This window comes from Phascolarctos cinereus, unplaced genomic scaffold (assembly GCF_003287225.1).
Source record: "Phascolarctos cinereus isolate Bilbo 61053 unplaced genomic scaffold, phaCin_HiC Scaffold_8;HRSCAF=390, whole genome shotgun sequence".
Lineage (NCBI taxonomy): Eukaryota > Metazoa > Chordata > Mammalia > Diprotodontia > Phascolarctidae > Phascolarctos > Phascolarctos cinereus.
This window is the reverse complement of record NW_027556291.1, coordinates 23,238,932-23,377,789: the sequence shown is the minus strand read 5'-3', so window position 1 is coordinate 23,377,789 and position 138,858 is coordinate 23,238,932. Positions and strand designations below refer to the sequence as shown.

Here is a 138,858-nt window from a genome sequence, read left to right as displayed (position 1 = left end):
AGCTCCCCTCTTCCCTACCTCCCAAGAATATTGCACTCTACTGCTCTGAATTTCAAGTTGAGAGCATCTATTTCATTAAAACACAAACACACACACAAAGTGGGACTAATTCCAGGAGATAAATCTGTCCAAAGGTATTGAAACCAGTATTCAGTAGCCCTTTTTCATCTTTTCTCCCTCATGGTAAAGACCATGTTGCTTGGGCCAAGATATGTGTAATTCGGCATGTGGATTTCATTTTTTTTTCAAGTGGGAGGAGTAGAGGAGATCTGGGCAAAACATCAGGCTCAGAGTTGGGATTAGCTAAAATGGGTGAAGAGCAGGAGGAGCCTTGAAACATCTTGTTTGTTCATCCGTCCATCCATCTATCCGTCCATCCATCTATCCATCCATCCATCCATCCATCCATCCATCCATCCATCCATTCACTAATACTTGAGAGTTGATGTGTGGTACAGTGGCAGGAGTGCAGAACTGCAAGGCATAAAGCCTGAGTTCGAATCCAAGTCTGCTGTTTACTAGCTTTGTCTCTTAGCCTTTCTTGGCTTGAGAGTCCTCATTTGTAAAATGACAGTAACAATACGTGGGCCTTATAAGTATTCTGCAAATCTCAAAGTGCTATAGGGATGCGATTTGTTGCTATTAATAGCAGACTTTTGTCAAGATTTCCCCCTTCTTTCCCCCATTCTTCATGGCAACTAGGTATTCATTTTATTACACGTTGAGTCTCATAAAAGCAGTTTCCAGTAGACTGTGATACAGAAGGGATACAATTCCTTCTCAATGACATCTTGTTTTGAAACAACACAACTAGTACATTCCCTGAAAACATTGACACAGAACCACCTTCTAGAGTGATTGCTATGCCTACCCACAAGCCCCCACCTTGTGGTTTTCCATTGCTATAGAATGAGTGTTTCAACCTGAACAAATTGGGGTCAACGTTCTCCGTTGTGTATGACAAGTTCTGTGGCCCTTCTGAGTTGTCTTCATTTACGTCATTGTACTTCCTGTGGATATCATTCTCTTGGTTCTACGTTCTTCATTTCATATGTTACTTCATAGAAGTCCTTCCATGAAAAATACGTGGTGGTCAGGTACCTACTGTGGGCAAGGCATTCTGATCCATGCTGTGTGGGATATGGGGTTGTACATGATACTTTTTACTTTCAAATAACCCACAATCCCCTAAGAAATACATACATATATACACATATATGTGTATGATATGTATGTATATATGTATGTGTGTATATGTATATAAATATGTGTATGTATATTGATAGATGGATAGATGGATGGATGAATAGATGGATAGATAGATAGATAGATAGTTGGATGAATGGATAGATTTCCAACCCAAGGCAATATGTGATACCATGGGAAGTGGTGGTGCTGTGGAAAGAGCATCTCCTCAGGGGGCAGAAGACCCAGGCACAAATTCCAGCTCTGCTGCTTCACATCCCTTAGTTTTCTCAGCTGTTAAAGAAGGAAATTGGACTAGATAATGTCAAAGGGCCCTTTAAGCTGTAATAGTCGATGATCATATACTAGTAACAGTAGCGACTATTTAGTTAGTGCTTTAAGCTTCAAAGCATTTTCCCAATGTTTTCTCATTTAATCTTCACGACACGCCTGTGAGTCATCTTCAGGTACTATAGGAGCGCAAAAGAGGGAGAGTTTGGGGGAATGTCCACCTTCACTACCAGATTCAAGAGATTCAACATGTGCATTTATTTAGCAAGGAGCAAGAGAGTTCAGGTTGGTTTATGAGCTTTCTGGCATAGTAGCCACATGTGGAGGATTGCCTCTTTTTGTTGTTCAGTTGTTTGGTCACATCTGCCTCTCTGTGACCCCATTTGGGGTTTTCTTGGCAGAGATTCTAGAGCAGTTTTGCCATTTCCCTCGTTGCTCATTTTACAGATGAGGAAACTGAGACAACAAGGGTGAAGTGACTTGTCCAGGGTGTCTGAGGCCAGATTTGAACCCAGGAGATGAGTCTTCCTGACTCCACTGCTGGCGCTCTATCCACTGTACCACCTAGCTGTATACTGTCCCCCCAACTGTATCAACTGCACTAGATTCCCTCTAGGGAATCTGATTTTCCCAGTCAGTAAGGATTTTTTCCTCACTGAGATTGCACTCCCCCCATCCCCTAAAGTCCTTTGCTGTCCATGCTCTAATGGCCTTTTCCTGTATTCTAGTTCTCTGTCTTTCAGTAATGTCCTTCTTTGAGACCTCAAAGACTACACCAAAGAAGCTCGAGCTCTTGAAAGACTTTCCAAGCTGGACAGGCTTTCAGTTGGGCATACCATTCAATCAGTCAGCCAATCAACAAGTATTTATTAAGTGCTTACTATGTATCAGACACTGTGCTTAGATGCTGGGAATATAAGTCCAAAGAATGACTCAATCTCCACTCTCATTCTTATGGGAGAGACAAAAAGGACCTAGAAAATACATGCAGCATAAAGTTAACAAACACATCTCTGTGTATATATATGTATATCTACATATACAAAGCCATTAAATACAAGTTAGTTTGGGAAGAAGGGCACTAATACTTGAACAGAATCAGGAAAGGCTTCAAGCAGAAGATGGTACCTGAGATGCATCTCCAAGATGTAATTTGTAAATTGCATGTAAAAACATCAAGGACAATAGGAATTCTGTGATCCCGAGGTAAGGAAGGAGTGTATGCTAGGCATGAAGGATGGCCGATGAAAAGGCCTACAAGGAGGAGATGGAATGGTGTGGATGGGAGCAGCAAGTATGTCAGTTTCTCTGCAGTATAGAGTGTTTGCGGCACAGTCAGTCTTAAAAGGTAGACAAGAGATGGATTGTGAAGAGTTTTAAAAGCTACATGGAGAAGTTTATATTTGATTGTAGAGGCTAGAGGAAACCACTAGAGTTGGTGGAGTAGGAGTCACCTGATCAGATCTGAGCTTAAGGAAAATGACTTTGGCAGCAGTGTGTGGGATGGGCTGGAGGGAAGAGAGACTAGAGTCAGGGAGATCAAGTATGATGCTGTTTAAATAAACTAGGGGAGAGTGGATGAAGGCTTAAACTAAGGTGGTAGCTGTGGGAGTGGAGGGAAGGGGTCACATGGGAGACATTTTGGGAAGGAATGAATAGTAACATTTGGCAAGTGATTGGCTATGTGAGGTGAGGGCAAGGAAAGAGTCCAAGATAATACCGTGTTGTGGTTATGGATCGGAGACACTGGAAGGATACAGATGCCTTCAGTAGAAATAAGGCAACTTGGAAGAAGGGAGGGTTCACGGGAAATATATGAGATTGGTTTTAGGTGTGTTGAATTTGTGATGTTTCTAGTAATGCACTTTGAAACGTTTAATACGTAATTAGAGATGGAGGATTGAAGCCCAGGAGAGAGAATGAGGTTGAATGTGTAGAGAGGAGAGTCATCTGCATAGAGATTTTAGTTAATCTCATGGGAATTAATGAAGTTATCAAGAGATAACTTTTTTTGTGTCATGGACCCCTTTTTCAGTCTGATAAAGCCTCTGTTCCCCTTCTCACAATAATTAAAAAATTTTTAAAAAAATATTCTTTCTTTAATTTTAATATTCTTGGTTTTTTAAAATTGAATTCCAAATTCTCTCCCACCCTCCCCTCCCCCACCCAGTGAGAAGGCAAGCAAAATTATATCAATTAATTAAACATGTGAAATCATGCAAAACATGTTTTCATATTAGCCATATCACAAAAAAGCAACAAAAAATGAAGAAAGTGAGAAAATTGTAATTCATTTTGCACTCAGAACTCATCAGTTCTCTCTCTGGAGGTGGATAGCATTTTTTCATCATGAGCCTTTTAGAATTGTCTTGGATCATTGTCTTGATCAGGGCAGCCAAGTGTTTCACAGTTGATCATCATTACAGCATTGCTATTACTGTGCACAATGATCTCCCAGTCGGGGCAGTTAGGTGGCGCAGTGGATACACCACTGGCCCTGGATTCAGGAGGACCTGAGTTCAAATCTGGCCTCAGACACATAACACTTACTAGCTGTGTGACCCTGGGCAAGTCACTTAACCCCATTGCCTAGCCAAAACAAAAAACCAAAACAAAACAAAAAACAATGATCTCCCAGTTCTCCTCACTTCACTTTGCATCAGTTCAAACAGGTCTTGCTGTGGTTTTTTTCCTCTAAAACAACCCCCCTTTTCATTTCTTATAGCACAATGGTATTCCATCATAATCATATGCCACAACTTCTTCAGCCATTCCCCAACTGATAAGAACCCCTCAATTTCCAATTCTTTGCCAGCAGAAAAAGAACTGCTATAAATAATTTTATACATAGAGGTCCTTTCCCTTTGATCTCTTTGGGGTACAGACCTAGTAGTGGTATTGCTGAGTCACAGTTTTATAGCACTTTGGGCATGGTTCCAAACTGGTCTCCAGAATGGTTGGATCAATTCACAACTCCACCAACGGTTTATTAGTGTGCCTATTTTCTTACAACTCCTCCAGCATTTGTCATTTCTAATAAGCATGAGGTGGTACCCCAGAGTTGTTTTAATTTGTATTTCTCTAATCAATAGTGGGGCAGCTAGGTGGCTCAGTGGATAGAGTGTTGGGCCTAGAATCAAGAAGACTTGTCTTTCTGAATTCAAGTCTGGCCTCAGACACTTCCTAGCTGTGTAACTCTGGGTGAGTCACTTAACCTTGTTTGGCTCAGTTCCTCATCTGTAAAATGGGCTGGAGAAGGAAATGGCAAACCACTCCAGTATCTTTGCCAAGAAAACCCCAAATGGGATCACGAAGAGTCAGACATGACTGAAAAATGGCTGACCAAGAACAATAATCAGTAGTGACTTAGAGCATTTTTCATATGACCAGAGATACCGAGCAGTTAGAACCAAACATGGAACAGGTGATTATTTCAAGATTGGAAAATGAGTATAACAAGGCTTGTGTATTGTCACCTTATTTATTTAGCTCCCATGCAGAGTACATCCTGCAAATGCCAGGCTGGATGATTCAAAAGCTGGAATTAGGGTTGCTGGGAGCAATATCAATGATCTCGGACGTGCAGACGATATCACTCTGATGGCAGAAAGTGAAGAAGAATGAGGGTGAAAGAGGAGAATGCAAAAGCTGGCTTGAGGGGCAGCTAGGTGGTTCAGTGGATAGAGCTCCGGCCTTGAAGTCAAGAGGACCTGCGTTCAAATCCTACCTCAGACACTTGACACTTACTAGTTATGTGACCCTGGGCAGGTCATTTAACCCCAATTGCCTCACCAAAAAAACCAAAAAAGCTGGCTGAAGTTTAATATCAAAAAACCCAAGATTTTGGCAATCACTTCCTGGCAAATAGAGGGAGAAGAAGTGGAAGCAGCATCACATTTTATATTCTTGAGCTCAAGGATCGTTGCATACAGTGACTGCAGCCATGAAATTGAGACACTTGCTCTTTGAAAGGAAAGCTACGGCGAATCTGGACAGCAGACTACAAAGTGGAGACATTACCTTACAGACAAAGGTTCATATAGTCAAAGCTATGGTTTTTCCAGTAGCAACGTATGGCTGTGAGAATTGGACTAGAAGGAAAGCTGAGCACCACACAATCCATGCTTTTGAATTGTGGCGCTGGAGGAGACTTTCAAGAGTCCCATCAGTCAATACTTAAAGAAATTAATTCAGGCTATTCCCTGGAAGGTCAAATACTGAAGCTGAAGCCTATATACTTTGGCCACTTAATAAGAAGGTGGGACTCATTGGAAAAGACCATGATGTTGGGAAAGACTGAAGATGAAAGGAGAAGGGGATGGCAGAGGATGAGATGGACAGATAGTGTCAGGGGAGCAATGAACATGAGCTTGGAAAGACGTCAGGAGATAGTGGAGGATAGAAAGGCCTGGTGTTCTGTGGTCCATGAGGTCGTGAAGAGTTGGACACGGCCAAATGACTGAATGCCAACAGCGACAAAAAGCTAAGAGCCCCTGGTATTGAGTGAGAAGGGAAAGAGGCTCAGGATAGAACCTTAGGGAATACCCTTTGGTTAGGAGCATATTGAGTCCTTGAAGGAAACGAGGAAGGAGAGTTCAGACAGGTGGGATGTAAAGCAGGAAAGAGTAATGTTATGACAATCCAAAGAGGAGAGGGTTCCTAGGAGGACAAGGTGGTCAACCATAGTAAATGCAGTGGATTTACATGGAAGGATGAAGGCTGAGAACACACCATCAGATTTGGAAATTAAGGGGTCATTGTTAGCTTTGAAAAGAATAGTTTCAGCTGACTGATGAGGTTGAAATACAGATTACCGAGGGTTTAGAAGAGACTGAGAGGAGGTAGCAAGTGTAAAGCACTTTTTCAAGGAGTTTGGCTGAGAAAGGGAGGAGAGATATAGGACAAAATTTGAGAATATGGTACAGTCTAGTGAAGGTTTCTTTTAAGAATGGGGAAGGCTTGGGCATATTTGAAGGCAGTAGGGATGGAACCAGTTGAAAAGGAGAAGTTAAAGATTTGAGACAGCCATGTATGACTGAGTATACAATGTGTAGGGATGAATGAAGAGATGAGATCAAGGGCTTGTAAGATGGGGTTGACTTTGGGAAGAAGAGACTGAGAGGAAGCAAAACAGGATAGCAGATGATGGTAAAGAGGTTTGAGATGAAGACAATGAGAGGAGAGGGAGCACGTGTTAAATGGCCTCAATTTTTTTAGTAAGGTGAGAGGAAAAGGTCTTCATCAGAAAGAGGAAAGGAGGAGGGGGTGCTGGGAGATTTAGGAGGTAGGAGAAGGTTTGGAATAGCTTCTGAGGGAAGTGAGTTAGAAAATTAATTAGGGAAGAATGAAAGGACAGCTCTGCTAAAGTGAGGGCCCAGTTGAGTTAAGCACATAAATTGGTAATATATCTAGTTAGCTGCTCAGTGGCACAGCGAATAGAACACGAGGCCTGGTCAGAAAGACTTGAGTTCAAATCCAGCCTCAGGCACTTACTAGCTATGTGATACTGGGCAAGTGACTTCACCCTATTTGCCTCAGTTTCTCATCTGTAAAATGAGTGGAGAAGGAAATGGCAAATCACTCCAGTATCTTTGCTGAGAAAACCCCAAATGGGGTCACGAAGAGTTGGACACGACTGAAAACATCTAGTCAGCACAGTTATGAGACTTGCTCCAACTTTGTTTGATTATGAGTAAGAGTGGAGAAAGTGAATGGTGGGAATAATCTGGGGCTGAAATTTGCAAGAAATGAGTGTTGACAGGACAAGGGGGCAAGGGATTTGAGAGAAGAAGATAGTGTTGAATTGAAATGGCTTAGTAGCTAATGGGTTGAGGTTAGAGAAGGAAATGTGAAATCAAATGGGGGTAATGGCCTGAGAAACTACTGAGCAGAGGGATTTGAGATCTCATTGAAGGTGAGGTCCAGGGAAAAGAGGAATGATAGGAGGTTATGGTCAGACAGAGGCATGCAAGAGTTTCTAAATAGGGAAATGGAGCACTTCCTGGTAATGGCAAAATCAAGTATGTGGCCATTGGTCCCTGTGTGTGGTTAAGGTGGAATGAGGGAGGCTGAGGAAATGGGACGTCAGGGAATTTGAGTGTGTGTAAGGGGCTATTGAAAGTCTCCCAGTATAAGGACATGAGTTTGAGAGGAGAGGAACATGGTGCTGAACTCCTGGAGGAAAGAATGAAAATGCCCCGGGGACTGGCATATTACAGCTAACAAGCATAGAGCTCCATACAAGAAGAAATGGTTCTAAGTGAAGATGTAGACATGATAATGGGGAGCAAGGAATACTGTGACTTTCTTTTTCAGACCAGTGTGATGGGGGCATGAGAGAAGGTACAGTCAGTGCTGAAGATACAGTGTATCTGAGGGGAATCAGGTCATGGCTTAATAGATGGAAAAAGAGCAAGAGAAAGAAGTCCAGGATGAAGGAGGCGTTTGTTTGCTTTGAAGCAGGAACTCCAGAGGGCACAGTGGAAGAGGTGAGTATTAGGACATGAGAGGGGTCAGGCTGATGTGGCTATAGGGATGAGAGCACACAGTGAGGGGGCAGGGAACTGTTTTCTCTTCAATGGAAGCTGATGAATTATTATGAGGATAGAGAGAAAAACAAAAGAAGCTACAGGGGTAATATAGTGGTTAGAATATGGGGAGAGAAGCTCACCATACCAAGGGGTAGTGCTAAAAGAACGAGGCCAGATCTGGATCTGTTCTGTCATCTGGGTGATTGGTGGAGCGAGGCAAAGCTTGGGGGTGGAGCATGATGAACTATAGCTGGCAGGGGGTGTTGCTTGGTGGCCAGGCCTGGGTCTGAGTTCAGCACAGGTCCTGCTGGGGTACAGGTGGTCTTGTTCTTCTCCTTCCAATAGTGAGTTAGGTGTCTGTTGTCCAAAGAGCAGAGACTTTCACCAGGTTGACTGCAGACTGTTGAATTTTTTCAGATACAGGAAGCCAATGCCGATGCCAATGCCAGAGGAGGAATGATTTGCATCTGTGGAAGGAATGCTTGTACCTGTAAAGCCACAAACCCTGAAATATTACAGGAGACTTATCTATGTATAGGTCATATTCCCCTATTAGAATATAAGCCCCAAGAGGGCCAGGATAATTCTTGTCTACATATAGATTATATCCCCCTATTAGAATGTAAGCCCCATGAGGGCCAGGATAGTTCTTATCTAGGCGGCTCAATGGATAAACCACTGGACCTGGAGTCAGGAAGACCTGAGTTCAAATTTGGCCTCAGACACTGAGTAGCTGTGTAAACTCTGAGCAAGTCCTTGAACCTTTCTCAGACTTAGTTTCCTCATCTATAAAAAGGGGTTGGTAATAGCAACTACCTCCTGGGGTTGTTGTGAGGATAAAATGAGAAAATATTTGTAAAGAGCTTTGCAAACTTTAAAAATGTTACACAAATTTTAACTATTATTACATAATTCGTGCCTCCTCTGGTCCCTAGCATGACGCTCTGCATGTACAGTCAGTGCTTAATAAATACTTACTGAATTTCATAATAATGCTTTGCATTCATATCACATTGTTGTTGGCTCTTATCCAATGTCTCATGGGATATTAGAACCTTCGATTTAGATAGAAGAAGGAGCTTTAGAGACCATTTAGTCCAATGCACTCATTTTATAGATGAGGAAGACTAAAGCCTGGAGAGATTCTCATACAAAACCTATAAGGTCATCTGGAGAAGTGGCATTATTTCTTTTTTTTTTTTCTTTCTTTTTGGCTAGGCAATAGAGTTAAGTGACTTGCCCAAGGTCACACAGCTAGTAAGTGTTGTGTGTCTGAGGCCAGATTTGAACTCAGGTGCTCCTGAATCCAGGGCCAGTGTTCTATCCACTGTGCCACCCAGCTGCCCTAGTGGCATTATTTCTAGTGAACAGGTGGGATCCTAAGAGCCTAGGTTCAGAAAGGATCTCAAAGGTCATCTCGTGTGATGCTTTACCCTGAGCAGGTCTCACCTCTGTAACATCTCTGACCTCGGGTCATCCAGTATTCACTTGAGCATTTTCAGTGACAGGCACACTGTAAATCCATTTAAAATTTGTTTTTCAATCAATAAACATGTTTTCTCTCTCCCTCACCCCTCCTTTCCCCCACTGGGGAAAAAAGAAAATCAAAACCCTTGCAATAAATGCATGGTCAAGCAAAACAAATTCCCATGTTGGCCATGTCCAGAAATATGTGTCTCATCTGTCATATCTCTGTCAGGAGTTGAGGAGCATGATCAGTCCCCTGGAATTGTGGGTGGTCATTGTATTGATCATAGCTCTTAAGTCTTTCAAAATTATTTGTCTTTACAATATTGTTGTTATTATATAAGTGAGTCTCCTGGTTCTGCTCACTTACCACTGTATCAGTTCATACAAGTTTTCCCAGGTTTCTTGGAAACTGTCCCTTTCATAATTTCTTGTGACACAATAGTATTCCATTACATTCACATACATAAGTTGTTGAGCCATACGCCAACTGAAGGGCAGCCCTTTGGTTTCCACTTCTTTGCCACTACAAAAAGAGCTGCTACAAACATTTCTGTCCCTGTGGGTCTTTCTTTGATTTTGGGGGGCACAGGCCTATGATTCGGTCATAGTTTAGTGACTTTGAGGGCGTAGTTCCAAATTACTTTCTGAAGTGGCTGGATCAACACATAGCTCTACCAACAGTGTATTGGATATCCTTTTTTATACCTAGAAATTTTGGAAAGTTTTATCTTATACAGTACTAGACAGCAACCTGCCTCCCTCCATCTTCAACCCATTGGTCCTTGTTCTATCTCCTGGCTTCCCTGGCTTCCTTCAAATCCCAGCTAAAATCCTCCCTTCTCTAGGAAGCCTTTTCCATTCTCTCTTAATTCACATGCCTTCCCTCTGTTGATTATTTCTCATTTATCCTGTAGATAGCTTTGTACATAGTTGTTGCATCTGGTCTCCCCCCCCCCATTAGATTGTGAACTCTTCGAGGGCAGGGACTATATTTTAGTTTTCTTTGTATCCCTAGTGCTTAGCATAGTGCTTAATAAATGTTTGTTGAGTGACTGGCTGCCCTCACACCAATAGATCTAATCCCTTTTCCAGATGAGTCTTTCAAATATTTGGAGACAACCATCATCTCCCCCCTTTACCTTCTCCCTGTTTTCTCTTCTTTTTTCTTCAAAGTAAATATCCCTGGTTCCTTCAACCATTCTTTAGGTGCCTTTTAAGAATTATGCTTTATTGGGGCAGCTAGGTGGCGCAGTGGATAGAGCACCGGCCCTGGATTCAGGAGGACCTGAGTTTAAATCCAGTCTCAGACATATAACACTTACTAGCTATGTGATCCTGGGCAAGTCACCTAACTCCATTGCCTCACTAAAAAAAAAAAAATAGAATTATGCTTTATTGGAGCCTTTTATCTTTCTAGCAGATTCATTTCCCAACCCCACTCCCTGGACTTAAGCTTCCCTTGTCACAAAGAAAAGCAATTAAGCCAAAGTATCTGATACAAAGACTGTTTCAGACAATGTATGAGTATTCTGTCTAATAGATCACCACTCATCTTCCATGAGGAAAGTATACCTTGTCATCTCTTCTCTAGGGACTTCATGTGTTTTTTCATTACCCAGAGTTCAATTTCCTTTTAGAGATCTTTTCATTTACATTGTTGTAGTCTCTGTGTGCTTTATTTCTTGGGTCTTCACTTTGAATCAGTTGATATAATAAATCTTCCCACTTTTCTCAAAATTCCTCCCATTTATCACATATAGCAACATTCCATTATATTGATATAATTTTTTTTTCAGCCATTCTCTAATCAGTGGGCCCCTGCTTTGTTTCCAATTCTTTGCTACCACAAAGAGTGCTGTTATGAATAGCACGGTGCATGTTAGACCTTTGTTGCTATCTTTGACTTCCTTGGGGAAAGAACTGCCCAGTAGTGGGATTTCAAGGTCAAAGCGAATGGACTAGACTAACCACCCTTCTTGCATCATCCCAAGTCGAACTCTCAGATGGTTAGATCTTTTCATAGCTCTACCAACAATGGATCAGTCCCATGGTTTTGAGTCTCCTCCTCTCCTCTAAATCCATTCAGTTTTGTTAATCTCTAAAAGAAATTCATTCTATTTTTGTTCTCTTTTATTCAACATGGAGCCATCTCTCTTGCCAGTCTGGTCAAACTGCACACTTTTACCCACAATCCCAATAAATGCAAGTATGTTTCTACTACTTGAAAACTGCGGGAGATGGGAACTTTCATGTGAATAACCCATTTTTTTGTCCCAAAGGGAAAGTGATGGTTAGGCCTGGAAGATCCCCAATAATTGTCTCCATTCTCTTCTTCCATTTGCTAGAGCGTAACCTTCAGATGGAACTACTGGTTAATGACCTCATCTGGAGATTTCTAACTGTGCCAGTAGGTGTCACCATTTACTAGGAAAGAGTTTCAAAGGTTCCAAACTCGGTAGGTAGAACTCTATTTAACATAAATGATTAGATTTTAGCTATTAAATGTATATTTCATTATAAAATTTTCTCTGCCTGACTTTTCCCCTAATCTTTGACTTTGAGCCTTATCTCATCCAAACACAGACTTCCTCCCCTAGTTTGTTAACCATATGTCAACACCAGCAGAGACACAGTCAGTTTGATCAGTAAAATTTTGGATTGTATGAAGCACTGAGACTACATCTTTAGTTGAAAAGAACTCCCTTTTGTGTTTATCCTTTTTAATTTGACCTTTACACAAGGTATTTGTTGTAACAACATTTGCATTATATAGATAAATGATACTACTATGCTTGACTATTTCAACCTAAAGATTCCTTCAAGCTGAATGCATACTACTAGACTGGGAGCTTCTGGAGGGCAAGTACTCTGTCTCGTTTCATCTTTATATCCCTAGCACTCAGTACAATGCTTTTCACATAGTTTGCACCTCAATGATTTTTTTCCTATTAGATATTTGCTTTCTAATGCAGTAGAAAAGAATTGAGTATATTTTCTTGTTTTAGGAAAATGGCATCTACACTAAGTTTAGAAGCACTGGCCTTGGAGTCAGGAAGGCCAGGGTTCAAATCTCCCCTAAGACACATACCTAGAGTGGCAGCAGTGTCTGAGGAGGGAAGGGCACTTATTGGAGAGATGTTACAAAAATGAAATCGACAGGCCTTGACAACATCATATATTTGGTGGGGGGGGAAGTGGTGAAAGATAGTGAGGATGTATAGGTAACTTCTAGGTTTCAAGCCCAAGGGACTGAGAGGATGGTGACAGGGAAGGTAGGAGTCAGAGAGAGTTTAGGGAGAAAGCTTATGAGTTCTGTTTTGGACATAGTGAATTTAAGCCAGGCCTGCACAAAATACGGTCCGTGGGTGCTTGGTCTGCCAAAGGATTTCACAGGTTGCCACAGGTCACATGATAGCCACCCAAAATCCTTTGGCAGACCAAGCACCCACAGAATGTATGTTGTGTAGGCCTGGTTTAAGATGCACACTGGCCATTGCGTTTGAGATGTCTGAGGCAGTTGGGGGTCAGCACAGAGATAGGGGTGGCATAGAGCGATTCAAGTATAGGCTAGAAAGGTGTGAAGGGATCATGTTATGAAGGGTTTTCAATGCCAAAGAGAATATTTATGTTTGATCCTGTTGATTAGAGGGAGCCCCTGGAGTTTATTGAATAGGGCAGTGACATGGTCACACTTGTACTTTAAGAGAGCCCCTTTAGCACCTGAGTTGGGAATGGATTTGTCTGAGGAGAGGCTTGAGGTAAGACTATTGTAAGAATCCAAGTAAGAGGTGATAAAGGCCTGAACTAGGATGGTAGCTGTGAGTAGGGAACATGGGATATCGATGACAGAGAAATGACAAGATTTGGCACCAGGTTAACTCTGTAGGGTGACTGTGAGTGAGGAGGTGAGGATGGCTCTGAGGTTATGAGCCTAGGCAACTGGGAGGAGGCCAGGATGGTATTGGGGGTAGTGCCCTCAATAATAACAGGGAAGTTTGGGTTAGATTTGGGTTAGAAGGGAACATGATGAGTTTTGTTTTGGTCATGTTAAGTTCGAGATGCATTTTGAGACATACAGTTTGTGAGCAATAGGCCATTGATGATTTATGACTGTAGCTCAGGAGAGAAACTTGAGCTGGATATAAGACCATCAGCATAGAGATGATCATTGAATCCATGGGAGCTGATGAGATCACCAAGTGAGAAATCAAAATTGAAAAAGAGCAGAGGGCCTTAGGGGACACCCATCCTTAATGGACATGGAGAGTATAGATGAAGAAGCAGCAAAGGAGACTTAGAAGGAGCAGTCTGGTCTGATGGAAAGAAGGGGAACCAGGAGAGGGTGGTATAATGAAAACCCAGGGAGGAGAGAGTATCCAAGGAAGAGAAGGTGATCAGCAGTATCAAAGGCTGTGGAGAGATCAAGAAGAATGAGGAGTGATAAAAGGGCATTAGATTGGGAAGCAAGGGGTCTTGGATAACTCCGGGGGGTGGGGGGAAGGTGGAGATGGTTTCAGTTGAGTGACAAGATTCAAAGCCAGACTTCAGAGGGTTTAGAAGAGAGTGAGAGGGGAAGAAAGGAAGGTCCCTAGTGTAGATGGCCTTCAGCCATGAAAGGTGGAGGGAGATCTATGATAATAACCTTGGAGATCTTGTCTAGCCCTAAATTTATGTTCCTGAGATCCTTAATCCTACAGGAAGCCAGTATGTTGCTTAAATGATCAAGCAAAGTCATTTCATTAGCTGGGTGCAATATCAGAATTGACCACCAGGGAGCACTCTGCTTGTGTGGCCTTGTTATTTCTCTGGCTCATGGGCTAGATTTTATTAGATAACCTTCTCCTGGGAGCCTACTCAGCAGAGGGCACTAAACTAATGTCTAAGCTGCTTTTCATCTGGGTGCCCCTTTTCCCACTCCTCCAAAAGAAAGGCACCCAGTTCAGGCCCTTCCAAAAGAAAAGACCCTAAATTTAGAGATGGAAGAGACTTTATAGCCCTCTCATTTTAGTCCTCCCTTCATTCAGTTGAAGAAACTGAACCCTAGAGAGATTAAGTGACTTTCCCAAGGTCACAAGGCATTACTGAGCAGAGGCAGGATTTGAACCCAGGTCCCCCGATTCAAAATCCATCACTCTCTCCCCTGTACCATACTAGTTTCAAACAACTTTGATTAACCTCTTTCTGGCCCCAAAATTAGTCTAGGAGATGCAATGAAGTATTGTTAAACATTTTAAAATATGAAATCATGGGATTGGCTGTCTGCATCTAGTTCTCACCCTATTTGGTATCCACTCAGTCACCCACTGGCAAGTATTCAGAGCCTTAGCAAGCTACGATCACATAGTTTATTGTGCATAGAATTAAATGAAATGAAAACTATGCCAAACACTCCTACATGGAAACATACACCTTCAACCCTTTCCTAGCTGCCGTCTCATTTTCTTCCCTCCTTCTGGGTGCAGCCAGGAGGAATCCTAACCACACCCACCCACTGCTGGCAGCAAAGGAATAAGGGTAATGACGCTGGACCCATTCTCAGGATCGTGGACTGGTGAGGCCCTACGTGGACCATTTCTGTCACTTCGGGCTTTGAAGCTCTCCTCACGATGCCAAATCTTCTGACCAACACTGATCATGGGGCCTGTGTCTCTTCATGTGGTCCTCAGTCATCTGTAGTACCTCTGGTCTCCCTGTTGGCAGTCTGAATTGGAATGGTAGAGAGGAAGCTAAAAAGAGGCACTGAAACATATGGCTTACTGCCATCCCTTGATATATGGCCATCCCATAGCAAATGACAGTTGCCCCCAAACCCCAGATGAGGATGCATTAGAAATGGTTCTACCAACCTTTTTTCTCCAGTAATCTTCTCTCCAGGCTCAGGGGAGAATATAATTTAGAGGGATGAAGGGGCAAGGAGAGGCAGAGTAGCATGTTGGATAGAAATCTGGCCTCTGAGTCAGGGGGATTTGGGTTCAAGTTCTGTCTCTGCCCTAGCCTGGCCGACTGCTATGGGCACCTCCCAACTTCTCATTGCCCCAGACAACTCTCTAAGATTGTATACTGGTTACACATCAAGCTGCTGAGCTGCACTGATGAAGAGAATTTTCACAGACCCCCCAAAAAATAGTCTACACCAGAGGCATCAAATTCACAGCCTCTGCAAAAGTCCTGAGTGGAGCCAGAACCAGATTAAAGTATAATTGGGTAATGTTTAATAAAATGCATAAAAATGCAACACAACACAGATAATGCTAATTTGTAGTTTTTAAAGTCAACCTGCCACCCTCAGGAATCTGTTTCTATTTGAGTTTGATGCCCTTGGTCTACTCCATTGGATACTACAGTGGTTCATCTACTGTGGATGAGGTCTTGTTGACTGGAAGCCTTAAGGCTAATAAGAATCATAGAGTTTAGAGCTGGAAACTATCTTGGAGGTTATTTTTCCAACACCCCCCCCCATTTTATAGATGGGAAAACTGCAACCCAAAGAGGTTTAAGTGACTTATCTAAGATCACTCTGACCATAAAGAATGCAGCAAGGATTTGAAGCAAAGTCTTTCACTTTAGTAGATTTAAATTGAAAGGAAAAGAGAGTTGTTATTCTTTCCTCCTTTCTTCCTTTATTTTCTATTTCAACTATTACTGTGAGCTTGGATATCACTGACCTGTTTCACCTGGAGAAGGTCAATGCTGATCCTACAAAGATGTAAATGATGTTGTTCAGTCATTTCGCACTCTTTGTGATCCCTTTTGGGGTTTTCTTAGCAAAGACACTAGCGTGGTCTGCCAATTCCTTCTCTAGCTCATTTTACAGATGAGGAAACTGAGAAAGAGTGAAGTGACTTGCCTAGGGTCACACAGCTACTCAGTGTCTGAATCCAGATTTGAACTTGGGTCTCCTTGAGTCCAGGCCCAGCACTGTGCCACCTAACTGTCCCAAAGACATAAGTAGACATAGTAGGCATAGTATACAGAAGAGGTTAAGGGGTGCCTTCCTTTAAAAAGGTATTAGGTATTAATATAGTCCTTAAAAACACACAGTCTAAGTCATTTGTATAGCTGGAAATCACCAACCAAAACCAAGGTCATGACTACCACAGAGTGAAAGTAATTAATGTCTAGATTACACGTTGCTGCCCTGTCCTTACTTAGTATCTTGCTACATTTCTAAAGAGAATTAATTTTTCTGACTGTGGCCATCATACGATTAATGTCCCAAGTTCCATTGAACAATAAAGATAAATTTCGCTAGGTCCTTAAATGATAGTTTCATATTTGAGTAGCTCTGAGATCTCATTGGCATGGGCACTCTCTCCACCTGTGCAGATTGCAGCCCATCTGATAGGAATGATTTTTAAATATGTCTAAAAATCCCCTCTACAGGATAATGGTAGTACCTAACATTATGTAGCCCTCTAAGGTTGAGAAGCCCTTTATGTATAGTATCTCATGTAATCCTCACAAAAACCCTGTGAGGTAGAGGCTGTTATTAATATCCCCCATTTTACAGATGAGGAAACTGAGGCATAGAGAAATTAAGTAAGTTTTTCAAAGTCACATGATTTGGAAGCGTCTGAGGTAGGATTTGAATGTAGGTCTTCTTGATTCCAACTCCAACATTCTGTCCACACCACCACCTAACTGCCTCCCTCCCCATTTTATGAACGATGATGTAGCCCTCATACTGTTCACTCTTGCTACGTTATCACCCCCCCCTTCTAGTCATTCATTCTCATCCTTGATGGTAACATGCCTCATGCCCCTTTTCCTGTGTGTGTCATCATTAGGAATACCCAATAGCATACTTCCACTCATCATATAGACTTCTGTTCCCCTTTGGGTCACCTTTGGACCCTATAATGCTTTTAAACTAAAGACTGTGTCTAAATATGTTGATACAACTTTAGCAGTCAAAGCAGCAAATTCAGTTGTTGGGGTTTTTTTTTTTAAGTCAGTCAAATCAAATGGTCTGATCCCTGAAAACAATTTGGAATTACATGAGAAGAATCAGTAAATTGTTCATAGCCTTTCCTGCTGTGATCGTACTCTTGGGCATATATCTCAAGAAGATCAAAAATATAAGGAAAGGTCTCAAAAACCCCAAATTATTCATAGTGACAAAAACTGGGAAATAGTATAGGTGCCTACTGATTTAGGAGTGGCCAGATTGTGGTACGTGCATGCCCAGTGCCTGGAACATAGTAGGTACTTAATAAATGTTTATCAACTGGCATCAACTGAATGTAATGACATACTGCACTCAGAAAAGACAAATGTGAGGAACCCAGAGAAGCCAGGAAACACTTGAAAGGGGAAGCAAAGGGAGTCAGGTAAAAACCACCCAATGATTACAGTGATGCAAAGGCAAACAACGTGAAGAGGCAGCCATAGTTGGGACAAACATCTGTTGAACACCTACTAACCACAAGGAACTGGCAATGCCAGCTGATTAATTAGAACCTTGGTGCAGGAGAGCAGATGAGAAAGCCTTCCTTCTTCTCGGTGAGAGGTGAAGGACTGTGGGTGGGTGGGAGGTGTGATGGGCAGAGCCAGGAGCTCTGCCAGGTTTGCCAGACCTGCATGGGAGGATTCATTGGTTGGGTGGATGTTGGGAAATGGGCTGCAGAAACAAAAGCCATCAAGCCAACTTTATGGCCTTCCTATGACTGTAATTAAATCATTGATGCCTCTGCAAAGGGCGAGTCAATGGACTGCCCATCATTCCACTCCCCATCTCTGGGACGCCCCAGGCCCGAAATCTTTCCTTGCCACCACTGACCACCTGTAAGCATGGTCTCCCCCCGTTCGAATGTTAGTCTTCTGAGGGCAGGGACTGTTTTGTTTCTGTCTTTGTGTCCCCAGAACTTAGTGCGGTGCTTGGCCACATTGTAAAAGCTTAGTTAAATGCTTTTCTTTTATTGTTCAAAGTAAAAAAAAATCACTCAAACACATTTTTTTTAGCATTATGATAGATAAAACAGCTAGGTGGTACAGGGGGCCTGCAGTGTCTGGCCTGGAGTCAGGAAGATTCATCTTCCTGCATTCAAATCTGGCCTCAGACACTTACCGGATGGGTGACCTTGGGTGAGTCACTTAACCCTGTTTCCCTCAGTTTTCTCATCTATAAAATGAGGTGGAGAAGGAAATGACAAACCACTATAGTATCTCTGCCAAGAAAACCCCAAGTGGGGTCATGAAGAGTTGGACATGACTGAACAACAAAACAAGTTGATTGTATTTCTCTGGGTTCTAAATATAGCCTCAATTTTTGAAATGACACCTCATATTTATGTAGTTCTTTAAAGGGTCAAAGTGCTTTCCATGTGTCTTCTCATTGGATCCTTAAAATGGTGTGGTAGATATGGCATTGGGTTGGAGTCAGGAAGACCTTGGTTCAAATTCCACCTCAGACACTTATTAACTATGTAACCTAAGACAAGTCACTTAACTACTCTGTGCCTCAGTTTTCTCATCTGTTAAATAAAGGAATTGCACTCCTTTAAAGGTCCCTTCTAACTCTAAATCTGGACAGCCCTATGAGGTAATGGAGGCTCAGATGTGCTAAATGACTTGCCCAGGGTCAGACAGCTAGTGTTAGAGGTAGAATTGGAACCCATTGTATCTCCTGGAATCCAGACCCAGCCCATTATCCACCAACTCCCTCCCGGCTTCTCAATGCAAATAAACCAGGAGGCCTTCTGTTCCTGCCTGCCTCTTGGGGCTATTGTGAACCTCGGCTGAGATAATATATGTGATGGGGCTTCCAAAGCTGGAAGTGACTAGTATTAGAATTAGGATCCCTGAGGTCTTGGGCCAGGGAAGGAAGAAGAAGCCCGTCAACTCAGTATTCTTAATTTCCCCAGGAAAATCTGAAGCTCAAGGAGGAAACCAACTTGCCAACTTTGGGGTTGTTGGCCAGGTGCCATACAAGCAGATACTGTAGTTATTTCCATTAAAACATTGGAAGACTCTTGGGAACTACGGGTAATTGCCTTTTTTGACTAAAAATTTTCCCAGCATTTAATTAATCAGTTGCCGTGCTTGTTGTATACATCATTTAAACAAGGACTGCAAAAGCAATCAGAGATCTATGCTCACAGTCCTTCTGAACGGGATTTATTTAGCTTGTCTTCAGGCCACCTTTCGAGTTGAGGGCATTCCAGGAAAACTTTAGGTCATTTCAAACTGTTGTGCATAATGAGGTTTTTTGTTTTGGTTTTATTTTGTCTGGCTTTATTTGGTCTGATTTTGCGTCATTTTGAAATGCATACACACACACACATACACACACGTACATACATACATGTATTTATGTATGTGTTTAGATGTGTGTATATATATATATATATATATAATATATGTGTACCCGTACATATGCATGTATATATAAATATACATATTATATATTTATATGTAAATATGGAAGCCTACAGCACTAGGTTCTTGTGTTGCAAAAACTAAATTAAATTTTAATTAAATTAAATTAAATTCTTTCTCAATTCTCCTTCCTATAGGCAAGTTGGGTCCCAAAGGACATTCTCAGGTTAAGCTAGAGGGGGTAGGGGTAGTCTTCTAATAATGTTGCTCCTGAGCCCCACACTGGTACACGTCTCATTGATTATCAATCAGCCTGTCAGAGTTAATTTGCTTTTAGAAAGGGGTATTTACAAGATGGTATAGTAAACATAACTGATATAAAATATTCCCTTCAAGAGTCTGGGCTCCCACAAATACATAGAGTCCAGGGGAAAGTGAGCTCAAACTCTGAGAGCACATGTGGTTGGAAGTCCTTTCTCCCCCTATGGAGCCCTCAGGAAGTTCCCCTTAGGTGTACGTCTCTCTCTTAGGCACCAAAAGTTAGTGTCCTTGTAGAGTGCGAAGGCTTCCTAGACTGGGTTTGTCCTTAATTTATCTTTGTCTCCCAGTACAGATGTTACCATCAACGACTGCTCTTCTGAGGACACTGTTACCATTCCATCACCCCCCTTGGCTGAAGCTTAACTCTTTTTTTCTTCTTTTTTTTTTCTTTTTAGGCAATTGGGGTTAAGTGACTTGCCCAGGGTCACAAAGCTAGTAAGTGTCAAGTGTGTGGTCTGAGGCCAAATTTGAACTCAGGTCTGCCTGACTTCAGGGCTGGTGCTGAAGCTTAACTCTTAAAGAAATTGCCAAAACGTTCCTGCTGGAATGTCCTTTTCTAATACATATAGTCTCAGAGGCATGTATAATTATTTCAACAAATTTCAATACATTTTGTCATCTGATTTCATCCAATGACTTTGAAGCACTTTTCATCTCAAGTGTTTCTGCCTTTAGTTGATGGATTCAGTAGTAGCTAGGAATTGTTCACACCTATTTTCCATGTCTGATGACTGGTTGGGTCTGTAATTCACCTGATAAAGGTGTGATAAAGGTGATGAGGGTGTAGAGCACCTTGTTAGTTATCGTATTAATTGGGTCTGGATGAGTGTGGTACTCACTCCCCTTACACTAGGATTAATGTGATACTAATGTCCTTGGATTCTCTTAAAACAATCAATCAGTCAATCAACAAGCATTTATTAAATGCTCACTATGTTCCAGAAACTGTGATGATGATGATGATGATAACAATAAAAGTAATAATAATCTCAACTAGAATTTATATGGCCCTTTAAGGTTTACAAAACACTTTACAAATATTATCTCATTTTATCCTCACAACACTGAGAAGTTGGTGCTATTATTATCATCCCCATTTTACAGCTGAGGAAACTAAGGCAAACGCTGGTTAAACACTAGGAATATAAAGAAAGGCGAAAAGCACTGTCCCTGTCCTCAAGGAGGTGACATTCTAATGGGGGAAATGAGACATAAATAACTAGGAATATAAAAGATACATACAGAATAGATGAAAGGCAGTCTCAGAGAGAAGGCATTAACAGTAGAGAGGAGCAGGAGAGGCCTCCTACAGAAAGTGGGATTTGAGCTGGCTCTTGAGGGAAGCCAAGATGCTTAGAGGCAGCTTAGAGGTGAAGAGGGAAAGCATAGCAGGCACAGGGATGGGAGGAGGATGTGTGAGGAATGGCAGAAAGACCGATGTTGCTGGTTCATTGACTATGGGGCAGTGGTGGAGTAAAGTGTTAAGAAAACTGGAAGGATGGGAAGGGGGCTAGGTTGTGAGGGGCTTTAAATGCCAAATGGGGAATTTTATATTTCATTCTGGTGGTAATGGGGAGCCAGTAGAGTTTGTTGAGTAGATGAGTGACATGGTCACTTTAGGAAAATCACCTTAGCAGCTGAGTAGAGAAAGACTGAAGTGGGATAAGACTTGAGGCAGGTAGATTAATTAAAAAACTTTTGCAAGAGTACAAGGGATGAGGGCCAGAACCAGGGTAGCAGAAAGTATGAGTTGAGAGAAGACAAACACAAGAGATATTGTGAAGCTCGAAATAACAAGATTTGGTACCAGATTGGATATGTGGGGTGATGTCAGGTGAGGAGTTGAGGATGACAAGCCTGGGCAACTGGGAGAATGGAGGTACCTTGGACAGTAACAGGAAGAAGGACAATGAATATATTGACTCTTGAAGCCCATAGTTGAAGAATGTATTGAACAAGCTCTGCTGACCAATTTTTTAATTAAATACCATTAAAAATTTCAGTTAAAAAGTGACCAACAGTTCAAAAGTCTAACAGTATCTTAAAAAGAAATAACCTGAGATTTCTGGCCAAGATAATGACTACAAACTACTAATTAACTGCAGACTGTCTGGACAGAGGCAGTCTGCCCAGCTCCCATATACCTCCTCCAACAAAAATCTGCCGTTTTACCAAACCTAATAATGATCAAGAAATCCAAAGAGGAACGACAGGAACTCCTTCCATCCCAGAACTGCACAGTCAACAGGAAGGGGAACCAACAGCGATGCCAGGGTCAGTGCAGATAAGTGAACCTCCAAGAGTGACCTAGGTTCTGTATCTGGAGGTAGCCGGAGAAAGAAGGCCAGAAAGGCCCAGGGTGGAGATCTTGGAGAGTGGGAGTAGAAGGACAAACCAAATTAAGAGACGGAGTGGTTCAGGTGTTCCAAGGGTGCGCCCAAATTATTGGTGCCTTTGGTAAAGTCTAAAACCTATGCTGAAAAGATGTCCCTTTGTTCTCTTTATCTTTGTTCCACAATTACTATAAAGTGTGAATTGACTATTGCTTGAGTCAGGGCTGTCTCGGTATTTAGGAGGACTCGCACCTCTGGTGAGAGGGCTTGCTGAGCCCTTTTCAGGGCTGCTCATCCACCTTTGGTATCCACCTGCCACCCAGCTCTCACCTGTGGCCCCAAGAAGCTGCAGTACGCACATTGGCCATAGGCTGGTAAGAGCATCTCAGCGTTCAGGCTAAACCAGGTGGAGGGTCTCAAACCTGTCGGTGAGTTGGAGTTGGTGGGTTGTGTACCTCAAGCATGTGAAGACTTTCCCTAGAAGAATGGGTGGATGAGAACCATTTGTACCTATGACCATGAAGGTGGCTGAAGCAGGTTGAGGGGCTGAGGAGCCCTTAGAGCCTGGTCAGGCATCAAAAATGCCAAGGTCACCCACTGCGTCCTGGGCCATCACCAGTCATCCTGACTTTTGTTCTGCCACTGGACTTGGAAGACTCTGGAAGAGAGAGTGAGGTTGACACTATGCAACTCTGCCTCACTTAAATCCAATTCACAAGCAAGTCAAGACATCGCTCCGTGATGTCATTGGTCCTCTTTGAAAATGGAAGACAAACAACATTCCTTGAGTCAGAGGGTTCTAGAATTAGTGAAGGGCACTGAGTTGGCCATAATCTCAGTCAACAAGTCAGTCAACCAATATTTATGAAGCATTTACTGGGTGTCAGGCATAACAGTGAGGCACTAGGGATACAGGTGCAAAGAATGAAGCAATCTACTTGCAAACAGCTTATATCTTAAAAGGGAAGACTACAAGGACATGTAGAAGTATGTACAGAACAAGTATACAGGAAATAAGTACAGTGTAGATAATTGCAAGGGAGTCTGGAAAGAAAGGCTCCAGCAGTTGAAGGGACCCAGAAAGGGATCATGGGTAAGTGGTACTTGAGGTATGTATTAAAGACAGAGAAGGAGTCTGTGGGGCAAAAGTGATGAAAGCATGCATTCCAGGCATAGGGGCAGCCAGTGAAAAGGCAAGGAGATGGGGATGGGGATGGAGATGGAGATGGAGCACTATTTGTGAGAAGCAGAGAGCAGAGTATGAGAGGAGGATTAATATGTAATGAGGCTGGAAAGATAGGTTGAGGTCAAGGTTGTGAAAAGCTTTAAAAGCTAAACAGAGGAAATGGTATTTGATTCTGGAGACAATGGGAAGCCATTGGAGTTTACTGAGGAGAGGAGTGATATGGTCTGTGCTTAAAGAAAATCAGTTTGGCAGCAGTGTGGAGGATAGACTGAAGTGGGGAGAAAAGAGGCCGGGAAATCAATTTGAAGGTTATCCCAATAATCAAGACAAAAACTGATGAAAGCCTGAACCAAGGTGGCATCTGGGGTGAGAAGAGAGAAGAGGATAGATGTGAGAGATGTTATGGAGGTAGAAACAATAAGATTGATCAACAGATTGCACGTGTGGGGTGAGGGAGCATGAGGAATTGATGTCGAAGTTATGAACCTGAGAGAATAGAGGGATGGTGATGCCATCAATAGAAGTAGTGAAATTTGTACAAGGGGAGAATTGGAGGGAGGGGATGATGACTTCCATTTTGTACATGTTGAATGTGTTATGCATCCATGACATCCGGTTTGGGATGTCCAATAGGTAATTGGTGATATGGGACTAAAAACTCAGGGGAGAGATTGGGGTTGGATAGATAGATCTGGGAGTCATCTGCATAGACATGATAGTTAACCCATGGGAGCTGATTAGGTCAGGGAGATGGTCTAGAGAGAGGAATAGGATGCCTAAAAAGAGCTTTGAGGAATACCTGCAGTTAGGGGGAATGAGCAGGATGATGAACCAGTGAAGGAGACTGAGAAAGAGCAGTCACACATGTAGGAGAACGTACTGTACATTAATGAACGTGTCTCTGACAGATTTTATCTAAAATATAGACTAAAGATTGGTTTTTTCCCATACATATCAATTTTTAAAAACCCCAAACCTATCAACTGAAACCTAGGAGTGGATGATATAATAGTGGAGCCTCCCATGACACCTCTGTCTCCACCCTCTCATGTCGAAAAAAAAAATTGAGGTAATACCCTGAGAGCTCCTCCTTCCCCTCATCTCATATCACTCAGATGTCTTCCTTCACCCCTGTCTCACATGAAGAGGTATCCCTTCTTGCCAAGACAAAAACATGCGCAACTGATCGCATTCCATCCCACCTTCTCCAGTAAGGAAGTCATCTGCCATTTCCATTCTTTCACTGATCTTCAATATTTTCTTATTTATTGGCGGCTTCCCTGCTGCCAACATGTGTACCTATGTCTTCCCCATCCTTAAAAAACCCTCACTTGATCTGTCCGTCCCTGCTAACTATCATATCTCTCTTCTCTTTTGTGGTTAAACTTCTTGAGAAGGCAGCCTGCAGTCGGTGCCTCCACTTTCCCTCCTCTCATTCTCTTCTACATCCTCTGCAGTCTGGCTTCTGACCTCATCGGTTGCCTGAAAGTGTCCTTTCTAAAATTATGAAAGATCTCTTGCATGCCAAAGCTAATGGCCTCTTCCTCAGTCCTCAGCCTTTGATACTGTCTTCTTTGATATCCTCTCCTCCCAGATACTCTCTCCTCTCTATGGTTTTGTGACACTGTTCTTTCCTGGTTCTGCTCCAACCTGTCTCCACCTTCCCAGACTCCTTTGCTGGAGCCTTCTCCATGTTGTGCCCACTAACCCTAGGTATCCCCCAGGGCTCTGACCTGAGCCCTTTTCTAGTTTTCCTTTATAGTATTTTGTTTGGTGATCTCATCAGCTCCCACAGATTCAGTTATCATTTCTATGTGGAAGATTCTTAGATCTGTGTGTGTGTGTGTGTGTGTGTGTGTGTGTGTGTGTGTGTGTGTGCATCTCTCTAACCTCTGACCTTCAGTCTTGTATCACCAACTGCCTCTTGGCAGTCTCATGCTGGATGTCCTGTTCAAAACTGAATTCATTCTATTTCCACCCCCACCCCCAGCCCTCTTCTCTTTCTAATTTCCTATTATTAATTGAGGGTGCCACCATCCCACCATCTCCCTACTCACCTAGGCTCATAACCTTATCCTAGACTCCTCACTCCTACTCATCCCACATATCCAACCTAGAGCCTATTCTAGGTGTTTCTACCTTCACTAAATCTTCCCTTTGTGTCCTCTTCTCTCTTCTCACCCAGCTGCTGCTTGGTGCAGGCCCTCATCACCTTGCTCTTGTCAAGTCATTCCCTTTCTCCCTTTACAACATCGCTTGTGTGTGTTTCCTTCTCTCCTCTGACACTGCCATCACCTTGCTTCAGGCCCTCATCACCTCATACCTGGACTATGGCACTAGCCTACTGCTTCTCCCCCTGCCTCACATTTTCCCCCATTCCAGTCCATCCTCCACTTATCTGGCAAAGTGATCTTCCTAAAGCTCAGATCTGACCATGCCCCCTTCCTACTCAATAAACTGGTGGGAAGTGCTAGGTGGTACAGTGGATAGAGAGCTGGGCTTGGAGTCAAGAAAAGCTGAGATCAAAGCCAGACTCATGTACTTGTTAGCTGTGTGACCCTGGGCAAATCACTTAGCCTCAGTTTCCTCATTTGTTAAGCGGGGGTAATAATAATTGCATGTACCACCCAAGGTTGTGAGGATCAAATGAAATAATAGTAGTAAAGTGCTTAGCACAGTGCCTGGCACGTAGTAAGTGCTATATAACCACTGGCTGTTATTATTAAGCTCCAGTGGTTCCCACTTACCTCCAGGATCGAATATAAAGTCCTCTGTTTGCCTTTTAAAGCCCTTTATAACCTGGCCTCCTACTTTTCCAGTCTTCTTACACTTCACTCCCCTCCAGATACTCTTCAGTCCACTGACCCTAGCCTTACTTCTGTTCCTTGCATCTCTGTCTCCCAACTCCATGCCTTTTCTCTGGCTGTCCTTCATACCCATGATGCTCTTCTTTTTACTTCTGTCTTCAAGCTTCTTTGTTTCCCGCTTACTTCTAGTGTTTTCTCTGAGTGGCTGTGTGAAATTAGTGATTTGATGTTTACTAGCTGAGTGACCAAATCACTGAACATCCCTGGACCTCAGTTTCTTCATCTGTAAAATGTGTAGATTTGTTGAGATAACTACTGAAGCCCCTTCTAGTGATTCTATGACTTATAAAATAAAGAGGTAAGACTAGATGGACCAAACAATGAAAAAGCATTTATTAAGTAAGGGCTTACTATGTGCCAGGCACTCTGGAGATACACAGAAAAAACAAACAGTCCCTGTCCTCACGGAGCTTACATCCTAACTGGGGATATTGTGTGTGTGTGATACATATAGAGTACATGGAAAATAACCTTAGAAAGGAAGGTTGTTGTTCAGCTCTTTCTGACTCTTCATGACCCCATTTGGGGTTTTCTTGGCAAAGATACTGGAGCAGTTTGCCATTTTCTTCTCCAGCTCATTTTACAGATGAGGAAACTGAGGCAAACAGGATAAAGTGACTTGCCCAGGGTCACCCAGCTAGGAAGTATCGGAGGCCAGATTTGAACTCAGCCCAGTGTTCTATCCACTGTGCCACCTAAGTGCCCTATGGAAAGGAAGATACTAGCAGCTTAAATCCCCTCTAGCTAAATAGAGTTTTCTTTCTAAGAACGAGTTACACCATTTCGTATATGGGAGTATCTATCTCCCTCTTCACCTGAGGACATGATATACTAAATAGTACCCATGTATCCTTACTTAATGAAAGAGTTAATGTGGCTTCTAAAGTTATCCAACCAGGTTAGGTTACCCTTTCAAAGCAGGCTGGAAACTCTTGATACTGGGAGCTTGGAGCATCAGCAGGCTAAATATGTCCTGTTTCCTCTCTCTAGGAGAGTAGGCCCATCCAAATGGACAGTTACCCTCGGGGGCAGCAGCCAGTGTGGATCCATTCGGCTTCCTTCTTTTCTGTTTTATTTTGCTTTTGTGGGCTCTTTTTGTTTGTTTGTTTTTCCCGTGGGGTGTTTATTTACTGTATCTGGTCCTCTTGTTCATTTCTTCAGATTTGCTGTTAATCTTCCCTGGAGACCCTTCCTGGTGGTTTCTTCATTCTACTGTCATTTCTGTTGTGGTTGTTTTGTTAGTTAAGTGGGCACACACAGAGGGAAGCCGGCCCCCTGGTTGTGCCATCCTGGCAGAAGTCTGCTCCCACAAGGGCCGCTCACACAGGTAGTGGCTTCCATGGCTGTGACATCTGGCTCATTAAAGACCCTGTTCTCATTGTCACTCAGAGCAGGTGCAAGATGTTGAGGTGGCATCCCTGCCCCCCACCTTGAGTACTCATCACTAGATTCTGAGGAGAGTGTTGGGGGTGATGAAAGGGTTGGAAACTGAGACCAATGGTTAAAAGAATCAGGATGGCTTAGGCAGGCCTGTAGGATGACTTAATAACAGGCTTCAACGTCTGAAAGACACTTATAGAAAGGGTGATGTTGAACTCTTTTCACTAAGAAGTAGAAGCCAAAATAGGTTTAAAGTACAGCTCAAGAACAGGTCCATGTTAGAATGAAAAGAACTACCGATGATGACAGTCATTAGACCCTATACTGGGTTAGATATTGATTGTCCCAATCAAAGGGACACTCCCCTCTTACCCCTGGAGACTTTAACCAATAGCATAGGTGCTTAGCTCTCGGAAATAAAAGCTGGTGCTTACGTAGGCCTTTCAAATGTGCAAAACATCTTAACCTGTATTATCTTATTTGATAGAGTTTTTATATCATCCCCCCCTTTTGTAGAAGTAAAGTGACTCGCCTAAGGTCACTGGGTCATAGATTTAGAGCTGGAAGGGATCTTAGAAGGCCTTTGAGTCTGACCCCTTCACTCTACAGATGAAGAATGTCAGGCACACATAGATTAAGTGTCAAAGGTGGGATCTGCACCCAGGTCTTCCTGGTTCCAGGGCCAGCACACTAAAAACTCTGCCACATTGTCTCCAGATCGCCACAAGAAGATGAGTGAGGCCAACTGGCCTGGGACAACAGAGAGCTTGGGATTTTTTAGTATGTTCCATCAACCATTAGAATGGTGTATAGGGCTAGTCCTCTGTGGCCATGGGCTAGAGGATTTCTCCGGGGGGGGGGGTTCATCCTCTGTCCTGTGATTTGAAGTTTGCTTCTTGCTGTTAGTGAATGTATGTGGAAGCCTACTACTTTGAGTTCCTCCTCTTTTCATTTGTGAAATGGTTTCTTGATGATGGTAATGATGATGATGATATGTGTGTGTGTGTGTGTGTGTATCACTGTCAGTCCCCAATGACCTCCCTCTCACCAACGGATACACACAATGGAACCCTCCCTTGGATAAAGGAGTAGAGTTGGGCAGTTCAAATGAGTGCATTGGCTATGTTTGGACAGTGCATGCTTCATTTTGCCCTCTCTGTGCTGAGAGGCAGGAGGCGCGCTTCACCCGCCACCATTCTTCTGAACTTGAGATTGGTCCCAGCATTGCTTGGAGCCCTAGGGCTGTTCTACGTTGTTTTCTTCTACATTTTCAGGGCTGTTGTGTCACATGTTCTGGTGTTTCTGTTTACTTCATTCTGTATCATCACATAATGAATTTTGAGCTGGAAGGGACCATGGAGTCCATCCCTCTCATTTTACAGATAAGGAAACTGAGGCTTAGGAGGAGCTAAGTGACTTGCCATAGTCACGCAGCCAATAAGCATAAGGGACATGACTTGAACCCACACCTGGCTGAGTTCAAGCCCAACAGTCTGATCACTATCCTACTTCTTCTACAAATATTCTCAATTTCTTTGAATACTTCATAGTCATCATGTGTGATAATATTCTGTTATATTCATATCACAAAATTTATTCAGCAATTCCCCCATTGATGTGGACCCACTTTGGCAATTCTTTGCTGCTGCAAAAAATGCTGCTATAAATATTTTTCTTGGTTATCATTTGCATCAATCTTATTTCCCTCGTTAAAAAAAAAAGATAGGTCTAAAAGGTATAGATTTTCATATGCGAACAAGTCAAATGAAAATCTCTACTTTGCCTTAAAGCTCAATCCTGACACATTATTTACCTCTGAGATTTGAAATCTAAATAAAAGTTATTGGTATATTTGAATGCTGAATATTTGTTAGCCAAATGCGACATATTTAAATTAGAGGCTGAGGAAAGATCTGAAGTTTGCTAAAAACAAGTTATGTCAGGAAGGTGTCACAGAATTAGAGACGGTTTCTGCCTTTGTCTAATGAAATTCACTCCTGATAGAAAAACCCACAGGTGGGAAGACTAGTCAAAGCAATGCTCCCCCAAGTAGTGAGAGCTACCAGCACAGCTCCTATCTCTTAATCACTTTTAGGTTTACAAAATTCTCTCCTTCACCACAACCATGGGAAGTAGATAGAGCAAATACGGTCACCCTCATTTTACATATGAGGAAACTATGACTCAGAGACATCAAATGACTTGCCCAGGGTCACACAGCTGGAAAGTAGAGCAGCCAGTGTTCAAACCTAGGTTTCCTGGACTTCCAATCCACCATGCCATACATAGCTGTCAACTAATTAGCAATAGATCAACTAGGCAAAGCTCAAATATTTGAATTCTGGTGAAATCTACTATTAATAATACAATGTACAACTCACTACAGAATTAGCTTCAGTTGGCCGAGTACTCAGTTTACTAAGTTGGTGCTTTAAGAAAATAAAGATCTTTTTACTGAGCTCCATTCACCCTATTACTCAAATGACATTTTTTTTTTTTGGCTAGGCGGAAGGGTTAAGTGACTTGTCCAAGGTCACGCAGCTAGTAAGTGTTGTGTCTGAGGCCAGATTTGAACTCAGGTCCTCCTGAATCCAGGGCCAGTGCTCTATCCACTGAGCCATTGAGCTGCCCCTCATTAAGTGTAATAGTTGTTATTGCTGAGTTGTTTTATTTGTGTCTGATTCTTTGTGATCTCATTTGGAGTTTTCTTGGCAAAGATACGGAAGTGGTTTGCCATTTCCTTCTCCAGCTCATTTTTCAGATGAGGAAACTGAGGCAAACAGAGGTTAAGTGACTTGCTCTGGGGTCACCCAGCTCATAAATGCACAAGGCTAAATTTGAACGCAGGTCTTCCTGAGTCCAAGTCCAGGGCTCCATCCAGTGCAGCACCGCCAAGCTGCCCTTAGCGTAACAATAGCAGCCCACATTTCTGTAGCCCTTTCCTCACAACAAGCCTGGAAGATAGGTAGTAAAAGTATTATTATTCTCGTTTCACAGATGAGGAAACTGAGGCTCAGAGAAGATGACTTGCCCCATGGTGACAGTTAGACAGTATGAAAGCTGGGACTTGAACCCAGGTTTCTTGACTTTAGGACCGTTACTCTTGGTACTATACCACAGTGTCTCTAAATGTGGAGAATAGGAATGGAAGACAATCCCTGCTCTTATTGGCATGGCACATTGGTTGTTGCAAATTTGGCATCGGGTTGTATTTGAGAACCAGTTCCACAAAACCGTTCTTAAGTGCTACCATGCTAGGCTCTAGAGAAAGAGGATAGAAAATGACCGAGCCTCTGTCCTCAAAGAGCTCACAGTCTAATGGAGGGACACTGCACATACACATAGATAGGACACATAGATGGGGCCAAGGGATAGATGAGTCGGAAATCAGCTTCATAAATCATAAACTGGGGAGGTATGACCAGATAGCAGTGTGTCTATGAGAGATTTGGGTCATTGACACGTCCAGAATAATTTCATCCAAGTAAATTACACCAAGTAAATTAATTGCACTGACTAGAAGACTATAGGAGCCCAGAAAGCACTTTAGCAAACATTTCACTTGCTTATCAAACAGAGAGTGATGGTTGCTACCATAGAAAGTCCTGCTGCCAAGTATTTTGGCATGTGTGGGGGCCTCGATTTCTGTCTTTGCTTAGGAGATGCCATCTTTAATTGGGCCTTGAAGGGAAGGAAAGACTTGAACAGATGGAGATTGGCAGGGTTGGGGGGAGAGGAGTGGTCTAGTCCAAGTAAGGGGTAGAGGCAGCATGGACAAAGGCTAGGCCCTAGGAATAGGAGATGGCAGAATGAAAATGGGGTGGCTGAAATAAAAACTGTGTGAAGCAGTGTGCTATAATAAGGGATTCCCATCCCCCTACCTCAATAATTACTGAGAACCTAGATTTCTTGGATTGAATCAGTCAGAGGCACATCCCTTTGAAGCTTGTTGAAAGGCATGGAGCTAATTAGGAGTCAAGAATTTGAGTGTCTGGCAGCAGAGAGGATAGAACTGTCCCAGCCAAGCCCTAAGAGGCAGCTGGGGGGGGGCAGTGGATAGAGGCCTGAGTTCAAATCTGGCCTCACACATTTACAAGCAGTGTGACCCTGAGCGAGTCATTAACCTCTTAACCTCCTTTCTTTCTCCTAGTCTTTGTATTCCCCTCTCAGGGTCTGGCACAGATTTAGGGTTTAATAAATGCTTGTTGAGGGGTGATGAGGAAGTGGAAGCAGTGAATATAGACTGCTTTCTCTAAGTTGGGCGGTGAAGGGGAAGAGACATCTAGGATTATAGTTTAGGGTGTGCCAGGGTCAAGGGGCAGAGTCCAGAGATAAGAGTGATGTGTGGGAGGACTCCAGGAAGGCCAATGTAATTGGAGCAGAGGAGTAAAGTGTAAGAACCTGGAAAGGTAGGAAAGGGCCAGGTTATGAAGGGCTTTAAAAGTTAAACAGAGCCTTTTCTGGTTGATCCTTAAGGTAATATACAGACACTGAAGTTTGTTTAGCAGGGGCTTGACATGGTTAAACAGGCATTTTTGGAGGATCACTTTAATTGTTGAGTAGATAGAGTGGAGCAGGGAGAGACTTGAGGCAGGGAGGCCAATCAGCAGGCTATTTTAATAGTCTAGGTATGAGGAGATGAGGGCCTGCACCAGGGTGGTGACAGTGTCAGAGGATAGAAAGAAACATATATGAGAAGTGTTGTGAATGGATAGGGATTGGCAACAGATTGAATATGGGGGGTAAGAGGGAGTGAATCTTTGAGGACAATATTGAGGCTTTGAGCCTGGGTGACTAGAATGATGTTAATGCTCTTGACAGTAATAGAGAAGTTTGGAATAGGGGCAGGTTTTGGCTACTATACCACACTTCCTCTAAGGAATGGAATAGAGGATAAAGTTAGAGAGGATTTGCTTTAGCAGGAACAACCACTTCCGTCCTAAGAGATTAGAATGAAAGAGGAGAGAATGGATGAGAATATTGAGTAAGGTAACAGGAGGCTGATAGCCTTAAATTATCCCAGTAAAGTAGGAGGTGGGGTCATCCTCTGAGAGAGAGGGGAAACGATGAAGTTTGAGAACAGAAGAGTTTGGGAAAACACTTTACACGTAACAGTAAATCTCATTTAATAACTATTAAGTGGTTGATAAAATGTACTTTGGAGATTACTCAGCGGGTAATGGAATTGTACAAATGGACAGCAACTGGCTGAGAATTAAGCTCTCACTAGGCAGAGACAGCAGACTTTTTAGGTAAGGCTATTTGTAGGATAATAATAAAAAAAGAAATGCATTTGAAGTAACATTTTAAAAGGTGAAAAATACATCTATCTTTTTGGATTCACTTCTGGACATTACAGTTTAAGAAAGATATTAGGAAGCTGGAGATTGTTCAAAGGACAGTGACCGGGATAGTACAGGACCTGGAGGCCATTTCACAGGAAGTTTCTTTGAAGAAATTAGGTGTATTTAGCTTGAAGAAGAGAAACTCAAGGAGACGTGTTAGATGTCTTCAAATATTTGAAAGAGTAATGGATTAGACTTGGTCTGTCCGACCTCAGAGGCCTGAACCAGGAAGAAAGGGGGTGGGGGGTGGTGGAGAGGTGGAGAGTTGCAAAAAGGCCAATTCAGGCTCAATCTCAGGAAGATGGTAGCAAGGCTAGATGGCCACTTGTCAGATATGTTATAATGGGGACTCCTTTCATGTATGAGTTGGATCAATTGGACCCTTGAGGCCTCTTCTAACTCATATTCTGTGAGATCTTGGGACCATAAAAGGAAAAGTTCACAGATTAATGGATATTTCAGCAAGCCCAAGTTTATTTTCTGGAAACCTGCTACTGGGTCTGAGGTGAGCCGACATAGATCTATTCCTTGTAGAGTTGACATTCATACATATTCAAATACATGTACATATCACATCATTTCAGAGGCAGTCACTTTTATTAAAAAACAATCTTGTTTATTTTTTATTTAAAAAATTCTGAGCTTAGAAATATTAAATAAAACATGCGCTTCCATATATCAAGTGGAACTAATAATTAGGATTGCATATGAAACCATGAATATTACATGTAGCTTATTTTCTTTTTAAGCATATAATAAATTCAATGTTACTTTCAAAAGTGTCCTGATCATGTTTCCTTCTGAACTTTCTTTTATTTGTTTCTGTGCATTTAAAAAATGCTTTAATGAATCTTTTTGCTTTCCTTTCTTCTTCTTTTTGACAGTATCATTGGTAGCTCCCTTCCCCCACCCCCATTCTTTTGACAAAATTGAAAAAATAAAAAGAAGACAAGCAAAGCTCTTGTAACAAATATGGCAAATCTATGCATTGGCCAGGCCTGGCCATAGACAATATATGTCTCATTCTACATCTCCACCTTATTAAAGAAAACAACCTAAAACCTCTTATCTTGGGAGTAGCTCTCTAGGGGTTTGAAGAGTAAGTGTGTGTGTGTGTGTGTGTGTGTGTGTGTGTGTGTGTGTGTGTGTGCCTTTTTTAGAACTATTTCCTCTATCTCCCAAACATTCTAAGGTCAGCAGAAAAGCTGAATGGGTATATCGGTTACTAATGAAGACAGAGGTTGAAATTGGAGATGGGGTTAACAATGAATCCACCATCAATAAAGACCATGAATCCTTACTCTCACCTGGACTATTGCAGCAGGTTCATCCTGCTTTGAGTCTCTCTCCTCTCCAACCGATCTTCTATTTGGCTACCAAAATGATATTCCTAAAGCATAGATCCGACTATATTGCACCTTTGCTCAGAAAGCTGCAGCTGTGTCCCAGTGCCTGTAGGATCAAGTGCAAGTTTCTCTACTAGGCATTTCAGGACTTCTACGAGCCAGCTTCGGCCTAGCTGGATTCCACCCTACTCCTCTTCATGCACTGTACAGTCTCTCCTGCCAAACTGACCAGCTTGCTGTTCCACACAGACAACATTCCATCTCCTATCTCCATGTGGTTGGGTTCCATGGGCTTCCACCAAGCCTAGAGCATTTTGTCTACTGCTTTATGTGTGGAGAGAGATGACTGTGGATTGTTGAGAGAGTTGCCATGTAGTTTCTTGTATGTATACGTGTTGTTCTCCCAACACCCATCATTCAAATGGAAGCTTCTTTGGAGCAGGGACTTTTATTTTTGTCTTTGTATTCCCAACACCTTGTATGCTTCTTGGCACATGGTAGGTGCTTAATAAATACTCACTGATTGATTTTTTTCCCCTTTTCAAACTGGCCATGCTGGTAGCTCCTTCATTGCCCTGGGTGAGCTCTAGTACTCTACACACTTTCAGAGGTGAAGGTTTGGTATGAAGAGACAGTTAATTGAATATTTCCACCAGACCAGATAGCATAATCTGCCAACCAGTGATGGGACGGATGTTGTTAGTGGACAGGAGCCAAGAGCTGAGATTTCCTCTGGTGCATCCTCATGTTAGCTAGATAAACCCATGCTGAAGGGTTTTTAAATGCCCTGAGTTGTAACTATAAAACATGAAGTCAAATTTCATAATGAGCTGTGTTACAGTAGGTGACAGAAATCATGTTTGCCAATGTCATTCCCCTTCTTGGTGGCCCATAGGAGAAAAATATAACTCCTTAACTTGGTATTTAAGGCCCCTTATAATCTGGCACCAGATTTTCTAGCCTGATTTTACCTTATTCCCTTTCAGGCAGATTGGACTACTACCTGGCCCTGATCTTGCTGAGCAATCTCCAACCACCCTAAATTTGCACAGGTTGTCCCACGTGCCTGGAATGTACACCTTCCTCATCAGTACCTACTGAGATCCTTTTCCTTCAGGCCTAAGCTTAGCTTTTCCATTCATCCCCTTAGCTTCACAGATGAAAGTATTCCCCTGGCTCATCCAGTTTTCCATTTGTTTGGTACCTGCCTTTACCTTTATCTGATCACCCTGTGTATTGTGCCATCCGTGAAGATTCACCGTCTCTTCTAGGAGAAAGCAAGCTCCTTGAGACTAGGGAATTTTGTGTCTCAAGAACTTGGGAAAGCTTAAATAATAATAGTAACCATAATAGCTAGAACTCATGTGGTGCTTTGAGGTTTACAAAACACTTTACAAATATTATCTCATTTGATCCTCACAACAGCCCTGGGAGATAAGGTGTTATTATCCCCAGTTTACAGAAAGGGAAACAGAGGGAACGAAGATTTAGTGCAAGACATTGTTCTGGAAATGATAGTTAAAGAAAGACTGGTAAGATTTCTCCCTCAGATCAGTTCAAAAGCTTCTGAATAGGATACTGAGAAAAGCACTTTCTTGGTATTTCTAAAAAAAGGATGGGAGCTGGGGGCAGCTAGGTGGATAGAGCACCATCCCTGAAATCAGGAGGACCTGAGTTCAAATCTGACCTCAGACCAAATACTTGACACTAGCTGTGTGACCCCTGGGCAAGTTATTTAACTCCAATTGCCTAAAAATTAAAAAGAAAAATTTAAAAAAAGGATGGGGGCTTATTGTGCTTCCGAACTGGGGCCCTTCTGTGCCTAGCACAAACTTATCTGAAGCAGAATCTATGTTCATTAATACTATGATCTCAATTTGTACCTGCTAACAAATAGTGTGATACATTACTCTCAATGGTCCCAACCAGGAAGTTCCTCTGTGTTCTACTTTTAATCTAGCAGATGTAGCCAAAGAATGATAGGGCATGAACTCTTCTCCCCAACCTACCTGGTGCTGAATCCCTTAGCATCCTGGCAGAAGGACAGTGGCTTTTCTAACTGTGTCACCTGCCACTTTCTTTTCTAAGCCTCATATTCTTTCCGTACAGAAACAGCATTGGCTCACCCCAAAAGGAGACAATCTAATCTTGCTTGTGCCTCCTAGACACTAAGGATGCTCAGCTGTGAGTGAGAATTCTTTGTTGTACCGTGACACCCTTTGGTGCTCTGCTGAAACCTATGGAGAGTAACGTTTGTTAAAGCATAAAATAAAATATAGAGGATTGCCAAGGAAACCAACTAGATTGTAATGCAGTTGTCAAAATATATATTAAAAAAGTTCATTGACTCCAGGTTAAGAACCCCTGTTAATGAGAGTATTGAGAAGTAACAGGTTATTGTGTCTTTTTTTTAGTATTTGAAATGTAGCTTTATTGGGAATGACAAGGTTTACCACTGAAGCTTGTAATGCATCATGGAATCTCAATCTCAGACCCATGATGAAAGACTGCTAAGTCCTACAGTCTTGGGACTGTAGGAGTCTTATAATTGAAGCTCAAAGGGGACATATTTGGGGTCCAAAACAGCTTAATATATAGGTCCAGAATAGGAATTCTATAGATTGCAAATAAATGTATATATGTATATATGTTTAAAACTGCCTCATTCATTCTGAGGCCCATTTGTTTTCTTCTGCATCCTAAAGATGAAGCTCTGTTCAGCTGAAGAGTAAAGTAATCAACCTGCCACACCACTGAAATCACAGGACAGTGGCCTTGTAACACTTAACCCATGATGCTGTACTCCAGCTTCACCCCCTTACAAGTTGTTGTCTTCACCAAGGATCCCAGTTGTCTGAGCTATTTGGAAGTTCTCCTTGTACTATGCTGACAATCTCTGGAGGTGCAAGAGCAGACATGAGCACAAAGTCCAAATTAGGGGCTCAAGGAAGTTTTCCAGCAGGCCAAAGGAAGGGCTTTGCAAAGTTGAGGTTATTTTTGGCTGAAACATCATAGATTCTCATCCTTATGCATCTATCACCAACTACCCCAAGTTGGGGTTCTCCTTGGCAGCCGTCATGACAGTTCTTCTGGATGCATCTCTATCTCTGCTGACTGAACCAAATGAAACAGGTTTTCAAGGAAAGGTCATTTTTTTTATCCTCCTAGCATAATAGCATTTATGTGATCTACCTCTTTTTCCTCCGAATCTAGATTCTGTAATCAGATACAAATATGGTCCCATTTCCCCAGATCACCAGTATCAGGAACCACTGCTATATCTATTAGCTTACAAAATGTAGCCAGTGATATAAGTGTAAACAAGAATATGGTCGTCAGTGGTACAATGTATATGTCAAACATTGCAGACATTGTCTTCTAGCATGCATGCTTATAAAATACCTTCTTAAATAATATATCTGTGGCCCCTGAAGTAGGAAGTGCCTGGCAAAAGTACATACCAGTAAGTAGAACTGGCTGTTCCAAAGTTTAGGTAATAATGGATCTCATGTTCTCAGCTAAGCCTCTCATAGTTCCTTCCATAAAGGCATTCATCTAGAATTTGTCCTGGAACTGGTAGGCACTACCACAAGGCCCAGTCTCTTTGTTCTGGAGTGGCAAATCCTCTTCTTTTGGACAGGGAAAAGAACACTAGCATAATCACGCTGTCTTTTTGCCTCAGACTCAATAAGACATGTTCATTTACAATGGGATACAAGTGTAGCACATAGGCTCTGAGATCACCCTCCCAGCACCCAGTCACACTGGCAAATCGAGGTCCCAGAGCAAGGCTACTAGATCTCTCCTTTGTGGTCTAGGGGTAATCCTGAGGGGTTGGGATTTTTCTAATGCTGTTTGTTCATAAACCCATATCCAGTGTATTGTCCCTAGAATCAACAGCAAGTTAACCATTTGCTCTTTATTCAATATCAGTTAACCAGTTAACATCAATTAACTTTTGTAAAGGGATACTTCTTGAGAAAATATGGCAAAGAGAGAACTAAAAAAATGTTCCACTCCCAAACCAGGGCACACTCTCTCTTCTACAAACTCAATCCCCGAGAGAATGGGTTTAACTTTGAAATGGTTGTTACAAAGCATTTCCCGTCCCAAGTTCATTTCTGGTTGAGGCAAAGCCAATGCACAGAGAGAGAACAACAATGGTTTTTGCTTGTAGTACATGGTATTTGATTGTCAAGTTGATTTATTGCTGGTCTGAGTCAAGCAACTTTCTCCTCAAGGCAGGCACCTCATTGTGCTCAGCTACAGTAGTTATTGGGAGACCCTTGTTACAAATTCCATTTCCTGAACCTCTAGTGGTTCTTCCATCCTTTAAAAGCTCAAAAGGTCATAGCCACGTCTGTCTGGTCTTCCAAAATCATTCATCTAGGATTGGTAAAGAATACATACAACAGACACCTAAAAAGAGCTCATGTGCTTATGGCTGCATAGTAGCCCAGCTGGGGAAATACAGTCTCTACAACTACAAAAGGTGACCCACTGGAGAAGGAAATGGCAAACCATTTTCTTTGCCAAGAGAACCCTATGGACCAGAAGGGCAGGTGTGCTGGGGTCTACAGGGGCGTGAAGCGTCAGACACACCTAAACAACAACAGAAATACCTGCTGCTGCTGCCATTCCCTTAGCTGGAGGCTCACAGGATTTCCTTCTCCTCACTTGAATGCTGCCAGGGAGAGAGACCTTATCAGTTTGTTCCAGCCTTTTGGATGCCAACCCTGTTCCAACTCAGCAGTCAATTAAAAAACTTCCCGTGACCACGTAGTAAACCAACAGGAAACAGTCAAAAGATACTTGTACATGCTCTGAATTAGGTAGGAAAAAAGCTCTTCTCCCTTCATCATGACTTTCTGGAAGTAGGCTTCTGCTATGGACTGATAGTTGGTAGAGCAATTTTCACGTAATCTAAGGACTGGGCCGTCTGTGGCCAGGCCCCTCTCCCCTAAAACATGAATTCAATATTGAAGACCCTGGCTTTTTATCTGTGCTTTTGGTGGTTAGCAGTAATCTGGTTACAAAAGTCTTTCATGGGTTTCCTTTGTGATTGCTTTGGAGGCTGCTTTAGAAGTCGGGTAAATCTCAATCCATCCTATCACGCACATACAAACTATAACGAGAACATATTCACAATTATAGCATTTAGTCATTTGAATAAAAGCAACTTGTAAATTAATGAAAGAAAAAACCCATCCTGGCTAATGCTCTCTTTATCTTGGTTTGGTTTCCCAACATTATATTCCTGACAGGTAAGGCAGTTACAATAAGATTGTTAGGTTACTTAAGAAAAATGTCAACCGGTGGTTTCTTTTTTTAAAGCCCAAGGTACCAGTTTTCTCCTTTGCTCACATATATCATGCCAAGCAGAGGAGCAAGATAAGGATCACTTTAGTCAAAATTGAACTACTTTTGAAGAAGAACAAGGCCTCCTAGACTGGCTAATGGAAGGGGAGGAAGAAATAAGATAAAGTAATAATTCCTCCCAAGGGGTAAAAAAAGAAAGCTACAGATCTTGGCCATGGAACTTTGGTTTCTGAGTTGCCTGGCCATTTCCAGGATGAGGTTCTTGGATCATGCTTGTGAAAATCCTCTGCACAGGCTCAGGCAATCAAGCTACAAAAACATGGTGCCTGAATTTGTTCATCACTTGCTCTTTTAACTTAATGTTTACTCCCTTGAGCCAGTCTACTTCAAACAGGTGGAGGTTCACTCAGTATCTCACATTCTGGAATATCTCCACTAATCAGAAGGGGTCTGCAGGCAATTCCCTGGGGCTGTACTGGTTCTGGTACAACCATCAATGAACACAGGGGGCTTTGGGTCGTTGTTGGTAGAAGGCATTCAAATAGGTTATCTCAGTATGGTTTCCATTTCTGTGAAACAATCACTAAATTTATCATCGAAAAACAAAGCTTCACATTTTGATTACATTGCAGATAATCTTAGCTCTTGTGACTTTTACGGTTTCCAAACTTGGTTTTTTGATAGGATCTACAACTTTCCAACGTCTTACTTATTGTTTGCCAAACTCAAATTAACTCTTTGACGAGCCAGACAATATACATTTGAATACTTGAGATAATCATTAACTGGAAGAAAAGCACTCAATATTTTGGAAAAATCTCTCCTATGTAATAGCTCTAATTCATAAATCAATCAGAGGCTTCAGATTAAAGAGCACATGAACCTCCTGGTGTTATAAATGTATCACATTCTAAGTATCATTCCTAAAAATTAACGGCAATGTGATTTTTCCAAAATTATAATGCAAGAAATTTGTAAACATCCTTTTGATATAAAAGAATCTTATAAACTAAAACTCACACACACATATATCTTCCAATTTTGGCAAATACAAAGCATGAAATAATCCCTACTCTCAAAGAGTTTACGTTGCAATGGGGACGACAATAAGTGCGCAGCTTCGTGGAGATTTTCAGTGGGCTTTTCTAGGTTGTTAATTCTCATATTTGGTTTCTTGAATTCTTTCTTTAATGGTCTTTATTCCAATCTTATAGACACCAGATCCTCTTTTATATTTCTTTTTGTGAGTCTAAGTCACTCTGGAGGTTCTTGTGGCATTTGTCTATTCTCTTTTCTAGAAAATAAGTTATTTTTGTCACAGTCTCATTCTTTCTGAAGATTATTTCTCATTCTCTTTTAATTCATATTTATTTAATATGTAAGGCCCCCTTTTTTGCTCACTCATTTCTTCAGTTTTTCTCTTAGTATTCTTGTGAGTTTTTTTTCTGTGAGAGTTTATCTCCTATCCTCCCTTTTTTCTTTCCTTTTGTGCATTAGTTACTATTTTCAGGTGGTACAGGGGATATGAACCCTCTGTGGACACTAAGCCTTCTCTGCCTCCTCTTTTCGGTATATTAAGAGAACATTTTAAAATGATCCTAGTCTAAAGCCTTTGGATTAATCTGAAAGGGAAAGCAACCTTCACAGTCTTTCATTAGCTATCATTTTCCCAACAGTCTCCTGCTCCTCTCTTTCTGGAAGAGCCCTGGGAAGACTCTTCCCTTGAGAAGGGCAAAGGGCTCCCGATGGATCAACCTAAGAACAGTAGCTTCTTTCCCCAAGTACTGAAGGGATTAGGGTAATGATCCATCCAAGAGAAAGAAAAAACCTGATTCCTTCAATTAAAGGACTTTAGAGGGATATTGACCAGTGGGAAAGAAGAGTCCTTGAAAGGAGTGGTTAACAAGGGATTGAACAGTTTTAGGAAGATGATTTTCCAAGGATAGATGAAAGTTGTGACTATTGTTCTGTATGATGAAGCAAAGTGTTAGCTGAACTATTGCCCTGAGCTCCATTAACTATGTTCACAACATTTTGTCTGTTGTTTGGGAATGTGGCAACTGTAATTCTGAAAAGGTTTGGGTTAGACCGGGACTTTTTGAGTCCTGGGTTGCCTCTGTCTTTTGTTTTTCTAAGCAGAAATTCTTTGATTAGGGCAATATAAAATGAAGAAAAATTGTTTCCAGCAGGCTTGTGCCTACAACCCAGAGGACAGAGTTTTCTTCCACATCAGTGACCACCCCATCCTCTGCCACCTTGCTGGAACCCTTCCCCTGCTTGAGATCTAGCTGCTGGCTAGGGCCAAGGCCCACTTCTCATCTCCTTAGTCTACTTCCTTTCATGTTCATATTGTTATACCGAAAATTAGCGAGTTGACCCAGATTAATTTTCATTTAGATTATGGACTTTATTATATTAGCACGCGGCTGCCAGGGATATTCACATCCAAATCAAGCAGCCCCCATCAGGGGTCGAGCTAGGGTTTATATAGAAAAAAGCATGGGAAAGAAATGCGAGGAACACTGATGAGTTAATCCAAAGATGCAGGTGTCTTTGGGGCTATGGATGGGAAAGTACAGGGAGTATACAGGACAGGGGGAGGGATGGATCTTTGAAGTCTGGCAAGAGGAAGAGTTCTTGGGCTGGTCAAGGACACCCCTCTCCCTCTGTCTTGATGAGAGAATGCTCTGCAACAAGGGAAAGCTTTCTCACAACATAGGAACTTACTGAGGAATTGGGAGGCTTCCAGAGACATGAGCTGAGGGCTGGGGCCTCAGCAGCCCAGCTCTGTGTAGATGTACCAGGGAGAGAGATAAGGGTCATGCTGAGGCCCATGCATGAATAACTGCTAGGCACAGCGTCCTTGGGCTGGGGAATGGTTGTCAGAGACAGTGTTTCTGAGACTAGGGAGAAATTGGGGCACAAGTACAAGCACAAGCACCCAAGCGCCCCATTATTAGGGATCAGAGATCACACAAACCAGACGAGGTGTCCTGGTCTCTGGTATAAACATAATTATCTAAAGCAATCATATTGCAAGCTTTCTTATCCATTTGCGTTGAAGGTATGGGCTATGCTGAGCTATGCAAGAGTACATTTCACTATTGTTTAGATTTAGGAGGAAAGAGGTCTGGGGCAAGATTAAGCACCAACTTTTGCTTTCCATGGCTTGAAGGGCCCTACTACCTAAATGGCAAAATAATGTTCTGCATTACAATATTGCCCTTTATGACTTTAAAATTTCTAGGGAAACAAGGGATGCCAGAAAAGATAGGCAGTTCTCTAAGATATTGTTTGTCTGGAGAAGTTATGAGTCTGTCCGTGATGTGTTTTTATTATATTATATTTTCATTAAACATGTTACTGGGTTTTCTGGGAGCTTCTTTATGAACAGATCTTTCTAGGTCCCACCCTGCACAAAGCTCTCTAATGGCTCCCTATTGCCCACAGAATAAAATTTAAACTCTTTTTATTGTTGTTCAGTCATTTCAGTCACATCTGACTCTTTGGGATCCCATTTGGGGTTTTCTTGGCAAAAATACTGGCATTGTTGCCATTTCCTTCTCCAACTCATTTTACAGAGGAGAAACTAAGGCAAACAAGGTTAAGTGACTTGCCCCGGGTAGCACAGCTAGTAAGTGTCTGAGGCCAAATTTGACTCAGGAAGATGAGTCTTCCGGCTTCCAAGTCTGGGCTCTATCAACTGCACCACCTATCTGCCGTTGAGCTCTTTAGTCAATCAGTAACCAAACATTTATTAGGTGCTTACTAAGTGTCAGGCACTGTGCTAAGCACTGGGGATACAAAGAAAGGCAAAAACAGCTTCCATAACCTCAAAGAGCTTACAGTTTTCATGGGGAAGACAACATGCAAACAACTATGTGCACACAAGATGTGTACAAGGTATATGGGAGATAATTTCAGAGGGAAAATACTAGCATTGGGGGAAATAGGATAAACTTTATTTACTTATGTATTTAGAATCTGCTCCTCTCTTCTCCATCCCCCCCCCATTGAGCCACAACAATAATGTCAACAAAATGGAAAAACAAAACTCTCATTATAAACAAATTCCCACACTGGCCATGCCCCCAAATACTCATCTCTCTCTTCATTTTAAATTCATCACTTTTCTGGCAGAAGGTGACTGACTTATTTCATCTTAGTCTTCTGGACTCAGTGGTCCACCATTTCATTGATCAGAACCAGAAAAACTTTCAAAGCTGTTTTTCTGTACAATGTTGTCTTTGTGTAAACTTTTCTGGTTCTGCTCATTTCTGCCTGCATCAGTTAACAGAGATCTTCCCAGTTCTCTCTGAAACTGTCCATTTTGTCATTATGGCACAATAATAGTCTATTTACATCCATGTTACATAATTTGTTTAGCCTTTCTTCAATAGGAAGGCAGCCCCTTAGTATCCATTTTTTGGCTAATATGAAAAGAGCTTCTATTTTTGTACATGTAGATCCATTTCCTCTTTCTCTGATTTATCTGGGGTATGGGCCTAGTAGTGGTATAATTTGTTCAAAGATTATGCACATTTCAGTAACTTTTGGGACCTAGTTTCAAATTGCTTTCCAGAATGTGCTGTGAATTGGTCCAGCCATTCTGGAAAGCAATATCCTTTCAACTGATCATGTAAGTAATAGGGAGCCATTGGAGTTAGCCTTAGATTGCCATTAAAATTCTCCCCAATTAGGAATATCTAACCTTAGCTCCCATTTCTGCCCACTGTCCATACTGGTTGGTATGGTCTTTCAAGGAAGGGACCATGTTTTAATGATCTTTGTGTGTTCTCTAGCACAAGACCTTGTCCAGAACCTGCCATTTCCTAAGGCAGAGGCCTTTGTTCAGGCTATGCATCAAGGTTGGACTCCCTATACCCCAACCCCAATCTTCCAAGCTAACGTCAAAGCTCGGCTCATATGCCACCTCCTTCACAACGCCTTTCCTAATTCTTGCTTCCCTCCACAAGTTGTTAGTGCTCTCCCCCTCCTCAGATTACCTTCTATTTACTTATTGGTGCAGATGTTGTACTCCCCACTCCTACTCCCCCCCCATCCCCTAGTACGTAGGCTCTTTGAGGGCAGAGATTATTTTGTTTTTGTCTTTATCTCTCCAGATCTTTGTCGCTTGCCTTGCACATAGTAGGTGCCTCATAAATGCTTGCTAAATTTAATTGAGTTGAATGGATGTGCTGTTCTCTGCATCTTGTATTTGTGAAGCGAGTTTTTTGAACTTAAGTTGAAGACTTTATATTCATCTTTATTAAAGTTCATCTTATTCAATTTGGACCAATGTTCTAGCCTGGCACTATGTTATCAATCCCTTTGAGCTTTGTGTCATTTGCAAATTTGATTAGCATGTGCTGTATAACTTTATCCAAATCAGGGATTAAAAATGTTAAACACCACTATACCAAGCATGGATGCCTGGGGCACTCCACTGGAGACCTCCTTCTGATTTGATATGGAACCATTAATGACTGACTACTCTCTGAGTCCAGCCATTCAACCCATTGTGATCCCACCTAATTGTCCTGTTCTCTATCTTTGTTTAGCTCTATCTCTGTCCTTCCCTCCATCTTTTCCACAAAAATAGCAGGAGAAACTTTGCCAAACACTTCACTAAAATCTAGGTAACACACACATGCACATACATACATGTGCACACACATATACATTCTCTCTGTTCTACCAGATTCATAAACCTGTCAGAATAGGGTGTGAGAGGGTGGAACATTAGTAAACGCTATCCTTTTTTAAGATCTCATCGATGTCTTTTGTTTATATTAACCCCTGACACCTGACCTTGGACTCTTCCTCAGAACAAAGCAAACCAGTCACATAAAACGGACCAGTGACATGACTATATTTGACTGTGTCAGCAACATCACCCCCACTTCCACAACAGGGACAGAATTATGTTTTATGTTGTTTGTAAAAAATTCCTTTTTTATTATGAACCCAACAATTATCAACAAACACAAGCATTTCAATATACAAAGAACAAACAAAGAACCTTTCTCTGCCAGTGAACTTGTGCTCTGTACAGTTGGTTATTTTACAAAAAAAGCCCCCTTGGTTGGGTCCCATTGCAAATGTCTTTTTCTTTTCTTATATGCATTTCACATGTTTTATTGATATAGCCATTCTCACCCCATCTAGGCCTTACATTTTTGGGGCGGTCTTGTTGTCATTCAGTTGTTTTAAGTCGTGTCTGACTATTTGTGACCCCATTTGAGGTTTTCTTGGTAAAGATACTGGAGTGGTTTGCCATTTCCTTCTCCAGTTCATCTTCCTGACTCCAGCTCCAGTAGTCCATCCACTGTGCTACCTAGCTGTCCTTTGGTTTAATACTTCTAGTGCTATCCACTATCTCCCCTCTCCAAAGAGAAGTCCTCTCTCCACCACATTGTAACAAGTAAATATAATCAAGAAAAAGCAACCGACATATTGGCTATGACTGAAAAGGTTAACTACGTTTTCTGGGGCCAAGATTACTCATATACACCCCCCTTTTTTCTCTGACACTGCCATTACCTTGGTGCAGACCCTCATCAGTCTCCACCTAGGGCATTTCCGCAGCCTCATAATTCGCCTCCCTGCCTCAACCCTCCAATCCATCTTCCATTCAGCTGCCAATGTGATCTTGTGGTCCTGAAACTGCCCAGCTTCATGATTGCCTCCAGGATCAATGATAAACTCTTTTGTCTGGCATTTCAAGCCCTTTAAAACCAGTCTTCTTATACCTTACACCCTATCATGTTCTTTGCAATTCAGTGACAGTGTCCCCCTCTTGCTATTTTTCCCACAAGATAGCCTATTTGTTGATGCCTGCATTTTCACTGGCTGTCTCCCATGTCTGGAATTCTCTGCCTTCTTCTCCTCTTCTGGCTTCCCTGGCTTCCTTCAAATCCCAGCTGGAATTCTACCTTATGGGGTTTTGTTTTTGTTTTTGTTTTTGTTTTTTTTGGCTAGGCAATGGGGTTAAGTGACTTGCCCAGGGTCACACAGCTAGTAAGTGTCAAGTGTCTGAGGCCAGTGGAATTCTACTTTCTGCATGAAGCCATTCCCAAGCCCTTTAATGCTAGGGCCTTCCCTGTGTTGCTTATCTCCAGTTTATCCTGTGTTTAGCTTGAATTATACAATTGTTTCCATATTGCCTATTCCATTAGACTTTGACTTTCATGAGATGAAAGATGGTCTTTTGCCTTTCTGTGTAACTCCAAGACTTAGCATAGTGCTTATCACATGTTAGGCACTTCATAAATGTTTGTTGACTGGTTACAACTTTTTAGTTTATTTCCCTTTTAGAGTTGTCTTCATTGATATGAATGAGTCACCGTGTATATTTTTTCTATTTCTCCTTTCTTTGCCCTTCATTGTTTTCTGCACATCTTCTAATATTTCTCAGCATCACTCTTATGTTTGCTGTTTATTAGGTTGCAATGATAGTCCATTTGTTTCATATACAATCATTTGTTTAGCCATTCCTCCATGAGCACCTACTTCATTCCCTGTTTTCTGCTGCCACAAAAAGGGGTGCTACCAATATTTTCTTGCTGTCTTTCACCTTCTCAGGGCCCCCATGCCCAGTAGGGGCTCAATAGACATGATCTGTTCTTGATGGAACCCTGCTGGCTCTTTGTGATTATAGCCCCCTTTCTTAGTGTTTGCTAACTGTCTCTTTAATAAGATATTTTAGAATTTTGTCAGGAATCATTGACCTATAGTTTGCAGACTCCATTCTTTTTCCTTTTTTTGAAAATCTGGCCCACATTTGCCCTTCTCCAATCCTCTAGTATATCTCTTGTTCTCCAGGCTCTTTTAAAAATCAGAGACAATGGAAGTTCAGAAGGAAAGACAGACAGTCAGGACAGCTTTGAAAATAGCATGTTGATGACTAATGTGGAAATATTTTTTTAATATGATTACACATGTATAGCCTACATCAGATTTCTTATCTTCTTGGGGAGGGGGATGAGGAGGGAGGGAGGGAGAAAAAAAATTAGGAACTCAAAATCTTATAAAAGTGAATGTTGAAAACCAAAAAATAAATAAATTTAAATGAAAAGAAAATAGAATGTTGAATCTTATGCGTATATAGAGATTCATGCGTATCTATATGTACATCTTGTTGTTCAGCTGTGTCTGACTCTTTGTGACCCCATGAACCATAGCCCACCAATACTGTCCATGAGGGTTTTCTTGCCAAAGATAATGGAGTGGTTTGCTATTTCCTTTTCCAGTAGATTAAGGCAAACAGGGGTTAAGTGACTTGCCATGGGTCACATGGCTAGTAGGTGCCTGAGGTCACATTTGAACTCTGGTTTTCCTGACTCCAGGCCCAACACTTTATCTACTGCACCACCTAGCACAGATATATAAAGCAAGCTGTGGAAAATACAGATTCACATTTTCATATGTAGTCTTCTTTTTCTCTTCTACTTTTTTTTTTGCATGAGGAAATGTTCACATTTTTTGGAGGAAGTGATATTCATTTAAGTCAGAATAAAAAGAAACAAATGAATTAGTGACAGCCATTGAACAATCACATCTTTTAGTATCTTGAAATGTAGCTTCTCCAGGCTTAGGTAACTTGGACTCAGTTAAGAACAGCTAGACTCTCTCTTGCTATCTTACATACTTACTCATTTCCTTTCTTATCCTGGTTTTCAATTCCTTGTTAGTCATTTTGGTTCTGTCCTTTCCAGTTCAAAGATCATTCTCCTTGGCACAGAATACAGAAATAAAACAAGAGTTGAGTACCTGTTTTCTCTCTCCTCTTTCCTTTTTTTTTTTTGTTTTATTTTTGCTAGGCAATGGATTAAGTGACTTGCCCAGGGTCACACAGCTAGTAAGTGCTATGTGTCTGAGGCCGGATTTGAACTGAGGTCCTCCTGAATCCAGGGCCAGTGCTCTACCCACTGTACCACCTAGCTACCCCATTCTCTTTTTTTCTCCAACAGAGCTTTAAAAAAAGAAACTTTAAAAAAAAATCCTTAGCATTCTTTAGGAGCCTTAGCTCATTTTGAGCTTCAACTCTCCTGACCCTATTGTTACATATTATTATTACATACACCTTTGTATTCATTCTCCATTATTTTCCCTTGCTTCCTTCTTCTGTATTCATCTTTCTTTGCATGGCTGTTATGTCTTTGAAAAATCAGCCCCTTCAGACCCACACTTTCCCCTTTTCTTTCTTCTATTGATTGTTTTTCTTTGTGTCTTTAGAATTTAATTCTTTAGATCTGCCCATCTGTCCTGGATTAATTGCACCAATAGAATATTAGTCCATAAAACTCCTACTTATTCTTTCTCTGAACCCTTCAAAATCTGCTCTTCCAAAACCTAGAATGTGTGTCAGACTTTTCTCAGTTTTCCTGTCTTCTTGATCACAAATATTAAGACAGAGTGGTAACTTTTCCCCAAGCTTTTCATTATTTGCATCCAAGTGACCAGCTTCTCCTTACTGACAAGAATCAGATCCAGAACAGAATTGTCCATTTTGGGTTCTTTTGTCTTTTGACACATGAAATGATCAGTAAAGCAAGCCATGAAGTTATTATTAGATGCTCTGCCTCTGGCTGAGGGGAAACTCTAGCACAGAGGTGTCAAACACACAGGCCAAAGGCCACCCTGGAGTGTGGCTGAACCAGATTCAAATGGCATTTAGCAAAATAAATAAAAACACAATAGAACATAGTGTTAATATGTGATTTTCTACGTCAGTGTATGTCAGGCAGGCCTGTGTCTATTTGGGTTTGATGCTACTGCTCTAGCTGATGTCCAGGTCAGTGAAGTCATCCATCTTCCATCATGGTTAGGTCTCATTGACACTGGAGAGGGTCTTCTACAAGTAGAGATGGCACAACTCTTGAATAGAGGGAGTGAATGGCAGACAGGGAGGCCAGGGCTGTATTTGCAAGCACTCTGTGATTAGTTGCTTGCCCTATATTCAGCTTACAGAAGCTGTTATTTGAGGGGCCTTGGGAGCTATCGCTTCCAAGGAAAATTGTTTTCTTGGCTTGTTAATTGTTTGGGTTGATGCTTCATAGTTTCTGTAAGCCAGAAATTGTCATGTTACATGGTATCACTTCTTCAGTACATTTCACCACTGGGACTTTGCTTTTTGAGAGATACATGCACGTGCTTTAGCAGTTTTAAGTAGAAACTGTGTTTCCAATTTGTCCACTATTTTCCTTAGTGGGAGGATAGGGCCAATAGGCCTACCAGCTCACTTCTTTATTCTACATACCTTCATACCATCAGTGTATTCTTTGTAACATAGCCCTATTCTCTCCTTGACCCTTCCCTGCCTCCCCCAACTATGTAGCTAGCTTGGGCTCCTGTCAAAGATCCTATTCTATTCTATTTTTTTTTTAATTTTTGTTTTTAGGCAATTGGGGTTAAACGACTTGTCCGGCGGCACACAGCTAGTGAGTGTCAAGTGTTTGGTCTGAGGCTAGATTTGAACCCAGGTCCTCCTGACTTCAAGGCTGGTGCTCTATCCACTGCGCCACCTAGCTGCCCCAATCCTGTTCTATTCTTGACTTGGTTCCCCGAGTTTTCACTTTCCTTTCTAGAGTTCTCCCTGTCTTCCCACTAATATTTCCAACAGTTTTCTCCCATCCTAAATGCTACATCACCTTATACCCTATTCTCTTGTCCCCTCGAAAATCCAATCTCTCTACATCATTTCAGCATCCTTCAGTCTCAGCTCAATGGTCCAGCACTGAGAGATGCTTAGGGGAATACAGGAGAAATGCAGTTCCAGCCCTCAAGGAATTTATATAGTAATTGAAGAGAGAAGAGGTGTAGCCCAGAAGCAATTAGAGAAAGAACGATGAATCAAAAATAAAGAGACTTGTGGGGTGCATCCTAGGAACGAGGCACTGGCTGTGGGAGATACAAAAGAAAGAGCTCAAAGTCTACTGGGAAGATAAGGTGTGTACACGTAAGGAGTTAACTAAGAGCACACTTTAGAAAAGAAGAGTGATGCAAACAGTAAATGCTATGGAGTGGGCATCAGAAGAGCTAGGGTTCCCTGTGACTTGGGGTGGCTAGGAGGAGGTGGAACTGCAGCTGGGCTTTCAAGAGATTGGCAGGGTTTACACAGGCAGAGAGGAGAAAGGTCATGGGGGGGGAATGTGAGAAAAAGTGTGGAGGTGAGAATAAACCTGGTATTTTAGATGGACAGTGAGATTCTTCATGCCCCATTTCTTTTTTTATCTTGCCTTGACATGTGGCTACTTATTCCACTGTTTTGAGTTGAGTGGAGAAAATGATCCACCTTTTTCCATGCATAGTACCTGGGGTGCCCCTTTCTCATGTTGTTGGAGTAATGGGAGAGTAAGGTGGATAGGTAGGGTTGGGGGAGGCCTTGAAAACTTTGTACAGGAGTTTAGACTTGCTATCAGTGGGGAACATTGTCTGCTCTTGATGTTTCATAGTTACATAATATGTGTAGGATAGATTGGCAGAGTAAGAATTAAATGAATTAAAATGAAATTAGATTAATTCTCTTGACTGGATTTGACTTGTGGTGCCAAAGAAATGGAAACTAAGAGGGATGCCCATCAGTTGGAGAATAGCTGAACAAATCTTGGTATATGAATGTAAAAGAATATTATTGTCATAGGAAATTATGAGAAGCCTGGGAAGATTTGTTTGAACTGATGCAGAGTGAAATGAACAGAATTAAGATAACATGTTTATTATAACAACAGTGTGAAAACAAACAAACCAAGTTAAGAGATTTAAGGACTTTGATGGAGGCAGGGATCAGAATGATTCCAGAGGCTGAAGACTCATGTGATGGACTCAATATGCAACAGACAGACTCACATTTTTGGACATGACCTATCTGAGAATTTGTTTTCCTTTGTGTATTTCTGATAAGAGTTTTGCTTTGTTTTGTCCTCCAGTGGGGGAACGGACTCTGCCCGGTAAGCCCCCCACCCCCACCCCATGCCCAAGGCTTTGGCCCAGGTGATGGGATTCAAACCCAGCAGAGCTCCAGCCTCGAGCGGCTCTTTAAGCAGGCTGCGATCTTTTTGAAGGCCGCATTTAGGCCTTTTTGGTAACTTCTGGGGAGGGGGGTGGCACTTTAATTCAGTACCCACTCTTGAGATTTCTCTCCTCTCCCTGGAGAAGAACTCAGGCCATTTCTGCAGCTCTCGCGCTGTTCTCCGAGATCCCCGAGGTGGCTCTGGTGTTGTTTTTTTTTTTTCAAGCAATTTAGAAAATATGCAAACGTGCCTGCGCCTTCCTGGCCCGGGACTGCAGCGCTGCAGGGGCAAGCCGGGGGGCGGGCACGGGGGCGGGGGAGGGGCTTGGGCGCTGGCCCCGCCCCTGCCCTCCCCTCGGGGCTGGGCCGGCGCGGCACTGGGCTTCTGCTCTGTCCCAGCAGTGCGTGCAGCCCGGTTGCCCCGCTCTTCCTACTCCTCCCCCTCCTTCTCTTCCTCCCCGCCACCGTCGCCGCCGCCCCAGGACTCAGCCGAGCTTCCCCAGAAGCCGCCGCCGCCGCCGCCGTCGCCGCCGCCGCCGCCCTCAGGATGGTGATCCGCGTGTACATCGCGTCCTCCTCCGGTTCCACCGCGGTAAGCGGGGGCCCGGCCGAGGGTTTGCTGGCTGGCCCCATCCGACGGCCCAAGTTGCCCGACAGCCCCGCTCTCCTCCCCCGCTCTTTTGCCCCGCTCGCTCGCATCCCCCGGGGCTCGTCTGGGTACCATGGTTCATCCGGGAAAGGAAAGCAGCGCAAAAGTTAACTGCTCACTGGGCACACGGGGTTTAGGCTTGAGGGGACGGAAGAGGGGGAAACTGAAGCACATTGCGATTGGAGAGGGCCTTACATCGAGGCCTCCCGAGATACGCGGGATTCATGAAGGGAGGGTGGCACATTTGGGATGAATGTGGAGAACAGGGAGGCTTCACTTGGGGAGGCCTGACAGCACCAGCTGAAATGAGGAGGTGGGCTGGGCCTTTTGGCAAACGATGCCAAGTTGGAGCCCTCGAAGTGGCTGAGGGCCCCAGCTCTGCCCCGCTGGTGTTTGCCTCCCTTTGTCGCTTCTCCTGCTCTTTTTCTTTCCATAGGTTCCAATTCCTATCACGCCCAAGCACGGAGAACTGCCAAAGAAAAGAATAAGTGGCATATTCTTTCTATAGGGGCATGAAGAAGAGACTACCTTTACTGCTCTTTCATTTTAATGTCTGAAAACCACTTTTAAGTAGCTGGGGTGGGGGGAGAGGGAGAGAGATATTTGAGATTCGATAACCTGGGGCGGAGTCTGAGTGTGTGTTTGTGATAAATGGAAGTGCCTCCCTCCCTCTTCCCCATATCCCTAGAGAAAGGCCAACAGTAGGGAGAGCAGATGTCTGGGAGTTAGGGGAAGTGGGTAGGGCCCTTGGGAGTAGGGGCTCCTTTTCTCAGACTTTTAGAGCAGCAGGGAAGAGGCTTGGGGGTGGGCCCAGAGGTTCTGTGAACTCCTAGGACTGGGAGGTGGAAGAGTTCCATTCCATCATTTGGATCCAGTAACCATGCTGGAGAGGAGGGGACTTGTTTAGAGCAGGCTATGTAGGCATCCCTGGAAGGACTGTGCCTGAGAATCACATTCAGAGGGACTGTTTCTTTTTGTCTTTGGCTGCCTGGCACCTAACACTTTGCTTGGCACAGAGGAAGCCCTTGCAGCTAAAGGATAAAACATTTAACCAGGTCTGTTTTATGCCTTAGGAAAATAGAATCATAGACAGAGAGTGGGAAGAGACCTTGGAGGTCATGTAGTCCATCCTCCTTAGTTTACAGAGAATGAAAGTAAGGGCAGAAGAGGTAAGATGACTAGTCCAAAGTCATTCAGTTAAGTGGCTTTGCCCCAAAATCCAGTGCTCCTTCTTGGGGTTCTTCATGGCTTCCACAGTCTGACCTCCAAATAAAGGTCTAGGCCACAATAACTTTGAGAGCATTTCCTTTTACTGAATGTTTTATGTTTTGGTAGCATGGAGTGGGAGTGGGGCAGGGAAGAAGGTAGAATCTGATACAGTTGGACAGCTAGGTGGATAGGGTGACAGGCCTAGAATCAGGAAGACCTGAGTTCAAATCCATCCTCAGACACTAACTAGCTGTATGATCCTGGACAAGTGCTTTACCTTGTTTGCCTCAGTTTCCTTATCTGTAAAATGAGCTGGGGAAGGGAATGGCAAACACACTCAGCTATTTTTGCCAAGAAAACTCCAAGTGGGGTCATGAAGAGTCAGAGATGACTGAAAAATGACTGAGATAATACAGCTTCCAAAATCTGTTTAGCTCCTTGCTGTAAACACTTTCTAGACTAAGCCAAGACAGTAGGCAGTCACAGTGATACTGACAGCTGACTTTGCTTTGTGGAAGGAGGCACTCACTTTGACCATTGTCTACTTCCTCCCACTCTGCACCCCAAGGCATACATATAGACAAGTAGACTGGGGGCAGCTAGGTGGCACAGTGGATAGAGTTCCAGGCTTGGAGTCAGAAGGACTTGAGTTCAAATTTGGCCTCATACTTGCCGCTTACTAGCTGTATGACCCTAGGCAAGTCACTTAACCCCCATTGCCTCATGCAAAAAAAAAAGAGAGAGACCCTTGGTTATTAACTCTTGAGTCTTAACAAAGAGTTCTCTTCACATTTTTTTTTCTCTTTGGCACCAGAGTTTGTATTCTCAGGACTGGAGCTCCTCATCTGATTTCTACTTTGTTCCGACCACTATCTTTTCCACCCTCCAATAATCAACGGCTACCCTTACTCTTATTTGCAGGCAGCTTATGCTGCTGCTGAATCCCTTACTGACACTGAGGCTTTCTGGAATCCTCCATAAAGTTCATGGTTTGAGAGACCCAGGCAATCTATAATAGATCTTCAAGTGCTAAAGAAATGAACGTTTTTATAATGAGACTTGTGCTGGTTTTTTTTTTTTGTAATGTTGAGGTGCCTAGTTGTAATGGATGTAAATACTGTACATATGAACCTTGCTTTAAAAGAATCTGGTATATGAGAATCAGAATTCACTAAACATCAATTGGTTCATTTTAATTCAATTCAGTAAACATTTATTAAGCACCCGCTCTCTGCCGGGCACCATGATAAGTACTGGGGTTACAGAAAGAGGCAAAAAACCATTCCTGCCCCCAAGGAGCTTACAGTCTAATGAGGGAGACAACATGCAAACAAATATATATGAAGCAAGCTATATATAGAATTAATAGAAAATAATTAACAGAGGGAAAGCACTGGAATTAAGAGAGGTTGGAGAAGGCTTCCTTTAGGAGGTAGGATTTCATTAGGGGTTTAAAGGAAGCCAGGGAGGTCAGTAGTCAGAGCAGAGGAGGGAAAATGTTCCAGGAATGGGACAACCAGAAAAAAAAACATACTGGAGGCTGAGAAATGTCTTGTTGGTGGAACAGCCTGGAGGCCAGAGTCACTTCATCTCTGGGTACCTATCTTAGGCAGTAAGACTGGAAAGGTAGGAGGGGCTAGGTTATAAAGGGCTTTGAATGCCAAACAGAACTTTGCATTTGTTCCTGGAGGCCATAGGGAGCCTCTAGATGGGGTGGAGGGGAGGGGTGACTTGATCAGATTACAAAAGGATTCCTCAGTTTACAATAGGATTTGTCCCAGGGGGCCTTTAAATACACAGCCCTCCTGTTTTTATTTAAAATAGGATTTGATTTATAAGAATTTCTCTTGGGCTCAGCTTTGCTGGAGCATGCCTGTTGCATGAAGTGAGGCATAGCTGTAGGGGCCAAAGCTGGAACTATTTGAAGCTTGTTTCATAAACAGCATTGCTCTAGTGCTTTGAGATTACTTCACTATAACCCTGTGGGGTACGTAGTGGAAGGATGATTGCTCCTTTTCACTGATGAGGAAACCGACTCAGATAGGAAAAATGACTTGTTCAAGGCCAGCCAGAAGCCTGATAATATCAGATTGGTTTTGAGGATTCTACACCTAGAGCCTCAGGGGCCCCAGAAGCCTTATAGTCTAACATCCTCATTGTATAGCTGAGGAAACAAACTTGAGGTCCCTCGTAGGGAAGCGAGTTACCCAAAGCCCCATAAGCTGTAAATGGCACGGCTGGGATTTGAACCCAGGTCCTCTGACTCATTTTCTTTCTTCTTCACTTTGCTTCTGGTCTCTGCCATTTTCTGACTTCTCAGGTCATGGAAATGACCATTTGAACCAGTTTCCTTGAGAAGTACAATAATTGGTGAGATAAATCTTATTTGTTTCGCCCTTCTTCCCTGGTCATCCTGTCCCATTATTAAAAAAAAAAGGGTAAGAAAAGCTCTCAAATTTATCCTTGATATTCACACCCTCTTTTTTTGTTTGTTTGTTGCTAGGCAATGGGGTTAAGTGACTTGCACAGGGTCACATAGCTAGTAAGTGTCAAGTACCTGAGATCGATTTGAACTCAGGTCCTCCTCACTAAAGAGCTAGCTGCCCCCTCACATCCTCTTTAAAAGAGGCTGTATGATGTTGGGAAAAACAGCTTTGTTAGCAGGCAGAAGACCCAGCTCTGTCACTTGGACCAACATTGGAGCCTTGGTGCCTTCATCTCAAAAATGGGGATGATAACATCAGCCCTGCCAAGCTCCCAATGTCTTTGTCACGATCAGATGAGATTGTGGATGGGCTTTCGGATCAGTTAACAAGTGTGAAGCACCTACTGTGTGCCAGGCAACAGTGCTAGGTGCTGGTGATAAGAATGAAACAGTCCCTACCAGCCAGGAGCTTCTATCCAAGTTGGAGAGACAGCAAAGACATATAAAATGTATAGAGCTGAAATACAAAATTACTAAATCCAAGTGTATACAAAGTAGTTAACAACAGGTTATTTATCCAGTTCAAGAGAGAAGGCACTAGCAGAGAGGGGATCAGGAAAGGCTTCATGCAGAAGACAGTGCCTGATCTTCAAGGGAAGAGAGGCCCTCTATGAGGTGGGACCAGAATGCATTCCAGGCATGGGGAACAGCCAATGCAAAGGCAAGGAGACTGGAGATTGAGTGTTGTGCATGAGGAACAGGGAAGACCAATTTGGCAAGATCACAGAGTGTTGGAAGAGCAGTGACGTTCAGTGAGGATTGAAAGCTATTTTGAGGTCAGGTTCTGTAGGGTGTTCAAAGATTTATTTAAAAATTTTTATAAGTTTGAGTTTTATCTTAGAGGCTATAGGAAGCCAGTGCAATTGGTTGAGTGGAAGAGTCATCTGGTTAGATCTATTTTTAGTGCTTAAGAAAAGTTCCTTTGGCCACAGTCTGTAGAAGGCCTGTAGTGGTTAGATAGAGGTGGGAGTCAGGGAGATCAGTTAGGAGGCTGCTGCAGTAGCCTAAGCAAAGGTGTGGCTGCATCACCAGAGAGATGAGGTTGGAGATTGATTATTTGGGGTGGGGGAGTGGGAGGAGTCAATGCTAAGGTAATAATATTGATAATGACATCCTGATGATAATGAAGATAACAGTTATGAACCCCAGACCCTGGAAGGATGGTAGTGCCTTTGACAGAAATAGAGAAGTTTGGAAGACAGAAGGGTTTGGGGTGTGTGTGTGTGTGTGTGTGTGTGTGTGTGAGAAATGACTTTGGTTTTGGAAATGTGGAGTTGAAAATGTCTCCAGAACCCACTTTGAAACGTCCGTGGGCTGATGTTGGGGAAAAGAGACGGGGAAGCTGGGTATCTAGGTAAGGGAGTCAGCTACTCAGACTGCCCCTGGCTTCTGTTGCACCAGTAAAGTGCTCTTGACAAGTTAGGAGCTATCATTTAACACCTGGAAATGAGGATGAGGATGGTAACCTTGGCCATGGTTGCCTTGGGGAAGAGACTAAGATGACTGATGGAGGAGAGCAGAAGGTAGAAGCAGGCATATGTGGGACTGAGGTGGTTAGGTCACAAGCATTTATTTCTTTAGTTTGCAAATAAGGTTTGATTTTTTTCCAATTACGTGTAAGGTAGTTTCCTGATAGTTTTTTTAAATGAAATTTTGAGTTCCAATTTTCTCTCCCTCCCTCCCATCCCCCCTCTCTGAAAGGGCAAGCAAGCTGATATAGGTTATACATGTGCAATCATGTAAACATATTTCCACATTAGTCATGTTGTGAAAGAAGAAACAGAACAAAAGGGAAAAGCCATGAAAAACAAACAAAAAAGTAAAAATAGTATTCTTTGATATGTATTCAAACACCTTTCTCTGGATGTGGATAGCATTTTCCAACATAAGTCTTTTGGAATTGTCTTAAATCATTTTATTGTTGAGAAGAGCTAAATCAGTCATAGTTGATCATTGCATAATGTGGCTGTTACTTTGTACAATGTTCTCCTGGTTCTGCTCACTTCACTCAACAGCAGTTCATGTAAGTCTTTCCAGGTTTTTCTAAAGTCCACCTGCTCATCATTTCTTATAGAACAATGGTGCTCCATTACATTTGTATACCACAATTTCTTTAGCCATCCCTCAATTGATGGGCATCCCTTCAATTTCTAATTCTTTGCTACCACATAAAGAGCTGCTAGAAATATTTTTGTACGTGTGTATCTTCCCTTTTTTATGATCTCCTTGGGATACAGACTTAGTAGTGGTATTACTGGATCAAAAGCTATGCACAGTTTGATTACCCTTTGGGCACAGTTCGAAATTGCTCTCCAGAGTGGTTAGATCAGTTCACAATTTCACCAACAATGCATTAGTGTCCCAATTTTCCCCACATATTCTTCAAATTTTATCATTTTCTTTTTCTGTCATATTAGCCAATCCAATAGGTTCAACAAGCATTTATTAAACATTTACAATGTGCCAGGCATTGAGGATACAAAGAAAGGACCCCCCAAATTCCAAAACCCAAACCTAGACCCTGCCCTCAAGAAGTTTGCATTCTCTTTGATGTAGGGGAAGAAAAGTGATTTACCCACAATCCCTCAGCTAGTATGTATGTGCCAGACCCTAGGCTCCAAACCAGGTTCTCCGACTCAAGCTCAGAGTGCTTTTCACTTTACTGAGTTGCTGGCAATAACTCATGTCACTGTTATGAAAGCCTGGCCAACCCCAGATTCAGGAGCCAAGCAGTCTCCTAATTTTAATACTTGAGTCCGTTTTAGGCTGCCAGGGTTAGTGGGGGAAGATTTCAATTGCTTCTTCCAATCCAGGAAAGATACAAACAAAATATCCATCATGAGAGAAAGAGCAGCTCCTCTTTAGGTCTGCTGTAGTGTGCCTGCAGGAATGAAGCTGGGGGGACAGGATAGATCCTTACTGCCTATTTCTGGCTTTATTTCTTTGAAGCACTGTAGGTGCTCAAACCACGTGGCAGCCATTCACACGCAAGTAAGAATACATTTCAAAGCCAAATACTCTGTAGTCTTGGCATCATCCAGAAGATGCTTTATTATTGTTGTCATTATTATTATATTTGTGGAATTGAGTGACAGTCATTTCTTCTTTGCTGGTGTGGCCAGTCAAGAGTTAACTCAACCTAACTCATTTTACTCATCTGTTACCAGTACACAGAGAACAACAAAAATAAATCCAACGGTAATTTAAAATGTGTCCTGCTGATGATAGCTATATGTTCAGTTTCAAAAAAGAACTTTTATTTTGAATGGAATAATTTCCCAAGGATACCACTGTTAACGGGCATCTGTATATAATAATTTCACAGCCTTTCAAGTTTCTTAATGGCATATAATGCCTTGCACCTAAGGAATACTCCATAAATAGTCATTAATGTCGATGTATTGGACTATAAAGTGAAATGAGGTTTTATAATACTTAGCATTTCTATGCTTATTCTCTCAAGTCAGTTTTGAAGTGTCTTCATGGTGGTAGTTTTCTAGGGTCAGCTCCAGTCTCCTGAGCTGTCTGAGTTGTGTGATTGGTTATGAAAGCCCAGAATTGCTAGTCAGATATTCCAGGAAATATGCCCCCTGCAGCTGGTAGGGTGGAATAACTGACCAAGGCCTGCCCACGTGTGAGCAGCCAGCTGAGTTGAGTACGTGTCAGCTGATGGCAGAAAGGTGAAGTTTTGTTTGTTGTGACTGACTGCCAGAAGAAAAGGAAAAACCTTTGACTCTCCTGACAGTCTGAGATGTGGACTTATTTCCATTTGAGACTGGAAGGATGGCTTAAGACTGAACCCAGAGTTTTCGAGTCACAGACTCCCACTGAATCTAGGGAATGGATAGTGTTGGGAGAAGGTGCTCTCTGGTGATTACAGCAGGTGGCAACGCAGAGAACCAACAGACTTGGCAGGATAGAGATCCCAAGTTGTGCGAATAGTTCCATCTATTGCTAACTCAAAAGCAGCATATAGGTTTTTGTATGACCCCTTAAAAAAGATACTTTAAAACCAGAATCACTTGGAATGAAGTAAAATTGCAACACATCGCAAGCTTTTGGCTAGGACACTGAACCTCTCTGGAAGGATCTTTTGGCTGTGTGATTTGGGTCAGTTGTTAACCTTTCTGTGCCTCACTTTCTTGATCTGCAAAGTAAGATTGACATCTGCTACTTATCAGCCTCACATGACCAAAACTAGTGTTAGAAAAATCTGTAAAATGCTTAAGAGTTTCATGGGAAGAAAGTGCTTTAAGAAGTATTATTTCACCTTAAGAAGAGAGAGAAATTAAGGGCCTGAAAAGTATAATGTTGAATCTCAGGGATTGTGAAGGCCTCTGGGAGCTGTAATGTGATTGGTGTGGGCACTCCCTCCACTGGTTCTGATTATACCCCATGCATGCCTCAGTAGATGGTCTTCTGGAATCATCACCTGGGGGCCAGCCATCTGGGAATGAGTTTCCTTCCTTAGGCAGGTCATCGGATCCTATGTGTAGAGCTGGATGGGACCTCAGAGGATATCTGGCCCAAGCCTTTCATTTTATAGATGGGGAAATTGAAGCCCACAGAGGTTATGGGACTTGTTCAGACGATCATGCCTTAGATCTGTGCTGGCTGTGTGACCTTGGGAAAGCTGCAGCCTCTCTCAGCCTCAGTTTCCTTCTCTGTAAAATGCCCAATGTTAAGCAGTTATAAAGTGGCAGAGCTAGGCTCTGAAGAACCCAGGTCTTCTGACTTCAAATCAAGCACTCTTTCCACTGTGCTGTCTTTGGTTGCCAGACAGTGTGTGGTTAAGTCTGTACTGGAAGTGCTTGTACCTCACAGGCGTCTGCCAGAGTGTGTGTGCTAGTGAGCCACCCTTGGAGAGCTACAAGTGAAGCATTGAAGTGGGACTTTGGGGAGGACCAATTCAGAAACTTTGTGAATCAGCTGGATTGGGAGCTTGGTAGGAAGAGGCCTCCTCAGTCAGTGTGAAGACTTCCAGTCACTTTTTGCACAGAGGGACAGCCATCTCAGAAATTGCCCCTGAATCCTTGAAATGCCATTTGTCAGTGCAGGAAGAGTGATGTGCAAGGTTGGCCAGAGGACAAGAGAAGGGCCTTTGGAGTTGTAGAACAGCCTGAGAAGGAGCCTGAGCAGACCAGAATATGTTGAAGTCCTGATTGCTCTTTGGGGAAAGGGAAGATTGGAACGGGACTTAGCAGTGTTCAAACGTCAGGCAATTCCAACTGGAATTAATTAGCAGTTGGATCAAGAATGCCGACTTTCCTGGGAGAGTCACTTAGAAGGTGCTGGTCATATGGAATGTCTATTGGCCATGTACTTGTTTCCACTCAGGAGCTGTGTGAAGACTTGATGCTTTGGTTTATGGGGGAAGGGGTTGGACTAGTTGCTGCTTGGAGTACAAGGGCAAAACCACGGCGGTCTCTGCCTTCAAGGAGTTTATATGCTACTGGGAGAGGAGAAATAAGAGGTATACCAAGTAGAATGCAAGGTCGTCTGAGAAGGGAGAGAGTAGCAGCAACCAGAAGGGTTAAAAAGGACCTTTCCGCAGAAGTAGGCCTCTGGGTGTTGAAGTGGATAGAGCTCTGGGCCTGGAGTCAGGAAGATCTGAATTCAAATTTGACCTCAGACACTTACTACCTGTGTGATCCTGGGCAAGTCACTTGACCTCTTGTCTGCCTCGGTTTTCTCATCTGTAAAATAGGGATCATAATAGCACCTATCTCCTAGGGTTGTTGTGACAATCAAATTAGATAATATTTGTAAATCAATTAACAGTGCCTGGCACATAGTAGACTTAATAAATGCTTGTCCTCCCCCTCCCCTTGCCCCTAAGTGGCCCCGAATTGATTCTTAAAGGAAGACATGGGCTTTTATGTCCTAATTTTTTATTCACACTTGGAGGTACACAATTAGCCTTCTTGGGACATTACAAAGTCTTCCTTTACTTGGCTCTTATTTAAAGGGACAGTTTCCCCCTTCCCCCTTTAAAGGTGACTTTGGCTGAAATACATATCTCTTTGTGCTCCATGTAAAGCTCTTCCTTTAATGTTGAATAATTTTGACACTGATTACCTGTTAATTAATTCCAAAAAGCAGAAGACAAAAATGGCAAATGGTATGTCATGAGCAGTTTCTGCTTCTTTTTAATAGTTCTTCCTATTTTAAAAAATAGTTTGAGAGATGGTCTGACCAAAAGTTGCCTCGAGTCACAACATTGAGATTGGCAGGAATTCCTGAGGTCAGGTGCCCCGGTGGCCTAAAGTCAAAGAGGAAACTGCAATTATCTGATGACCCTGGCCAATGGAAGCAGGAGAACAGGGGATTCCAGAAAAAAAAGTAGCCTTAGGTAAAGGGCTGGCATAAGGTCACAGACTAGTACAGATGAAGGGGACCTAGGGACCTTCAAGGTCATCTAGTTTACCTCCGCCCTTTCTCATTTCACATAGGAAAAAACTAAAGCCCAGGGAGGGGAAGGCATTTGCCTAAGGTCACCCACGTAGTGAGTGGAAGAGCTATTATAGTCTTGAGAAGCAGTTGACATGAAAATAAATGGGAAAGTTGAGAGGAAGGATTATTTGGAGGAGAAAGACAAGCTTGGTTTTTGACGTGTTACATTAGAGGTGCCAGGAAGACATCCAGGTGGAAATGTCAAGCAGGCCATTCGAAATGGGGAAATGGAGGATGTGAGAGACATCTGGCTTGGCCAGAGGTGGAGGGTTGAAGCCATGAGAGGAAATGATCATGTTAAGGAAGACTGCATGGAGAGAAGTGAAGGGAGTTAAAAGATGATGAAATCCTTAAGAATGCTTACACTTCAGGAGGAGGAAAAGAAGCTGAAAAAGGCTGGGTCAGAGAAGTTAGAGGAGAAAACAGGCACTGGTGCAGTGCTTGGAAGCCAGGGGAAGAGTTTTGAGAAGTGTGACCTTGAGCAAGTCACTTAACCTTTCTCAGCCTCGGTTTCCTTACCCCTCAGATTCCCAATGTTATCTGAACCAAACTTTCTGCACTGTGTTGCCTTTGGATTGTCAATGGTGTCAAAGGCTGGGGGCATCTAGGTGGCTCAGTGGATAGAACACCGGTCCTGGAGTCAAGAGGACCTGAGTTCATATCTGGCCTCAGATACATAATACTTCCTAGCTGTGTGACTCTGGGCAAGTCACTTAACCCCAATTGCCTCACTTAAAAAAAAGTGTCAAAGGCTGCTAGGAGTTTCATTTCTCTAGGGCCCAGTGTTGAGGAGGACCTTAGTAGAGGCTCCTTGAATTGGTTACAAAGGCCATTGAGCTGGAAAATTTAGAGCCCCTCAGGAAACTAACGATGTTTATCAAAGTAGTCAAAAATCACCAAATTTTTAAGACCTTGGGCTAAGAACTCCTCTGGTAATGTCTGCTTGCTGGCCAGGTAGTTAAGACGACTCAAATTAGACTGGCAAGTCCCAGGAACTTAACACTGGCCTGAACCAACAGCCCAGGAAGATGACAGAGGATCTCACAAACAAGTTCTCTGTAGAACAGATGAATTGTCTCTGCTACACAAATCTGACAAAACTTGAGCTGAGACCTGTTGGATGGGTTATAAATGTTCTCTTCTACCCCTCCCCCCCAAGACTTCTTGCTAGAACATAAATCATTTTAACCATATGAAAGCATAATTACTCTTGGCTTCTTTTAAATCTAATTTTAATCATTGAAAGTAATTAAGAACCCCTGGAATGTTAATCCAAGCTTTTTAAATAATGGGGTTGGGGAATGGGGAATGAAAAAAGGGGAGAAAGTGGTAAAGACTTTCTCCAAGGCTTTTTTAGAATTTCACCTTAACCAGTACTTGTGAAATGCCTGCTATTGTGTAAGGCAATTGATAAGACTTCTTTGGGTGATGGTAGTTGGGGATAGTGGTGAGATACACAGAGTCTCTACTTCCAGGTGCAGGGATGGGGGCCTCAGGGAGACTGGAGGCACTTACATGGAAGTATTCAAAGTACTGTGGGGTGGTGGGAAATTACATCCCCTGGATGTCAGAACCTAAAGCTTTGCCTGCCGCATCCTGTGCTGGAGGGAGATACAAAATTGAGATAAGACATAGGCCCTGCCTTCAGGAAACTTACCATCTAGTTATTTACAGGGCTTCTTAGACTTTGTCCACTTGTGACCCTTTCAGCCCTTCTTAAACTGTGGGTCGAGACCCCACATGGGGTTTAAGAAGCACTGAGGGAGGAGACACTGACACAGATAACTATAATAGATGATCATTGCATTCAAGAGGTATGACATGAGGATGGGGTGGGAGGAGGTCATGATTGAGAAAGGGGGGACTCTTTGTTTGACTTGGGATTTTGTGAACTCAGTGTTGGAAGAGGAGGAAGAGTAAGTAGTAGAGATGGAGCTTAAAGAAAAACCAGACTCTAACTAAATGACGTTCTGAGTAGTTTTCCAGAATACACAGAAAATAGGATTGATTTTGGTGTAAAAGGGTTTTTTTGGGGGGAGAGGCTTGGGATAGACCTCTGAGAGCCTGCCCATCTGAGTCTCTGATTCTGTGATTGGGTGATCTCTTAGCTCTAAAATCCCATGATTCCCGTCTAGTTCAGACATGACAATCTAGTACAATCCTGTTGGATAGAACAGTTTTCATGGATGGGTTAATCACTCCTTGGCTGAAAGTTAAGGCCTGTTGGAAGCTGTGTTCTCTCTTTCAGGCCACTAAATCGTGGACTCTTAGAATTGCACAGAAACATAGAATCTGTCCAGGCCAGTTCTGTGCTCTGAGAGGCAATATATATAGCAGATAGAGTGCTAATTTTGGAGTCTAGAAAGAGCCCGGTTCAAATTCTGGCCCCTCCACTTATTAGCTATGTGTATAAGTCACTTTACCTCACGGAGCCTCAGTTTCCTCATCTGCAAAATGGAGACAGTAATACTTGGAATTCTGACTTCTCAGGGTTGTTTTGAGGAAAGTGCTTTGAAAATGTTGAAGAAAAAGCTGGAGAGATGTGCATGATGGCTATCTTCCACATAGAATTGCTATTGGACTATCCTAGAAAAAAAAGGTAATTTAGGCCCCATTAGTGGAATCTCCAGAGGAGGAAATGCCCAGCTTCCTTTGGCAATATGGCCCAGTGTTACTTTGTGTTCCATGTTGGCCTGCACTCTGGCTGATCAGTGGTGGATATTTTTACCTCCTTTTGTTTGGTGGGGAAAGAGATCAAATTCTTGGAACTCTGAAAGCCCAGGAAGTACTGTGTTGTGCAATACTGGGAGATAGAATCAGAATTTGAGAGCTGGAAGGCATCTCTGAGATGGAAGCCAAGCACTACATTTCACAGCTGAGGAAACTGAGGACCAGAGAGGTGCGAACTTGCCCAAAGCTGTGTAGCCAGCTCATTAGAGAGGTGAAAACAGAGCCCCACACCTTTGACCTGCTAATGTTCACCATGAATTATTGAGCACTCAAGAGGCAGTATGGTGTGGCTGAAGCCACGTTGAATTTGGAGTCAGAGGATCTGGCTTCAAATCAGGCCCAGCATGGCTACTTCTTGCCACTGTGATCTTGAGCAAGTCATTTTACCTCTGATCCTCAGTTTGCTCCTCGGCCAAATGAGGTTGGGCTGGGTGACCTCTAGGTTCCCTTCCAATTCTGAGTCCAGAATTCTCAGATTTTACATGTGCTAGGCCCTGGAGAGAACACCCCAGAAGGATGGTCGGCTGGGTCCCTTCCCAGGGGAGCTTACCTTCCTGTGGAAAGGAGCTTCAGAACATGTCTCTTCTCTTTGTCCATTAAGGAAGCATTGTTGGGCTGTGGGGAAGTGAAAGATAAGCCCCAGCCTTGGAGTCAGGATAGACTCACATGCAAATTCTGCCTCCAGCATCTGTGAACTATGTGGTACTGGGAAAACATTCAGTGTTTCTGAGCCTCTGTTTCCTCATCTGTAAAATGGAGACTGGCATACTTGTGGCATTTGCCTCAAGAATTCTTGGGAAGAAGTGCAGCCTACGCTTTCAAGCAGTCTAGAAGTATGAATTGTTATTGGCCATGGCTATGGAAAAGCTATGAAATTATATCATGAGAAGCTGGGTCTATTCACATTAATTCCCAAGTATTTGGTAGGAGTTTTCAGTTACTGATTACAAATTCATTTCAAAATCAATGTTTCTTTGTTTTTTCCTACCACAGTAATTTCCTAAAAACTCAGGATTGGGTATTTGTGATTTAAGGTTGTTGGTTGGTGCTTCATCTTGCCAAGGAAGTGAACCTGGGTTCTGGAAGACTTTACCAGCAGAGGCCAAGCTCTGTCTAGGACTACCAAAGCTTCACAAGCAGGTCCCCTGGGGGACTGGAGGTCTGTCCTTCTAGGACCAGCCTAGCAAGTTCTTTGAGGTTCATCACTAAAAGGGTTACCAACCATGGTATGATAATCTCTCTCTTTTTTTCTTTCTTTCTTTCCTCCTTCCTTCCTTCCTTCCTTCCTTTTCTTTATTCTTTCTCTCTTCCCTTCCTTCCTTCTTTCCCTTTCTTTCATTCTTTCTTTTTTAATGTAATAATTCATAATGACTGTGGAGGGGTTGTGATGTAGGTCTGTGGAAGGAGTTGCCCACAAGGGCAAAATCCTTGATGTTGTGATTGATTAAGCAAGTGAGGAAAGGTGGGTGTTATAAGGTCACAGAATCATCAACTTTGAGCCAGATTAGTCATCAAAGCCAACCCCCTTGTCCTTAGACATCACGGAATCTTAGGATCATAGATTTAGAACTAGAAGACACCTCAGAGGTCATCTTGTATAGTTTCCTCATTTTACAGATGAGAAAACTGAGGCCCGGAGAGGTTAAGTGGCTTGTTTGAAGTCACACAGAGAAGACCCAAGTATCTGGACTCCAAACCCAGCAGTCTTTGTACTGTACTGGAAATCAAAGGCCAGAGCGGGGAAGGGAGTGTTACTCAAGGTGGGTGAGTGGCAGGGTCAGGATTGGAACCCAGGTGCTCTGACTCCAAAATCGAATTTTCTTTCTACTGTAGCTCAGAAAGTCAGACTTAGTAGAATCAGAGGACTTAGAACTAAAAGGGACCCAAGAGATCATTTACAGATGAGGAAACAGACCTAGACAAGCAGGTTACCTCGCTGAGCTCCCAGTGATGTTGCCATTGGAACCGAAATTTTCTGGCACCAAACCTAGTATCCTTTCTCCTCCCGGGTCTGTTGATCTCATCAATTTGGCTCTCCCTCCAGTGATGCTCCCTAACTGTGGGGGTCTTCTAGCTTGTGTCCTCCGCCCTGTTCTCTCTCTCTGCTCCCAGGGGTTTAATCATCTTCTTTATGTAGATGATTCCCAGATCCAGAGATGGGCCTGAGTGCCAGTCTTACATTACAGACTGCAGACCTAGCATTCATATCGTATGTCTAGTAGGCATCTCAAACTCAACAGAACTTGTTATCTGCCCCCCCCCATTCCTCTTCCAAACGTCCCTATTTCCCTATCCCCAGCCTTCTAGCCACCGGGTTCCTGACCTTACCCCACACAGCCAGTCAGTTGTTAAAGCTTAGCATTTTGGCCTCTACAACATTTCTCCCCCCTCACCCACAGCCCCTTCTCTCCATCCCTATAGCCACGTCCCACGTTCAGGCCCTCATCACTTGCCTGGACAGTAGCCCGCTGGTTGGTCTCCCTGTCCCAAGTCTCTCCATTCTCCACACAGCTGTCAAAGTGATTGAGCCAAAGCCCAGGTCTCACCATGTCACTGCTACTCAATAAATTCTAGTGGCTCCCTGTGACCTCTAGGATCAGATCGCAAGTGCTGTGTTTGGCATTTCAAATCCCCGGCCTCCTTTTCCAGCCTCATTACACAGGCCTCCCTGTCCCTTGTGCTATACTGGCCAAATCAGCCTTGTTTGCTCTTCTTCATATATAACACTTCATCTGTGGTTGGGTGTCCCCCAATCCTGGGTCTGGAATGCATTCCCTTCTCCCTGCCAAGGCCCAGCTTAAGCATCACCTTTTCCGTGACATCTTTCTTGATCCCAGCAGACACTGGTGCTGGGGTGGGGGTGGGGGTTCTACTAGCATATATTGCTTTGTATTTTTTCTAGATTCATTTTGCACATAAAAATATATGTGTACTCTGCCTCCCCAGGTTAGCTCAACTCCTTGAGAACAGAGACTTTCACCTCTGCCTCTGTGACCCCAGTGCCTAGTGCATGCCTGACACATTGTAGGCACTTAGTAAATTCCTGTCCATTGATTGTAGTTCACAACTTGTCCCCGCCTGCACGCCACTTGTCCTGGTCCTTCTATAAGTTCACCATAGATGGTCCACTCACTGTAACTGGAGGCCATCCTCACTTAGTCCTCACACCCCAAGGATGTTGGTGGAGCACTCCAGCTGCCCTGCCTACCATCCTTGCCCTTGTGCTCTGACCAACCCATCCACTCTTCCTGGCAATCATACCTAATGACTTTTTTTTACACCAGCTCTTCCCAAGTTCCTGCTCAGTTATAGATGGCAGCCTGCTTGCGCTTACCATGTCTCCCTCCACCCCCCACCCCCACCATAGGATATTTATTGAACATTTTTTTCAGGATTGTTGTGTCTCACTGTTGTGTCTAGACATCCAGCAATACTGGGTGAATATCGAATATCGTTATTAAAATGAAGGACCTTTGTTTCCAGAAGAAGCTTCGGTTTGAGATTTGTGCTACATTGAAAAAAAAAAAACTGGGTAGCCTCCAGGGCCAAACCTATTTTTTTCTCTCTCACACACAATTATGAAGCCTGCTGTTTTAGAATTCATAAAGGCAGGACGGCTTAATGCTGCCTAACTGTAATTCATTTCTAATCCTTCTTTGCCCTCAGTATATTAGTCTGGAATAGAGTTCCTTACTGGGGACTAAAGGACTCTATGGTAATCAGTTTGCCACCCTGCCTTCTTTTCTCCTCTCTAAACTGAGGATAATCACTTTATCCCTACCTCCCAAGAATGTTGGAGATTAAAGAAATGGGTGATTAGAAGCAAGTACTTTGAGTTCCTTAAAAGAAAGGTATTTTTGAAAATGAGGAATCTAATCACATAAGCGTTACCTGTGGCCTAGAACTGCTGAAGAACAGTGTTTGGGATTTTTCTGGATGGGGTTCAATCTTCGAATAACTCTGTGGCTTGGGCCCCTACTCGGGGTTTCCCCTGGAACCTTTGGAATTTGGTTTCCACAACAAAAAGAAAAGAACCTCTGGCTTAGGCTGACAAAGCACAGAATAGAGGATTGGATTGTGCCTGATGGAAAACAGCAGGGTTTCATACTGAGCCCAGAAACAGGCCGACTCCTCTTCCCCCTCCAGTGGGCCTCCACTTTCCTCTGGGACTTATAACATCCTCCAGACTTCTCCTATTGCTCTGGGTGGGACCCCTGTCGATGGCACTTCCCAGAACCTCTTCCTGAAAAAGATCCCAGCTGGAAGGATCTCAGACTGTCTAGTCCAAGTCCCTCATTTTATGCATGAGGAAACCCAGGTCTGGGGAGATGAAGTGATTTGTCCAAGGCAACACAAGTAGAAAATGTCAGGGCTGGGGTTTGATTTCAGCTTGTCCTCTTTCTACTGAGGGGCCTCCCCTAGCTGGTAGGCCTTTCCAGTCTACTGGAAGACTTCAGACTTACGGTGCCTCTACAAGTAGGTGGCCCTCGTTGTCCTTGACCCCAATAGGAGAGAAGCAACTGCTGTGGTAAGTGCTTTACAAACATCATCTCATTTGGGCCAAGCCTGAGGGCATCATACCTTAGGTATGTTAACTTGGGCCAGAACACAAGTCTTAGTGGTAGAGTGAAAAGAATTTTCATACCTTGACTTTACATTTTTATCTGTAAGTGACGTTAAAAGAAGCGGGCTCCCAAATTCATAGGATATGTGCCAGGAATTGTGTTGATTGCTTTAGAAATGTTAGCTCATTTGATCCTCACAACACCCCTGGGAGGTAGGTGTTGTTATGGTTCCCATTTTACAGTTCTGAAAACTGAGGCACACAGAGGTTAAGGGACTTGCCAGGGTCACAACTAGTTAATGTCTGCTGTCAAATTTGAATTCAGGTCTTCCTGACTCCAAGGCCAACACTATCCACTACTAAACCAGACCTTAGACGTGATCTAATTGGGGAACCGTATTTTACAGATGAGGAAACTGAGGCCCAGGGAGGCCAAATGATCTACTCAAGGTCATCTAGGTCATGAGTCCCGAGCCATGATTTGAACACAGATTTTCAATTTCCAAGTCTCACAGGCCTTCCACTGTGCCATGTGGCTGTCCTTATTTGTTAAAACTGTTGACTGAAAGTAGGGCAGCTCGCTCTCTGTCTTTAAAACCTTTTTAGGTGTGGATCTAATCTTGACAGTACAAAGCAGAGTTTTTGTCCAGTCCTTAGCTCCTTGTTTTGTTTGGAAGGGCTACCGCACAGAAGGGAGGCCCACCCATTATTCCGTTTCTGTTCCAAAGGAGCCATTATCCTAAGGGGAAGTGGTGAACAAGGGCTGCCTACTCTCTCTTTTTTGTCCTGTTGGAAGTATGCACAGTAATTTACAGTTGGCTGAATGTGGCATTTAAGAACACAGTTCATGCCCTGAAGCATTTCAGTTTCTAATCTGAATTTTTGGAAAGGAAAAGGGAAGTAGAGGAAAGCTAGCCTGCACCTCTAGCTGCTGCAAGTAAGCTGCCTGTGACATTTTCTTTTCCCAAAGTCAGATTTCATCTGCAGAGGCTCCTCGAGGGAGATCTGATTAGTCTCTTCCTCAAGAGGAGGCAGTTTAGTGTAATGGAAAGAGCTCTCCATGGGAGGTCTGGAGACATAGGTTTGAGGCCTGGCTCTGCCACTACTGAGCTACCAGACGTTGGATACCTTGTAGCTTCTGGGGGCCTCAGTTCCCTAGTGGGTAAAATGAGGGAATGGGGCATGGTGATGTGGAAGCTGGGATACCTGAGATTGCCTGGTATTTGGGGACATTTGCCTCTGGAAAGTGAGATGAATGAAAAAGCATTTATGAAGCACTGACTCTATTATATGCTGAGTGCTAGGGATACAGATGGAAAAGCTAGATCGGGGTGGGGAACCTGTGGCCTTCAGGCCACATGTGGCTTTCTAGATCCTTAAGTGTGGCCTTTTGACTGAATCCAAATTTTACCCCAGGGTCCCCCCCCCCCCCCAGCTAGACAGTCTTTGCTCCTGAGGAACTCGTATTCTAATGGTAGCAGAGATTTCAGCTGCAAATTACATGGAAAGGCCTCACCCTTGATCCTCGGTGCAGTGGCAAGGTAGATAGTCACGAATCTTCTTAAATGTCATTTCCATGAATAAAACCACATTGGTTTCTTATTTCCCTGTCTAAACCTTATTTTAAAAAAAATTTTTTTTAATTTTATTTTTCCCTAATTACATATAAAGACAATTTTTTTTTTGACATTGATTAAAATTTTTTTTGAGTTACAATTTTTCTCCTTCCCTCCCTCCCTCCCCTCTCTCGTCCTTGAGATGGTAAGCAATCTAACATATAAATCTTATTTTTTAAGTTAAATTTTATTTTTTAAAATTAACTGACTTTTTCCCTTCTCCTCATTTCTCGCCTCTCTCGGCCCCCGCCCTCCCCCCCAAAAAAGAAGAAAATCCTTTTAACAGAGAAACATAATCAAACCAAGCCAGTTCCCACATTGGCTATGTCTAGCTTGTGTCTCATTCTGTGCCTTTCTGTCAGGAGGTGAGCAGCATTCTTTGGAATCATGGGTGGTCATTACATTGATCAGACTTCTGTCTTTCAAAACTGTTCAGCTTTGCAATGCTGTTACACCATACCTTGTTCTCCTGGTTCTGCTTACTTCAGTTTTCCTCACTTCATTCTCAGTTTCCTCTGAGATTGTCCTCTACATCACTCCATGTTGGTTGCCAGTGCTAAGGGCTTGCTTTTCTGGGTCTTCAGGAGCTGTGGCAGAGGCTACTCTGCCAAGCATTGCTCCCCACTGTGATGGCTGCAGGGCCTGGGCTGGTAGCAGACAGGGAGGTCTTAGGGATGCTGCTCTGCCTGTCAATGGTAGCAGAGATGAGAGGCCCCTTCCATTGCAAGAGTTATACTCCTCCATGGTAGCTGTGGGGGTCAGGCTGAAAGCAGGACTGGTGGTCAGGGGGCACTGTAGTTCTCCAGGTTTTGTGGGGTTGGGGCTATCTCAGGTTAAGTCAACAAACATTGATTATGCACTTAATGGGTGCCAGGTACTGTGATGAGCCCTGGTGAGCAAAAGCCAAACAACAAGGCCAAACCACAGCAAAGAATCCCTGCTCTCAAGGACCTTGCAGTCTAGTGGGGGAGGCCACATGACAACGGGTGTGTTATATTGAGGAGAAATTGGAAATAATTATCAGAGGGAACTCACTAGCACTAGGGGGTGGGCCTGGAAAGGCTTTGCTAAGAAGGTGGGGTTTTAGCTGGAACTTGAGGGAAGCCAGGAGAGGGAGATGAGGATGGAGAGAATTCCAGGCACGTGGGCCAGCAAGTCAAAATGCCCAGAGGCTGAAGCTGCCTTGTGGGAAGGAGACCAGTATCATTGGACTGCTGAGTGTGTGGTGTAGGAGTAATGTGTAGGAAGACTGCAAAAGTTGGAAGGGACCAGGTTATGAAAGGCTTTAAATGCTGAACAGAAGATTTTAGAATTGATCCCAGAGGTGATAGGGAGCCGCCAGAGCTTATTGAATGTGGAGTGAGGAGGGCTTAATATGGTCAGCCTTACTCTTTTGGAAGATTGCTTTAAGAGCTGAGTGGAGGGTAGACTGGAGTTCATAGAGAGCTGTGGCAGGGAGCCCAAGCAGTGCACATTCGGGTAGCGATGTCAGAGAAGAGATGGGTGCATGTGCAAGAGATGTTGGGAAGGTAAGATGTACGAGCTTTAGCAATAGACTGGCCAGAGGGGCTGAGAGAGAGGGAGGAGTCTGGGATGATACCTTGGGTGTGGGCCTGGGTGACTGGGAAGACAGTGGTACTCTGGACAGAAGAGAGACGTTAGGAGTGGGGCGGCTTCAGAGAAAAGCTCATGAGTTCAGTTTTGGATGTGTTGAGTTTAAGATGCCTACAGGACATCCTGTTTGAAATCTCTAATAGGCAAATGGCAATGGGAGACTGAAGGTTAGGGCTGGATAAACGGTTTTGAGAATCATCTGCATAGAGATGATCATTAATCCATGGGAACAGATGGGATTACCAAGGGAGGGAGAAGAGAAGAGGGCCCAGGACAGAGCCTGGGGGGACACCCACAGTTCTTGGGTATGATGGGGATGAAGATCTAGCAAAGGAAACTAAGAAGGAACAGACAGACAAGTAGGAAGAGAATCAGGAGAGTGGACCATGAAAAGAGACAGAAAAGGGATACCTAGGAGAACAGGGAGTGATGGTGTGAGGGGCTGTAGAGGCTGTGCCAAGAAGGCAGATCAAGAAAAGGGCACCTCCAGCCAGTACCATTTGGGGAAGCACAGGTGGTTTGAACCACATGGTGCATGCTGCCTCCTGTAGGGAAAAAATATTGCCTAATTGTGTATGTGTGTGTATGTGTTGGGGGGTAATGGGTGAGAACCAACATGGTATAGTGGAAACTGCTGGATTTGGGGTCTAAGAACCTGGGTTCAAATCCTAGCCCTATCATCTGTGTGACCTTAGGCAAGTCACTTCCCTTGTCTGGGCCCCACTTTCCTTCTCTATAAAAGGGGGTTGAGCCAAATGACTTTCATCTGCTGGTCCAAAGCGCTGGGCTCTTTCAGACAAATCCCAGCACGACCCACGGACCCTAGGTGGCAAAACCGAGTTCGTGATGTAAAGAAGACCCATTGTAGAACCAGAAATTGTGATTTCTTTAGGAACACAGTAGCACAAGACCTGGAAACGCTTCCTTTTCAGGTTGCATGAAAATGGAAAATGCGTGCATGTGTGTGTGTGTGTGTGTGTGTGTGTGTGTTTATTTGGAGGATTCTGCAGCCTGAACTCCACGTGGTCTTCCTGCTCTTCTCTTCAACCCTACCTTTTGCCTCAGTGGCCCATTGTTGGTGGCCCAGCAGTCCTCGGTCCAAACCCTACTGTCTCCATAAGCTTATCCTTCCCTTTGGATAGGGAAGCCCTGCTTTAAGCTCTGTGCTGGAGAGGCACTGATGAAACCCCTGGAGAAACTGTTACGGAGGAGTGATGAAAGGGGCCTTGTTGCTACTCCCTGCCGAAGACAGCTGCTTTAAGGCTGGCTCAAGCTCAGGCCTGTCTGTGGAAGAGCCATGATCAGATAATGGGCTGCTGGATGATAACGTAAAGCTCTCAGTAAACTGTCTCCCTCATAAAAACTCCGTATTTACAGATAGTGAGGAAGTGCTAGATCGGGCCTACACTTTTTCTCCCAAAACCCTTTTAGGCCTGATAAAAAGTGTCCCCTCAAAACAAACAAACAAACAAACATTTCTTGAAGAGGGTTTTGTAAAATTCTCATTGGGAGAAAGCTCTCCTCTCTCTAGCCTTGAAGGGTTTAAGCAGACACTTCCCAGAATTGGCCTGGGATTGCAGCAAGGACATTTATTCTGCTCCTTACTTTTCAGATGAGAAAACTGAGATTCGGAAAGGAAAAAAATGACTTGCCGAGGTCACACACAGCAAATAAGTGGGAGGAGCCAAGATCGGAAGCCAGCTCTGTTGACGTACTGCCCAGGGCTCTCTTCTGTATACCAAGCTCTTCTCTCAAAATGCTGCTTCTGGGAGGGTTATACCCAAGTGGTGCTCCTCAATGGATTGGGTCATACACAGAAACAACAGTGCTATGTTTTGGCCTGGGTCAGGGATGGGATTGAATTCGTTCTGTTCTCTGTCTGGTCCTTGGAAAATTAAAAACTTCTCCTTGAATTAAGACTCTGTAACTTGGGTAGTCAACTAGATTCAGCCTGTGACACTTTGGAGAATTCCCTGTGAAAACAAAAGAGGTTTCTTTTTTCTTTTTAATCATTTCATTTTTGCTCCTGTGATAGTCCTTTTATTCCTAAATGGAGTTCCTGTCAGTCGTGTTAGGCTGGAGGAATAGGGCATGGCTGAGAAACCTTAGTTTCTCACTTAGTAAGGTTTTTACTGCCTGGTACTTTGCTGAAATCCCAAAGGATTGAGTGGGAATTTTTTTCCTTTCCCAGGAGAAAAGTCAAGCTTCTTCTCATGTGATGCAGGAGTCTTCCAGATAAGATTGGTGAAAAATCAACGACCTTTTTAAGGAAGTATAACTTGAGAATTTTAATGGCACTCTTCTTTGAATATTGACTGACATTTCCTAGGATCTGGCCCCAGACTTCAGAGAGCACACTGTCACTTGGTTGGCACAGTTCCTCTTTGCTTCTCAAGGAAAATATGCTGTTCTCCAGAACCTTTGCCTAATCCAGGGGCTGAGGCTTCTTTCCATGGGCTGCCTGTGGTTCAGAGATTACAATGCAAACCATTTCACTTGGACAGGTTTCCATGAAAGCAGGAATGGGACAGGAGGGTTGATTCTCATGCCTCGATTTCTGAGGCATGCCAGAAGAGACCAGATTAGACAGCTAGAGCAAACAGTGAGGCCTGAAGTTGAGCAGATGGACTGAAATCAGTCAAAAGCACAGCCTTATTTATGGCTGGCCCTTCCTAAGTGGAGGACACCACAGTCTTGTCTGAGTAGATGTGCTGATGCAGAACATCAGATAACTTGTCCGTGGACCGATGAGCTTGTTTCTCTGTCTTGTTTTGCACGTTGGGTCTGTGTTCATGGTCAGGAAGCTTTGAAGCATTCTGTCTGAAAGAATTCCTCTGCTTTCATCTCCATGGAAAAGTCAAAGACGCTTTGAAGTAGGTAAAAAATGAGGTCTCTTCAGTCTGCAGGCTGGGACAGAACTTTTAGCAGGCCTAATTGTGTACTAATGAAATAATTACCTTTTACAAATTACCTTTTTGGAAATCCTGACTTCTGTTGCTAATACTTAATTTTCTCACAGCAAACCTTTTGTTATGAAGCATTCAGACAGTACGGAGCTGGATGTATAGTAGGCGTTCAACGTATGCTTTGATTTAAAACAATCTGATGGGCTATTTTATGAAATTGAAAACGAGTGATCAGTAATCTTTGGTTCTAAAACCTTTCAAGCCACCAATCTAGTCAGGACTTGTTTTCAGAAATGGTGAAATGGCAGGTGGATGGACTTTTCTCTACTGTTGTATCCTATTAATTCTGCTATAGGGGAAGCTAGGTGTGGTGTTGCAGTGGAAAGTTGAGGACTCATCTTCCTGAGTTCAAATCTGGCCTCAGATACTTCTTAGCTCTGTGACCCTAGGCAAGTCACTTCACCCTGTTTACCTTTGTTTCCTCATCTGTAAAATGAACTGGAGAAGGAAATGGTAAACCACTCCAGTATCTCTGCCAAGAAAACCCCCAATGGGGTCACGAAGAGTTGGATGCAACTGAAAAACGACTCAATAACAATTCTGCTCTGGATGGGGCAAAGAAAATGGATGATAAGCTTTTTGTGTTGTAGAAGGCGACATGGACCCGTGTGTCATCATGGGCCCGGCTTTGGGCAGGGTCTGCTGCTTTACAATGGAGTTAGGTTCTACTTAGTCTTTTTCCCCTATGACCTCTTGGGTAGACCTCCCCCCATCTGGGTTCCCATTCTTTTTTTCCCTAAGAAGTCTATTTTCATTACTTTACTGCATCTTCCTTCCAGTCTGGTCCTCCTCGAAGTTTGGTTTCCTCTTGAACACCAAATTGGGGCACTCAGCTATAGCATCCTAATCTTTGTCTTTTCTCTCTCCCTCTTTTCTCTGTCCTCTCTCTGTCTCTCTTTCCCCTTTCTCCTGTCCTTCTCTCCTCCTTTCTCTCTCTCAATCTCTCCCCTCTCTCTCCCCACTCCTGTCCCTCCCTCCCTCCTCCTCCTCCTCCTCCTTCTCCTCTCTCTGTGTCTCTCTTTGTCTCTGTCTCTCCCTCTCCTTTCTTCTCTCCTCTCCTCAATTTGGGGTTTCAGAAGAAAAGGCAGCCATCCTCCTTGCCCAGGTTAGCTCTCCACCTACATGTGACCTTCCCTGCTGGCCTCCTCTAGTACCTTGATTCCTCTCTAGCACCTTCACTGGCTCTCTCGACTCTGCCTATAGAACACATACAGAAACACAAAAACCAGACCTTTGACCCTGCCAGCCCTCTCAACTACTGCCCATTTGCTCACATTTCTATCATTCTCAAACTTTTAGAAAACGTAGTCTCCACTTATGAAGAAATGGAGACATCTACTAGCCCTCTGCAATCTGGTTTCTGTCCCTCCCACTCTATTGAAGAGGCAGAATAGTGTAGTTCTACATTTGGAGTCAGGGGAGAAATGGGTTAAATTCCTCCTCTGACCGTCAATGGTTGACATGCATGGGCAGGTCATTTTGTTTCTCCAAGCCCTGATTCCTCATCTTTAAAGTGAAGATAATAATACCCATAAGTACCTGTCTCCCAAGGAAGTCTGAGCAGATAATTGTGCAACTTGAAAGGTCAGTTCTTAAATTTGCTTTAAGGTGATTTATGTAAAGTGGTTTGTAAACCTTAAGCAACATGGAAAGGTCAGTTATTACCATTATTATCATCGAACCTACTCTGAGATCACCAGTGATGTGAGTTGCTGAACCCAGTGGCCTTTTTTCCATCTTTCTTCTTCTCTACATCTGTCAGCACATCTCCTGCTGCTTTTTAAATTGTCTTTTCATAATCACTCCCCTTTCTCCTTTCTCCAGTACTTTGAAGCTTACAAAGTACTTTCCTCAGGCACGTAGTTCTGTATGTGCCTGGTCAGTCTTGGGCTTCTTGAGAACAAGGCCTTGGGGCTTTGGCTGTCTTTCTTTGTGCCCCCAGCCTTTGCACGGAGGAGGCATTTGATTAAATATCTGTCCCATATCAGTATCATGGCAACAAAAGGGAAATGCATTAGTAGAAGAAGCAAAATTAATCGAGAAACATTTGGTAGGTTTTGAGAGTGTGGTAATAGACTCTTAGAACTGGGAAATGTCTGAGGGGTTGTCTCATCTAGTTCCCCACCAGGGTAAGAATTTCTTCCACAGCAGCCTTGACATTTGGTTGGCATCTGCTCAAATATTTGCAGTGATGTGAAGAAAGCAGCCCTGCATGTTTTTAGGGCACAGTTGATAAGAGTCTGGAGTCTAGAATCAGGAAGACTTAAATTCAAATCCAGCTACAGGCACTTGCTAGCTGTGTGACCTTGGGCCAGTCACTGAACCTCTGTTTGCCCCAGTTTTCTCATATACAAAATGAGGATAATAATAGCTCCTACCTTGTAGGGTTGGTGTGAGGCCCAAATGAGATAGTAACTGTAAAGCTCAGCACAGTGTGTGGCACATAGCAAGCCCTGTATAAATGTTAGCCATTATTACCCAGCTCTGGGTGGGGGAAAGTTTTCCTTCATGCTGATCTGAAATCTGCCTCTTTGTAACGTCAATCCGTTGGTCCGTTGGTCCTAGCTCTATGTTCGAGGACGTGACAACCCTTCAAATACTTGAAAGTGAGGCAGCTAGGTGGCTCAGTGAATAGAGCCCTGGAGGCAGGAGGACCGGAGTTCAAATTCTGCCTTAGACATTTGACATGGTAGAGTGGACCTCAGCATGGGAGTCATGTGATGGGCAGAAGAGGAAGGAGTGAGCTGCCAACCTCTGATGTTAGGCACTTGGTTTGCATGCTGGGTACCCAGCTACAGGAGTCCATGATTTCTTCAGAGATTGTCACTCAGCACAGAGGACACGCTACTCGACAGCAGGAACATAGGAGCCATGCTCCATCAGATGAATATGGCTGTTAGGTCTCGTAAGCTCTTCTTGGGAGCTTGTGTATCTGATTGGAACACAGCCTATCATTTGCGGGACTTCTGTAGAGTAGATGAAAGGTGATCATCTACATTAATGGTGCTTATATTATTTGGGTAACAAGATGACTATTAAGTAGATAGACAATCTCTCCTCTCCTCTCCACTCTCTCTCTTTTCTCTCTCTCCTTTCTGTCTCTCTTCTCTTTCTCTTCTCTATTTCTCTCTCTCCAACTCTTCTCTCTCTTTCTCTCCCTCTCTTCTCTCTCTCTGCTCTCTCTTTCTCTTTTCTTCCTCCCCCCGCCTCACACACCCACACACATTTCCAGCGGCCCATTTTCACTTTCTTGGGGTAGAACTGCAAGAAATCTGCCACCCCAAGTCAGATGGCATTTCTGGGAAACCGTGGAAGCTGGCTTCGTTGCATCCTATTAGAGAGGGGAAGTCAACCCTGCTTCCAGCTTTGATGGGAAAAGTTTCAGGGAAAGTATTTGAGCCTGAAGCAAAGGAAGACATTGTGAAGGGGAATGGGAAGGGTTTGAAATGATGAACGAGGTAAGGGACCGGGGAAGGGAAATTTAGGAAGATTTGGTGGGAAGTCAAAGGAACAAGAGAAGGATGGCCAGTGACTGACTGTGTGACGTTGGGTGAGTCATTTGACCTCTCTGAGTCGGTTTCCTCATCTGTAAAATGAGAGAGTTGGACTATGTGATGATCTTAGCTCTCTACCTCCACCAGTGTTGTGTGGTCCTATAACTGGAGGAGGGAATTGGGTGTGACTGTCAAGGTCCTACCAGAGTTAAAAGTAAGGGCAAGGCTGAGCCACAGTTGGTCATCTTTGAAAGGTCATGGACAATGGGAGAGATGCCCCAGGCCTGGAGAAGGATAAACAGGAAAGAGGATGGAGTCTGTAAACTGTAGATGACTATTATGTAGATAGATAATGTCACTCTCTGTTTCTGTCTCTTCCCTAGCTTTCTCTTCCACAAGATAGGGAGCGTATGCTAATGATAGATTCTGTCGTCCAGTTGCTTGGTCAGTGAGCTTGACTTTGGGAACTAGAAAAACTCTAGAATGTATTCATTCAGAAGAATGCTTAGAAGACATCTAGAAGAGGAAGCTGTGCTCTCTCTAAGAACAAGTCATGGCAGACCCCTTGTATTATTTTTAACAGGATTATTAGACTGACTGGTAGATCAAGTGAATGCAATAGACAAAGCTAACTTAGATTTTAGTCCCATGTTTTTCTTTTGTATGAGGTAGAGACTATGGATTAGATAATATCACGGTTGCAGGAGTTCAAAAGTAGTTCAGTGAATGGACCCAAAGCATATTCCTTTATGGGTTTATGGACTCTTGGCAGGAGGTCTCTGGGAGTAGTCCACTTAGCTGTGCTTAGCCCTTGGCTTTTTGTTGTTGAGTCTTTTCAGTTGTATCCGACTCTTCGTGACTCCACTTGGGATTTTTTTTTTTGCAAAGATACTGGAGTAGCTTGTCATTTCCTTCTCCAGCTCATTTTAGAGATGAGAAAACTGAGGCAAACAGAGTGAAGTGACTTGCCCAGAGTCACACAGTTAGTAAATGTCTGAGATGGGATTTGAACTCATGAGGATGTCTTCCTGATTCCAAGCCCGGTACTCTATCCACTGCACCACCTAGCATTCTGGGCTACTTAGCATTTTTTTTTAGGCAGTTGGGGTTAAGTGACTTGCCCAGGGTTACACAGCTAGTGTCAAGTGTTTGGTCTGAGGCTGGATTTGAACTTAGGTCCTCCTGACTTCAGGGCTGGTGCTCTATCCACTGCACCACCTACCTGCCCCTACTTAACATTTTTATCAGTAATTTGGATAAAAGTGTAGTTAGCACGCTTGTCAAATTTGCAAGTGGCCCAAAGCTAGGAGGGAAAACTGCCACATTATATGGCAGGGTTAGGATCCAGAAAGAGCTTGTCTGCTTGAGATGTTGGGCCAAGTTGGGTGAGGGAAATTGAATAAGTATAAGTAGAATCTTAACACTTGGGTTTGAAAAATTCAGCTTCCCAAGAATAAGATGGTGGAGGGGTGCTAGTTAGCAGCTAGTCTCAAAAACATCTATGGGTATTAGGTGGCTGCAAGCTCCCTGTGAACCACAGGTATGATAACCATTGAAGCCATTGCTATCTTAAAAGAGGCCTAGCTTCTAGGACTAGGAATATATGGGTATATAGTACTCTATTCAAGTCATGCCGTACCTCAAATATCGTGTTCATTTCTAGGCTTCACATTTCAGGAATGACATTGGCAAGGTAGAGAGCATCTTGAGGTAGATGACCAAGGTGATGAAAGGGCCTTGAGATCATGGCACATGAAGATTGATGGAAGGAACTGGAATGTGTTTAGTCTGGAGAAGAGGCAGGGGGCATAATCACTGTGTCCAGGTATTTAAAGGGCTGTCATGTCCAAGAGGGATTGCACCTCTGCTGTTTGACTCTAGAGGACAGAACTGAAAGCAATGGATGGAGGTGGCAAAAAGGGCAAATTTAGGGATGATGTCAGGACAAACCTAACAATTACAGCTCTCCCACAATGCAATGGGCTGCCGGAGGAAGTTGGAGATTCTGCTCCCTGGAAGTCTTCAAGCAGAGCCCTGTGATCACTTGTTAGGTATAGTGTGGAGGGCATTTGTACCTAGGATTGGCCTGCTCCAGATGGCTTCTGAGGTTTCTGCCAACTTGGAGATTCTCAGGATCTTCCTGATGGTTAATAGAGGACAGGGAGTTTGGCCTCATGTGATTCACACTGGGAGGGTACCTGGCTCACTGTGATCCTAAAGAGCCTTTTGGTGATGAATGCCAGAGCTCAAAGGAGGGGACTCTAGGCCAGTACTTTGAGTTCCAAAGAAGGGAAATGACTTCACTTCTCCAGTGTTACACAGCCAGTTAGTGGCAGAGGTGGATTGAGAGCCCAGTTTCCTGACTCCGAGGCCAGTGTCCTCTCTGTGTTTAAGTCAGATACACATGTTCATTATTTCGTGGTTTGTGGTCTGCCAGGCAAACGAGTCAGGGAAGCTACATCCCTCTGAAAGTTTTCCACTTAGAAGTAACCTTAATCAGCCTCTGGAGGGTCATGTGTGACAGCAAGCTTTGTGCACGTTTAAGCTTTTAGGAAAATGATTTGGTGCCAACGGGAAGGATATACTTCGCCAGTCACATTTCCAGAAAGAAATATTTGCAGCTGAAATTCTGTTTGTATAAATTGGGAATCACATGACCACTCATCACTTCTAACTCAGTTGATCATTTAAGACAGCTTGTGGGGCAGAGTGTTGGTAATTTATTTTTTTATACATAAGGCAAGTTGGATTTTGTTTTGCTTAGAAACCTTGCCTTTCAAGAGGTCAGCAGACAGTATGTGTGATAGAATGGAACAGCTTTGTTCTTTTGTTTTGAATGGTTTCTTTTCTTAATTAGTCAGGCTTGATTCTAAGATGCTTATGTGGGGAGTTGGATATGGGTGTGCTTTTCCCCTCTTTGCTGTTAATTGGTTGGTTTATTTCTGTGGCACAATATCCCCAGCACATCAGATGTAAGTTTGCTAAACTCAGCCCCTGATTTCTGGCCACCAGATATTTAGCTATAGTTGCAGGGGCCATCATGATGAGTGTATCAAGCCCTAGAATATGTAAACTGTAAGCTACTTGAGGACAAGGACTATTTAGTTTTTGTCTTTATATCTCCAGCATCTTACATAGTTCAGTTTTCAATTAAGTGAGCATTTATTAAATGCCTACAATGTTCCTGGCACTGTGCTAATAGTTATTTAATAAATGCTTGGTTTAATTGAATTAAATTGAAAATTAGTCCCAGGGCCTCCTCATTGAGATCTGTAGTCACGTAAGAGATAGACCACACCGAAGAAACAAAATGGAAGAAGGATGCATGTTGTCCAAAGCACACCATAAGGGTAGAGGGGCAGTGGGCAGCCTATTGACCTAGTCTACTAATGCATGGAAAACATACAAATACATACATTTATATGTATATATATTTGTGTGTATGTGTATGTCAGTGGGCTGCCCATCTACCCACATGTAGTCTGGATTGTAGACTACAGATAAAATACATTTACGTATATGTGTGTGTATCTTATCTGAGTGTGTGTGTGTATATGCTTATCTGTATATGTATATATAAATGCTTATATGGGCAATTGGATCTGGGTGTGCTTTTCCCCCCTTTGCTATTAGTTGGTTGGTTTGTTTCTGTGGCACAGTATCCCCAGATTATATATATGTGTGTATGTATCTCCAGACTACACCATGCGGGTAGACGGGTAACCCATTGACATATATATATATATATACACACACACACACACACATACATATACATATATACACAGAAACATACACACACATATATATTCACACATATGTATATATTTGTTTCTATCTATCTCCAGACTGTACTATGTGGGCAAATATGTGTATATATTTGTGTCTTTTCCATGCGTTAATAAACTAAGTCAATGGGTACTGTAGATAGACCCTGATGATCTGGGCCCAGACTTGGAATAGAAGGAGAAGAATGCGGTTCGTTACATTTAGGAAACTGCATAGTGTTTTCAGTGATCCCAACTTACTCCCTTCTGCCCAAGAACCACTTTTCATACCCATATTTTTCCAGTACTGTGTTATGGTTGTACATCATTGAATGCCATCATCATGTCTGAGAAAAAAACTCCCCACCAAGATTCCACATGACCCTGAAGGTAATGGGAAGACACACGTGATGGGGGGAAGTAGTCTGTTGCACATTTCCAGGGCTGACTGTGCCTGACAAGTAGTATAAAGGCAACATCAAGGACAAGGTATTAGCAGAAAAGGCCACAGGCCAGTGAGGTAGCAGGAGTGAGGGATGGACTGACATCTGTGAAATATTGAAAGACACCAACCCCAACCTCCAGTGTATTGGGCAGGTCCTCAGGGAGGATTTATAGGGAGATATGGACAAGAATTGCCGAGAACGAGAAGGTGGGAAGGATTTGTCCCATGCCCTGGTAGAGGGCAGACCCACATTAATGAGACCATGGATCCATTGAAGGGTTGAAGTTTGTGTCATACGTGCTGAACCACTTTTTGTTGACTGGAGACTGTCACATCTACATCTTGGGTAACCAGTAACCTCTAGAATTTACATAGAGATAAGCAAAGAAAAAATGTCATCCCAAGACACTTTGTTTTTATGAGAAAACCTAGATATCTCTGTCTTTGAAGCAGATTATCCAACCTGTCTGTCTAAATGAAGGGGTACAATGTAAATTGTCCTTCAGATGACTTGGTAGGGATGGGAATAGACTGTCCCTTCGTTTACATCATAATAGGCTCTGGGCATCCTTGTATTTTAAATTTCAAGAAAGTTCTTCAATTTGTTTTTGAAGCCCTGGCTGGCTCCCAGGGGTCATGGAGGTGGAGTATCCAGGAGAGTCTGCCAGAGCCCAAGGTTAAACACCACATGCCAAGCTGCTCCACACTCTAAGATGGGCAAATTGCAGCCTGCCCTCTAATCCTCAACACGTGCTCCATCCCTCTAGGAAACCAGACCAGGCAGCCTGGAAAGAAATGATTGTAGGGCTTTTTGGCGAACAGACCTCTTGCTTCCCTATTAATAAATGAACTGTATTGCTCTCTAATTGGGCCTCTTTTTTTGTCCATTCTTCTGTGGGCAGACTGTTCAGTTGACTCCCCTAACCTGACCCCCAGCCCTGGGTGAGTGTGGGACACCCTCTGGCCTCAGATTCTTCTAGAGCACAGGCTGTGGCTCTTCTTCATACTCACATCCTGCCTTGCATTAAACATATTTGTAGCCATACTGACTCTCCACACTGCTCCATGAAGGCAGGGGCTGAGTCACACTTCAGGGCCTTCCACACAACAGACACTTTGTAAATGTGTTCAGTGTAAATGTGATCTTGCCTCTGTTTCCCCCTCTCTTAATGTCTCATTGCCATATAGACACTAAAGGTGTGCTCTCCTTTTTGGAACTAATTGGTCTTTTGAAGACCCAGCTGTGGTTTTAAAGTAAATGCTGCTGCTGGGTTGGCACCCGATTCCTTTTTTTCTTTCCTTGTTCAGTCATACATGGTGTACTCTTGGAATACATTTTTTTCTGAGTGCATTCTTCAGTCATCTTTAATGAGCCTTCTCCCCATAGCTCCTTCCATTAGTGGGCTGGAGTTGGGGGCTGGGACTAATGGAGACCAAGCCTGACCTCTTTAGAGGTCAGTGCCTTCAGGGGGATGGTGGAGGGGGATCTCCTCTGGAATAGCCAGATGGTTCCCCCTTGACCCATCCTCTGCCCATCTGAGTTATTTTGTTGGATCCATTTATAAACTGGAACAGAGAATTCAGACGCTTCTGGGTAAAGCTTTTGCTGACTTTCCTCTTCGAAGGCAATGGTGTTAACTCAAATGGACAAGGAGGCACAAAAGGTAGGCTGCAGCCAGGTTGTTAGGGTCTTTAAATGCCACAGGGCATTTACATGTCACACCAGAGCTTGTGAAGAATGGCAGTTCTTGAAGTAGGGCAATGAGAGGGCTGTTGTGGTCCAGGTAAGAGGTGTTGAGGGCCTGGCCTAGGGTGCTGGCTGTGTGCATGGAGAAAGTGGGACAGACTTAAGATGTGGAGGGAGAAATCGTGAGATTGGCTAACTGATTGTCCGAGGCAAGAGCGGGAGAGGCTTAGGAAGACAAGATGGTGACCCTGGAGGGTGGTGCTCTCAACAGAAAGAGAGACATTTGAAAGAAGGGTGGGCTTTTGGGGGAAAGATAATGGGTTTAGTTTGGGATCTCTGCAGCGTCTGTGGTTCCAAATGTCCATTAGGCAGTTGGTGCTGAAAGACTAGATCTCAGCAGAGAGACTGAGACTGCTCCAGTCCTTACAACCTGCCTCCAGTCTCTTTGGCTCTAGTCATTCCCAGGGAGAGCTTTAGTAGCAGTGGATTCTGGTAACCCACCTCTGGCCACCTCTAGCCTCTGGCTTCACCCCCAAATCTTCTCCATTCCTCCAGTGGCTACCTCCCAGCCAGGCTCATCTACTGCTGCCTTTTCATGCTTCCTGACTTTATCCCCTCTGCCACACCTTTGCCTGTTCCTGCCCACTGTGATGCCCTCTTGGGTATCCTAGGACATAAAATTACCACCTGGCACAAGGGTGAACCTCAAGGCAGGACCTTAAATGGTTTAATGAGCTACATCCCTCTATCCACTGATAATCTGCCTGGACTAATTTCTCAGTGGTTAACATACTCCCATTCCCCTCCTACTCTCCCCATCCCAGTGTTTTTTGTACCTCCAGCCACCAATATATTAAACCCTGTTTCCTATTGACAACTGCCCCCTGCTTTACTCTCAGGCCCCTCAACCCTCCCCCATTCCAGGGTCCCATCCCAGACTTATCCATTTCTTCTCTTGTGCTCTGGGAAGCCTAATAGCCCCAAATGAACATAGCCCTTTGTCTTTTCCATGACCTCCAATCTCTCAACTGCTCAGTTATTTCCTAGGCCATCACCCTTGCCTGGGCTACACTCTCTTGTCTTAGTTTAGCTCTATGTTGTCCTCTACCTTCCTGTGTCCTATCCCTTGTCTCATCTCTGATTGGGCCTTGCCCAAAGTTTACTTTGGATTCCACCCACTGTTAGCCTCCTTTACTCCTATTTACGTGCTGATGAATAGAGCTGGAGAAATTTGGGAAACTCAGCTGACTGGATTTGCTAGTAATTTCTGTTACTTAATCTTAGCTGTGCCTTCACTGCAGCCTGGTAATCCTCTTACACCTCTCTAATAATTCACTCTCCCACTCATCACAGCAGCTCTTCCAAACCTTTTCCTCCCTCCAACAACCTCCCATGATGCCTTCTCCACCTACCCTCTCAGCTAAGAAGCTCACTTCATACCTCACTGCAAAAGCAGGGGCCACTTGCCAAGAGCTCTGTCGTTTTTTCTCCCCTCCTCATCTCTGTCCTTCTTCGCTCCCGTCTCACATGAGGAGGAGACACTGGCAATGCTAACCCTTTCCACACCTCTTTGGTACCATCCCATCTTCTCCAGCTGATAGCTCCCATCCTCATCCCTACTTTGATCATCCATCTCTCCCAATATGCTGGCTCTTTTCCTGCTGCCCATGTCTCCTTAGAAACTCTCACTTATTCCTACCATCCCTGCCAGCTGCTGCCCTGTATTTCTCCTGCAGTGCCTCCTCTTCCTCTCCTCTCATTCTCTTTTAAACTTTCTGCTGTCTTGCTTCTGACTTCATCATCCAACAGAAGCTTCTCTTTCTAAGGTTATCAGTGATTTCACCCCCCCCCCCTTTTTTTGCTTTTTGGTGAGGCAGTTGGGGTTAAGTGACTTGCCCAGGGTCACACAGCTAGTAAGTATCAAGTGTCTGAGACCGGATTTGAACTCAGGTCCCCCTGACTTCAAGGCTGGAGCTCTATCTATTGCGCCACCTAGCTGCCCCTATCAGTGATCCCTTAATTGCCAAGTGTAATGACTTTTTCTCAGTCCTGAGCCTTCCCTACCCCTCTGTAGCCTTTGACATTGTTGAGCATGCTTTTCTCTAGGACACTCTCTCCTCTCTCTTTTTTATGACACTACTGGTTCTCCTCCTACCTGCCTATTTCTTTTTTCCTTTGCTGGATTTTCCTCCCAGTCACTCTCATTCACTGTGGGTGCCTCCCTCCATCACGGCTTTGTCTTGGGCCCTGTTCTCTTCTTCCTCTTTACTATCTCACTTGATTTCATAAGCTCCCATAGGTTCAACTATCTCTATGTAGATGATTCCCAGATCTATATATCCAGCCCTAATCTCTCTTCTGCCCTTGCACCACCAACTGCTCTTTGGGCATCTCAGATTTGGTATCCCATAGGCATCTCAAGCTAAACATGTCTAAAACAGAACTCATTATCTTCCCCCCTCCCCAGATCCTCTCTTCTTCCTACCTTTTTTGTTACCATTAAGGGCACCATTTTGCTCTCAGTCATCCAGGCCTGCTACTTCAGTATGGTCCTTGACATCCTTGACTGTGGCCTTTCCTTCTGATTCCTGTGACCCCTCCCTCTGATTGGCTGGTTCCTCCTAGTGCTTCCATTTTAAGGAGGAGGCTCAGGTCAACCATTTCTTCATCCCTCTCCACGCTATACTCCTTGACTCTTGGACTTTCCTCACAATGCCCTGCACCAGGTACTTTCATGTCACCCCTCTCCCTTTTCAATTTCCTTGTATGTGTTGCCTTCCCTCATTAGAATGCAAGCTGCTTACAGATGGGGATTGTTTTTATTTCTGCTTTGCAACATATCTTGTATAGGTCCTCTTCTTTCCATTCACCCAGACATCATCACAATACAGGCCCTCATAATCTCATATTCAGACAATTGTGAGAGCCTGCTGGCTGCTTTCTCTGACTCATCTCTCCTTCCTCAGTCCATTCTCCACTCACCTGTCAAAGTGATTTTCCACAAGCGAAGATCTGACTGTGTCACCTTCCTACTCGGTAAACCTCAGTGGCTCTCTACTATCTCCAGGATCAAATATAAAAAGAATCCATTTGCCGTCTAAAGTCTTTTCTACCCCAGCCCCTTCCTACATTTCCAGTATTGCACCTTTTCTCCTTTGCGTACTTTAAGAGCCAGTGACACTGGCCTCTTTGCTCTTCCCTGACTTTGCGCTGGCTGTCCCCTGGGCCTGGCGTCCCTGGCTTCCTTTGAGACTCAGCTCAAATCCCACCCCTGCAGGCACCTTTCCCCATTCCCTGTACGACTACCACCTTCCATCTGACTTTGCCTTTTATTGACATTGTATATTTCCTGCACGGAGCCATTCGCTTGCTGTTTCTCCCATGAGAATGTGAGCTCTTTGGTGGTGCTGCTAAGGGTGGGAAGGCTGGCCTTTGCTATAATGCCTAGCATAGTGACTGGCACAGAGTTAACACTTATTAAATGATTGTTGACTGACTGATAAATAGGTCTGGGTGTGTTCAGTAGAGAAATGGTAACTGATCACCCATTTAGAACAGTGGGTAGAAACTCTTCATAACATAGTGGACATGCAGTCAGGCAGTCAGCATTTATTAAGCACTTACTGTGTACCAAGCACTGTGCTTATTGCCGGGGGTACAAAAAGAGGCAAAAGACAGCTCCTGCCCTCAGGGAGCATATGATCTAATGGGGGAAACAACATGCAAACAAATATATACAGGCATAGCTTAGAGATGTTATGGGTTCAATTTCAGACCACAGCAATAAAGCAAATTTCACAATAAAGCAAATCATCCAAATTTTTTGGCTTCTCAATGCATATAAAAGTTATGTTTACGTCATAATGTGATCTGTTAAGTATGTAGTAGTATTATGTCTAAAAAGGCAATGTACACACCTTAATTTAAAAATACTTTATTGCTAAAAATGGTAGTCATCATGTGAGCCTTCAGCGAGTGTCTTACCTCCATGTTGATGGCTGCTGAAGGTTGGGGTGACTCGGGCAATTTCTTAAAATAAGAATGAAGTTTGCCCTATTGATTGACTCTTCCTTTTACTTGAACACTTAGAGGCCTTTGTAGGGTTATTCATTGGCCTGATTTCAATATTGTTGTGTCTGTGGGAATAGGAAGGCCTAAGGAGAGGGAGAGAGATGGGGGAATAGCCGATTGGTGGAGCAGTGAGAACACGCACACCATTTATTGATCAAGTTTGCCGTGTTACATGGGTGCAGTTCACGGTGCCCCCAGAACAACTGCAATAGTAACATCCAAGATCACTGATTACAGATCACTGTAGCAGACGTAATTTAAATAATGAAAAAGTCTGCAATATTGTGAGAATTATCAAATTGTGACACAGAGACACGATGTGAGCTCATGCTCCCGGAAAAATGGCACCCAGACACTCGCTTGACACTGGGTTGACACAAAGCTTTAATTTGTAAAAGAAAAAAAATGCAATATCTGTGAAGTGTAATAAATCAAAATGCAATAAAGCAAGGGAAGCCTGTATACAGGATAAACAGGAAGTAATTAAAAGAGAGAAGGCACGAGAATTAAGGAATTGGGGAAGGCTTTCAGTAAAAGAAAGGATTTTAGTTGGAACTTAAAGGAAGCCAGGGAGGTCAGTAGTCAGAATGGAGGAGGAAGAGCATTCCAGGCATGGGGGTCAGCCAGAGAGAATGCCCAGAGCTGAGAGATGGAGGGTCTTGTTCATGGAACAGCCAGGAGGCCAGTGTCACTGGATCAAAGAATACAAGTTGGGGAGTAAAGTGTAAGACTAGAAAGGCAGGAGGGGGCTAGGTTAGGAAGGGCTTTGAATGCCAAACAGAGCACTTTGTATTTGATTCTTAAGGTAATAAGAAACCACTGGAGTTTATTGAGTTGGGAGGTGTGTGACATAACCAGGCCTAGGATTTAGGAAAATCTGGTGGCTGAATGGAGCGTGGATGGATTAGAGTCAGGCAGACCCACCAATAGCTTATTGTAATAGTCCAGGCATGAGGTGATGAGGGCCCACACCAGATTGGTGGCACTCAGGGGAGAGAAGGGGTGTATTCGAAAGCTGTTGGAAAGGTGAAATCGACAGCTTGGATGTGGGGAAGGAGGGTGAGAGTCTGAGGAACCCAGATTGATTCCTAGGATACAAGCCTGAGTGACTAGGAGGACAGTGTTGCCCTCTATGGTAATAGGGAAGATAGGAGGTGGGGAGGGCTTGGGGGAAAGACAGTGAGTTATGTGTTTGGACATAATGAGCTTGAGAAGTGTACTGGACGTCCAATTTGAGATGTCTGAAAGGCAGTAGGAGGTGCCAGATTGGAGGTCACCAGAGAGGTTAGGGCAGGATAGGTTCAATTTGAGAGTCATTGGCTTAGAGATGGCCATTAAATCCATGGGAGCTGAGGAGATCACCAAGTAAAGTAGGATAGAGGGAGAAGAGAAGAGGGCCCAGAATAGAAGCTTCAGGGATGCCTACAGTTAGAGGCTATGATCTGAAAGAGGATCCAGCAAAGGAGACAGAAGGAGCATTCAGATAGGTAGGAGGAGAGCCAGGAGAGAGGGGTGTCCCCAAAACCTAGAGGTTAGCTATAAAGGGCAGAAGAGACATATGATGGTAGCAGAGAGAAGACACAAAAATTCAGAAATTAAACAAATAAGAAAAAAATATATTTTAAGCACAATGGGACAGACACTTGCTGTGTAAACCCAAGCAATGGACCCTGAATATAGAACTTGTTGAGATGATATGATAATTATTGGTCTCCCAGAAAAACACAAAAAAGAGCCTCATTTCAGGACTTCCTTTAGAAAATTGTTTGGTTTTTTTTTTAAATGATCCAGAAGCACTGGAAAAAAAGAGCAAAAAAATGCTACTCAAGAGAATCCTGAAGATGCAGTCAGATAAGAAAATTGAGGCCCAGATTAATAAGGAAATGCAGCAGAGTCCCTGGGAAGGCTGGTATACTGAGAAGTCAAACTACATGTTAAATAAACTGCAGGTAGGTTGAATTCTGACCTCTCTCTAGGGTTTGAGTCAGTGCCAAACTAGAGACTCAGGCAGAGGCCTAACATTTAGGAGAAAGTGGAAAAAAATAGATAGGAAACTTGGAAAGTTTCTTTTGTCATGGAGCTCATGAAAAATGGGAAAGATATGCAAAGGGACCCCCTTCCTGGCCTTGAAGGATCAGGAAACATCCAGTGAAAAGGAAGGCAGGGCTTTAGAATCTTGTCTGAGAAAAGGAATTAGGTTAGGCCAGGGGCCCAGTAGTGAGAGAATTGCTCAAAGGATTTTATGGTAGTAGAATAAGGTTTTATTTTGCTATGGGGAGAGGGGGCGATGTGTGTGAAGACTGGAATGTCTTTAACATGTGAATCAGGGCATATGTAGCATTACTTAAAGAAAAAGGCATCTCACAAGTAGAACAAGGCTCTGCTTTATGAAGCAGCTGGCTAGTCAGCACTCAGCTGGACATCAGTGCTTGAGTCAAAATGTCAGCTACCAATTTGTATTTTTCTGAAGACTTCAGCTGCCTCCTTTTGAGGAACACTCTCTGGTTATGTCTTTCATACACAAGCCCCACCATGTCCTTTGCCTTGAGCTGGCTTTTCCCATCTTTTTATTGTTTTTAGGGTTCGAACAAGACGAGAGGAGGGAAGATGAAATAGGAACACGTATGTAATGGTCTTGGCTGTTCAACTGGTTCTGAGCAGGTCTGTTAGCGGCTTATGTTCAGAACTTTAAATTTACAATTTAAAAAAAATACTCTTTGATTTGTCAACAAATGGAAGAGAAATCAACAGTGAGAGAGTTTAGAGGAGGTAGGTTAGATTAAACTTGGACTATGTAATCCTCCGGACAGTGATTTGTGCTAATGATGGTTCGGCCACCCTACCTCCCCCCCTAGTTCTTTTTGGTTCTGTCCCCTTTTCGAATTCCTCACCTCCCCATTTTGCTCTCGACTTTCTTGGCCTCGTATCCTGAGCCTCACTAGTATGTTACCAGGAACCTCCCTCTGGGTTGATGTCTATCCATTAACCCAAACAAGGCATGGGTCTGTCGACAAACTATGAACCCACCTAACTATCACAGGTCTCTTAGCAGCAATCAGTGTGACTCGATACCAGCAAAGGGGTAGATCTAGGTGTCCTGCTAATCCAGTCTCATAAACAAGGAAATCTCTTCAGCCCAAGGTCAGGCTCCTGGGATTGAGTTCTGCCTCAGTACCCTTAAAAGACTGGAGAGCTAGATGCTAGGCAGTGGGAGGAGATCTAAGAGGGTGGAAAATGCTGAAGTGGTGGGATGGTTGGGGAGGAAGAGAGGGATGCCACCTGCTACCTGGGGCTTGCAGGGTTTGGCCACAGCCTTAGCTCCCAGCAGTTGGCTTCACAATAGCCTTTCCCTTTTAAGAACTCTAATAGTATGTAGAAGTCTGTTATTCATTGCATATTACCCTACATTCTTTCATGTCAAGTGTATATGTCTTGTTTTCTTTTAAAAAAGATTTTTTATTCTGAACTTAAACACCAAAAAAAGCATTTCCATATATACAGCAGAACACAAAAAGACCTATTTCATGCCACTTACTTTAAAAAAAAGTGTATAATAATTCTACATGTTACTTTCAAAAATGTCCTTGTGTGTGCTTTCTTCTATTTTTTTTCTGGGCATTTAAAAAAAGATTTCAGTGATCCCCCTTTTTGGCATCACTATTGCTAAGCTTCCCACCACCCTACTTCCAAATTAAAAATGGAGCGAGAAAAAAAGCACTCGTAACAAAAAAGCACAAGCAAACAAAATGAATCCACGTGGTGGCTGTGTGCCTTCCTGTATGTTGTGTCCATCTCTGGTGGTCCCTCTGGAGACGTGGTTGGTCATTGCATCAATGAGAATTCCCAAGTTGTTTCTCTTTATGTCATTGTTGACCTTGTGTAAAATGGTCTTCTCATTCTGCTCATTTCACTCTGTTGACAGTATCCAGTATTCTCAGAAATTGTCTCATCATTTTTTTAACGGAACAATAATATTCCATTATAGTCACAGACCACAGTTTGTTCTGCTGTTCCCCAATTGACCCATACCCTGTGTCCCAGCTGCTAATTTTTCGGATTTCTGTTTTTTCCCCTTTTACTGATCAGGAAGTTTGATTTGCTTGTGGTTAAACCCTCCCTCTTAACACCCCTCTCCATGTGCCTGCTTGTTTCCACTGTTGAGTTTGATGTATTTCCCACCAAATTCTGTGTGTGTGTGTGTGTGTGTGTGTGTGTGTGTTTACACACATGTGTTTATATTCAGCCTGCCCATCATCCACTTTGGATAAGAGTGAGATTTGTCTAATGCCTGCTCCCTTCCCTGAATGTACCTTGATGATGACAAATAACCAGTTCCCCTTTTCCACCCCACTTTCCTCTTTTCCATTCTACAGGATGGCTCCGTTTACTTTCCCTTCACTTTCCTCTCTTAAAGTCCTCAGAATAGAACTAATGGACTCCCAGTTCCCTTGGTTTTCGTATTCACTGCCTCGGTTCCCTTTGGAGAAATGGAAGTTCTAAAGAGACATGTGTTTCTTTTCTCCCCTATTAAATGCCAGCCTTACATTATCATATAGCCCCTTCCCCTTGCTTCAATAAATTTGCCTTTCTAGATTTCTCTGGACTCTTGTGTTTGCATTTCAAAGTTCTTACTTGGCTCAGCTTTTTTTTTTAGCAGAGATGTTTGAAAGTCCATAAAGGTTCCATTCCTTACCCCCCCCCCATTTAATTATATTCAGCTGTGCAGGGTGAGTTATTCTTGATTGTAAACCTATAGCTTTTGCCTTTTGGAATATTGTATTCCAAGATTTCCTGTCATCTATAGTCAAAGCCACCAGGTCTTATGAGACCCTGACTGTGGTTCTTTGGTATTTGAACCAAGAACTTGGCACTTGAATCTTTCTGCCTGCTTGGAGCATTTTTATTTTGATGTCAGAGCTCTGGATTCTGGCTGTGGCATTCCTGGGACTTTTCCTTTTGGAATCCCTTTCAGGAAATGATAGAGAAATTATTCCTATCTTCTGTTTGCTCTCTGGTTCTAATAGATTGGACAGTTTTCCTTTATGATTTCTTGAAATATTGTGTCTAGGCTTTTTTTTTGGGGGGGTGTCATGGTTTTTAGGGAGTCTAATGAGTTTTAAATTCTCTTGCCTGGCCTGTTTTCCAGGTCAGTTGTTTTGGACATGTGACATCTTATATTTTCTTCTGTGTTTTCAATCTTGTGATTTTGTTCTAATATTTCTTACTGTCTTCTGGAATCATTGTGCTTGGTTTGATGTGCTCCAGTTTTCACTTTCACTTCTTAACTAATTATTCTCTGTCTGGTTCTTTTCTCTAGAGCATTATCTCAGTTGATCCTAACGACAACCCTGGAAGAGAGGTGTTATTATAATTATCCCCATTTTACAGATGAGGAAGCTGAGGCTGAGAGAAGTGAAGTGCTTTGCCCAAGGGTATTGGGCTAGTGTCTGAGTCAGGATTTGAACTCAGGTCTTCCTGACTCCAAGTCCAGCACTCTAGCCAGTGCGCCACCTCGATGCCTAAAGTGACTTGTCTGAGGTGGTGGAGCCTGAATTTGAACCCAGGTCCTCCAACTGCGAATCCAGTCCTTTTTCAATTGAGCTATACTGCCTTTTATATACCCATAGTGCAGTGGGAAAGCTGGTTCGGAGTCGGTAAGAATACCAAGGCCAGAGTCCTTCCAAGCAGAGCTTTATTGTCATAAAAGCAAAAGAAACCAAGCAGCTCAGGATACTGGTTGGTTGGGTGGAAGGGGAATGGGGACTTGTTTATATCAGAGCTGAAGGGGGAGTAACTTATGGAAATTTCCTATGGCATGATCTTTGTGCTATGCAAGCGAAAAAAAAAAAACTTGCGCATGCGCTTTACTGGGTCTTCTGGGTGGCTGTCTTGAAAGAGCCATACTTTTACTCTAGACGGTCCCTTCATTACCATATTCATAAGATGTAAATGGAGACTTTGACATCGCATAAGTTACTATCGGGCATTGAGGAGTCCCATTGGGCTTGTGCAGTCTTGGGAAAGTCCCTTGACCACAAGGTCACTGGTGATAGGGTGGGTTATGGGGTGGTGAGGTTGCCTGTTCAGCATATGGGGGAAGTAGTTGTCTGCTAAGCATGTAGGGCTAAGAATATAGGGGAAAGGGTTGCCTAATCAGGATATAGGGAAAGGATGAGGCCTTACTGCTCTGGGGGAAAAGTAGGACTTTGCTGTTTCTACTCCACATAGCTTAATCAATGCTTGTTCCCTTAGTGTGTGCATACACACACACACACACACACACACACACACACACACACACACACAACACAACCGCACAGTATCTATATGGGATGAAGGAAAAGGAAAGCGTTAATATATTTACTCTAAGCTTGGTAACCATCAACAAATATTCAGCTACACAAACACGAAGAAAAAACTCATCCTACATGAAACTCTGCCTTTATAGTTTTGTAAAAGTACGTATGAACTATAACTAGGCAGGAACTAAAATAGCATGTTTCTTTTCCCCAGCCCCTTCTGAACTTCATCTCCCCTCTGTCCCACCCCCACCAGTCCATGTTTCATTTGGCTTTCTTCACACTGCGTCACCCCATAGGAGGTTTGCCATATGTCTTTTCTTCTCCCTATTTGTCATTTCTCATGGTGAAATAATATTCCATGGCATTCATTCACCACAGTTGAGTCAGCCATTCCCCAATTGCTGGAAACATACTTTGTTTCCATTGCCTCGTTATTACAAATTATTGTAAAGCTGCTATGATTAGAGTGAATCAGTGTGGTATAGTGGCTAAAACCACAGTTAGTTTGCAGTTAGTGGACCTGGGATTTAGGCTCAGCTGCTTACTTCCTGTGTGACCTTGGGCAAGTCACTTCCTTTCATTGGGCCTCAGTTGCCTTCTCTGCAAAATGTGAGGGTTGTACTGGCTGGCCTAAAAGGCTAATTCTAGCTCCAGATCTGTGATACTATTTTTGTTTTGCTGAGTCTTTTTAATATTTCAATAACATTCTTAGAATATGGTTGTAGCAGTGAGATCACTAGGTCAAAGGGCCTGAATTCCTTTCTAATTCTTATTGTACACTGAAGCATTGACTTTTAGAGGGGATAGAGAGTAGGTTGTCAGTTAACCCATTTCAATGGAGATGTATGCTATTGTTGAACAGAAAGCTTCCCTATAAAAGCTCATGAAGGTCTTAACTGTTGTATTTCTTTTTTCTTGTCAGTTCATCTGGTTCTTATAATGGAGAATTACAGGTTCAGGTTCTTTCTCTGTTGGAAATGTCCCAGCTGTAATGATGAATAATTACTTCCCTTTCCCATCTCAGGCATACGTATCACCCTGGGTCTGCTTTTCACAAACCCTTAAGTGGAATTGGTGCGGAAGTATACTGTTGGTTTGCATGTGGTAATACAAATGGTACATTTTAGATCTGCTAACTCTGCGTCTTCTTTCTTCCCTCACCCTTCTCTTTTGAAAGGCAGAATTCTAGGGCCAAATTCTGCTCCCAGGCACTGAAGGACACTTTTTTTTCATTTTTGGGAGATCGACAGCTGGAGATGCCGGGCCTTAACTTGTGTCTTTCTTTTCTAAATAAATGTGTTTTACCAGCAAGAAGGTTTTTCATTACACTATGATTTCACCTGCAAATTGCTTGAGATCAGGATGACTGGGATAGTCCAATATGTGGCTAGTCTAGGGAGTGGGCTCAGGCTGCTCTCCTACATGGAAGGGGTGGTGGGGCAGAATTTCTCCAAGTAGGGAGATGCCTTGCTGTGTGAGTGCACCCTGGACTCTTTTCCCCCAGCCTGTCAATCATTCCAAAGAGATGACCTCCCTGTCCCAAAGGAAGAGCTAGAGAAATCTTAAATAGCCCAGGAAAATGGCCCCTATGAAGCAGGGATCTGGTAAGGGCCAGATAAAGATGGAATTGTCCTGTAAATGGAAAGGTCTTATGTAGAAAAAATCAACTTTGCCTGTTGTTGCATGCTCATTGGCATGGTTCTGGTTCTGAGAATAGTCCCAGCTGTAACCCTTGGTCCAACCATTTCTACAATGGGGGAGTCCAAGGGACCAGGAATTCTGGGTTCTGTCCAGCTCAGTGTGAACTAAGCAGGCTAGTGCTTTGGGCCACAAGTGATGCTCAGACTGATTCTTAGAAGCACCTTGCTGCTGTAGGTGTCTCAGCAGAACCTCAGTGAGAAATGGAAAATGAGATCTATTCAGCGCTGTGTGACATGAGGTGATTAAGAGGATAAAAAAGTAGAACTTCAACTTACACCTTAGCCCCAGTTCTATGTTCCTGTTGCTAAAAAAAAAATAATAAATTGGTTGATTTCAAGCAGTCTATCTGTGTGCTATCTCATCAGCATGTGGAGATGGCCTGGGATTCCTAAAGCTTGTGACAGTGGAGGGCAGGTTCAGGCAGGCCCAGTCAGGATAGGAAGGTTTTGAGTACAGACCCAGTGACAGACTGAGCTTTCTCTTCGTCCACCAACCAATGCAGAGCAAGGCCACTAGCAACCTAACTGGGGCCATAGCAACTCATGCAATCTCATACTAAGGTATAGAGGGATTGTAACCTGCTTTAGTGGAAACAATGCCCACGTCAGTCCAATCAAACATCTTTTGCAGTATCCTGATAAATATATATGGGATTGTTTTGCAAACTTTAAACATCATCTAAATGCTTAGCTGTATTTAAAGACTCATTGGAAATTTCCCCAGTGCACCTCAGAGGCCATTGAGTCTAACCTGTATGTGAAGGAGACTTTGCTCTAGTGCAGCGGTGGGAAACCTGTGGCGTCGAGGCCCCATATTGGCCCTCTAGGTCCTTGGGTGTGGCCTTTTGACTGAATCCAGGCTTCACAGAACAAATCCACTTGGATTCTCCAGGTTCCCCACCCCTGCACTAGGCCATCCTGCCTAGCCATATCTCTCCTATTTGATATTAGGAGGTGGATTTTTTCAAACCCACGTGCAAGACTTTACAAAATTCACCCCTTGTGAACTCTCATCTTAGTAGCTTTGGCACAGTGTTGTAACCTGTGGAGATGTTGTGGCATTTTCTTTGGGTCTCCCAAGTGGTAAGCTATGCTCTGTGTCATTGCCTGTTTGATATGGAGGCAGTTCAAGTCACTGATACAAATGTTCAAAAATCCAGTGCCAAACATCAATGCCTGAAGGCCCAGTGCTCAAGATTGCCCTCCCGATTGAGGAGGCTTATTAGTGATTCTTCTTTGGATGGAATTACTCAGTCAATTTTGAATCTGCTTGATGGAATTCACATCTTTCTGTGGAGAGACCTGTCCTATTGTCCAGCCTACATCTTGTCATCTATAGAGGGGTACCATCACTTAGCCCACATCATTGCTGTATGTGTATATATATATATATATATATATATATATATATATATATATATCATATATATATAGGCTTTGAAGTATACCACTTACTTAACTGAAACTAATACATGGGGCATTGAGAAGCCATACAATTATTAGGTCTCTTAGTTGCATTCTTCTTTTAAAAAAATTCCTTTTTATTCTCTCTATATCAAACCAATGATAAAAGCAAACAAAAATATCCAAGCCTCCTAAACAATTTGGTAAAAACACTTTGCTTCCTTTTTAATGAATTTGATTCTAGTCTTTTTAAAAATCCATTTTCTTTTTATAAAGCTGAATTCCATCCTGGAATTGAAATGTAAGAGACATGAATGCTTCTTTCAATCAATTTTGCTGAATTAAAAAAAAAGCTTGAATATTGGGAACAAATATGTATTTCAAATGAAAAGGACCACTTAAATCGTGTTCTTGGAGCTTTAGATGAAAGGGGTTTTCACCACAGTACTTTGGAGCTGTTGCTTGGCCCAGATAAAGGCCATAGACCTCGCTGCACAAGCCTCTTGAAATGTAACTCAGTAATGTAACTCTGGTGCATACACCTCTTGAAAAGTGACTCAATAATGCAATGAACTAAAAATTGAAAAACCAATGTAATATTGTACATTACAGCTATTTGAGTCTGTCTTATTGTGCCTTATTCCTCCAACAGATCATAAACTCCATGTAAACCTTGGCATATCCCCTAGCACTAAACACTGTGCTCTGCATACAGTAGGTGCTGAATACATGTTTCTGGAATGAATGAGAAGGAAGTAATATATCCTAATGTTTTATTTGGAACTATTTCAGGCAGCATGATGCAGTGGCCAGTCTTCCTGCTTCTGCTGCGTCCTTGTTTTATAACCAGGAGCAAATCTCTTCACTTCTCTGTGCACTGGGCAACACTCTAAGACTCTAAGTTACAGGTCAAGACTTGTTGATTTGAACTGATGGAGGAAGTTTCCCACACTGGGAATTGACTGTACCTAGGAAATCATAGCTCCAAATCCTATCTTTCTGGCTACACAAAGATATCCCAAAAGTCTATTTGCAGCTCACCAGTATTTTATTATAGTGGTATATCCTCTGCTGGCACCTCATTGTGGCATGGAGGTGATTGTTGAAGGTTATGGGGGCAAGTCCTACCAGGTTAGGAAGGTCTAGCATATAGGCTTGACATTGAACTTAGACATCTCTCATTTGAAGATCAGCCCCGCTATGTCCAGAGCAGCTCATCAGCACGTTGAGGGGGGTGAATGGTGACGTTTTGGGCCATCCAGGCTCACGAAGACTGTTCACTAGGTTGTAGTGAGAGAGAGGACCCAGATCAGTGAAATCGTAGTTTCTTGGACTTGGAAAGGAAGTCTGACATAGTGAGCCTGGAGGGGCCATGTAAATTGGAAGCTCCTGAAGGGTTGGGCATCATGTTCTATTTTTCTGTTCCCTGTGCTGGGCACTACATCAGGAAGCCCTAGGGAGAGTCTCTTAAAGTGACACGTTTAGTATTAGCCTTTGGGGAGATAGACAGACATGTTTGGTCCTCTTTTCCCCATTTCCTTTTTTTTTTTTAAATAATGAATGGGAGATCACTTTTAGATTTTTTTAGATCCTTTTCCCAGCCTTCAGTAAAGGGACATTTATTTATTTTAGAGGAATGGAAAGGTCTCCTTTCTTCCCTCACTCCCAGGCCAGTCACTGAGTAGTAGGTGAAATTGTTTTGAGACCAAAGGTAAAATGTTTTGGAGTTCTATAATAAAGAAACTTTAACAGCTGTTTAGTATGTAGGTCATTTTTTAAAAATCTCATAAATCTGGAAGGAAACTATTTGTCTAGGTCCTAGGAAGCCAAAAGAGGCATCATTTTATTGCTCAGGTAGACTGTCCATAGGGTGCTGCTAACAAGCATGCCTGATCTTCAGAAAGGTCATCTTTGGCACCATTGGGTTGCCTTTGATTCTTTGCTAGGCCACGGGGTGGAACATTCTCTTCTGGAATAAAATCTTTACCTGCGTCATGTAAATAAAGTTGCTTAGGGCACTGAGGCATTTTTCAGCAAATTAATCAATTTTCAGGTCATTAGGTCATATCTTAGGTGGAAAAATTCATTCCACTCCTGAGTCACACTATGTATGTTTCTGCCCCCTAGTTTATCATGGGAGCTAGCCTAGAATCATGCTAGCTCCTATCTTCCAGGATGGGAAATTGGCCTCCAGGTCTAAGGGCTGGCTACCACAACAAATGGGGCAGCATTTAGCTGTTTAGCACTTTGGAAAGTTGAAGAAGTTAAACTGTGGCACTACTAATTTTTCATTTTGTTTCACTTTTCTCTGCCAAGGTGAATGATCTTCGGGCTAAAAAAGACAGAAGAAAAATAGCCAATAGAGAGTTAATTTGATGAGTATTTGTTAAGTACCTACTATGTGCCAGGCACTGGGAATAGGAAGACAACCCTCCAGGAGCTTGTGTTCTTTTGGGGGACAACAGCATATATACACAGACAAGCAAATCCAGTTTCTGTCCAAAGTAAGCAGGAAGCTAGTAAGAGTGGAGCTCCCTGGCCCAGATGAATGACACTGTCAATGACACCAAATGAATAACTGTCAACTGTGATTGTTGATTTCTTGTTAATGATCTTTGAAAAATCATGGAAAGTATTATAGGAATAGAGAAGGGCAAACATCCTGGTTCTTTCTTTCTTTTTTTTTTTTTAAAGAAACAGAATGGAATCTGGAAGCCATGGGTCAATGAGTTGGAATTGAATTCCTTGCAAAATTCTGGACTGTATTGTTCAAGGGAGGGTTGATAAATGTCTAGATAAGAAAGTCATGATCACAAAGAGCCAGCATTGTTTCAACAAGAACAGGCCATACCAGACTGACCTTATTTTCTTTTTTCCATTGCTATTTCCAGACTTTCCCCACCATCACTCAGTAACCCCTCCGCCTTTCAGGTTGATTCAATCTAAATTGATCACCCCACTAAGATTCTAGTAGCTATTATCTTTTGACTGCCATGACATTCTCCTTTTCTCAGTGAGAGTTTGTTGCTTGGCCTATAGTCTCTCTCCACTCCAACTGCTATCCTCGTACTAGAGGAATTCAACATATATATCTATATCTATATCTATATCTATATCTATATCTATATCTATATCTATATCTATATCTATTATATATATCTATATATCTATATATATATATATCTTGATACTTTCTCAAACTGCCTGACTTCTCAGTTCCTCATTCTGCTCAATTCCCATGACCTCAGTTACACATAGAGATGGTCATCCTCTTGAACTGGCCACATGCCCACAAGTGTTCCACTTCCATGCTCACAAACTCTGAAATTCCTTTTCTAATAATAATCTTTTTATCATCTCCTCTCTCCCCCCTCCCTCTCTCTCTCTCTCCCTCCCTCTCCCTCTCCCTCTCCACTTGTCCCCCTCTTTCCTTCTTCCTTTCCCTTATGACCTCCATGACCTCCTATCCCTGAAGTCCTCAGATCTTTCCTAGGCTAACCCCTCTTATGTTGTCTATACTTTCCTTCCTTCTGTCTGTGCACCCAGTTCAATTCAACACCACATTCTACAATCTAATCCCTTACCCACTTATCCTATCAACACTTTGCCAAACCTCAGTCTTGGAATACTCCCACCAAGGGGCTCCTTTGCTTCAATTTACATGCTACTGAATGGAGCCAGAAAAAAATCATGAAACTGTGCTGACTAGATCCTCGACAAATCGAAGTTACGTAATCTCAGCTGCAACAAAACAATTGATCCATTTGCACCTCCTGATTCATTATCCTACTCACTGCAGTGGCTTTTCCAAACTTTTTCATCCTTCTTCAAATCTCAGAGCTCGCAGCCACCCCTGTCCTCTCACCTGAGGACCTTGCCTCATATTTTGGTGAAAAATGGGAGCTATTTGATGAAAGCCCTTTTTTCCTCTTCTTCATTTCACAGCACTCAGGTATCTTTCCCCACTAACTTCATCACCTCTGTCTTGCGTGTCTTTTCTCCATACTAATGCAAACCACTGTGTAATTCCTTTAAAAACCTTTACTTTATCTTCCCATCCCAACTTGTGATTATCCTATTCAAGGGTGGGGAACCTTCAGCCTTGAGGCCACATGTGGCCTTCTGGATCCTTTAGTGCAGCCTTTTGACTGAATCCAAATGGATTCCTCCCTCTCATGGCTAACCCACTTCCTTTCCTCTTTTAAACCAAGAGTTTCAAACTTACATAGAAATGGATCCCTGCTGGCTTTGTATTGACTTAGAAAACCACAAATTAGCATCATCTATGTTGCTTGGTATTTTTATTAATTTTTAAAAACATTTCCCAATTACATTTTAATCTGGTTCAAGCCATACTGGGGAGTTTTGTGGGTGGCAAATTTGATACTTCTATAAACCTGTGTAATTTTTCTTTTTACCTCATCATCCAACTGAAATTGCTTTCTCTGAAGGTACCAATGATCTCTTAACTTGCCAAAGGTAATGGCATTTTCTTTCTTTTTTTCTAAAAATCATTTATTTATTTGCTTAATGGTGTTTTTTCCCCAAAGATAGTTTTTAACATTCATCTTTGTAAGATTTTGAGCTCTAAATTTTTCTCCCTCCCTCCCCAAGACAGCAAGCAATCTGATATAGATTATACATGTATGATCATGTTAAACATATTTTTCCACGTTAGTCATGTTGTGAAAGAAGACTCAGAACAAAAGGGAAAAACCATGAGAAGGAAAAAAAACAAAAAAACAAAAAAAGCGAAAATAATATACTCCTATCTGCATTCAGACTCTATAGTTCTTTCTCTGGATTGGGATAGCGTTTTCCATAACAAGTCCCTTCAAATTGTCTTAGATCATTGCATTGATGAGAAGAGCTAAGTCTATCATAGTTGATCATCATACAGTGTTGCTGTTACTGTGTACAATGTTCTCCTGGTTCTGCTCACTTCACTCAGCATCAGTTCATGTAAGTCTTCTGGTAATGACATTTTCTTAATCCTCTTTTTTTTTTAATTTCTCTGCAACCTTTGACACTGATCACCCTCTTCTGGTTGTTTTCTCCTGTCTAGGTTTTTATGACATTATTCTCTCCTGGTTCTCCTACCTGTCTCAGCTTTCCTTCCTAGTATCTTTTGCTGGATTTTCAGCCAGGTCATGCCCACTAACCCAAGGTGTGCTCCAAAGCTCTCTCTTAGGACCTCTTCTCTTCTCTTTTTGTGTTATCTTGCTTGGTGATCTTATCAGCTACCATGTGTTAAATTATTATCTCTATTATAGATATTTCTCAGCTCTACATATCCAGCCCTAGTCTTTCTCTCTTAAACCACATTTATGCATCTCCAACTTTCTCTTGAACATCTCAAATGGGATGTCCCATAGGATTGGGAACTAAACATGCCTCCCCCCCAATAACTCATTATCTTTCTCCCCAAACTCCCTATTGTTCTCAACATCCCAGTTACTGTAGGAAGGCACCACCATTCTCCCAGTTACCCAAGTCCACATCCTCTGCTCCTCATTTGCACTCAACCCACATAGTTAATCTAGTGCCCAATCTTGCCATTTCTTCCTTCTTAACATCTCTCATACCTCCCTTCCCTTGTACACAGCTGCTGCTCTGCTGCAGGCCCTCATCACCTCTCACCTGGATTATTTAAGTAGCCTTCTGCTTGGCACCCCCTTCCTCAAGTTTTTCCATACTCCAATTGTCCATCCACCTCTCAGCTGATGATCTTCCTAAAGCACAGGTCTGATCGTACACCTCCAATGTATGTAGTTGTTTTCATATTGGCTCCTTGATGGCAGGGACGGTGCTTTTGCCTCCCTTGTATTCTTGTGGCTTAGCCAGGAGATCATTTATGTATTGGACATGAGACTTGGATAAAGAAACTGGGGTTGGAGGACATGATAGCCGTGTCCAAATGCAATGTCACATGGAAACATTGTCAAATGGAAAAGGCATCAGACTCTGTCTTCTTGGCCCCAGAAGGCAGAACCAAGAGTAATGAGGGACGTTATAAAAAGGGCAGATTCCAACTCAGTCTAAGGAAGACTTTAACCAATGAGAACCATTAAAAATTATAAGACGAGGTGATCATTCTCCTCCCACCCCCAAGGCTATTCATGTAAAGATTGGGCAACTACTTGTCTGCTGTGTTGTAGATGGGGCTCTTGCTCAGTGGCTGCCAAAGTCCTTCCCAATGCTGAGATTCTGCCACCACTCTGGGTATTTTGGTGTTTGTGATTTCATGCTCCTCTCTCCCCTCATTAGTTCCATTTTCTTTTAGTAATCAAATTACTAACTTAATTCTTATAATTGAGAAAATCAAGGCCCCTCTGCTTGTTCTGCCTTTTGAGTTGATATTAGAAGTTTCACTGTATAATTAATACCTGACTGAAATATCCCTAATTCTTACAAATGAGATGGAGATTCTGACAAATAAGGCCTCTGGAGAGGAGCTGGCCCAGTCTAGAAAGAGGTATTTTTCAGGGGAACCCTAATCTGGGTTACTTTGAATGAGTCATTTTCTAAATCAGGACCAACTGTCGGAAATGCTTACAACACACCATCATGTTTATAGAAGAACTCGTTTCCTTCCAGCTGGTCCAGGATCTTCCAATGACATCACAGTAATTCTTTTTCATTGCAGGCCTTTGGTATAAATGTACACATGGAATTTTACAGTGATAGAAGTTAGAAATGCAAAAGAAAGATTATTTGCAGCAATGATTCTGTGTAGAAAGGGCACACCTGGGAAAGGGGATTCCCGAAAGCAAATGGCTTTTGTGGTGGAGAGGCAGGAGAGTTCAGCTGGGGAGAGGTGTGAGGTGCATCCTTTGGGATTCTGGGAGCATTCTCTTTAATTGCATTATCCTACTACCAAACACATACAGGTTTGTGTTGAAGCAGGCGATGAAATGGCAGGCTTTCATCATTGAACCCTGCCCTTGATGATCACATGAGTCTCAAATGCAAAATTAGAGCATCGCCCTTCCTAATGCTGGCAGAAATTGGGGAAAGCAGGTACTGGGGCTTTCACTCATTGCCCTTGGCAGGTGTGGCCCCAGTTATGGTTGCAGGCAAATCTCAGCATTGCTGCCAAGGCCATGATACCTCGAACGTGAACTCCTTTCTTTTCACCAAGTTGCTTTGACTCTCTTGGGTAAATTGCCTAGATTGTTGGCTACGGGGTCTATGTGAATGAGGTAAACTCCAGTTTGGCAGTTGTCCCCAGCTGGATGTTTTGGAGCATGCCTTCCTGGCTGGAGCCTGGGAGTACATTCATAGCGCCCCCTGGAGCATCAGTATGCAGTGCACCCACTTAAACCCTAAGGGCAGCAGACTCTTTCCTAGGGCCAATGGATTTGCACTGGCCCTGCTATGCTCCCCGAAAAAGGGAAAAAATCTTTAACTTGTTTTGTAATGAAATGTTACCATCTCAACTGTAGCAAAGCAGGGCTGCTGGGGGTGAGGGTGCCGGGTGGTCACCAACGCCTCATTTTTCCTATCTTTACTTTCAGGGTATGCAAATTCAAGTTGATTTGAGGGGCCTTTTGGCTATGGTGAGGACACTCCCCTTCCCACCTCTTCCAGTTGGGTGTGGGCTTTGTGGCAGTTTTTCAGGAGTGCTATAGAGCTGTGACCAGTGTACTGTCAGGGTTTAGGTTATAGTCTGGAGTTGTGAAAAATTTCTCTCCTTGTGAAACTGCCTGGAACAAAGCCCATGACTTTGGCCTCATTAGTACCTCTCACGCAATTAAAAAGATATATTGACATTGGATAATCTTGACTAGATAGTTACTTGCTTAGTGCTTTAAGGAACTGTGTTTTCCAGCATGGCTATGCCCTCCACAGATGCAGATAGCAACCCTTTCATATAACCCATCCATGCATTAAGTCTTCACATAGGTACAAGAACATACCCTCTTGTGGCAGTTTTTCTGGTGGTGGGCCTCTCCACCCCTTAGGTAGTCTGGTCCTCAGATGATGGCAATGAGTTATTAAGCACCTGCTGTGTATAGAGCCTCATGCTGGACACAGGGGACATATGTCAGAGTAGGACTCCAGATGGCTAATCAATATTTAATAATGAAAAGGTTTTTGGAAAGGCCATAGTGAGTTCCTTATGGCCAGCTAAAAATTTAAAAACATCATGGATATATTTGAGCAAAGTCATTAAAAACTTTTTAGAACCTTTTAAAATGATGTAACCTAACCCCTAATGGGAAAGCTTAATTGTGAGCTGGCAGCTTTGCTGGCTGCCATTGGGCATCTCTGACTGATCCTGTCATCCTCCTGTGGGCACTAACTAGGTAGGTGTCCCTCAGCAAGACATTGACTTCTCTGAACCTCAGTTTCCTCATGTATAGAAGGGGGATATCAATATCTGTAGTCCACACCCCATGGGATTATTGCACAGCTCAAATGAGATCACGTATACAAAGCATTTGACAAATCTTCAAGTGTCATAGGAATGCAAACTGTCCTTACTGTCCCCAAATTTGACAGGCTTCTTCTGAGTCACTCACTTGAGTAATGTGGGCAGTGGCTGAGTGTTGCTTGTGCCCTATAGTTCAGTATTTCTTTCAGGATCTGTTCTTTTCATTAGTGTGGGTATCCCCTCTACTGATGTAAGGTATTGGTCCTCAACGTACATAATAGGACAATAAGTTGAAGTGAAACCTTGAGCTCCTTGGTGAACTTGTCACCACTTTTGAGAATGAATTTGACCTTCAGAGGGCGGAATTACAGATCTGGCTTGTTTCCCTCTATAGTCAGTGAAGACCCCTTCCCTTTGGGGTATAGGTTGGAGCTCCTGCTTTGGGCTCTCCATTAGCAATAGGACTAGATTGGGCTGAATCACTTTAGTCTGAACTGCATCTACCTGCTTTCTCTTTCCCACACTGTCATCCGATTTCTGCTTCTTTTAGGGCTGGTGGGCAAAACACCAACATTAATGTCCAGTTAAAGGTCTAACTGAAAAGGTGATTTAAAAAAAATACAGAAAAGTTTGCCCCCCCATAAAAAGTGCTTTACTTTCCTGAGGTTGAAAGTGAAAAAAAAATCAAGCATATTCCCTTCAATAAGTCATCAAGCATTTATGTAGCACCTGCTGTATACCAGGCACTGTCCTAGGCATGAAACAATCTTTGTCCTTAAGGAGCTGTCTTTTTTTTTTTTTTGCGAGGGATGAGAGTGGGGGTGTGGATACCATGTAAACATGTAGGTAAACATGAAACATGTACACAGTAAATAGAAATCTGAAGAGCAGCACTGGCAGCTAAGGTGAGAGCTAGGGGTGGGAATCAGGAAGAACTTCTGGTAGCCCTTGCTCTGAGCTTTGAAGGGAGCTGGGGGTCCTAAAGAGGGAGGGGTGAGGACGGGGGTGCATTCATAGATGGCATGTTATGGGTGAGGAACAACAGATAGACCAGTTTGGCTGGGGCATTGAGGGGCATTTTGGAAAATGTTTTCCACTTAGACCACTTAGGAACCAGCTTGTCTGGGGGTGTGTGTGTGTGTGTGTGTGTGTGTGTGTGTGTGTGTGTGTGTGTGTTTAAAATGGATCCTTCTTAGAATGATGTGAGGGACTTTTGGTACATTCCTCAATGACTTCCTTATTCTAGTTGACTTCATGATTTTGTTGGACTTCCCCTGGTTTCAGGAGCAAATAGGCAGCCTGGTATAATGGAAGAAGTACTAGACTTAGAGACAGAAGAGAACTGAATTTCCATCCCAGCTGAACCACTTATTGGCTATGCCACCTGGGGCCAGTCCCTTGATCTCCCTGGGGCTCAGTTTCCTTCTCTGTAAAATGAGGGATTTAAATTAGGTGGCCCTTGATAGTCCATCCAGCTCAAGATTTATAAAACTACGGTGTGGCTTTGGGTGTCAGTTTGGGCCCTACTTGCCTCCTGTTAAAAAATAGAGTTGATACTACCTACTTTACAGGCTTATTTTAAGGAGACTGGTGGGGTGGGAGGAGAGGAATAAGTATTTATATAGTACGTACTATGTGCCAGACACCTTACAAAGATTATCTCATTTGATCCTCACAACAACCCAGCAAGATAGATACTATTATTACACCCATTTTACCATTGGGAAAACTGAAGCAAACACAGGTGAAGTGACTAGCTTAGGGTCACACAGCTGGTAAGTGTCTGAGGCTGGATCGGAATTCAGCTCTTCCTGACTCTGTCTAGTCTGGCACTTCCAGTGTTCTATCCAGTGGGCCACCTAGCTGCCTCACTACATAAGCTGTTATGGGCTTGGCTTGGAAAGTGTTGGGACAGGGAATTATCTGGATGTTTGCACATAGCAGTTGCATAATAAACATCTGTGGAGTCAAATTGAGTGGCCTGAGAAAGTTGTATGAATCATTGTCTATCCTAACTGTGCTTTCTGGTTTTGTTCTTCTCAATCCTTGGGTTGTTAAAACCTTTTTGTTTGTGAGGAGAATTGTCTAATCAACATAGCCCCTTAATTTAGTAAAGAACACTTGCTCCGGGAAAGAGTGATGGTGAAGGCGGGTCATAATAATCCCTGTGCTTGGGTTTAGGAGAAAGCCATTTTGTGTATGAGATGCCAAGCCCATTTCAAAGCTGGAATGTTTGGGAGCTAATAGGAAAGAACCAAACTTGGTTTTCCTAACCGTGTGATACAAGCATTTGGTAGGCACTGAATATATGCTTATGGAATTGACTTGAATTCTAAAGCTTTTGCCTAGGGAGAGGCCATGTTTATATTTTTACAGGATGGAAGACTTCCTGCGCCAATGCTGAAGCCTGGGTGAAACGTAGAAGCCTCTCAATCACAAGTCTGGCATGCACTGAGGCATGATGGAGTAGTGATAGGGGACTTCCTTTATCTGGATATAGAACCGGAGAATCATGTACATCTGCTGAATGCTCTATCTCTGCCAAAATGAGCAGGCCTCATACATTTGCAAATAGCTTTTACAAATATATTATCAACTCTCTGTTACGTTCATAAACACATTAAGCTCTGTTACTTGGTATAGCAGAGAATGGTGCTAGATACCATAGAGAAGTAGCTTACCTACTATATAGGCAGAATAGCACTGGAAATGCCAGCAATAACCCCTGTGGCCTTATTTATCCATACATAATGGCAAAGTGTAGGTAATGAGCAAGGTGAACTCTAGCTTCTAATTCAAGAGGACACATTTGACTTCAGTAAGCATTACTGAGACTTGGTGAGATAGGACCCAGGACTTAGTGCAGTAGCAATAGAGCCCTGGAAGGATATATCCAGGAGGTAAAAGGGCCAGGGGGTTGGGGTGGGGTGGGGATTGGAATTGAAATTCTATAGTAAGAAGGTATACCCATATGAAGTAAATTCAGGAACAACATAGGGGAGGCATGGGGGACAGCACTTGGCTGCAGATCAGTGGAAACAGAAGCGAGTGATATTGTCACTGGAATATACTACAGAGCACCGGGACTGAGTGAATGAGAAAGCATTTGTTATGCATGTGCCAAGCACTGTGCTAAGTGTAGGTGATACAAATAGGAAAAGCAAGACAATTCTTGCTCTCAAGGAGCTCACACTCTGATTGGGGGAGACAACACATAGAAGAGAGCTCAGCTTCTGTGTGGATGGAAAGGTCTGGATGACAATTTGATAAAATGGAATAATAAAAACTACTCATATTTACATAACACTTTAAGGTTTGCAGAGTGCCTTATATCGGTTGTCTCATCTGTTCCTCACCAAAACCCTATGAGATAGGAGTTTCTATTAGCCTTTCTTTTTTTTGAAGATGGGGAAACTGAGGCTGAGGTTAAGTGACTTGCCCAGAGTCACACAAATAGTAAATGTCTGAAGCACGAATTGAACTTAGATCTTTCCGATTCCATGTCCAGCATCCTGGCCTCTTAGTCAGAAGCCTGGCATAAAGCTTTCAGCCAAAAGTAGAACAGCTACCACTTTCTGACTTGCTTTAATAATAATTCCATCTTTCAAAAGGTAGAGGAACCAACTAGAGGAACTTCTGTTCTGGATCTGATTCTCCCCAACAAAGAGGAACCGGTAACCAGGGTGGAAATGAAATTGTGTGAGAGGAGGGAGTGGTAAGCTCCCAAATATACTCTAGATCAGTGGTGGGGAACCTGCGGCCTCGAGGCCACATGTGGCCCTCTAGGTCCTCAAGTGCAGCCTTTTGACTGAATCCAAACTTGATGTAACAAATCCCCTTAGTAAAAGGATGTGTTCTGTAAAACTTGGACTCAGTCAAAAGGCCGTTCCCAAGGACCTAGAGGGCCACATGTTGCCTCGAGGCTGCAGGTTCCTCACCCCTGCTCTAGATTGTAGAATAGCACATTTCAAAGGGTTTGGAGGAAGGATAGTTTAGGATCCTATGGACAAAAATTCTATAGGTAAAATCAGCTGGGTGGAAAGCACTCAAGAATGAAATTCTGAAGACCCAAAGAGAAGCAATTGCTCTGAGTAGGAAAAGGGAGGTGGTATCTAAAGAGACCAATGTGGATGCACAGGATACTCTTCAAGAAGCTTAGAATTTTTTTATCTTACCCTACAGGAAAATAAGGGGGGAAGGGGACAGGAGAGCAGGGGGATGGTAGAAGAGAGGGCAGATTGGGGGACGGGGTAATCAGAAGCAAACACTTCTGAGGAGGGACAGGGTCAAAAGAGAGAATAGAATAAATGGGGGGTAGGATAGGATGAAGGGAAATATACTTAGTTTTTCACAACATGACTACTATGGAAGTGTTTTGCATAACTGCACATGTATAACCTATATTGAGTTGCTTGCCTCCTCAATAAGGGTGGGTGGGGAGGGAGGAAGGGAAGAAATTTGTAACCCAAAGTTTTAAAAACACATGTTAAAAAAAATTGTTTATTAAATAAAAAAAAGAAGCAGCTTAGATTTTTAAAAGACTTGAACTGAGAGTGGAAGCAGTAATAATTAATGGAGGATGAATACAACAAAGTGGCCCAGTCCTGCAAGAATAGTGTCACCTCCAGAGCTCAGAATGAGCTGAAATGGGCAGGGAAAGCTAAAGACAACCAAGATAGGGTATTCAAAGCTGTGTTGGGGAAGGGAGGAGGATCAGAGTATGGTTAGGACTGTAGCTTAGCATTTATGGGATGATAAGAATTGATTCCAGACGGAAAGCAGGGCTGCTCCATTGTTATTTGGCTTCTGATTTCTCTGACAAGGAGAATAGTCTTTGGACTAGGCAGAATGGAGCCAAGATGGCCAAGAGGGAGTTGATTCCTGAGGTTAGTAAAGAAGGTGATAATAAGAGAACACTCAGCTACCCTGGATGAATTCGTTGAATGGCCCCCCAGTACTGAAAGACCTGGTGGATGTGAAGGTCGTGGAGAACTGGAGGAATACCAGAACCCTGAAGAAGGGCAAAAGTCCCCATTGCCCAAAAGGGAAGAAAGTTGAGTTTGCAAATCAAGGGCCTCCGATCTTGACTTGGATGATTAGTAAGATTTTAGTTGGAATCTAGAAAAAGAAGAGAGCCTGGTGTGGTAGTGTCCACCTGGTGTCCCTGCTGCTGACAGGGCTGAGGCTAGGGCATTGGTTGAGTTTGGAGTTCACAGCTATGATGGCGTTAAAATGGATCTCGTGTCTACACTAAATCTGGAACCAAGATGCTGAGTCCAGGGAATGGAGGACCATCAGACTGCCTAAGGAGGGACCCACAGGCTCAGGCTGGGAAAATGGCACAGGCCAAAGCTTCCATGCTGATCAGCAGTGGCGTCGGGTCCATGAGTGCCTGATGCACTTCCCATTTGAGTGAAATTGGGTGACAAAGGAGAAGGAAGAGAAGGGAAGGGAAGGGGAGGGCAAGGCAGGGGAGGGAGCAGTGATCACAAAGAGTCATCATGACTTCATCAAAAACAGGTCACGTCAGACTTGCCTCTCTTCCCTTTTTAACAGTGTTACTGGACTAGTAGATGAGAAGATACTACAGGTGCTAGCAAAGCCTCTGACAGCATCTCTTGTTATCGTTCTCCACGTTCTCTCTTAAGGATGAAAAGATGTGAGCTAGACAAAGGTACGGTTAGGGAAATTCAGAGCTAGTTGAAATGGCCAGAGCCAAAGAAGTTCTTAATGGTTGGATGTCTCTAGCGATGTGCCCCAGGGATCTGGGCCTGATCCTGTGTTATTTAACCTTTTTAGTAGTGACTGGGATAAAGGCATTGTTGGCAGGCTTATCACATTCTTAGATGACAGAAATCTGGGGAGAGGGGGATAGCTAACATCTGGAATGACAGAGTCCAGATCCAAAAAAGATCACAGCAGGCTAGAATCCTGGGCCAAAACTCTTAAGATGAATTGTTTTTTTTAAAATTTCAGTTCTATTTTTTTCAATGAACAAAAGTAGATTTTCTCTTTTCTCCCCTCCCAGCTGAAAAAACAAAGTCCTTATAACAAACATTCATAGTCAAGCAGATCAAATTTCTGCAATGGCCTTTCCCAAAAATGTTACGCCTCCATCTGTGCCCTAAGTCCATTAAGATGACACTTAATGGGGACAAATATAAAGTGTCACTCTTGGGTTTAAAAAAAAAATCAACCTTACAAGTATAAGATGGGGGAGGTATTGCCTGACAGTAGTTCTGTTGATGAAGATCTGGGGGTTTTAGTAGACCAGAAGCTCAAAATAAGTCAACAGTGTGCAGTGGTAGGGAGCCAAAAAAATCTCCTGTGATCTTGGGCTTCAGAAGTAAGGGAGTCATCGTGGTTGCCTGAACAATGGAGGTGCCAGTCCTGGTTGTCAGAGTGCATCTGATACATTGTGTTCAGTTTTGAGCAGCACATTTTGGGGAAGACATTGCTCTGTTGGAGACTTATTTAAGGGAGGGCAGCCAGCATGGTAAAGACTAGGCCTTGAGGCTCTGTCTTATGAGGATCAGAGGAAAGGATTGGACATGTTTTTTCCCTGGAGAAGAGAAGACTTAAGGGGACTGTGCTAGGCATCTTCAGGTATTAGGTGCCAAGGCTTCCCCACCATGAGAGTTCTTCAGAGGGCATCAATTGGTCCAAGTTGCAAAGCAGCAGAACCTGGCTTGATGTAAGGAAAAACTTAGTTTTCTAATCTATAAAATGGAGATGGTTGTCACAACAACTCATGAAAAGTCTCTCCTGAGATATGGCAGAGCCCCCAGCCACACATTTCTAGGAGGATGTACATGTTGATGAAAATGAGGTCGTGTCCCTGTGGACTCTGTTGTGCTTTTGCTTCCAGAAGAGGTCCCAGGCTCCCCTGGGAGTTTTCCTAGGACCAGAGTGCTGCTTTCTCATCTCAGAGGTGTGTTGTTGGAAGGATCCTTAAACCATCTAGCCTAACCCATCCCATGCCTCCCTGCCATTTGGGGTATGCTCAAATGTCCAAGATCTCTTCCAAGTTTGTGGTGGGGGCTGAGGCTGGAAACCAGGTGTCCTGACTCTCGGCCTAGAGCTCTTTCCATTACATCTCCCTGGCTCCTCCACAGCTACCTCCTGGGAAAGGAAAACAAGCCAAGTGGCTGCACAGCTGGGCAGATGGGCTGGGCCCTGGATGTCAGTCGTTAACACTAATGCCCTTCCATTGATTGCTTACTAGTCGGCTTGTGGTTTCAGCAGAACTAGCTTGAGGTTGGGGCTCCAATGTTCCTTCTCAGCGTCTGTTGCAAGCAGGAGAGCTTAGCTACCATATTTGGTGCTCATCTGCCTGGCCAATGACTTCACATCAGTCTGTTGGAGAATTCGTGTGAGTTTTTTTTTTTTGCTTGTCTAAATATGGCAAGGCTGCCTGGGTAATCAAGAGGACCTGAAGTAGGAGCTCAGCAGCTCGCTTCAGTGCTGCTTTTTTGGGTCCTGTCCTACTCAGGTTGGCCCTTGTCTCAGCTGATGCGAGGAGAAGGGGGAAGATTGGAGCGCATTCCCATTTTCTGGGGCCAGAGCCTAACAAAGATAGAAACACCTTGCTCCAAGATGAGGGTCCAGAGGCTGGGGTGAATTTCCTTATTTAACTTGCTGCCAATTTAGGACCCTGTCTTCTTGTGACTCATGCTGCTATAGTACTTTCGAGTTGACAGAGTCTTCTTTCCCCAACAACCCATTAAGGAGGGTAATGGAAAGATTACCATACCCATTTCCTAGATGAGGAAACTGAAGGAAGCAACTCATAGTGGGCCACCAGAGTCGGGATTCTGACGTCTAAGGCACTGTGCTTTCCACTTTACCGCTTGGCCTCCATAAATCCGCAACGTTTGGTAGCAGGACTTGAGCACGTATGTTAGTTCCTATTGCCCGCATTGGCTCTGATGGCCATGATGGCTCATGTTTTTTGCAATGCTTTCCTCTCACTTCCCTGGTGAAATGGACAGAGCACTGGGTTGGGCACAAGGAGACCCAGATTCCAATCCCACATCTGCTACTGATCAGAAATGTGACCTTGGCCAAGCTGCTGGGTGCTGAAGAGCTTGGAAGTCTGTTGGGGTTTTTGTCTGGACCTGTGATTTCATTTCTGTAAGAAAGTCTCACGGAGGAAATTCCTTCTCCCGGTACAAGTAATCTGTAACATAGAGTCTTGGAGAGTTTCCTGGGGTACTGAAAAGTGTCTTGGTCGCGGTCATGGTCATGTGGCAGAAGCTAAGTCATGTTATAATGTAATATGATACAAGGTCTTGCATAGGCCTAATATTCCATGATTCTAGGTAGGCAGTGAAAATATTGTTACCCACACTTCATAGATGAGAAAACTGAGGTTGCAGGAGGTGAAATCACTTGCCAAGGTCACACCTGGGAAATGGCCATTTCCTACAGCCCCTACTTGTAGTAATCTGAATCACTGAAATCACTGAAATTGTCATGAAAACATCTGGTGATTTCCCTTTTACCCAATTTACTTGTCAACTATGTGAAAATAGTTTAAATGCTGTGTGACCCTGGGCAAGTCACTTAATCCTGATTGCCTAGCAAAAAGCAAAAATAAAACAGACCAAAAAAACCCCAGTTTAAATGGATTGTCAGCCCCCCCCTCCCCCATCCACAATATTATCAAATGCATGCAGACCCTATAGCCTTTGTTGTGACTTTTCCTTACATACTTCTCAAATTCTAGGGACCCTCTGTTGTCTCTATCCTTTCATGTAAATCACTTAGTAGGGATTTTATTACCTCCATTCAGTTCAGTTCTAACTTTCTAGATGTTCCCTGGCCTTTCTAGAATGTGGCCTGTCCCCAGCTCATGCCCAAAGCCTTGCCTGGCTTCTGGGAGCTACTATGGGACCATTGCTGCCATCCTTGTCCATCGGGGAGCTCTCTAGTGCCTTTCCCATGTGGCCAGGAATGACATCAGGTGGCAGCTGCCATCCATCACTGTCTCTGAAGAACAAACACAATTGTGCACAGCTAGCATTCCAGAGTGTTGAAGGACTTCCTAGATGGGGGCTTCTGTCATCATTCTCACATTTAGATAAGATTGGTGCATCTGGCTGGAGTCCTTGCACAGAACCCTCAGCTCCCATGATGCTGCATGGATAGAGAAGACAAGAAGTGTGTTTTTCTTTTTTGAAAGAAAATGTTTATTGATGCCTTGTGTTTTTATATCCCCTTCATTTCCCAATAGATTCCTCCCCCCTCCTCTATCCAGTAAATTTTCCCTTGCAACAAAGATTAAAAAAAGAAAGGGAGGCTGAGAGAGGGTAGCAGAACCAATTTCCATCAACCGAATCTGATAGTGTATGCAGTGTTCCCCATGCATAGTCCCCCACCTCTGCAAGGGAGAGAGGGAGGGAGGTGCATTTTCTCATCTCTCCTTGAAAACCAAACTTGGTCATCATTATAACTACACAGTGATCAGTTGGCAGATAGAGTTTTCATAGCAGAGCTTATGAGGAAACTGTGCCCTCTGGGCTTTCCTGTATTCATTTGGGCCTTGCTTGGAGTCAGAGCATGTTGGGGGCTCCAGGTCTTTGATGTGGTTGGATCAGGATTGTCAGAAAGAAGGAGGCCTAGAACAAGGAGGAGTACAGTCATACCTCTCTGAGCCCTGGGGAAATAAACACCATCTGCCTGTCTAGTCTGTCCAAAAAATTGGCTGTTTGAGCTCTCATGTTGCTAACAGGCCATGCTGCTGTTGAGTGCCTGGTCATTGCCTCTCTTGTGGGTGTGTGTATGTCCCATATCCCCAGGGAGGGGTCCTCACCTCTTGTAGGTGAGGACCGGGCCTCATACTTCACATGCCAAGCACATGTTTGGGCAGCACCTGGGCTTTAGCCCTCCTGATCTGCTTCACTTTCAGTATATTGACCTAGCAGAGAAAGTCCTCTCCAGCCTCCTTCCCATGTAATGCATGTTGGCACCTATGTTGTCTGTAGGGCAGAACTGTGGCAGCTGTTGGGTAGAGGAAGGAGCCCTGGACCCAGAGCCCAAATATAGCTGGGCTCGAGTATTGGCTTTGCCACTTATTGTGTGATCTTTAGCAGGTCCCTTTAGCAATTTCCCTTCTCTAGGCCTCGGTTGCCTCATCTGTGAAAGGAGTATATTGGACTGGACTACCTCCTTTTTTTTTTTTTAGGCAATTGGGGTTAAGTGACTTGCCCAGGGTCACACAGCTAGTAAGTGTCAAGTGTTTGGTCTGAGGCTGGATTTGAACTCAGGTCCTCCTGACTCCAGGGCCAATGCTCTATCCACTGCACCACCTAGCTGCCCCTGGACTACCTCTCAAGAGCCCTTCTAGCCATATCCTTCTGTGAAGCTTCAGTGTCACTCCTCCCAATCTGTACCATTTTCAGTGAGGCCACATGTGAGGTGAGGATGATGGCAATGCTAACGCCATAGAAATGGATCATTTGAGGAGAAATGTCCAGAATCAGTGTGGAGGAGAGATTTGGAGCCAAGAGGGTCTCCCTCCCATTAGATCATGTGGACCTTCACTTAAAGCTGGCTGGTCCTGACCATAGTGGGAAAGGTACTAGAGAGCTCCCTTACACAGTCAAGTTGTCAAGTCAACAAGAATTTATGAAGGACCTACTATGTGCCAGGCACTGGAGCTCTAAAGAAAGGCCAAAAATATCCTCCCTCAAGGAGTCCACAGCCTAATGGGGCAGCAACACACAAACAGCTGGGCACAGTCACATGGATGAGGGGCAGATTAGAAGAGGCTGGTTTGTGCCAGCATTTCATTTAGAGAGTGCTGGAAGGAGGGAGCATTGGGATGTCCTGACTGCCCCATGCATGTGAGCCAGAAGGGCCCCTTTGGGAAACAACCTCAAAATTGGTACTTAACCTGATCAGTACCAGGGACGTCATTACCAAACCTTCATTTTGAAACCACCACGGGTCTGAGCATCTCTTTAGAAGTAAAGTGAGAGGTACCAAACTGTTCTTAGGTATGTAGTTCTTCCAATCTGAATCTAATTACTTATCATCTTAGGAATCAAATGTTCTTTACTTATGTCTTGCTTAGCTCTGTAGATAATTTTATTTTATTTTTTAATGGGAAAATGGAAAACAGCATGTGCTAAAACAGCATCAGAGGTGGTGGTGGTAAGATCCTGGGCTTGGGAGTCAAGGGATTTGGGTTCCTATCCCAGCTCTGCCATCACTGCTGCCTTTGGGACCTGTTGGTATGGATGAGGATTGGCTCTCCCTGCCTGGGAGGAGAGGGGGTGGAGCCTCAATTGGGAAGTGGGCCACTGGAAGCTGGGAAGACAGGCTGGCTTGGTAGCTAGGGATAGATGGAGTGCTGCAGATCCCTGGGATTGAGAAAAGAAGGCCAACCAGTTGGTGGAGCAGGTAACACAAGCTTAGGAAGACTTTGAGCTAAATGAGAAGGCAAAATCTAGTGACTGCTGGGGAGTAGAGTGTTCCTCTAGCTTCACCCGGCTTCCTGGAGCCTTATTCTTTTCAAAACAGCTGTTCTGGTTCTTTCCCCAGGGTCAGTCTGCTTAGGGGCAGGACCCACTAACTCTTCTCCTCACGTGATTGCACTTATATATGGGTTTGTACACAACCACTTACTTCCTATATGACCTTGGGAAACTTTTTCCCCCCATTCTGGGCCTCCATTTCCTCTTTTGTCAAATAAGGCCCTTGCACTAAATGATCTTAGCCTTTCTCACTCCAAAACCCTGAAGACACACCCCTGCCAGAAGAAGAAGGGACAAAGGCCAGCAGAGCACCTGAGGTTGTTTCCCTGGTGGCAAGTAGAAGCTTGGGGCCTCTGGCAGGAGAGATCCAGTGATCCCAGGGGACAAGAAACTGTGTCTGTTGTCATCTTCATCCTGGCCTCTTGGCTGGGTTGAGGAGAATATGTGAAGGAAGAGTTTTGGCCTGGCTGCCTGTGACCCAGCCCTTGAAAACATTGCAAAATGAACAGCTGGAAATAAGTGTGTCTTGTTGTGGTGATTGGATTGAGCAAGAGGAAGCCAGGGAGTTAAGGTCCCATGATGACATTCATTAAAAACAGTCCCAGGATCAGTCTGGTGGCCTGACCAGTGGCTGGGGGCAGGGCTTTCACATTAGACTTTGCCTCTAGGAGTGTTTTATGAGATGAAACATCAGCTTGTTTTGTCCCAGGGTAAATTTTGAGGAGCCGGCTAGGTAAACAGCTGTGCTTTTCCTGCACCCTCCCTCTTACTCTGCTGGAAGCAGAGCCACCGTTCCTGAAGTGGCCTTTGAAAAGAAACTGTACCAGTTGGAGAAGAAGACTGGGTACTACATATATATATATATATATATATATATATATATATATATATATATATATATTTTTTTTTTTTTAAATCCACTCTTTGATGTGTCTTTTTAAAAAATCCATTTGTAGGCATCAGTTTGTAAATTCAAAGAGTTTAACAGTAGAAATTGTGATCATCCACCCAATTCAATTCAACTGGTCTTTAGTAAGCACCTACTATGTGCCAGGCACTGGTGCTAGGGAGACACGGACAGAAACAAAGCAGTCCCTGTCCTCAGAGAGCTTACATTTTATCTTTATAAAAGGGGGGGTGGTGTTTATCTATATCAGGGATTGGCCTATGAACCATAGTTGGCTGACCCCTGGTTTAGATTATTGTCAAGGTCCCTTCCAGTTTTAATGTTCTCAATGCTCAGAATCCAGTGGATCTGTTATAGCTTTATGTTGTCTCATTTGTTTCAAGGTAGGTCAGTTAACTCAAACTTCGTAGGGTAGGTTCTCATGATACAAACACTAAGTGCATCTATCTATTTCCATTCACTTCCTACTCTGATGCCTCAATATAGAACATAGTAGTTGCTTTTCGATTGATTAGTAGCCTAGAGATGAGTCTGGGCCCTCAAAGGCTGGGCCACACACTCTGCCAGGGCCTAGCAGGGTGGAAGGGCCCCAAGTGTGCTCGTCACTCAAAGACCAGTGACCAACTGCTAAATTTCTTTGGCTCATGAAATGGCCTAGTCTAAGGTGAAGGAAATTGTTGAAATCTGTGTTGCTGGATGGAGTGGTCACCCTGATAAAATCATGGATCCAAGGAGCAGCTAGGTGGTGCAGTGGATAGAACACCGGCCTGGATTCAGGAGGGCCTGAGTTCAAATCCAACCTCAGACACATAACACATACTAGCTGTGTGACCCTGGGCAAGTCACTTAACCCCCATTGCCCCCCCCAAAAAAATCATGGATCCAGGCCAATACTAGGAAGTCTGCTGTAGGCAGCATTTGCCTCAGTTCCTATTAAACCCAGTAGTGGTATTGAAGAAGTGATTCTTCCTTCTCTGTCCTCATAGCATTTTGTTTTCTCAACTGATCCTCAAGCCTTTGAACTGTTGTGTTGTTTGGTTTGGTTTGGTCTGGTTTTGGTCTGGATCTGTGATATTTTAAAATTTTTTGGCAATTGGGGTTAAGTGACTTGCCCAGGGTCACACAGCTAGTAAGTGTCAAGTGTTTGGTCTGAGGCCAGATTTGAACTCAGGTCCTCCTGACTTCAGGGCCAGTGCTCTATCCACTGCGCCACCTAGCTGCCCCTGGATCTGTGATTTTAATGCTGTGAATTCTAATCGTGGAAATTCCCTTCTTTGATTCAGATGGGCAACTTGTTTATACCTTCTAGTTTTAGACTGTTGCACGTGGCACTAGTATGCATCAGAGACATGACTTGAACCCAGGGCTGCCTCTCACAAATGCTCTTTTTCTATTTATATCCTAATTTATTTCTTTATCTATGTACATGTCACAGTCCCCTCCTCCACTAGATGGTAAGTTCCTTGAAGGCAGAGACCTTGCGTTACACGTCTGTGTCTGTCCCCACAGCACTAGTATAGTGTTAGGCATGCAATAGATGGGTAATAGATACTTGTTGAATGAATAATTTGATTAATGGTCTCACCATCTTCTGAATGTTCTAGCACTATTCTTTCAATACTGTCTAATCATATCTCTTGGCTTCTTTGTAGGGTAGGGGAGAGGGATTATGATTTGGACCTCCCAGCATAGGGAGTTCCTTCCACAGATGCAGACTGAAGAGTTGCCTACTGTGCCGAGAGGTGATGTGATTTGTCTGTGGTCACACAGCTTGTCTGGGTGGAAGGCAGGATTTAAATCTGTCGCCACACTAGGCTGCATCTCATTGATCCCTCATCTTATGAGGGATATTTATATCTTGTTTAATGTTTATATCTTATCTGTCCATCTAGATCGTAAGTTCCTTGAGAGCAAGGTACTCTGTGGTGGTATGCTTCCTCTATGCTCCCCAGTACCTTGGACAGCACCTTACGCACAGTAGGCATTCAATAATAATGCCCCTAATGTAATACTGTAATCTTTCTGCCGTATCACATTATCAAATAATAACAAAAAAGTAGTCTCTGTCAGTCACTTCTAGACATTTGTCTCCTGGCATTTGGTCTCTTTCAGGACTTATTAAGGTGTTCATTGTGAAAACATAATGGCACAATTATAAAATGAGGTCACCCCACCCCTTCCTCTGGGCCTGAACTGTTCTGGGGTTGGTTGGCGTTTGCTTTCATTAAAGTAGCTCTGGATTTGTCATCTGCAGCATTGGGGGCAAGGTTTTGTTCATCCCTTGCCATTCTGAATGCTCACACTGGTTTTTTTCTAAGGCAGAAACCTTGTCAGTCATCCCTGAGCCAGTGTTAGTTTCCATTCTTTCAAAGAAACTCGACCCTTGGCACGACAGACGAGAAGCTTAGCGTAGCTTGCTGGAAAACAGCTGTTCCCTCCAGGCAGCAGTTGCTCCTTGCTCTGCCCTGTGCTGGGGCTGGGGGGGGGGGAAGGGAAGGTACCTTAAATCTCAGACTTGTGACACATGGCCAGAAGTGGCTTAGTGTTCTCTGGGTTGGGGGCTTCAAAAAGATTGACTTACATTCCTGGGCGCCTCCTCCATCTACTTGCAAATTGCATCCATGTCCGAAAGAGGATGACAACAATCCCAAAGCCTTTTTTTTTTCCTGTAGGAGATATACATTTCATTTGTTAGAGAAGCTGTGTAATTTTCACCCCAAATTGTGCCTGGAGTGTATGGTTTTCAGTCACATCTGTTCAGTGCAGTCCCTTCAGTTTAAGCCCCGCGAGGGAATGAGAAGATTACCATCACATGCTGCCCACTTGGCAGGCCACACCACCCTAAACATGTGGCTGCATGCAAAAGAGCTGGGCAAGGATCATTTATATTGAAAATATTCTGTATTGTAAATAAACTGAGCAGTCTGGCTGCCTCATCAAGTATTAGGTCTATTCCTTAAGGCTATTCATGGTTGTCAGCTGTGTGAGGGGCTCACAAAAAGCTTTGGGGGCCTGCTTTCAAGGCCCTCAGTAAGCAGACGTGAGAAGGGAAGCAGGCTCTTGCTGGGAGGGTGGCTATATTGGCTCCGCCCTCATCATTCCAGTTCTTTTAATCCACACTCACTTGGCCTGAAATCAACATATCTAAAGTCATCTCTGTCTGTTCATCAGTAATATTTTCTTTTTGGTGGGGGGGGAATGACCTTTATGTTCTAGATTAAGAAGAAACAGCAAGATGTCTTGGGCTTCTTGGAAGCAAACAAGATAGGATTTGAAGAGAAAGATATCGCAGCCAATGAAGAGAATCGGAAATGGATGCGTGAAAATGTACCTGAAGAAAGTCGTCCAGCCACAGGGAACCCACTTCCCCCTCAGATCTTCAACGAGTGCCAGTACCGTGGGGTAAGGACAATTCAGGAATTCTGCCCATTTTCCAGTTAGTCCTTTACCTCTGTACCCTCTTTAACTGCTGTCTCAGAAGGCTGGAGTGTTCTTTGGCCGGTTTGCTGTCAGACACATGAATCCTCCACAGGAAATGGAGTGCCATTAGACAGGGATTTGATCTCAGATTTCCTTTACTAGTCTTCATCCTGATTTCTTCCAGTCCGAACAGCTAGGTGTTTTATTTCTGGTATATCTGTAGCAGAAGCCCCTGGAAAGTTTTCTGCTCTTCTCATTACTTAACTTTAAGTAGGTAAAAAAACCCCCAAAATCCTCCACCTTGTTTTTCCTCACAGTCCACAGTTGTTTTCACAGAGGAGGTTTTGAAGATCTATTTTGTCTTTGAATCAGCCATAGGGTTTCCACATCCCCATACATACTGGTTGTGATGGAGTGCCCCACCACACTCAGGTTTGATGTGTGAGACATTGAATCCTTTTTCCTTCAAATCAACAGTCTAGTAACCCTGTCCAAAAAGGAAACAAGAGTAGTCTAGCCTGACCTGCTAACAGTTTGTGATCTCTGATAGTTAAACTCCTTTGAAGCAAGGCCTTGATAGAAAGATCTGGGGGGAGGTGATTTTCAAACAGTGTTCCAGGAGCCCCTGGGGCTCCACTTCTTGGTAGGAGAGTCCGCTTGGGGCAGCCATGTTTAATGGAGGTCAGCTCCAGCAGCCTTGTCATTGCCACCAGCAGGTTTAGCAGCCTCCAGAGATCTGGGTTTTAATCCCAGCTAGCCATTAGGCAGGTTCACTTTGGTCAGTAACCTTTGCTCTCGTCTGTTCATCTTCCCCTATCGTCTTGCTCAGTTCTCTGCATAATGCACATGAGCCTGAGTCATCCCATATGGCACTCTTGTTTTGACTGATTTTTTTAATTGGCTGCTTAGAATGTCTTGCTCAGTTCAGTTCAACAAATATTTACTTGCTGCTGTGACATCATAAAGAATTGAAAGGGCTGTTGGAAGTTAGAACACTGTCTCTGCCCCCATTCATTCATTCATTCATTCATTCATTCATGTTTGCGTTTATTCAGACATGCCTTCATTCCAGAAGGGGATTATTGAACACTTGCTATGTACCTGACACCATGCTGAGCCCCAGCAGGTAGAGATAAGAGGAGGTTGAAAACACAGGTTCTGCCCTTGAGGTGCTTACAGTCTAATTGGAAAGACAAGAGGGACATCTGTGAACCAATTAGAGCTTGAGCCAAGTCTACAGGTGCTTTTTAAGCACCTAAAATAATTCTGAAGTGGCCAAATGTCATTCAGTTCAGCAGCCATTTGTTAAATGGCCCCTCTGTGCAGAGAAATCCCAGGTAAGTGTCATTGGCCTTGAGACAAAAGGAGACCTTGATAGCTCCCTCACTGGCTCACTTGGGTTCCTGCATCCAGATGGATGTTTTCACATCCATTAACCTCCCCCCTTCTTTGCCACCAGTCTTTATTGGGGAGGGCAGGAGAGGGCAGTTTTTGTTCTTCCCCGTGCCAATCTGTAGCAGCAGCAGCAGCAGCCACAGCCGGAGGAGAAGTGCCAGGAAAGAACCCGAGCCCAAGCTGGCACGACCAGCTTTTTTCCACAAGAGAGTCTGTCTGTTATTAGGAAAGGCCTGGGGATCCCATCTGTCTTGTGCTAGTGTAATCCAAGGCTCACCAGCTTTGTTTTCAGGTGGGAAAAACAAAAAGATTTTTTTTCTTTGAGAAAACCTCGATTCTTTAATGTCTCAAGTGCTACTGAAGCTTACAATTGGAAGGCATCTTTCAAGTCTCCCTAGATTTGTGGCCCTTAGCAGCCAGCATGTGACAGAGGGCTCTTAGCTCTGATCCTCGGACTGTAGCAGGAGCCCCTGACCAGGGTCTGATCCCATTCTGAACTAGCAGCAAAACTGCCTGTCTTCACAGTTGTTACTGGGGGCCAAGGTGGCGTGTGTTTGCTGCTTTGGAGACGGTCAACAAAAAATGACTTCTGGGCCAAGTCTGGAGAAGACTGTTTTTTTAAACAGTAGAGGTTCAAGGTTACTCTCAAGTCAAGTATTATGGGTAGAAGAGGGATTAGACTGAGTCTGTTAGGCCTCAAAGGGTCAGAGTTGCAAAGGGGCAAATTAAGGCCTAATGTAAGGGAGCACTTCCTCATCATTTGAGCTATCCCAAAGTACAAGAGGCTGCTTGGGGAGGTAAGGTAATGGGGCCCCCCCTTGCCCCCACTGGAGGTCTTCAAGCAGAGCCTAGATGCCGACTTGCAGATTCCTTTTTGGGTATGGGTTGCATTAGCTGTCGTCCCCCCCCCCGTAAAATTCCATGATTTGTCTTGAGCTGTTTATGAGCCATTGATGTCAAAAGTCAGTTAGCTTCACATCTGGAGGTGTCACTACCTCCCTCCCTCAAAGGCTAGATGGCATTGATGGCAGCTAGGGGTGCCTTTGATGAAATACATTGCTTGTAAATGGATGCCTTGATTTCTGGAGAAAACTTTGGATGTGGCAAAAGCGAGCCCCTCCTTGCTGAAAGAAGCCAACAATAAGAGAGTAATGATTGCTTGGGCTTCTTCTTGGGGTGAGGCACCTCTAGTCCCAGGGGGGGCCCTAAACATTGGCTGTATTATGTGTGCAGGGAGCCTTGGTCCCACTTGGCAAGCTGTGAGAGAGGTCATCTTGGAGAAGCAAACCCATCAGGACCACTTTTTCACTTCTAATAAATCAGGCAGAACAGCAGGTTTAACTTTGCTGCAGTTTTTCAAATTACAGACAAGATCCGAAAATGCCACTTGTTTACTAGGTTGGCTCAATTTGGGTTGTGTCCTACGGCCTTGTTTGAGTGACTATTTCAGTCACTTAGGAGAAGGTCTATGGGCCTGGCAGGATAACAATGATTGTAACCACACCTGTAGCTGCCCTCAATCTTCCAGGCCCTGGTTTATCCTGGCTTCTAACTTCTCAGAGATCTGATTGCTGTTGCTCAGGTCCCCAGATGCCCCTCATGGGGATCTAAAGTCAGTACCCATCATTTCCATCCTTTGCGTAAGGACCTCCTCAGAAACTCGAACTAGCTGAGGTCCTGGTGAACATTTCTTTGATTGATAATGGGAGAGAAGCAAAGTAGGGGAAGACCACTTCTAAGCAGAGGGGAGAGGGAACCTCTATTCACTGAGAAATTGTAGGGTTCTCCCAAGATGCAACTATCCACAATGGCTTGAAATTAGACATGGGGGACAGTTAGGTGGTGTGGTGGATAGAGCTCTGGCCTTGGAGTCAGGAGGACCTGAGTTCAAATCTGGCCTTAGATGCTTGACACTTATAGCTGCATGACCCTGGGCAAGTCACTTAACTCCTATTGCTTTACCAAAAGGCAAAAAAAAAAAAAGGAGAGAGAGAGAGACATGGGTTGGAGGAAGGGATTCACAAGTTGCTTTGCCTCCAAAGCCCCCAGGACTGCCGTGGGCCCAAGGTTTGCCCTTTGTTTAGCACTGTGGCATCAAGATCATTCTGCAGCAAAGACAAAGTATCTCAGTCTTACCCATGGGCCACCAAAATTGACCCAGTCCTGCTGTTTGCCATCCTTGTTTCCTTCATGGTCCTCAACACTCCTAATTCTCTCTGCTCTCTTTTTCACTTAGGATTATGATGCCTTCTTTGAAGCCAGAGAAAATAATGCAGTGTATGCCTTTTTGGGCTTGACAGCCCCACCTGGGTCAAAGGTAGGCTCTCTTTCTGCTTCCTAGTTGACAGATGATGATTTCTGATATTGTATAACAGTCCTAAGAGGCTATCCCAAACTGGCAATCCCCACTCCTCCCAAATACAAGGCAATCCTGGCAGTTCTGGCGACCCTGACTGGACAGCCAAACGTGACCCATCACATCCCAGGCTAAGAGAGGCAACAGTGAGACTTGTCCACCAAGCTTCTGAAGGCAGCCAGCTTCCCATCGGTCAGCTCAAAAAGAATGTTAAAGACTCCATTCTTAGAGCTGTCTTGTCCCTTCCTCAATCACAACATGTGTCTCAGGCCGTGGTCATTTTCTTGGCAGCATGTGAAGAGAAATGGTACACAGGGATACATTGGCGAGCCTGACAAGTGAGCCCTGGGGTTCAAAAGCTGGCCAGTGAACTGCTGGCTGAATGTGAGACCTTTTACTTGCCAAAGGCAGATTCCTTTTCAAATGTATCATCCCAGGAGAGCCCAAATCAAAGAGACAAAGCCTAAAATAAAGACCACAATGAATGGCCCCTTGACAATATCTCTATATTTCCCTGGTAGGCAGCGCAGCTAATGGGAACTCTGCCTTCAGTGTGGAGAGGCGGGCTTGACATGCTTACTGCTTTCACTGGAGACCATAGCGTGCTGATCTGAGTCACCCTCCCAAGGCTACTCCTTGCCAAACTGGCTTTTCCCATGGACAAAATGACCTATTTTAAGCTCTGTCTAATTTAAGTCTTCAGAGACTTTGCTTTGTAAATGTATTAGTGATACTCAAGCCAAGTAGGGGCATCAATGGACAGCTTTTTAGTGAATCGCAGGTCGGGGGTGTGTGTGTATGCGTGCGTGCGTGTGTGTGTGTGTGTGTGTGTGTGTGTGTGTGTGTGTGTGTGCGCGTGTGGTGTGTGTGTGTGTGCGTGTGTGTGTGTGCGTGCGTGTGTGTGTGTGTGTGTGTGTTACACAGCACTGCTATGAGGCTCAAGTGTGACAAACTTTAAAGTACTATCAAAATGTCGGTCACTACCATCGTTACAACTGCTGCTGCTGCTGCTATGACTCCTATTGCTGCTGCTGCTCTGTTATTCCACATTAGGTCAGTAATTATAGGTGACATTTATATAGTGCTTGAAGTCCTCTGAAGTGCTTTACAAATATTATCTCATTTGAGTTTTGTAACGATCCTGTCTCCGTTTTTCAGATGAGTGAGCAGGCTCAGAGAGGTTAAGTGACACCCACCAGTTCACAGAGGCATTGTGGGGCGGAGCTGGGATCTGAACCCAGCTCACTTGACTCCAAATGTGGCGCTCCTTCTCCTGTACCAAGAAACCAAATAGGCGTTCACAGCCATGAGGCTGTAGATGTCCAAGGGGCTTCTCAGGCCCCTTTGAGCTCTAATAGTCTATGATTTGAGGATTTCTCTCATCGGTATTGCTTCCAGAAAGCTAGTTCCTCAGATGCATTTGTTACTTCTCCTAAGTAAAATAATAGACTCTAGAATTGGAAAGGACCTTAGGAATCATCTCCCTCATTTTACAGAGGAGGAAACTGAGGACCAGAGCAGTCAGTCAATTCAACAAGCATTTATTAGGTGTGTGCTGTATGCCAGGCACTGTGCCAAGCACTGGAGATGCAAAGAAAGGCAAAAACACAGAAGCTGGCCTCCAGCAGCTCATGTTCTAGAGCGGAAGAAGACAACAGGCCAACATGTAACACATACGTAGAATACGCATGCAGAGGAGATGGAAGGTCATCTCAGAGGGGAAGACACTGTCAGAGGGGGAGCTGGAGAAAGGGAAGGAAACTAGGACGCAGAGGTGAGGAGACAAAACCTTCCTTCCATGGCGGGCTGGCCAGTGCAAAGGCATGTAGATGGGAGATGGGCTGGCCTGTTGGAGAGAAGCTCAAGTAAGGCACAGATCGAGGATTCCAACTGGGACCTTCTCATTCGAGAGCAAATGGGGCAGCTAGGTGACACAAGGGACAGAGTGCTAGGTTTGGAGTCAAGAAAAGCTGAGTTCAAATTTGGCTTCAGAAACTTATTAGCTGTGTGATCCTGGGTAAGTCACTTAACCTCTGTTTGTCTAATTTTCTTCAACCATAAAGTAGGCATAATAATAGCACTTATCCAATCAGGGTTGTTGTGAGGATCAAATGAAGTAATATTTGTAAAAAGAGCTTAGCACAGTGACTGATGTGTAGTAGTTACTTCATAAATGCTTATTTTCTTCCTTCCTTTCTCTTTCCCTTCCTCATTTCCTTCCCTCCTTCCTTTTCTTCCTTTCTTCCTCCCTCCTTTCACTTCCTTCCTTCCTTACTTGAAGCTGACTCACTTTAGGGCCTCTTTGTTTTACTCTTTGACTGGTACAATAACTACATATGCCCGAACTTTGAGGAGCCTTAATTGGTTATAGAATCCATTGTGTTCTATGAAGAAATTTCTGGAAGGCTGTTCTATAAAAAGACAAGTAAATTTTGAACAAGCTTCATGGCATGTGGCCAAGCTGGGGGCACTTTGATGGCCCAGCCCCCCGCTGGAGGGGACTTTCTTGAGGCCCGTGTTAAAGCCTTGTTGTTAAGAGGTTATGGACCATGAGGGATTCCAGTCTAGTTTTTCTTGCAGATTCAGTGTCATCTTTGCTTAGGAACATAGGCTTAAGAGCTGAAAGGCAGCTCCTAGATGATGTCTTCATCCTTGCTTTCAGATAAATAAGCGCACAGTAGGTACACGGTCATTTGTGGGAAAGGGAATGATGTGAAATAAACTTGGAGCCCAAGATGGGAGGCCGGTGCTTGAAGTGGCCAGCTGAGGAGCTTGTTCAAGACAATGATGGCTCCTGAAGATTGTTGAGTAGGGAGCAACAAGGTCAGCTGGGGCTTTAGCAAGCTTATTTTGGTAGTAGATTCCAATAGATGGGAAAGGGTAAAGCTCAGAGGCCAGCTAGGAGGTGATTGTAACAGTCAGTCAAGAGGTAATCAAGGCCTGGACAAGGGTAATGGTCATGTGATTGCTAAGCAATCCCGTACTCCAAGCCATTCTTTTGGCTTGATGGGATTTAAAAACAGCAGCATTGAAAAAAGAGCACATTTCTCAATATGGTACAACTTCAATTTAACCAAAAAAACAATTAACCAGAATGATCAGATAACTAGATGGGGGGGGGAGAGCCTGGGGGAGGGCATAAGGAAACATGTTGATTATAGGAATTTATTCAAGAAAAGCTACTTCTGGTGTTGGTCTGTAAGTCACCAAGTATATAAGCAGCACCTACTAGATTCTGGGTTAAATGAGGATAGAAAGAAAGACACAAATGGTCCCTGCCCCTCACGGAGCTCCACTCTAATGAAGGAAATGACTTGGCAATAACTAGATACCTACAAGATGCACATGAGATAAATATAGTATAAGTGAAAGGTGATCTCAACAGGAGAACGCTATGAGGGGTATGGAGGGGAGAAGGAAAGACTTCCTCTAGAAGAGGGGGTTTGAACTGAGACTTGAAGGATTTCAGGGAAACTTAAGAGGCTGAGGTGAGGGACCAGAGCCCTGCAGGCATGGAGGGCGGCCAGTGCAAAGGTAGGGAGGTAGGAAATGAAAGGTCACCTTCAGGGACTTGCAAGCAAACCAGCATAGCTAGATCATAGAGTATGTAAAGGGGAGTAAAATATAAGATCCACGTTGTAAAGAGCTTTAAATACCAAACAGGGGAGTTTTTTATCTGGTCTAGAGGTAGATAATAGGGAGCCACTAGAGTTTGTTAAGGAGAGAGATGACGATGACATGGTCAGGCCTAAGCTTTAGGAAAATGGCCTTGACAGCTGTACGTGTAGTATGGAGAGACTTAAGGTAGGGAGGCCGACGAGAAGCCCATTGTAGTAATGTGGTAGCAGGTGAGGAGAATCTGGAATAGGGGTGGGCATGTGTGAGTGGAGAGAGAGGCATGCCGTAGGGAGGAGTGTTTAACAACCAGGAAAACCAAAGAAAACAAAACCTGGACACAGGACACACTTTTAGGTTGAATTTGCCGTATGAACATTTTAGCCACCACTTTGCCACATGTGGACAGGCAACAAAAGAACAAATGTGGTCTTTGTCTGGAGTATTTGCTCGTTTCCATGCTGCAAAGCGAGCCCGCTCCGGCGTATGCTGCATATGGGCCCTGTGCAGATGCAACCCTGTCTCCTTACCCTCTCCATGGACAATGAGCATGGTGCTCAGCAGAGAGAAAAGTCAACCCTGGCCCTTGGGTTTTCCTTACTAAAGCTGCTTAGAAACATTGTTTATGAAAATTGAAACAGAAATTTGAGGCTGACTCACTTACCCAGAAAGTTATATTTAACCACAAGCCCCATTTCCCTGAGCATTGTGGTTAATCAAGGCCCAGCTACTGAGGTAAGAAAAATGACAAGGGAGAGAAGGTAGGAAACAGACACTGTGTGTCTATGGGCCACAACCATAGCAGAGGCCTTCCTTGGGCTGCCTTAGGCAGGTGGCACCTTTATTCAGCTTGCTGCTCCTGCAGCCAGACTGCTCGATTGGCACCAAGGTGGTCTGGGGCCCCCAAAGCAGATGGGACTTTGCCATCCAGTACTGGCTAAGTCTTGGCCTTAGAGACATAGCCAGCATTAGCGTTAATGTGCAGTCCCAGTTTCTTACCCCTCTAAATTAGGAGGACCAGCTAGGTATCTCTTACCAAGGAAAGTGTTCCTTGCTGAGTAATGTCCATTTTGCTGTTATTTGGGGTTAGAGTTTATTTCATTTTTTTATATTCTGGCTTAATGAGACCCCCCCCCCCAGCACTGATTGTTTGTGAAATTTTGTGAAATAGACCAGGTGGAATTCCTGACGACAGATAACTCACATTTCCATGGCACTGAAAGATTTAAAAATTGCTGGGAGGTTGGTAGGTAGGAGAGCCCCATTTCACAAATGGAGAAAGCGAGGCTCAGCAAGACGCAGTGACTTCTCTTTTGGAGTCGACCTGACCTTCCCTTTGGTCTATGCAGAGCAAGCTCTCCATCCTGGAGACACACTGGCTTCAGAGAATCACAGCCCTGCCCCAGGCTATGGGGGAACCACAATGATGTGTCTTAATGAGCCCTCGGGCCCTCATTCTCTTGGCACTTGGAGTCTGCTTGCTTTCCAACTGGACTGCCCAAATCGCCAGAAGGGGCCTCTCTAGAACTGCTCACCTTTGGAGCTGAAACCCCAGGGCCTTCCTGCCCACCTTCAATAGAGCTTCTGTCTAAACATTTGTGCATCAAAGTTTATACTTGCCCACAGGCAGCCTGCTGCTGAGGGAGGCGCATGTCTAGCCCAGTCTGGTCACATCGTTCTATTTCTTCCCCCTTCTTTAAAGTCACTGTGCTGGTCAGTTAGGGTTGAGTTTCTGCTTTTCTGTCCTGCCTGGGAGAGGAGCATTGGTGTGGTCTTTTACCAAAGATTTTGGTAGAGACTTATTCCTGTTCTGTTTTGGTTCATGTGATCAGAAGGAACTTCAGATACCATCTAGTCCAGCCCCCTCATTTTCCAAATGAGGAAACTGGGGCCCACAGAAGGGAAGGCCTCACCCAAGATTTCATGGGTAATAAGAGACAGAACCAATATTCAAACCTAAAGCCAATGGATTTTTTTTTCTCTTACACTCTGTTGTCCTTCTCAAACTTGTTAGGTTCCTTCAGGACAGACTATGAATGTTCTCACCTCTGGCCACAGGGTTCTTTACCTTCTCCCCACCCGCCCATCCCCCTTAAAAAAAATAAAAGGGAGGTGAAGAAGGAAATGTGTGCATTTCATTTGGCCTTGTGAAAGATGGAAAAAAAAAAAGAAAGATGGAGAAGTTCCACCAGGATATTATGTGCTGTCAGGAGATAGAAAGCTGCCTGCCAGCGCTATCAGTGGTCCTTACTGGTGTGCCAGGCATCTTTCCCAGCCTCTTTTCAACTGCAAGGGTTTTGTTCTTTATTACCCAGAAGGTTGACTCATTACAGATGTTTGAGTCACCAGGCTCATCAGTGGCTTGTTGCAGACTACCCCATGTTTGACATCGTGTGCTCCCATGGGAAGAGCCCAGTGGAGGCAGACATCTGGACAGTTGCTCAGAAGGCCTGTTGTTGCAGGTGTTCCCTCCAAGCACCTCTGTGCCTTCTATGACACCGTTTGGAACTTCTGTGACTAGCCCTCTAGCCCTTGGGCTGGGCCCCAGACTCCATCTCCTCAGGCTCTGAGGATTCCATTGGTATAATCTTCAATACCCCAGAGCCACCTCTGGGCCTCAGCAAGGCATCAGAGGAGGTCTGGAGTTGTGGGAAAGGGATGTTACAAGTTTCTGAAATTAGAGACTGCCACATAAAAGGTTGTTGATTTCTCATCTACATTGGGCAGTAGAGTGGGAGTCAGAAGGTCTGGGTTTGTCTTGACTCTGCTACTTAACTCCCCGTGTGATTCTTGGGCAGATTACTTTACCTCTGTGACCACCAGTTTGAGCATCCCTACGATGGGTTTAATAATCCTCACTCTTCTTAGCTTATGGGGTTGTAAAGCTTATAGGCTGAAAAATTTGTAAACTTTTATGAACTGGAAGGTGTCACATCCTTCTGAACTTAGGAATGATCACCAGTAGGCTCACCTACAATTACTTTCTGAGCAACTAGTGTCCAGGAACGTAGGGAACTTGATGGTTATTTAGACTAACCCAATTTTGCCCTAGTAACTCCAGGCAGCTGTTTGGGGGGCATTTTAATTGACTTTGTCTTTGTCTTTTAGGAAGCCCAAGCCCTGGCACAGCAGCAAGCATGAACCCTATGCCTCCTGTGAGGGATTCGCCACCGCAGTTGCTTTTCTAAAATAGCAAAATGATCTTGGCTTCCAGAAAACAATAGGCTTCATGTCTACAGCATCAATTTGTTGCTTGGTGTGCTCGGCGTCCAAACAATAACCAATGGAATACATGATTAAAATGTGAATGTTATATGGTTAGAGCTTCTGGGAGATGATTATTGTAAAATTACAAGTAGATGTGATGGAGTGGTATTGTGATCTGTCTGGGCATCCATGCCCCCCCCCCCTTTTGTAATCGTAATGCAAAAACCTCTTTTATATTATTATTTTTATTGTTACTGCAGCTTAAATATCTTTAGAGCTCCTGTTGTTAAGCATATGAGAATCCAAAATAAAATGGGAGGGGAAGAGAATCTGTCTAATTGATTTGATGCCTCAGTGCTCTCCTGGATTTTTCCAAGCAAGTACTTGTGTACAATTTTGATGTGTTTCTGCTGTGATTTTTAAAGAAGCCATAAGCCATGTTTATCATTTGGCACTTGTCATGATGACTTATGGCCATTCCGATATTCCAATTCTTTTGTAGATGGAAACTGTGTACTGTGCATGACACATACTCTTGGGGCTCCTTAGCATGGCCCTGTGTTGCTCATTTTGGTGATCAACAGAAAGAAGCCCCTTTCCACTGAAAAGTCAGAAAAACATCCAGGTGATGGGTCCCTTGCCTGACCCCCCAGCTGAGGCTTAATCTTCTCTTTGAAGGTGTGTGTGCAAAGACTGGTCTGTGTCTGAGCACTGGGTCTCTGGGCTTTGAGTCAACGTGAGCGCTGCAGTATCCTTCAATTACGTGGCTGAAAATGGGCAGAAAATCATAGCCCAAGGAGCCTGAGTTTCCATGGGAGGAGCTAAGAGGCAAATGTTCCCCAGGTGATAATTGGTACTGTGGCTTTGTGGGTTGTTGTTTTTTCCCCCTTCAGTTTTCAAATGACACATCACCAGGGCACTAAGCTCCAGAAATTGGCAAATAGGAATTAGAAACTCAACTGTGCAAATGCATTTTCTTAGCATGTGAAGCATGTTTTTTCATGAGTACATTAAGTTCAGATGGATTTATCTTTCTACACTTCAATAATAGCAAACATGCAATAAGAGTATCCATTCAAGCAAGGGACCAATTTGAAACCCTAACCCTCAAGGCTGATAAAAGGGCAAGGAGCGATATGGCCTCCATCACTTACCGTAGAGCCTTTGCTACTAAAAGCACCCCATAGGCACCCCCATTTTCCTTTAAGTGACTTTCCATTACCCTGCGCTGTATGCGTTGCTGTGTCGTTTGCCAAAATCAACATGTAATGAATATATGGCATTGTTTACGGAGGTTCAACACGGGAACAGTGCTTTAAAGTGAGATCAACATTTTTAGAAACAGAAATTACAGACTGCTGGGGATCTGAAATGAATAGGAGTGATGCCAGATGAATAGTATGTGGTTTCTTCTGAGGGGGAGGGAGGGGAACAGGAAGCAGTGGAAAGAAAACTGTTTAAATATTCCTTTCTAAGTTTGCTCATTAGGCCTCTGAAGTTGCCATCAACAAAGACATTTCAAGAACAAATGTTCGACTGATTTGTGTGTGAATTATGGCATCAAGAATGCTGGAGGACACGGGGTATCTGGATCGGATTCTAAGATATGGGAAATGTTTGGGTCCCAAATGATTTTGCTCCACTTCCTGGCAGGGGAGGGCAACAGGTTTTAGTGGCTAGCGAGCTGGCCTAGAAGCCAGGAAGGCCTGAGTTTAACTCCTCCCTCTGATCTATCCTGACTGTGTGGCTCTGGGCAAGTCACCTAATCCTTCTGGGCCCTGGGCAACTCTTGAAGACTTTTAAGTCGTGGAGAAGATGCCAGACTGCATCGGTAGGACTTTCCACACATTCCAGATCTCAGTGAAATCAAACGTCCAGTCCCTGTCCCTAGCCTGATGTCCCATGCAAAGGTGAATCCTGTCTGGCTGCGCTTCCAACTCTGTACTGGTCTCGAGGGAGGCAGCTAGCCAAAGGGGGGATTCTGTTGAGTGGCTGGCCTCCAGCTAAGTGGCTCACAACTGATAAAGCAACACATTCATCCAAAGGGGAAAAAAATACAACTGTCTTCCCCTCCCAGTTGTTTGGGTTTCATACTAAAGGGTACATCTTTATTTCCTTAGCTGTGTCCCCTATAGCCAGGTCCGATAAAGTAGCCAAGAAAGTGAAAACCAGAATGGTGGGGGGAGTTTTGATGAGAAAAGAAAATAGAAAACCTCCCCTCTGATGTTGGATTTTTAGGGGAGATCGTGGCATATTACTTTTTGGGTGGATCAGATCTGTTGATTGCCCATTTTGCTCTAAAAAGATGAATTTCAGGTATTTGAGCTAATATTTTTCTCTGAAACAGATTTATTCCATCAGGTTGGAGACAACAGAGCAGGGCTTTTAACTTCATATCTACAGGTTGTGCTTATGCTTTAGGAGGGAGTTTTTACCTTTGGATACCATGGACCTTGTAGGCACTCTGCTGAAGCTTATGGACCCTTTCCCAGAATGATTTTTTTTAAAAAATTCATGATTAAAGGAAATGTTAAATTTCAGTGAGAGCTTAATGAAAATAAAGATGCAATTTTTTTCCCACCCAAATTCATGAGGCCCCAGAAATCAACCCATAGGTCCCTTGGGAATGCATGGTCCCCAGCTTAAGAACCGCAGGTGCCTGAGGGAATAAAAGGGGCTTGCTTCTGAGTAGCTAAAGGCCCTGGCATCAGTGCCCTGAGCCCCAGTGATTCTGATTGTTCTCCCTTCTCCCCAGCTTTTTTTTTCTTTTGCCTAAATAGAAATAGCTTTGCTTTGAAACAAATGATTTACCATTCCAATAAAAGTCTTTTAGATGCTTTCACATTTTGGATGTTTCCATTGTCTGGTCTCTTTGTTCTGGCCCTAAATATGAACAGAAATACACTCCACCCCTTCTATTTCACAAATGAAAATATGGATTCCTACCTAAATAGCATTCCTAGGATTGTAATATTCCATCTAACTTGGCACCATCCCCTTTTTTTGTTTCAGAAAGGATTTAAATATATACATAAAGATATGTAGATATAGATATGAGATATACATATAAAGATACATAGATATAGATACACATATATACAATGATGCATATAAACACATATGTATGTAAATACATGTATATAGACATAGATGTATACATGTGTATAAAAAATTCAGTTAGGTCCAGTCCAACCCAAGATGTTTAGAAATATGCCCCCAAAGTGCCAAATAACGAGCATGCCCTTTACAATTATGCCACTCTCTCCCAGGGCCCTATTAAAATGTAAATATACCCGTGGGATGACTAATTCCTTAAATGCAGTTATTTTACACCTTGACCACCCTCTGCTAAAATTCATTTCTCAAAATCAGGAGAGGACTGAGCTCCTCAAAGGCTCACTGTCTGCCCCGACCCATTTGCTGTATGGCTCCTGGGGTACATGTGTGGGAGGGGGTGGGGGGGGTGGGGCAGTGGAATGAAAGGGTAGCAGGGGTTTTTTTTAATCTCTTTCAATCCCTTTAATTCCTCCCCTTCCTTCTGAGCAAAGCCTACCTATGCTTGCTTTTCTTTCATTCTTCCTCTCCCTACTCCTCCCCTCCCCTTTCCCCCTTGCTGCTTCTTCCCTTTCCTCTCCTTTCTCCTTCCTGCCATGCTTAAAGCCCACAGTGGTAGACAAGTGGGTGGCTGGGGGTTGGGTTAGAGCTGAGGGGAAAAAAATTCATTCCATTCTCATCCCCCCCCCCCCCTTTTCAGGCCCCTTGCTACAAGTATCCTTCCATATATAAAATGTGTTCTTGAAAAGTTGGCTGTAAGGAAAAATTCAAGATGTCAAACCTTTTCTTCTCGTTGACTTGAATTTATAAATGAGAGCCTGGGGCCCTGAATGCTGCTGTTGCCATGGCAGCAGAAATTCACAATTCCCTTGTGCCAATCTAAGAAGCACAGTATATGCATTGCTTGTGGAAATTCTCTAAATAAGACCATCCTATATGCTGAGTTGCCTTACTATCAAGGGGGTACATTTCTCGTTTTTTTTTTTAAATTCCTTATACAGTCAGGATGGAGAATACTTGAATAAATCTGCATTTCTTAACTTGAATTAAGGTCCCTAGGCATGTTGAGATGAAGCTCTGAAGCAACAAATTATATGAGTAATTTAGGAAAACCAAAACCCTATTACTGAGATCCTGTCTGTTATACCCAATGACTGACTAAAAGATCAGAGTTAACCTTCTTTCTAGGAATGGAGCAAAACAGTTAAATGGGGCACGGGCGCTTAGCTCTTGGACTTTCCCCAAATAGGACCGAAAGAACCTTCCTCTCTCCCCACTCTATGTCCTTCCCTTCAAAGTCCTGCTTAAAGTTTCCGAGGCAGGAATTTACTCATAGAATAATGGACTATTAGAGATAGAAGAACCCTCAGATCTAGTCCAATCCCTTCATTTTATGGAGGAGGAAACTGAGACCAGAGAGGGGAAGCTATGTATCCAAGGTCACTGACACACACTGCAAGCAGCCAGGCTAGAATTTGAACCCGTCTCCATTTATTAAGGGCTTGCTATAGGCAAAGCACATTGCTAAACTCTAGGGATCCAAAGTCCAATGCTTTTACTCACTACCAGCAGGCAGGGCATTTGATCAAGCCATTTGTCAACACACGCAGATCATCGCATTTTTGTGTGGAACCTTCACATGGAACCATTCCATGATGCCATGGAGAGGGGCTCAGATCCAGAGGAGGACATTAGTGGGTAGTATTTAGGAGAGACAGAGACAGACAGAGGGAGAGAGAGATGGAGAGACAGCAGAGAGATGGACAGGGCAGAGAGTGAGAGAGGGAAAGCAGAAACACAGAGAGATGGAGACAGACAGAAATATAGAGAGAGAAGAGACAAAGAGGTGGAGAAAGCAGAGAGGGATAGGCAGAGCAGAGAATGAGACAGAGAAGGAGGGAGAGCAGAGAGAAACAGAGAGGGAGACAGATCAAGAGAGAGCAGAGAGAGATGGAGAGAGCAGAGAAAGAGGGAGGGCAGGAGAGCAG

General features: G+C 43.6%; 1 protein-coding gene across 1 annotated transcript; it reads left to right on the top strand.

Annotated features, from left to right (window-relative positions):
- The first annotated feature begins 52,209 nt into the window (after positions 1 to 52,209).
- On the top strand, positions 52,210 to 136,660 carry SH3BGRL (SH3 domain binding glutamate rich protein like). The gene is made up of 4 exons (XM_020964546.2): positions 52,210 to 52,495; positions 123,040 to 123,225; positions 126,875 to 126,955; positions 133,718 to 136,660. The coding sequence occupies exons 1-4, from the start codon at positions 52,451 to 52,453 to the stop codon at positions 133,748 to 133,750; spliced, it is 345 nt and encodes a 114-aa protein (XP_020820205.1). The 5' UTR covers positions 52,210 to 52,450; the 3' UTR covers positions 133,751 to 136,660.
- Positions 136,661 to 138,858: the final 2,198 nt, after the last annotated feature.

Bases quoted from the DNA above. Each gene is read 5' to 3' on its own strand.
- SH3BGRL (XM_020964546.2), top strand. From the start codon at position 52,451: ATGGTGATCCGCGTGTACATCGCGTCCTCCTCCGGTTCCACCGCG. The intron at 52,496-123,039 runs GTAAGCGGGGGC...TTTATGTTCTAG, and splicing joins CCTCCTCCGGTTCCACCGCG to ATTAAGAAGAAACAGCAAGA. The intron at 126,956-133,717 runs GTAGGCTCTCTT...TTTGTCTTTTAG, and splicing joins CAGCCCCACCTGGGTCAAAG to GAAGCCCAAGCCCTGGCACA.